The sequence below is a fragment of the Pinus tabuliformis genome, chromosome J, assembly GCF_031772625.1.
Source record: "Pinus tabuliformis cultivar Carrire ecotype Pingquan chromosome J, CPIR1, whole genome shotgun sequence".
NCBI lineage: Eukaryota > Viridiplantae > Streptophyta > Pinopsida > Pinales > Pinaceae > Pinus > Pinus tabuliformis.
The window spans coordinates 871555189-871699367 of record NC_142295.1 but is presented as its reverse complement, the minus strand read 5'-3'; the positions used below and the strand labels follow the sequence as shown (position 1 = coordinate 871699367).

General features: G+C 38.4%; 1 protein-coding gene and 1 non-coding gene across 3 annotated transcripts; both read left to right on the top strand.

Annotated features, from left to right (window-relative positions):
* Window positions 1–91316: 91316 nt before the first annotated feature.
* LOC149229451 (protein PEP-RELATED DEVELOPMENT ARRESTED 1, chloroplastic-like) lies at window positions 91317–141847 on the top strand. Of its 2 annotated transcripts, none has more exons than XM_089378654.1 (9): window positions 91317–91824; window positions 91911–92096; window positions 95571–95639; window positions 95790–95960; window positions 96587–96730; window positions 140914–141075; window positions 141154–141219; window positions 141333–141392; window positions 141514–141847. In XM_089378654.1, exons 1-9 carry the CDS (start codon window positions 91459–91461, stop codon window positions 141559–141561), a joined length of 1272 nt encoding a protein of 423 aa, XP_089234780.1. In that variant the 5' UTR covers window positions 91317–91458; the 3' UTR covers window positions 141562–141847. The 2 variants fall into 2 exon arrangements, with proteins under 2 accessions (XP_089234780.1, XP_089234781.1); XM_089378655.1 differs by having other exon boundaries at window positions 91323–91824; window positions 91938–92096; window positions 141514–141844.
* On the top strand, window positions 128806–128877 carry TRNAK-UUU (transfer RNA lysine (anticodon UUU)). Its single transcript has one exon. It is a non-coding gene; the product is annotated as a tRNA-Lys (tRNA).
* Window positions 141848–144179: the final 2332 nt, after the last annotated feature.

The window sequence follows — 144179 nt, the reverse complement described above, 5'->3', positions numbered from 1 at the left end:
TTTTTGTTGCTCTTCAGAAGATAATCTTTGTTCTAAAAAGTATTTAAGACTGTCATGATCCGTTCTTACCTTGAAGTGTCTTCCCATTAGGTAGGGTTGCCATATATTAAGTGCATGTAGTATTGCCAACATTTCCTTCTCATAAATAGCTTTGTGTAAATACTTTCCTTTGATTGGACGACTTTTGAAAGCAATGGGTCTTTCATCTTGCATTAAAATAGCACCAATTCCATTTCCTGAAGCATCACATTCCACAATAAAGGTTTTTGTGAAGTCCAGCGTAGCTAAGACCGGTGCTTGGCACATTGCCCCTTTAAGATGTTCGAAAGCCTTTGTTGCTTTTGGAGTCCATGAAAATGCATCTTTCTTCAATAATGTTGTTAGAGGTGCTGCTATTCTCCCATAATTCTTAACAAACTTGTGATAATACCCTGTCAACCCGAGAAATCCTCGCAGATGCTTTATGGATGTGGAGATTTTCCATTCCTTAATGGCTTTAATGTTGCTAGGGTCTACCTTAACACCTTCATGAGATACAATATAACCTAGATATTCCACCTCTTGTACTCCAAAGAAACATTTGGAGCTTTTTGCATATAATTGTTTCTCCTCCAATAGTTTGAGCACCTTGTCAACATGTTCAACATGATCCTTCCAAGACTTGTTGTAGATTAGTATATCATCAAAAAATACTAACACAAATTTTCTAAGGAAGGGTTTGAAAATGGAATTCATCAAACCTTGAAATGTAGAAGGTGCATTGGTAAGGCCAAAAGGCATGACCAAAAATTCATAATGACCCTCATGAGTTCTAAATGTTGTTTTCAGAATGTCTTCAGTCTTCATTCTGATTTGATGATATCCTGAACGAAGATCCAACTTGGTGAAGTAAATTGATCCATGCAATTCATCAATGACAGGAATAGGAAATTTATCTTTAATAATGAGCTTGTTGAGATCACTATAATCCGAACACATGCGCCATGATCCATCCTTCTTGTGCACCAATACTACTGGAGCAGAGAAGGAACTTTGACTAGGTTGAATTATACCAGCCTCTAGCATTTCTGCAACCATACGTTCAATTTCACTCTTTTCAGCATAGGGATATTTGTACGGCCTGATGTTTGGAGGAACACTTCCTGGAATCAAATGAATAGCATGATCATGATCAAGAATAGGTGGGAGGCCTTTGGGAGTCTCAAATACCTTGGAATGATTGTCCAAGACTTTTTGGAGATCTGGAGAAATAGATTATTTCAATGTGGGAACCTCTAGCAAACATAATTGTGCAATCATGCCTCATTGTTCCTTCTTTAGAAGCTTTGTCATACCGTTAGAGTTGATTATATTTCCCGGTTTCCATGCAATACCCCTTAATTCAACTTCCTTTCCTTCCTCACAGAATTTCATGAAAAGTTATTGAAATTAAAAGCTATTGTAGCCATTGGACTCCTAGTACAACATCAGCACCACCCATTGGAATGGAAAGCATTGAGCTATTCAATACATATTCTCCCATGGATAGCTTGATATTATGGCACTTTCTAGAGCAATTTATGGTTCCTCCACTTGCAACCATCACTTGACACTCTGGTGCTAGATATAAGAAGAAATTCAATTCCTTGGCTATCTTACAATGAATAAAATTATGGGTAATTTCCCGAATCAATCAACACTATTACCTTTTTCTTCTTGATATGTCCTTCTATCTTGATAGTTTGAGGAGTGGTAATTCCAGCCAATGCATTACAAGATATGGTCGGATTCATTTCTTCTTTATCTAGGGTTTGTTCTTGGAGTATATCCTCTTCTTTTGACATTTGTTGTTCATTTTCTTCCTCCTCTTCACAATCTATGTAGAATAATTTCTTCTCAACACACTTATGACCTTTAGTGTATTTGCTATCACAAATGTCACAAAGCCCTTTTGCTCTTTTTTCTTCCAATCGTTGTGCTGTCAACCTTGTATGTTGTGGAAGGCCAGGGGCAGCAACACTTCCATATTTATAGTTGTGAGTGGTAGGCTTTCTGGTTTCCATAATTTTGCTTTCCATTTTTCTTGCTAACCTGAATGCCTTCTCCAATGGATCAGGTTCCCAAAGGCGAACCTCATAATGGATATTATCCTTTAAAGTCCATATGAACACATCAATCCTATGCTCCTCTAGAATATCTTTTACCCTTATGTTCAATTTTTGGAAGTCCTCAATGTGCTCCATCATTGAACCCTTTTGTTTGAGATTTATCAATTGGCTAAAAAAAGTGTTGCTTTTTGTATCCTCATAATGTGCTATCATTTCTTCCGTAAAAATTGCCCAAGTGACAATTTGTTTACGAGAGCAAAGCCATTGATACCATACAAACTGATTTGGTTCCAAATATAAAGTTGCAATACGTACCTTTTGTGTGTTTTGCACATTATGGAGATCGAAAAATTGCTCCATCTGTAGTATCCATGTTCTGGGATCCTTGCCATCAAACTTCCTCATATCGATTTTTGGAACATGGTGGGTCTTCAATCCAACATTAAAATCTATGAAATCATGATTAACATTTCTTTTATTCTCATCATGAGTTTCCTTTACTACCTTTTCACCATTAGTAACCATTTCTTGTAGCAACTTATTCAAATTTATCTTCAATTCTTATATCTTAGCATCCATGCCATTCATTTTAGCGTCCATGCCATTCATCTTAGCTTCCACGCCATCCATCTTAACTTGCATGCCATTCATATTAGCTTCCATGCCATCCATCTTAGCTTCCATGCCATCCATCTTAACTTGCATGCCATTCATATTAGCTTCCACGCCATTCATCTTGGCTTCAGTTACCTTTTGTGAGAGTGAAATTTGTTGTACTTGGTCTTGTAATTTTGATATATCATGTTGCATTTCTTCCTCTTCTTCACGAGTCATGCTAGATATTTCAGGTTTCTTACTAGGTGTTTCCATTTTCTTTCTTCGTGGCATCAATTAATGCTAATAATTCTTCACTATTCCCTTTGAATTCTTTCAAACTAATTTTTCAAACCAATCTTATGCAAAATTTAAAAAAAACTACACACCTTTTTTTTACTTTGTAAGAGCTCGATATTGAATTTGTTGTATCTCTGTAACTGCAGATCTCAAATATCTGAAATCGTGTCCTGCAGTAGCCCTTTCAGTCCTCTTTCTAACCCCGCAAGTCTGATCAAGATTGGATTCTCCAAGGAAGAGTTATGCCAAATCTCCCACGGTGACCTGATTATAGACTAGTTCAGTAGAGCGAACTTGTACGAAGTGCCATGTGTCACTGTTTCGACCTTAGTACCTGAAACTGATATACAAAAAACTAAAGGCCGTCCTCTTTTTGAAACTTCTTACGAAACTTCAATATGATGCTCAACTAAAAAAAAAAAAACCCTAACTTCCGCAGATCATATCTCCAAAAATATAGCAAGACAAGCTCTGAAATTTGGACCCGAAGTTCAGAACGATTTTAGCTCAAATGGGTTTTTTCTTTAGCTTCTGAAACGTTGCATAAAAACATTTATAGCAAAAATTCCACGATGACCTGTTCGGAGCAGCAAAACCCTAGAATCCAAAGCTTTGATACCAAATGTTAGGAAACCAGCTCACAAAAAGATAGAAAAGATAGATCAACGCCTTAGAATTTAGCCTCTTCGAGGGAGCAACCTCCTTTAAATTACACAAATGAATAATTCTTGGATGATACAAATGACTAAACCTCTCTTCTATATATAGGAGTCTAAGGGGTCACAATATAATCAAGCCGACATAACAGTAATAACATAAGGGCACAACAATAACAATAGTGGGTTTTTGTAGTGTTCTAGCTAGGGTACTAGACTAGACTATATTTATTATCGACCAGGATGCGTAAGCTTAGAGGCATGCGTCTAAAGTATATAGACATAAAGGATTGTTGGCTAAGTGGTTATGATGTAAGTCACAGTACTCCTTTACGGAAGATTGGGGTATGTTACCTATCATGCAAACACTCAGGTCACTCTGTTAACATACCTGATTACAATACTATCACTAAATGCTTTTACCAAATTAAATATTGAACCTAAACACTGTGTATCACTGCAAACCAAGTTTTCGATCTCCTTACAGAGACATCACACATAAAACCCCTATTCAGCAAACACCCAGCATTCACTAATATTTACACAAGGTAAAAATATACAGAGATCATAAATGGATTTTGAAATGAAAATAAAGTTCATGACATTGCTTTTAAAGGACATACACAGGGATCGAATCCCTTACAGGACGCGCTTCAAGATCTCAGCGATGACTGTTCAAGCATTACCATAAACGCAAACCATATACATTCAATTGAAATCAAGAGCTATTGAAATCGGAAACCAATTGTAACTACTGTGCAAACCATATAATACCCTAAGTGCAAATAAAATGAAAAGGACAGTATACCGATTTAACGCAGGGCCCGTCCGCGTTCCAGAGGTATACTGGACTATATTCAACCGACTATCAAATCAATGCACAAGACACGAGTCGTAACTGTAACTGGATTCTTAGTATTAAGTTCAAAAACTCTGTTTCAGAATGATACAACGATTAACCATGCCTTCATTACTCGGACTGTATTTACATATGTCTATTACAACCATGTCATTTCGAAAATGAATGTACATTCGGAATATGGCTGTTGCCGCTTTTACTACATCGAGATTTTCAAAATGTTTCTATCCTAACTGATTTCAAAAAGAACAAAAACCAAATCAAATTAGAATGCGCTGTTGTTGCTGCCTTTGTCGCCAGTATGCCATGCTTTGACCTGTGTTGACCGCGCATGTAGGAGGGTCGATTCTGCTGTAGGATAGGTGTTTGTCCATGCTTGGACATTCTACTTTTCATCCATGTCTTTCGCTCTAGCCTAGTTGTTGTGCCACATGTCAAACAATGAGCTAATTACAGGATGTTGGAACTTCCTGTAACCATTTCACCAAAAACTTCTAGTTCTTTAACATAAACTTCCTAAATCAATTTCAATGCATTTTAATAACTATAGGACTATTAACTAATCAATTTTCAAGGATTCTAAGAGATATATGATGAAAAGGAATGGGCAAATGATATGTTTTAGGAGGAAAAAGGGGGTCATGGGATGATACCAACATCTCTCCCCGACTTAAGGAATTAGCATGTCCTCATGCTATCCCCGAAGTGCTTCCCTTGAACTCTGTCCCTGCCTGGATCTCTGCTACCTTGAGCAATGTGTCCACATTCTTTTTCACCTGGTTATCTTTCTGACCCTTGAGCTCCTGCTTTAACCTTTTGTATTTTTCTTTTAGGGTCTTCTTTTGATTGTACCACTTAGTGGCCCAGTTAGAAATCTCCGTTTGCTCAGCCTCTAGTTTAGTGATTCTCTCCCTTAACTTTTCATCATTCTTCTGAGTTTCTTTACTCTGCGCCCAGAGCATTTCATTTTCTCTCTTGATAACTTTTTCTAGCATATTAGCCTCCATGAGCTCTTCCTTTAATTCTTCAATTTGTTTCTCCAATTTCTTCTGTCTCTTAATGGGAGGTGGTGAACATTTTTCCTGCTTGTTATTGCTTTCTACCTCTATATCAACTTCTGGTCCTGGTAGTGAGTGGTCACCACTCTCAACATCCATTTGTGCAGGTGCATTGGATTCAAGCTGGTCTTCTTGTAACTGGGCTTTTGGTGTCCTCCTTGTTCTTCGTGAGTAAGTGGTGAAAATTTTATCTTGTTCGGCCCTCTTAGCATCTTCTTTTCTCATGTTCCTGGTCCTTATGCTGCCCACAGGTAGAGGTGCCTTGCTGGCTTTGGATACTGGGATTTCTTCATCAATATCCTTCATGAACCCTGAGTCCTCTTGCACTTCTTCTTTATCTTCCTCATCTCTAATTTGATTAGCAGCTAGGAATTCTTTCCACAGTTTCCCTTTTCTCTGCAATTCATGCTCAATAAGAATTTTAATTAAGCCAAAGTGATATAGGCTCTTGTCTTCATTCCCCTTCTGCTTCTGGATAGTCTTGGACATCTTGGTTAAGCTTTGTAATAGAAAATATGGTAGACTGATAACACATTGTTTCTTCAAGTGGAGCAGTAGTTTAATATGGTATAGATAGACAATACTGTAACGGCCTTCACAGGTTATGAATTTTTGAAGGATGTAGACCATCTCATCCTAGGGATGCATCAACCAACTTCTTGGAACACCCTTCTTCCAGTTAACTGATGAGACTTTGGATCTAGACATAAACTGCGTCCATGATTTCTCTTTAAATTGTTTTGTTTTAAAATACTTCTCCCCTTCTGGACTAATCCCTATTGCCTGAGCTATAGTATCCTCTGAAACCCTGAATGAGAAGTTACCTATCAGGGCTTTTTCTCCATTGAATGTGAAAGCAAATTGCTTGGTAACCTCCTCATTACTTCCATGAAATTTCTCTAAAAATGGTAACCACTGTATCTCTCTGAGAATTTCAATGCAATCTTCATGATATTGTGAACTGTCGAACACACTCGCCTCAACCCTATTAGTCATAGTGGCAGAGGGTCGTGCTCTAACCCTTCTCTGTTTATGTTTCTACAATTTCAACAAAGAAATTTCAAATTTGTTACCTGGTGTATCGCTTCCCTTAATCTTCAGTATGATGCTCGGTCGGTCGATTGTCTTATGACTGTGGTGGAAGTCGAAACAGAGTGGTTATATTTTCCTCTTTCGGCGCTCACTGCTTCCAATCCCCACTGTGTAAGTCGAACCCAAATGATAATACTTCTTTCGGCGCTCACTGCTTCTGATTCTACTTTGAAAGTTACAGGGATCAAATGCGAAAATGATGGTGGGATAACCAACTGTACTTACTCACAGCGTATTCATTTTTTTAGAACATAGGAGTGTTGTACGCTTACATAGATGTCACCGCAAGAGCGCTGGGAGCATATATATATAATGCTGGGTATGATTTCGGGGAATCCCTTGAATCATTGGGTACGTTGGGTGGTGGAGTCATGATTTGGCCGTGTGGAATACAATGAATAGGTCACTTTACATTTGTTTCTTTCCCTTGTATTTAAAAACACAATCCGCCACGTGTCCTATTTCAGTTGGCATTCGGTCAGATGGAGGATGTTGGTATGGCTGTAGGATGTATTTAGCATGACAAGGTTGATGTGTTGGTAATGGGTTTAGAAGTATGAATAGGTTGAAGTATGAGAAATGATGAGAATCGGTGGAATAAGGGATGATAGGAAATGTAGGTGTCCTTGAAATCGATCATAACAGTTCACAGTCATCAAATTTACATTAAAAATCAATCTAAGAAATTAAATGTTTAAGAATAAGAAACATATTACTCTTTTGTTGGTTGTTGTTGTATTGACATGCTGAGTAGGACTAGTCCCTTTTGACTGTTCTTTTGCTTGTTGTAACAGGTCCTCTAAGAAAGATTGAATGCACAGGTCCTTTGAGAAAAATTTGAAGATGTAACAGGTCCCTTGAGAAAGATTGAAAATGTTCATGCAGGTCCTTGTATGTATACAGGTTCATTGAGCTTGGGCATTTGATGGAATCTTGGTGCCCAAATCCTTGTAGAAACTTGATGAAACTTTGTTGAAGTAGCCCTTGGTGTCAATCTCTTTAACAGGTCCCCTTACTGCTGGTGTTGGTAGCATAGATGTCTGGACAGAACAGGTCCCCCTGCATAATGTTTATAACCAGGTCCCTCTGAGATAAAACAATGACAAAACAGCTTATTTATTGAAGTCTGGAATGCTGGAACAAGCTGCTTTGGAAATTTACAGTGAAGATATAGGATAAGAAATCTTTAAGAATTTACAATGGAGAGATAAAAGAACAAAATGCTGATGCCTCTCTCCCCGACTAAAATTTTGACTTGTCCTCAAGTCATGATTCAACTGATAAATCAAACAGTGAACAAAAGAAAGAGAATTCTTACCCTCCAACGAATTGGTTTTCAAGTAGGAATTCGGGGTTAGAGTGTGCCAGAGGCTGGTTTTCACATCTAACCCATTATTTTTTTTATTTTATTTTTTTTTATATATTTTTTTTAGTTTTTGTTTTATATAAAAAAAAAAAAAAAAAAAAAATTTATTTATTTATTTTTTTTTCTTTTTGATACTGCAGCTGAGGGCTGCAGTATCTCAACCTCTCTTTGCTGAGATAGTGTATGGAGAAAATCTTGCTTGTTGATGGGCTTGGTGTATAGTTTCAGGCGATGACCATTGACAGTAAAGGAGTGACCTTCTCCATCAATAGTTTTGAGCTTGACTGAACCATTGTCATAAGCCTGAACAATTTGGTATGGGCCCATCCAATGGGTGGTGAACTTGGCTTTATGATCTCTGAATTTAGAGTCAAAAAGTAAAGCCCAGTCACCTTCCTTGAACTGCTTCTTCTTAATATGTGCATCATGCCACTGCTTCCTTTGTTTTTGCATGAGGATTGTGGTTTCCTCTGCTTGCTGCCTCATCTCATCCAGCTGGTTCAACTGCTGAATTCTTTCTTTTTGTGCTTGGTCCAAATCAATTTGTAAATCTACAGCCAGTTTAAAAGTATGTATTTGGAACTCAATAGGAAGCATTACCTCTTTGCTGTACACCAACTGATATGGTGTAAATCCTGTAGTATCTTTCCAGGTAATCCTGTAAGCCCAGAGTGCATCTTTGAGCTTCTCTTCCCAATTTTTCCTGTTCATTGCAACAGTTTTAGTAATGATGCCTTCCAAGGTTTTGTTTGTTGATTCCACCTGCCCATTGGCCTGTGGATGGTAAGGGGTACTTTTCCTATGCTTGATTTGGTATTTGTCTGTGATGTCCTTCACTAGCTTTGAGGTGAATTGAGTACCTTGATCAGTCACAATTTCCCTTGGTACTCCATACCTCACAAAAATCTCTTCAAAAAGGAAATTTACTACTGTGTGTTTGGTTGCTCTAACCAGTGCTTTTGCTTCAGCCCACTTTGTGACGTAATCAGTACATACTAAGATGTACTTCTTACCATTGGAGGTTGGGTTAATGGGTCCTATAAAGTCTAGAGCCCATTTGTCAAATGGCTCTAAGTGAACTTGGGGCTGAAGGGGCATCTCATCGGTAGCTGTTGGCCTGCCCATTCTTTGGCAGCTGTCACAACTCTTTACATACTTCTTGGCATCCTTGAAAATGGATGGCCAGTAGTATCCAAGAGTAAGAACTTTGAATGCTGTCTGCTTCGCTGCAAAATGCCCACCACACGGTTCATCATGGCAAGATTTTAAAATATCAATTACCTCATCATTTCTTACACATCTTCTAATAATCATATCATAACCAGTTTAAAATAAATCGCCATTAAGCCATGAATATCTAGCACTTTGTTTGACTAGTCTCTTCCTTTCCTTTGCAGTAAAGTGTGGAGGTGTCCTTCCTGTAGACAAATAATTGGCCAAATCAGCATACCAAGGAGTTACTATGGAAATTGCAAATAAGTTTTCATCTGGAAAAGAATCTTCAACTGGAACAACCTCACCTGGATTTTGCAGTCTAGAGAGAAAATCTGCCACCTGGTTCTCTTTGCCTGGTCTATCTAACACTGTGATGTTAAATTCCTGTAACAATAGTAACCATCTGGTAACTCTGCCACTAGTTATTGGTTTATTCATTAAATGTCTAATGGCCGAATGATCAGTATGTACAAAGACCTCATAACCAGTTATGTAATGTCGGAATTTATTCACAGCATAAATGATGGCAAGTGTTTCCTTTTCTGTAACTGTATAGTTTAACTCTGCAGGTGTTAGATTTTTACTAATGAAATAAATGGCATAAGTACAAGATTCCTCTTTTTGGCCTAATGATGCACCTACTGCAGTGTCAGATGCATCTGTAAAGATATGAAATGGTAGGCTCCAATTAGGCCCTCTCAAGACTGGTGTGGTTGATAACTTCTTTTTGAGTTGTTCGAATGCTTGTTGGCAGTTCTCATTCCAGTTGAAAAGTACATCTTTGGTTAGAAGTTTAAACAAAGGTAAAGCTATCTTACTAAAATTTTCAATAAATCTCCGGTAATAGCTTGCATACCCAAGGAAACTTCTTACCTCTCTTTGATTCTGTGGAATTGGAAAATCAGCAATGATCTGGATCTTTGCTGGGTCAACCTGGATGCCTCGAAAAGAAATATAGTGGCCTAACACTATCCCTTCGTTTAACATCATAAATCACTTTTCATTGCTGAGGGACAGGTTAGCTTCAATACATCTTTTCAAAACTCTCTCAAGATTTTCTAATGCATGTTCAAATGAATTGCCATATACTGAAAAATCATCCATGTAGACTTCAACACAATCATGAATTAAATCAGCAAAAATAGCTAACACAGCTCTCTGAAATGTAGCTGGAGCGTTACAAAGTCCAAATGGCAAAACATTGTAAGCATAGGTGCCCCAAGGACAGGTGAATGTGGTTTTGTCCTGGTCTTCTGAGGTGATCCTGATCTGGTTGTAGCCACTGAAACCATCAAGAAAAGAAAATGATGATTTGCCAGCTAGGGTGTCTAACACTTGGTCAATAAATGGCAGTGGGAAATAATCTTTGAGCGTTGCTTTGTTCAGCTGTCTGTAATCAACACAAATGCGCCACTTACCATTTTTCTTGGGCACTATAACCAATGGGGATACCCACTGACTGTCAGAAATAGGATATATAAAATTAACTCTCAAAAGTTTTTGCAATTCCTCGCTGACAATATCTTGGAGCATGGGGTTCATTCTTCTCTGTGGTTGCCTCACTGGTTTAATGGTGCTATCTGTATAGATATGGTGTGTGCATGTGTCGGGGTGAATCCCATGCATATCGGTGTAGTCCCAAGCAAAGGCTTTTTGGTATTTTCTCAAGAGTCGAATCAATTTCTCTTGTTGAGATGAGTCTAGGTGATTGCCTATGTTCAGAGTTTTCCCTGGACTAATCTCTATGATCTGACTCTGTGTATTGGTGATGGATTGAACTGGAAAAATGTCGTGAAATGTAGTTTGCAAAGATTGGATGGTGCATGTTTCCTGAAAGTTTTGGGCCAAAAGTACATCTGCAGCATGATATTGTTCACTTCTCAAATTTTCAGACATATCAGGTCGAGAAAGGAATAATTCTACCAAATCATTATTGTCTTGTTCCTGGAAATCATAGATTTGGTCAATGCTAAAAACAGATTGTACTTCTTCTTTATCATTAAATTTATCATCAAGCCACAAATTGTGTGTTACTGCTGGTGATTGTGCCGATGGATAAAGGGTGAGTTGTTTTCTTTCGGTCCCCCTTGAAATGATCATGTTGCCCGATCGACATCCTATAAATGCATCAGAAGTCGCTAACAATGGTCTACCAAGGATGATATGGTGTCCTCCTAAATTGGATTTGGGTTGAAGGACTAAGAAATCCACTGGATACTCCCAAGAGTCCAGTGAGACAATGATGTCTTCCAAAATCCCTTCAGGAATGAATTTGGACCTATCAGCTAGTTCTAGAACAATCGTGGTATGTTGCAAATTTATGAGCTGGAGTGTTCTCATGGTTTCAAGAGTCATGACATTGATTGCGGCTCCAAGATCTATCAAAGTGTTTGGAATTTGTATGTTGTTAATGATGGTGGTCACTTTGGGAATGCCAAGATCAACATACTTTTCCATGGAGATGGTATTGGTCATAAGGCCTGCTAAATGTCCTATGACATGAATGGTTTGAGGATCAATCCTTTTTCTAGCAGGCTTCTTGAGACATATGTCTTTGATGGCCTTGGTATAGATGGGAATGTCTTTTATAGCTTGCAGCAATGGAATTTTTATGTAGACATTTTTAAGTTCATCTAAGACATCAAATTGTGGTATAGACAGTGGTGGTTTTATTTGGACCAATCGGTCTGGAAAAGGTGGATGCAGTGGTTGCATCTGTTTATCTTTGGTATCATTGTTTGGTTTTGTTTGATTTGTCATTTCATTTTCCTTTTCTGAGTTTTCTTCTTGCTTATCTGTTATTGGAGAATCTTTGTGGAGCACCCTACCAGACCTCAAATTAATGTTTTGCAAAGGCAGTGTGGAATATGAGGTTCCTTCTTCTACATTATAGGTTGGCCTCTCTGCTCTATTATTCGGATTTGGGACAGTTTGAGCAGGAATTTGAGTGGGTCTGGGAGGTTGTGAGTTAGCTGGAAATTGCAGTTGTGGTGCATTTATTGGTGGAGGAGCAGGCAGTGCTTGTTGAGGAGGTTGGGGCTGATAGACAACTTGCTGAGGATACTGCTGATATGGTTGAGAATGTGATGGATACGGCTGTTGGTATTGTTGATATGGTTGTGAGTAAGGTGGGTATGATTGAGGATATGTATGATAAGATTGGGAGTACTGTTGAGACGGTCTCCATTGGTGTTGTGGTTGGTTTTGGTGCTGCCATGGCATGGGTACATTCCATGAGTTTTGTGCATACATTTGATCATTCATAGGAAATTGCAGATTTTGATTTGGAAACATACCTTGGGGTGCTGGCCTTGGCTGCCATGGTCGCTTTGTGCCCATGTAATATACGTTTTCCATCTCTGTATTGGCTGCCATATTACAGTTCTGCAAAACTTTAACTTTAGGACAGTTAAACATATCATGATGTTCAATACAGAAAGCACAAACTTGGATGTTCTCTAGAGGGCAATCTTTTAATGCATGTTTCTTTCGGCATTTTGGGCAGAAGATAGCCATGATATGATCTTCATCTTCTTGTTTCTTCTTGGCTTTTAAAGTGTCAATTTGGTTCCCTAGAGTGCTTAACAGATCTGTTTTAAACTCTTCTAAAAGATTCCCTATTTCGGCCCTTGTGACACTTGCAGAGGCAGATTTTGTGACCCTTGATGACAGGCTTCTCTTTCCCATTTTAGCTTTACTCCTTGAATACTTTTCGCACAACTCAGCGATTTCTTCAAAGGGTAAGGCAGAAATGTCACCTTTTCCCATCAAGTTGAGATCATCCATGTATTCCTCTCGGATACCTTTCAAGAATATTGTGCGGACCAGATCAAGAGGCATAGTTCGGTGTTTAGATTTTTGTAAGTTGTAGACAAACCGTTCTAAATATTCCTCTAAGGTTTCATCCTCTTGCTGACTCATTCTAAAGATATCATCTTTAGAGTCTTTGGATCTGCAATAAGGCTGATATTTCCTTAGAAATATTCTCCTCATGCCATCCCAATCAACTATAGCATGCTCACCTAGCCCCATGAACCATTTTAAGGCTGATGCCTTTAATGTGGCTGGGAACAATCTAAGCCTATGGGCATCATCTGTATAGCCATAAGTTTGACATACAATGTCAAACTCGAACAAGAATGAGTCTGGATCCTCCGAAGCCATACCATAGAAATTTGGTAGCACGGATGGGGGTATGTTTTTCATTTTGATCTCCTCATCCTCCTGTGGTTCATGTATAGGGAAATTAAAAGTTGACTCCTCTTCATCTCCTTGGCGTGGTACTGATCCAGATCCTTCCTCAGCCATTCTAATTGGTCTCTCTGTGTCAGTGTCACTTGGTGGAAAAAGGAGAAAGGAAGATTGTTCGGTAACTGTACTACTTTCTCCTTGTGTAGAAGGTCTAGGAAAGTGCTTCTTCTGCGATTTATGTGTGAATAAAGTTTCCCTCTCAATAAGAGTAAGTTTCTGTCCTGAATAAAAATTTTCTTCCAATGTTTGGATAACTTCCTCGGCTGGTGTTGTATTCCCTAGAGAGTCTGCTCCTGATGATGATGGGTTAGTTTTTAGATGGTGGGGAGTTTTTACAAATCTACCTTGACTGTCTCTAAATCTAGGCATAAATGAACATGATTTCTAACTGTGTTTTTGTTTATTTTTGTGTGTTGAAATTTTTTTCTTTTTGTCTGAATCCTTTAAGTACGCCTCCCCGACAACGGCGCCAAAATGTAGTGTTCTAGCTAGGGTACTAGACTAGACTATATTTATTATCGACCAGGATGCGTAAGCTTAGAGGCATGCGTCTAAAGTATATAGACATAAAGGATTGTTGGCTAAGTTGTTATGATGTAGGTCACAGTACTCCTTTACGGAAGATTGGGGTATGTTACCTATCATGCAAACACTCAGGTCACTCTGCTAACATACCTGATTACAATACTATCACTAAATGCTTTTACCAAATTAAATACTGAACCTAAACACTGTGTATCACTGCAAACCAAGTTTTTGATCTCCTTACAGAGACATCACACATAAAACCCCTGTTCAGCAAACACCCAGCATTCACTAATATTTACACAAGGTAAAAATATACAGAGATCATAAATGGATTTTGAAATGAAAATAAAGTTCATGACATTGCTTTTAAAGGACATACACAGGGATCGAATCCCTTACAGGACGCGCTTCAAGATCTCAGCGATGACTGTTCAAGCATTACCATAAACGCAAACCATATACATTCAATTGAAATCAAGAGCTATTGAAATCGGAAACCAATCGTAACTACTGTGCAAACCATATAATACCCTAAGTGCAAATAAAATGAAAAGGACAGTATACCGGTTTAACGCAGGGCCCGTCCGCGTTCCAGAGGTATACTGGACTATATTCAACCGACTATCAAATCAATGCACAAGACACGAGTCGTAACTGTAACTGGATTCTTAGTATTAAGTTCAAAAACTCTGTTTCAGAATGATACAACGATTAACCATGCCTTCATTACTCGGACTGTATTTACATATGTCTATTACAACCATGTCATTTCGAAAATGAATGTACATTCGAAATATGGCTGTTGCCGCTTTTACTACATCGAGATTTTCAAAATGTTTCTATCCTAACTGATTTCAAAAAGAACAAAAGCTAAATCAAATTAGAATGCGCTGTTGTTGCTGCCTTTGTCGCCAGTATGCCATGCTTTGACCTGTGTTGACCGCGCATGTAGGAGGGTCGATTCTGCTGTAGGATAGGTGTTTTTCCATGCTTGGACATTCTACTTTTCATCCATGCCTTTCGCTCTAGCCTAGCTGTTGTGCCACATGTCAAACAATGAGCTAATTACAGGATGTTGGAACTTCCTGTAACCATTTCACCAAAAACTTCTAATTCTTTAACATAAACTTCCTAAATCAATTTCAATGCATTTTAATAACTATAGGACTATTAACTAATCAATTTTCAAGGATTCTAAGAGATATATGATGAAAAGGAATGGGCAAATGATATGTTTTAGGAGGAAAAAGGGGGTCATGGGATGATACCAACAGTTTCTATGGGGCACACTAATAACAATATGGGGACAATAGGGGCACAATAATAACAATAAGGGATACAATGACAATAGTAATGGGGGAATCACTAGTATTATAGGGACCTAACATGCCCCTCTCCTTCCAAAAAGTGTTGTCCTCAACGCTTGAGTAGTTCTGGATGCTTCTGTATAAAATTCTCATCCTCCCATGTGGAATCTTCAGCGGGTAAGTTCTTCCACTTGATGAGATACTCCGAAATTGATCGATTTCGTAGCTGTTGGGTTCTTGTTTCTGTGACTTCTTCCGATTCCAATATGATTTTTCCTTCCTCGTCAAGTTCTGGCAATATTGTTTGAACTGGGAGCTTGTCACCTATAACCTTCTTTAAACATGAAACATGGAAAATTGGGTGCACTCGGGAAGCTGCAGGAAGCTCCAATTTGTATGCCATAGTACCAATCTTTTGCAACACCTTGTACGGACCATAATACTTTGGTGATAATTTATTATCCTTCTTAGCTTGCTTGAGGGACATTTGTTTATATGGTTGTAGCCATAGAAATACCCAGTCACCTACATCAAAACTTCTTTCGCTGTGATGTTGATCTGCCTATTGTTTCATTCTATTCTGCGCTAACGTGAGGTTATCCTTTAAGAGTTGGAGAACTTGTTGTTGATGCTCGATGTGATGTTCCACTGCTTGAACCTTAGAATTTACTCTTAAATATGATGTGATGGATGGTGGATGATATCCATAAAGTGCCATAAATGGGGTCATTTTTGCTGCAGTATGGAAGGAAGTGTTATACCAACATTCAGCCAGAGGCAACCATTTGACCCATTGTGTTTGTTTATCAGATACAAAGCAACGAAGATATCCTTCCAAACATTTGTTTACTATCTTAGTTTGCCTTATCCATGGCCTTTCTTTGTTGGTGCTTGCAAAGGTACCCCTGGATTTTTTTATACACATAGTTTTTAACAGATACCAGTAAACAAAAATATATATATATATAAGAATAAAATGAAAAGTGCAAACAATATTGTTAGTGTAATCATTAAATGAGAAATACAACTAGGTTCCTCAAAAATTCAAATTAGGCATTCAAAATATTTTTTATTTCGTCAGGTGAAAGAAAATTACAATTATCCTTTTTAATATTTGAGGACTTCACTTGGATGGTGAACAACCAATAGATCTATAAGGGTCTACTTTATGGAAGAATGACAATGATGTGATATGTCTTGCACAACATTATGCAATAAACCATCTTGGGTACATCTTGTGAGTGGTGGTTCTTTATAGAGAATTATTGTGTTCTCTTCAATTGGCAGAGGAAATCTCAGATGAGAAATTTCATTCAAGGACAACTTTGATTACAAAGATTTTGAAACTTCTTGTTAGCCTTATAGAGGCGACAACTTTTGTTGTATCAAGTAACCAGTTACTGATAAATATTAGTGAAGTGGCTAGTCTTTTTCCTGGCTTGTTTAAGATGAGCTTTGAAATTGTCAATCATGATCCTGTGGATGTGGAGAACAATCTAGATCATCAACTATCACTTATTTTGGAAACTTTCTTGCAGTTTGTTCATGATGTGGTTTTGGATGATACCATTTTTTAGAACATACACACATTTATTCTTACTGATTTATTAGAAATATTGGATGGAATAATGTGGAGGTACGAGAGACAAAATATTGTTTAGAAGCTTCCTTTGGTTTACAAGCTTGCATTTATTATTAATATTTTGAGATTTTCTTGGGACAATGGATCCCAAAACTGTAAAAAATTCATCGGAAACAAACAATTCAGGGTGGTCATGAAGGAGACGGGGTTGTAGACTTAACTTCTACTACTTTGTCCTGTAACCTTCACTCACAACATTTTTCTTGTATTGGGTAGCAAGGACAATCAATTGAGTGTTATATTACCACAAACAAGTCACTGGCTAGAGGATCTAATAAGTATTGCAAGTTTTTTTGCATGCACAAGGAATACAAACAAGGCCCAGGGGGGATAAGTCGTGGCCAACTCCTAGAAAGGATGGGATGGGAGTAAATGATGCAAAGTCTGCAAGTGTCATGAAGATGATGCACTCTTTAGATATTTTTCTTCATAGGCTAGCCGAAAAGTAGCTACGTCTAATGGACATGAACAACCATGCCCTACAAATGACAGTGTTTCTGACTCCAATATACCTTTACAAGGAGTTGTTGAAGTGCTTAGATTTCTTAAAGAGTGTTTTTTTCTCCAGATTAGCATTCTTCTATCTACAAAGAAGTTTGTCACCAACTTAATGAAGAGCATGTCAGTGCTCTTTTACAAATGTTATAGCCACAAATTTCAGTTGTTGATGACAGAATGGAGGGGGTTGGTGCTTCATATGTGCCTTATGAAAAACACTTCCTTGAACATTTTGACAAAGCATTCCTTAACCTGTTACATGAACTTGTTATGAGGCGTGCCTTATGCAACAAACTTGAAGAACACCTACTAAATGAAGTTATGAAGGTAGAGGATGGGAGGATTGTTTATACCGATGATGCTCTTGTTCTTGTAGCTCGCATTCTTGTTATAAGGAAATCCACATGGTCCAGTTTGGGTGATGGCTCTTTGAGATTTAAAATCTTCAGAGGCTACACAAGTTTTATTGTTGAGAAAGTGAAAGTTACATATTCAATGTGCTTAAATATGCAAGAAGTCTGTGCAATTCTTCCATCCCTATTTCATTTAGAAGTTCTTCTCATGGCTTTTCATTTTTTGAATGTGGTTGAAAAAATCAAAATGGCAAAGAATATTTTTTCTAACCTCAGCAATGTAAGTTGTCTTCCATTGGAACTCAAAACCTACAATTACTTTGCTGGTCTTTACTCATTTCAATATTGATGTTGATTCTCTTACATATGATTCTCCACTCCACCACCTTCCCATCCTCGCAGATGTTCAATATAAGAAATAAGTTAATACATATCACACAAGGAGGCAACTTTCGGCTGCACACAGGAACAATTTTCTTGGAATCATGGGTATATCATGTGGTTCAAAGCGTTATAAATGTGAATGAGGTAGTCACAAAAGAGCATGGAATGGCTGAAATATTTCAACAACTAATTGATGTTAGTGGGGTTCATAATTCGGGTATTGTAGAACACAAAGTTCTTCAGGATCTGGGTTTAAATTGGTCTGATCTCTATTCAGTTATTTGTCATATTTTGGATGTGTGGCAGAGTAGGGAAGCCTCCCAAGTGCATGAGATTATACTTGAAAGGTATTTTTTTGTACTTGGATGGGTCACTCTATCTGATATTGATGTTAAGGAAGTTGTTGCTCTGCCATGGAGTGCTGAATTGGGAAGAGACAAGTTGTTTGGAACTCAATACTTCATTAGTTTTAGCTGAATTCTGCGCCATAATGTTCATTTTTTCCATACAAGGGATCTATCACAGCTAGAAAATATTGTTGTAGATATATTGTCTCAGCTTCAAACATTGTACAAAGAACATGGTGTAAAGGAAAGGGGTTGGTATGTGGAAAGTGTCTCTGAGAAAGAGCCCAATTTCAAGAGAGGATGCTTTTTGGATAGAGAAGATGTCTAAATATACTTCATTACTTACACTTTGTGAGTAGTTAGTTTTTCATGTATTGGAGGATGGAAAAGCAAACCTTTTGCTGAAAATTTTGACATCCATTTTGAGCATGCATGTGGGGGAATGAGAAAAGTTGTACTTTTTGTTCTTGATGGAAAAGGAGGTGAAGGCAATGCACAATTTTCACTAATTTGCTGCTTCAAGCAGGTTTCAACAAGTCAAACCAGGAAGAGTTGTTGGGGAAGCTAGGAGTTAGTTTTAAGATTACAGAGTTTGTACTTGGCGCTATGACAAAGTTAAGAGGAATTGTTAGAAAAGAAAACACAAGGAACCTGAAAAACAAAAAAAAAAAACAAAAAACAAAAACAAAAACAAAAACAAAAAAAAGCAAAACAAAAAAAACAAAACAAAAACAAAACAAAACAAAACAAAACAAAAAACAAAACAAAACAAAAACAAAACAAAAAAATAAAACTTTTCTAAGATCCTTGTTGCATGGTTTCCCATCGCATGTTCATTCAGGGAGTGCAACCATGGTCTCTTCTACCCTTTCTGTTGAGGGATTTTTGTGTAAAATTGAGCAAATTTTCAGAGCAAGGGATGCATTAGGTGGGATTGAGGTGGATGCAGAAATTTTCAATAGTTTTCTTGAAATCATAATGATGATTATTTATGTGGGCTAGTTGAGGGTATACATCATAGATGTAGAGTCTTGTTCAATAATCTAATTGCATGTATGGAAGAGAGATGTATTTATAATGATCTATTTTTACTGAAGCACATGGAAAGTCTAGTAAAATAAATAAAATCATGTAAGGAGATTAACTTATTTATCAAAGAGCATCTACTTACAAATGCAATTGATACACTAGAATTTCTGAGAACATATTCTAGTAAAGTCATTATGCTTATGTTTTATTTGGGAACACTGAGGACTCATCAATGTTGAACCAATCCAATAGTTTCAGGATTTAATTGGAGACCATGGTAACTTTTTACCTTTAATTGATGTGTTGGATGGATGCTATAATGAATCAGTAAATACAAAGGTGCTACAGTTGTTTGTTAATATTTTAACAGGTGATCCGAGTTATATTAACCTAGAGTGCACCTTGCAAGATTTTTTTTTATTGATGGATTCATCTTCTTTGTCTACATGGATGGAAAAAAAGATGATAGGATGTATTGTTCAATCAACTGTGGGTAATTTTCCAACAAGTCTCTAATTCAATAAGATTATGTTGTTGCTTTCATAAATGATCTGGTGCTACCTCCATCTGATTCAAAATCAAGAGAACTATGTGATCACATTCTTGATGCATTGCTTGTGGGCTTAGAGAAGGAATTCATGTCATTCAATGTTCCTACTGCGAAATCGTATTTCAAATTTGTGGTTTAGTTGGAAAATGGAGAGCCTATAATAAAGCCTCTGATCAAGAGAGCAATTGATATGGTGGTCAATTTGTCTGTTGATGAAACCCACCTTGAAGGTTTGAAGTTCATCTTGGCTTTTTTTATTTCTACATTGGGTGTGTATGGTGCTAACAAGCTTGTTTTTGAAAAATCAACAGAGAAGCCTCAGTTAAACACCAGTTCTAGAAATGATTCTGCTAGCTGTAAGTTGAAGTCTAATTTTCCTAGAAAGAACTCAGAGGCTTTGGTCAGTCCAGTCAATCAGGGAGTTCATTCTACTGCAATTGAGTGTGATGCCACATCAGCAGAGGATGATGAGGATGATGGCACATCTGATGGAGAATTGGCTAGTATGGACAAAGAAGATGATGACGAGAAACAATGAACAATCTCTTGCATCAAAAGTTTGTACATTCACATCTAGTGGGAGAAACTTTATGGAACAACATTGATACTTCTGCTACACATGCGATCTGATTGTTTCTAAGGGGTGTTGTTCTATTTGTGCAAGGTTGTGCCACAGGGATCACATAGTTGTTTACTCTCATTTAGTCTATTTATTCTATCATTATGGAGTAGGAGGAGTAAGAGGGACAAGTTGCCTCTACTTGAAGCCTCACAAGTATGTTTCTTCCAACACTACATCTTTAAGAGGAGAAAGCAGCATTGAACCATCCTTGCCTCTTCGAGATGAGAGGGACCACCTACATCCATCTAATAGTTACTCAAATCTTGAGGATGATGGTTGCATGGAGAATGAGAAACCATTCAAGTTATCTATCCCTAAAGAGGAAGAGGATGGTTTGCTATCACTTTTTATGGATATTGATATTGAAGGCCATGTTTTGATGTTATGCAAACAACTTGTACCTAGTATTAACGTGGCTAGTCATTCAGTATTATCAAAATATGAGAGGATAGTTTTGGGTGATGACACAATTTGTTATGTATATAAAAATATATTATAACTAATATATTTGAGGATAGGGTACTTGGCAGGAGGCTTCCTTGTTGGACTGTTTGATGATAGAGCACTCAAATAACATAGAGCATTACCCCTGATTGCCTCTAGAGTCATTTGGACAGGAAAGAAGGAATAACAATTTCATAGACAAGGAGATCCCTCCTTTTCAGGTACATCATCAAATAAAATACCTATATGAAGGCATAAAAATGACTCCAAAGGTTAAAGTTCCAAGGTGGGTTGCAATTTGGAGGTTGATAAAACTTATCCATGGCCTTTCTTTGTTGGTGCTTGCCAAGGTACCCCTGGATTCCTTTATACACATAGTTTTTAACATATACCAGTAAACAAAAAAATAAAATATATAAAAATAAAATGAAAAGTGAAAACAATATTGTTAGTGTAATCATTAAATGAGAAAGACAACTAGGTTCCTCAAAAATGCAAATTAGGCATTCAAAATATTCTTTATTTCGTCATGTGAAAGAAAATTACAATTATCCTTTTTCATTTTTGGCTCGTTGAATATACAAGAGAAAATTGCTTAATAGTATTGCTTAATTTGACAACAGTTTTACTTTTATCTGATACAAGAGTGGAGGTAGTCTTAGATTTTACCTATTTCTCAGTAGTTGTTCTCCTTCGGCAACAACATCATCCTTCAATAAATATATTCCAGCTTGTACAGAGGAAAGTTGATGTTTAGTAGAGGGCCCATAAGAGATCCTCTAATGGAGGTGCAGTGGTTTAGTAGGATCAATGGATGAGGCAACTGTATGAATGTACTGTCTTCAATTAGGAAGGCACAATTACCCATCTAGGAGAGGGCATGCATGAATATCTATTCTGTGAATGGTGCAATTTTCTAAGTGTGTTGGGTGCATGATTTCATGCGTTCAGTCTACCCTGTTGGGTCTTGTATTTGAAGCAGTGTTATCCACACGTGACAGTGATATCCACTAGGTGCATTAGGGTTTAGCTGCTCATGTGAGGCACATAACTAGTATTTCCCACATCTAATGTAACCCTAGTCCTTTCTTATTCGATAAAAGAAGGGCAGGGCACTTCACTATGGTTACAAAAAGCACCTCATTGTGATGGTTAAACAATATAAATTTTGAGATTGTTGCATTATAATTCATTATTTTAGTTAGTAGAGAGAAATGTAGTGGAGTGCTACAGAATTATGTGTTTGTAGATCTATCATTCCTTGTCTATTGTTTTCATATGTGACTAATCAGATTTCAATTCCCAACTTAGGGTTTTGTTTTAGAAGTACAAATCTACTTACCATGTATTGAAAACGAATTTGCAGAAGAATACTCCTATTTATAGGCTCATCCTTGTTTGTACCATTTGATTAGTGTTGTGATATGCATCTTTGATTGCATGGTGGTCATGTTGTAAAGGATTCCTGAAGGATAAGGCCACAACAATCAACAAATGTGATGTCACACTCAACATTTTCAATGAAAGGTGAGAAAACGTAACATTATGGACGGTCCTTATCTATTCGCTTTGGTTTCTCATTTGTTTTCATTCAGCCTAAAAATGGTGAAGATGAGGTTTAGAGGGAAAATTAAGAGATGTTCTAAGATTTTCTGAAATAAGATTCTTCATGTTGTCATTATTTATGCTTTGGGCCAACTGGTCTTTGATTTGTCAATTTCACTTGAACAAAGCTTCTTTATAAACCACAAAGGCGTAATGAGTTGCCTTTGGGACTAATAATGGATTTGGAGAACTAGTAGTTAGTTTATCTTTCTCCTTAGTTTATATTATTTTGTCAGCCATTAGCTTACGTGATTTGAGTGCTTTTTGTTGAAGGCATTCTTCATTAGAATGGCCAAAACACTTATGGCAGTTGAAATGTTTTTTAAGACCATTTCCATTTCTAATTTGTTTCCTCTTAGAATGAAACTTAGAAGTGGAAGGAATATTCATTTATTGTAGTCCCCTATAAACTAAAGAACATGACAATGAGGAGGGGTGAGAAGGCTTTCAACACACATGAGCAATTGAGGAGGTTGAACGATTTTGAGAGAGAGAGAGTGCAAGAAGCTAGGAAATAGGTGTTTTTGGGCAACACGCAGTTCTGTACATCCACACAGAATCCATACAGCAGGATCATATGCCCCCTTTCGTACAGTCTGTACAACAAAGAATTTTTATTTCTGGTTTTTTCAGCAGGTGTACCTCTCAAGCAACCTGTAGAAGCTCAAGTTTAGGGTGATTTTGGTAACTGTGCAGTCCTAATTTTTGGGCAGTGTGTGGAGGTTTCCTTGTAACTTTTTCAAGGATTGAAAATCTTATTTGAAGGAGTAATTACTAGTATGTATGTGAAATTAAATTTTATGCTTCTTCTATTTAATTTTTAGCTAGTGTGTGATTGAAGTTATGGTTTGAAATTTAATTTCAACATTAGTTAAATTCAACAATATACTTGTTTGTTTAATTGATATCATAAGGACATTAGTCGCCTTTAAAGAAAGATGTGGTTATCAATCATGAACTAGTACTTTTTGGAGCTTGTTTCCTTTTGAGGCTTTGATGATTTATAGAAAATACATCAAGAAAAGTATTGAAGAAATTAGCAAAAATAGATAGAAGCAAGGATAATTGTTAAAACACCTTGAATTTACCACTTGAAGCATAGAGGAAAGGGAGAAAGTGTAGCTTTGGATTGACTATTATTTGAGGTGAACCTTGCTTATTCCCAACCTTCATTAGTGCTTGGAAGTCACTAATGCACATAAAGCATGCAACATCCACTGTCTCAGGTTGGAAACTTGCACCATCATTCCATTTTCCATCATCTCAAGGTGTCCAAATGTAGCGTACTAATACATCTAGCAGAACTATTCAGTCTAGTACAATGCCATTCATAATATTATGCCCTTGAAGCTGCTTGCAGAGTAACAATGTGAATTGGTAACTAGAGCTCCCTTGTAGCACTGCAGGGGGGAAGAAAAATATGGCATAGGTTTTGAGACAGCAATGACCTGCCTTTTTTGGGCTGGTGGATATCTCATGTGCTTCCACTTTAATGAATTCATATCAATTAGTTGCTAGAAGCATTTGTTTAGTTGTTTTAAGGAGTATATTTACGTTCTCCATTCACCAACTCGATAGCAAGGGACTATAAAATTTTGAAGACATTGAAGTTGAAAATTTGCATGGCTCAAAAGATTGCTTTCCTATTGGAATGTATTCAGAGATCTCTTATGTCCTTGCACAGGTTGCAATTTCAATGTCCTATGCATGGAAAATATATTGATAATAAGAATTCCCTTCCATCTAACAATAGGAAGATTAAGGCAAAGCAGTTTCTAAGCAACTCACATATGCATGATAAAAATACAAAGAGAAAATTAGATAACCATTCAAATGAATATGGTGAGAATTTCATGTGCACTAAACATGACTCTACTATCATGTTTGATGATTGGAAGCAAAATGATAAATCATCTTTGACATATGCTTACAGTGATGATGTGGAAAATGACATAGATAGTTTTGTCAATGTGAATTTTATGGTAGAAAACAAAGGGGATCCTAAGGCTTCATTCTCTGACATAGATGATCCTTTGATAGAGTATTTGAGAAATTCTCTTGAACCCAACCTGAATATACTCAAATGCATCATAGACGATATATTTTGAACCTAGAAACCCATATGGGAAAACCAACAGGCTACAATTTCAGTGTCCTATGCGTGGAAAATATATTGAGAATAAGAATACCCTTCCATCTAACAATAGGAAGATTAATGCAAAGCGACTTCTAAGAAACTCACATATGCATGCTACAAATACAAAGAGAAAATTAGATAATCGTTCAAATGAATCTGGTGAGAATATCATGTGCACTAAACATAACTCTATTGTCATGTTCAATGATTGGAAGCAAAATGATAAATCATCTTTGACATATGCTTACATTGATGATGTGGAAAAGGACACAGATAGTTCTATCAATGTGAATTTCATGATAGAAAACAAAGGGGATCCTAAGGCTTCATTCTCTGACATAGATGATCCTTTGATAGAGGATTTGAGAAATTCTCTTGAAGCCAACCTGAATATACTCAAAATGCACCATAGAAGGTAGATTTTGAACATGGAAACCCATACGGGAAAACCAACATTTGATGGTGTCTTCTATTATATCTCATATGAATATAATTGTTGGCATTATGGTGCATGTGTTGTACTTGATGGCAACCCACTTGTAGTAGAACAACTCACTTGTATGTGGTAACTAGATGAATCTACAGGAGAGATATCAGATGTGATAGAATGCATGGCAGCTGTGTTTACAGATGTGACAAAATGCAGGGCAGTTCAAAGGAATCATTTCAGAAGTAATATGGTAAATCACATTATAACAGGTCTATTCAGAGGGAACAAAGGAATAGGATGAAGGAACAAAGTACTACAGATCATAATCAAGAAATTGAAGAAAAAGAATGGTTTAAGAAGTATATGTTGGTTCACCTTGTCCATGTAGTGTATACACGTGGGCTCACAGAACAGAAGAAGCATATAGGTATGCACGCACTTTCATAGAAGGAAAAGTGTGTATGGGATGGAAAATCAAGGTATTGGTCCGAGGTATTGGTCCAAGGTTTTGGTCTGAGGTTTTGGTCTGAGGTATTGGTCCGAGGTTTTGGTCTGAGGTATTGGTCCGAGGTTTTGGTCTGAGGTATTGGTATGAGGTTTTGGTCCGAGGTTTTTAGTCTGAGGTATTGGTCCAAGGTTTTGGTCTGAGGTATTGACAAAGGATCTAAGTATATAAGGAGGATAATATCAAAGGGCTAAGTGCACAAGTAATTAATATCTTATGAAGCATTAGATCAAAAGAAAATATGCATGTTATGGGTTTTTGATGCCTTGCTTGATCTAGACTAAGTATGCACCTGAGTGTTTGATGATGGATGAGATCTAATGATGGATCGGGATCATAATGACTTATCATTATGTGATTTGATAATGGATAGGCTAGATCTGATTGCTAACACACGTTTTATCCTTTATATGCGATGATTCGGGTATGTTTGAAGTCGGGAATTGCAGCAAAGTTATAAGTAAGTATTTTCAGATCTATACGATGGTTCGCTTTGGTGAAGGTGTGTATACACGTTGGTTAGGCTCTTCCAAGTAGCATATGCAAAAGAAAAATGCAGGTTGGGCTAAAGGAAGTAGTGTATACACGCAGGTTGGCTTCATTGAAGGAGCGTATACATTTTGACACATGACTTTTGAGGTTACAGTTGGTTCTGGTTGTTGATGCAGTGTTCTGGACTCACATTTGTGTACTAGTTACAGTTCTGTTCCAGTTGATTGGTTGAATTTGATTAAGTTTGAATGAATGGTTGATTCAGTTGTGTCAGAGGTTCAGTGATTGTTTGATTCAGTATGTTAGAGGTTTAGTGATTGTTTGATTCAGTATGTCAGAGGTTCAGTGATTGTTTGATTCAGTATGTCAGAGGTTTCAGTGATTGATTGATTCAATTATGGTTGATTCAAAGATTGATGATTGGGTTTCAGTTATGTCAGAGATTGATGATTGAGTTTCATTGATTGGTTGATGCAGATGTATTTGATGGATGTATTACAATGGTGATTGATTTTGAGCTTCAATGTTATTGATGGGTCCAGTGTGAAAATTTGATGAAACGAGGCCTTCATATTGTATTGTTGTGTACCAGGAGTATCTAGTATGAAAATTTATGAAACGTGGTCCCTGGAGGATACTGAGGGTTGGAGCCTTCAGTAAGGAAGTCGAAGCTTCCTGCCAGTAGTGGTTGGTGACTTGATCTAGGGGTTGGAGCTCCCTTCCAGTAGTAGCTGGAGAATGAGTGAAGGTTGTAGCCTTCTGTAGGTCGATGCCTACGTACTAGTAAACACATCGGCTAGTACAAGAGCTAGGGGGTTGTATCTCCCTTCCAGTAGAAGCTGGAGAACGAGAGAAGGTTGTAGCCTTATGTAGGTGGGTGCCTGCATACTGGTATGAGTCTGCACCAGTACAAGATTGTAAACAAATTATTCTTTATATTAAAAGAAGACAGAGACAACAATAGTAGGTGGTTTTCCCCCACATTGGGTTTCCACCTTAAATCTTGGTGTTCATGTGTGTTTCTTATGTGTGATGGTTTATTATGTTATTACTATACATGGTTATTGTTTAATGTTTAATAAAGTACTCATGCACTGATTAAAGATCAACATATGATGAATTAAGTGAATCATAAGTTCATTGGATATACGTTGGTTGCCTTAAGAACAATTGCGTGCACACGCAAGTTCCCCTCACTGAAGTAGCGTATATAAATCTGATTATGGAAATGAAAAAGTTATAGATTTGTAAATACTGATTCACCCCCCCCCCCCCCCAAGTATTATTCCCAACAACAACCAATGTCCCTTCAGCATGTGCGTTGGGTACCTACAACCATGCATAAATGATATTCAGAATTATAATTGGCTATGGTGAGAGGCAATGGCACGTTTGAAGGAATCACATCTTATATGTGTGTGTGTGTGTGCACGTGAAAATAGGTGCAATAAGTGCTTGGTTCTGCACAATTGGATAAAACCATGTATACATAAGCATGTATACATTCAATTGGCATTTGGTCTAGCTCACACCCAAATTTGTATTGGGAGTGTTATGGCTTGAATGTATGTTGAAGGGTAGATATATGGTTGAACTTGATCAGGCGTTGTGATTGAAAATTCAAGCTAGAACATAGCGCTTAGTGTTGACACAACATAATTTAAATCATTTTTCAATTGTTTGACTTTCAACTGGTCGCAAAATTGTAGTATGTAGAGTGTATTTGGTGTTGCAAATAATAATATTGCTTTTGGGCACCAATTTGTAAAACAAGAGTAGGCATCGCTTTCTTAGAGTTTTTCCCCATAATTGGGAATTGGCCCTAACACCATAAACAAAGAATCAAAGCCCTACATAGAGTTTGGAAACATAGCTCGTTCATGCTTGTTGGAGAATAGCCCAAAGAGAATCATGAACTCAACATAACTCAGTATTGCACTAACAAATGATTTTTTTGATTGCAGAATGCATTAAGAAAAAACTGAGCCATCCAATACAATGATATAAGGTGGCTAAAGAGTTGTCACAATATCCAAAATCCCCACTTTTCATTTAGGAACAAACTGTTTGGATGGTTTTTGCTTGGTAACAACTTAGTAGTTAAACATAAGCTTCAACATTTTCTACTAGAGGGATGTTGTGTCATTTTCATGAGATAAACACAGTAGATCAATGCATTTTGTTTGAATTCCATCACATTAAATTGATGGGTTAAGGAATTGAATGGTTGACTTTTCCATGCTATGGGTGTATGATAGAGAACTTTAAAATTTTGTTTTGAGAAACACAGGTACTCAAATTTCTTGTATGTTAATGACGTTGCAACATGATCTTTGAGCAAAGGAAGACCATTAAACCATTCTTAACCATCCTTCAAAAATTCACTAATGTTTGTCAGATCATGATTTTTTTTCATATAGAAATGTTACTTAATATCATATTTCAATGAAATTTTATACACAAATATATCACGTCTCATGTCTTGTACATTATTCTATGCAAATGGTTCTTATTTGAAATTTTTTTGTTTGATGCAACACAATCCGTTTGATTTCTGATATAGTGTAGGTGTTGGTTTTGTTTTGAATTTAGAGTGTTAATATTGTTGTTACCTTTGGAATATGACCTAATAGTTTTGATATATATGACATGAAAGGAATTGCTATATAGCTAATAGGTTGTCACCTTGAAGGGTCTTGCCCTTGTATGCACTCAATGCAATGGAAATTAATGTGATAGATGAACAAAGCTTTATAATGACATCTACTGAAATGTCAATTATTTAAGACTTGGCATATTCTTAGTTATATACTTGTAAGCATTATTTTTTCTCTCTTAGTTAAGATTCCATTGAGTAAAATTATGATAATGCTTTATCTTGAAGATTCCATTTAAATGAAATTCTTATCGATGCTTTATATTGTCTTGCAGATTTGAGCATTGGAAGTCAGCCTAACATATTTCATTTATGATTCCTTTTGTTACCTTTTTGACTCTCCTATCAGTGTTTCAAATTGTATCCATCACACAATGAGCATATTGGGTTTTCTTTTGGAAATGATTCATCCATATGGGAAGCAGAAAATGTTGTAGTTCAAGAGTATTGGGATACTTTGATCCTTGCAAGAATGGATAAGAAAGGTAATAAGTAGATCAGTGGGTTGACAGTTCTCATGAGTGTTTTTTCGTCACTAGTTTTGAATTGGTTAACACAATGGTTGATTGTCTCTGAAAAGTGACGGTTGCATGATATACTATGATCTGAAATAATTTTTTGGTTGTATTTAGCTAACAGGACTTATTTGGAATTGCTTTTTTATGTTCTAGGTGCTGACAAAGGCAAGAAAACAAAACACATTGCAACCCCTTATCCAAAACAGGGTGCAAAGGGCCCTGCCTCAGTTGTCAAGGGTTGTACCTGGGAGGTAAAGAGGTGGGGTTGTACCATTGAATATGTCGTACCTGGGAGGCAAAGAAGTGGGGTTGTAACTTGTAAGAGGCTAGGAGCCTCTACTTTCTGGAAAGAGTCCACTCCACTAAATATGCTAACACCAATATGACCACAAGGGTTGGGGAGAATGATCACTTTGCATCTTCACATTCACACTGGAGGGAAATAGAGATCATTGAATATGTTTTTAGGAAGGAACTTCTTAATTATTTTGATGCCTTTGAGGATTACAATGAAAGCTTCTCTAAGTGGGAGTGATTTTAAAGGGTAAAAGAGAAGGATCGTATAGGATGTGTTGTGTACGAAGGAAGTTGGTTCACTCAGTTCTCTCTTTCTTTCCAAGACAGACAGTGTGGCAGCAAGAGGGAATCATACAATGTGTGGAATTGGCATGGCTGGAATGGGGTGGGTGGGTTTGATTAATTGAATGGAAATTGAAGTGGATTGGATTTAATAGAAAACATAACAGGAATAGGGGTTTAAGTGCGTACTCTCATACACCCTCACCTAGACAATGAGGATGGCAATGTACTTCTTAGAAATATTCTAGATAATGACAAAGCTAAAGCATCTAGTGATGCCAGCGATGAAGATGGACATGCAACTACATAAATATATTGAGACCATGAGCCTATACTTTTAATTTATGATTTCAAATGTCTCTAATTAATATCATGTTGCTTCATTTGTTCTTTCGTGTTAAAAACTTGTGTGTTGATTTTTTTTTTTACACTAAGAATTCTCCTAAGATTAGTGAGGGAATCAAGATGATGAGATCATATATGTCACATTGGTATGTGGTATGTTATATTTCAACTTGCTTTTCAATGAAGAAAGACTGTTAGTTTAAAATTTTGGATGGTTTATGTATATTTTTAAATTTTCTAAAAATTTGGGGAATGAATGTTTTTGTATCTATAAAGATATTTGCTTCGACATTTTAACCACCTTGGATTTTTGTTGTTGCATATTATCTCCAATGTTCCACGGGGACATGCCCCCCATGTATCTCATGCTATGCGTGGGACCAAGGGAAACATTTCCCCAAAAGGGGTGATCTGCATTTAAACAGGAAAACAACAAATTATAGGGATAACCATAAACACAGAGATGCAGCGGAAATAATACTTCATTTCATTAATGTAAAATACTGAAATATGCTTACAAATAGAAATGGAAATAAACCAGCTAGGGCAATGGTAGCTTATCTCTGAGAAGAGATGTGGCACTACATGCCTCTGAACTGCCTTACAATGAGGCTCAAGGGCCTTTTTATTATTGAACAATAAGAGAAAACCCTAAACAACGAAAACCCTAACCCGAGGAGATGTAACGCCAAGAGTTTATGGGCCCCGTTGGGGTGAGTTGGACAACCAACTTCCCGGGGTCGTGACTTGGTCATATTATCTCTGTTTGACGCGGATGATAACCCGTTGGAAAGATATCTCTGAGGACGACGATGGAAAAGACGATTTTAATTAAAAAAAAAAAATCGCTTGCAGTAGATTTCCGAAAAAACATCATTTAGGGCCTCAAAACGGCTCTGAAAGTTTAGGACCCGAAAAACTGCTAAAAATAGTAAATTGTGCTACAATTAAGGAAACTGAAAAATTGAAAGAAGCAATGGTGGGGGTCCAAGTGGAATTGGTGGGTGGCCACCAATATCCACCTAGATCATTCCTCCCCCCTTAGGAAGTAATGGTCCCCATTGTGTTGAGTTCCTCCATGAGATGAGGAAACTTTTGCTGAACTTAGTCCCTGGTGAGCCACTTGCCCTGGGGAAGAAGTTGCTTGCTTTGACAAATCAATACAGTTGGATATTCTGCTGGCGAGTGTGCTTGATCTGTGTGTCCATGATCCGATCAGTTGCAGCTTGTTCCATGCAATCTGGATTTAACTCTGTGGGTGTGAGCTGTTCTGCAATGTCGTATGTGTCTAGTAATGGTGGAAAGTATGGCTGAAGGCGATCCACATTGAACACTAGGTGCAGGCCAAGGAATGGAGGAATGTTGAGCTCAAATGCATTGTCTCCCATAGCCTTGGTAATGGTGTAAGGACCATATCGAAGTGGTCTTAGTTTCCGATAGGCTCCAGTAAGGCGTTCCTTTTGCAAATGCAACTAGACTTTGTCGCCCACCTGAAACTTGTGTGGCACCCGATGTTGATCATGTCGTTGCTTTTACTTGGCATTTCATTTCTCCAGAAAGTCATGGACCTGCTAGCGAATATGTTGGATGTGCTCAATGAATTTGTTTCCCTTATCTGTTTCGAACTGGACATGATCCAAATCTACGTGAGTAGCTGCAAGTGGCATGGCGACATCAATCGGACATAGTGGCTGGAATCCCAAGCCCACCTGAAAAGGGTTGTGGCCAATCGAGCTATGGAGAGCCCGATTGTAGTTGTGCTGAACATAGGGGAGGCTCTCGTCCCATGTGCGTGGATGCTTTGACTTGTACATGCAAAGAATGTGTACGATCATCCTATTGACAACCTCTGTCTGACCATCAGTGTGAGGATGGAAGGCTGTGGACTTAGTGGGTTTGGTGTCCAACATCGACCAAAGACTGGACCAAAATGTACTGAGGAACCTGCTATCCCGATCTGAGATGATAGACTGTGGGATCGCAAAGTGTACCCACACTCATTCAAAGAAGAGTTTAGTAGTGGCTTCAGTTGTGATATTCTTCTTGCAGGCCACCATAATGGCCCTCTTTGAGAACCTATCAACAACCACAAAAACACAGTCGTTTCCATGCTTAGTGGAAGGAAGGCCTTGCATGTAATCCATGGAGATGGATTCCCAAGGTCGACTAGGGGTAGGCAGCGGGGTATAGAGGCCTTGCTTATTGATGGTAGGTTTGGCAATGGCACAAGTAGTGCATGATCTGATGTACTTCCCAACATCATGTCGAAGATTCGGCCAATAGAAATACTTCTACAATACTGCCACCGTTTTCTCGACCCCGAAATGCCCAGCATCCCGACTGTAGTGTGCTTCCCAAATCATCTTGGCACGCTCTCTTGAAGGAACACAAAGGTGACCCGGGTGGCATAATAGGGCATCTTGGAGGTGAAAATTTGGAACATGCCGACCCTCTAAGAGTATCTGGTATGTGTGGCCGAATTCTGGGTCGCTTTTGTAGAGAAGTGGCCAATCAGAAGTCTCGTGCCCATAAGAGTTGAGCACGGTGGTTAACGCCATGATCGATGGTCGACTAAGGCAATCTACAACATTATTGGTGCTACCCTTATTATACTTGATATTCAAATGGAACTGTTGCAAGTATGTGGACCACTTCTGATGGCGATCATTCTGCAATTTCCCTTGGGTCTGTATGAACTACAGGGGTCGGTGGTCTGTGTGGATGATAGTTTCCTTCCCCAAAATGTAATGCTTCCATTGTCGGCAGGCCTGCAAATAGAATACATCTCTTTGTCATAAGTGGGATACTTCCAGAATGTGTCTGAAAGTATCTCACTGTGATATGCCACTGGATTCGCATGTTGAGTAAGGACTGCCCTAATAGCATAGTCAGAGGCATCTGTCTTGACCTCAAATGGTTGTTGCAAATCTAGTAATGAGAGCACTAGTGCCAAGTAGAGGCGATATTTCAACTGCGTGAATGCCTTATGTTGAGATTCAGACCAAAAGAATTTTTCTTTCGCTCCTCCCTTGGTGACTTGACTCAAGGGCCAAATGATATCAGAAAATCCCAACACGAACCTACGGTAGAAGTTCGCAAGACCTAGAAAGTTGCGGAGCTCTGTCAGAGTGGTTGGAGATGGCCAATCCCGAATGACTTGGATCTTGGCTGGATCCACATGCACCCCCTGTTCATTAATAATGTATCCCATATACTGAACTTGGGTCATGCCAAATGTGCATTTCTCCAAATTGGCACATAACTTGTGTTTCCGCGGTGTTTGGAGAACCTCTCGGATGTGGTGGAGGTGCTATTCCCAACTTTGGTTGAAGATCAGGATGTCATCCAAGTATACCACTACAAATGAGTTGCTGAATGGCCACAAGATGTCATCCATTAGCCTCATGAAGGTTGTAGGAGCATTTGTCAATCCAAAAGGCATAACCAACCATTTGAAAAGGCCCTCCTTGGCTTTGAAGGAAGTCTTCCACATATCGAAGGGTTCGATTGGTACCTGGTGATATCCTGACTTCAAATCAATCTTGCTGAAATATTTTTTTCCCTTCAGTTGGTCCAGGAGGTCATCAATCCGTGGGATCGGGTACCTATTACGGACAGTGATCTTGTTCAGTGCCCGATAGTCAACATAGAGTCTCCAAGTCCCATCCTTCTTCTGTACCAACACAATCGGGCTCCCACAGGGAGATGAACTTCGACGGATGTGACCTTTCTGCAGCATCTCCTGAATCTGCCTCTTGATTTCATCATTCTCCAGAACAGAGCACCGATAGATTGGTCCATTGGGCAGTGGCGCACCTGGGGTCAGATCAATGGAGTGCTTGACCTGACAATGCAGAGGAATCCCTGTGGGGGAGGTGAAGATGTCCTCATACTCCTCCACGACCTTGTCCATCTGTAGTTGTCATGCGAAAGGGCCCTGTCTGGAGGTCGTGGCCACCATCTTCTTCTTTCCTTGAGGGCGTATCATCAGGAAAACAAATTTCCCGGTTTTGGAAATGAGCTTACTGCATTTTTTTGCAGTAACCAAAGAGATGGTGGTAGGCGGTGCTACCTCCGGTATCCTGTACAACTTATTTCCCAAAGTAACAATAACAACACGGGGCCTTGATTCATACACAGCATGTCGCTTCCACAAGTATGGTTGTCCTAATAACACATCACAAACTTCAAGGGGAGAAATGTCACACAATACCTCATCTGTGAAGGGCTTGATGTTGTATGGAAGGCGACATTTTTAGCTCACGTGAAGATCTCGTCCTTGGTGAAGCCACCCGATGGTGTATGGTTGTGGATGTGTTTTGGTCGATAAGCCCAGCCACTTCATGACCTTTGCCGAAATGAGGTTCTTTTGGCTCCCGCTATCGACAATGAATTGTAGCGGGGAGCCCTTTACCCACATTTGGGAGTGGAAGAGACGCTCCTCCTCCTTTGGATCTTTGGGTTCCTCCTTCTGGATCTTCGTGGTGGCTGTTAGCACTCAAATCTGCCTCAGGCTGAAGAAGGAAAAATTCGAGGCAACATCAAACCAAGCTCAGCCTCGTAGCTATCCCTACGAGGACAGGAGAGGGCTCTCTCCGGGTCTATCTCGACAAAAGGTTTTCAAAGGGGCTGAGATGACCTATAGTGAATGTTGATCTTAGGCTAGTAAAGAGATATGAAATGAGGTTTTAAATAAATGTTTGGGTTTTCTGGGCTGCATGGAGCAAAGAACAGCTTGAACAGAGAAATATAATCAAAAACACAGATTATCTCTTGAGACAAGATAGGCAAGAAGTTTAACATCAAATTTGAAGCATTGTGGAGCGGGTGAACTGTTGAGGGGTTGACAAGGGCATAGAAGATGAATCCTTATCAAACAGAAGAAAACATTAAATATGAACACTTCCTCGAGACAGAGCAAATAAATTGAATTCTGCCTTTCTCACTTAAAAGTATTCATTTAGAAACGATTATGAAATGAAATGAAGACACAACAGGCTACATATGAAACAAAGGATGAGACAAATGTTAAATTTCATACCACAAGAATCTCAGGGGTCAGAGCAGCATTTTTTATTAAAATCCCTGTCAAAAACTATACAATAAAGCTCTGTCTGTTTTCCTCCACCAGCTCTCAGAATTCTCTCCCTTTTTCTCTTACAAATGATTTATTTAATACATTAAATAAAACTCAGCTAGGAGAAAATAAAACGACCCAAAACAAGGGCTTTGTTTCAACTGAAGTTACAAAAATAGAGATAGAATCATCTCTTTATTCTAAAAATAGAAGATCGATCCTCTGATGGCCACTTTAAAGACGGAAATTAGAGCGCAGATCCACTTGGAGATTTAACTGAGGTCAAAAATAGGCAAATCGACCCTATTTCTCTGTTGTGACAGATGTCTCTGTTTATTTTGGCTTTTGATAGGTGTCGATATCTCTAAAAGATTATTACTACTTTGTACCTAACGGCTTGAAAGGGTAATGGGGATACACGCATGACTTTTGCCATATACCAGATATTCCACTCTGCTGGCTGTAGCTTTTGTCCTTCGGTTTCGTTCTTTGCCGACACCTTTCTCTTGCCTTTGCTTTAAACTCCTTTGGAGGTACACCATTATCCGTTTCTCTTGTTCTACGGTTCGAAGCCACTGACCTCATTACCACGGATCTCTGTTCTCTCTTTTCGCCCTGACCAATGGAGTCTATGTTGTCGCTTTCCCGAGTCTTTGCTCTAGACGACTTTTGGCTTATGTTGTTGCTGGCTGCTAAAATTTGTTCATGGAGATTCCCAGGACGATCCTCGCTGTCGGTGGATGTATTTTCCTGTGAGTATGTGTTCAGATCTCCCGTTTGAACACACGATGAAGTAACAGCGCCTCTGTTCGAATTCACATATTGCGCTCCGTAAGAAGTAGGGTTGGAAAAGGGTTGAGGTAACTCCCGAATTGCAGCATCGGCCTTTTCAATGAGCCATTCGATAGCTTGACTCAGTTGGTCGAAGCCAAGCATATCTTGAACGAAATAAAACTTCATAGCGGTTAGCACAGATAACTCCATTCTTTGGTGTCTTGGTCTATGTGAGTCAAGTAGCATAGCATGCTGATGCTTGCTTCCTGAAGATGGAGAAATCGGTGATGCATCAAACTCACGTCTGGTCCTTTTAACTCTAAAATCGTTATCTACTTTCCTCGCACCAAGAACATTGGCCGCCATCTGTGCAATGAAGTTGAACGCCTCTTCCCCACGAAATCCTGGTTTTCTCGAAAGTTATTCCTTCCCTCGTCTTGCTTTGGAGAGCGCCCTACTCTTACAAATTTTCTTACAATGACACAATTACTCCTGCGTCCCTTCGGAAACTTGCAAGTTTTGGAGTGGATTTGATACGAACTGGGCGCAAGACAACAAAAATTTTGGTGCTGGACTGAGTGCGTAGCGCGCTATCCCAGTGCGTAGCGCACAGCCTGATGCGTAGCGCCTGTGTATTTTTACACTGGCCGCGCTAACCCAATGCGTAGCGCACTGCCCGGTGCGTAGCGCACACTTCCTATGCGCAGCGCACACCTCTTTTGGCAATGTTAAACCAGAAGAATGTGTCCGGCCCTGAAATGAGCGTGTCTGTCGCATGAGTTCGGTGAAAATTTCACAAATGCCATCCGCTTCACATTTCTCAGGACAGATATGCTCATTACCACAGAGATGTTCATTACTTGTCAATTCATGGAAGTGATCTTTGTAACCGCAGCTTCTAGGACACCCCTCAATGATGCAATTTCTAGGACAAAACCTTTCATCACAAGCATGTTTTCATGATCCCCAAGTTCAATCTGTATAACACACATATTTTTGCAGCTTGGAAGGGAACACTTTTTGTTACACAAATGTTGTGATGGACTGCACTTATAAGTACCTTCATGTCCAATTTTCAAACAACAAGATTTGCTGCAATTGGATGATTTGCCAAATAAAGAACATATCTCCACAAATGTATGATTTTTCTTTTTGCAATCATGATTTCCTTCATGGCCTGCCGAATAAAGAACATATCTCCAAAAACAAACAGAACATTTGCAACCACATACAGAGAGGCCCTGTTTCAGTTCTGCAAGGGCTAAAACTTCCTCCAGCTGCAACTTTTGCACATCAGCATTCCCAGAAAATTCTGCAGTGTTGCAGTGAAGCCATTTTTGAACTCAATCACAGCATCTATCAGCCAACGCCTTTATGAAGTCCTGAAATTTTGAGTGCCATAAATCATCGGTTTTGCCTTTACGCTTTCTAGTCTTGATCTAAGATGACTCAAAATCTGATAATTCGATGTAGATTCTATTTGTGCTTTTGTAGGGATAGGAGCTGCTGAAGCTGAGATAGGGTGAAACTTCCTTTAGCTTGCACATGTTATTGAAACATTCTGAGAACAAGCTATGCAAACATCTAAGCTGTGGTTGGGGAAGGCTGGTTGACATTAGCCTGCATATTGAAAAGAGACTTTGACAGCCACCTGTCTGAATTGGACTCTGACAGAGGACTTGAGAAGACGGAGTCTAACATTGGCTCCAATGGGGATGGAAGCTGCCGCTTTTTGGAGGTGCCAAGAACCGCAGAGCTTTGGGAGAGCAGACAGTGCCTCCATTCATTGGGCAATGGAGTCATTATTTCAACAGACAACACGAGACTTCTGACTCATTTATGGACTGAAACTTGATTGAAATGATTGAAAAACTGACTCGGCAAACTTCTAACTAAAACTGTAATGAAACTCAAAACGAAATGCTACCTTTTGGCTGCTTATTTATTTACAAAATCTACCCTATTATGCTGCAAAAATAATAGGTCAGGTAATACTGAAATGCCAGATTAACCATTCAAATAAACGTGAGAATGATGCCGCTTGAGAATGCTTCCACCAGGACACAGATGTAATTGTTGGCAGCCCTTCATGCACGTAAAGAATCTGGCTCTGTATTAGACATCTTGATTTGTCAGTCAAACTGAAAAACATTTCCATGTACATCGCAATTGGATCGCGAAAGCCAGACTCCGTTTGCTGCCCCAACTCCGCAATACATACCTCCAGCTGCACACTGTCAATGCAAACATCTGTAGGCACCTCTATTATCTCTTGTTTCGATGGAGGAAGAGTTTCCAAGAACTTTTTAGGGTCTCGGAAATCGTATGACTGGATCTGCTCATTCAAATACTGAATCTCCTTCTCAAGTTTTTCAACAACTAACTCGCAGAAACCAGTTTTAGCTTCAAGAGGGAACTTTGGAGATTTCAAACATTGAAGCAAGGCACTGAAAAAATCTTCATTAATTTCAAAATCTGCTAACTGATTTCTTACTTCTTTTACAACTTCACACAGTGCAGGGTTTGCCACATACCCTACCATTGCATAAATGGATCAGCGAGCACTGGAATGTCTGGATCGAGTTGGAGTTGCCAAGTGAAAGTTTCAGCCTTCATATGTGTCTGACTGTTGTCCACCATCAGCATCAGATCTGCAACTGGATTTCATGTACCAGTATGGTCGCCACTATGTTAGCACTCAAATCTGCCTCAGGCTGAAGAAGGCAAAATTCGAGGCAACATCAAACCAAGCTCAGCCTCATAGCTAGCCCTACGAGGACAGGAGAGGGCTCTCTTCGGGTCTATCTCGGCAAAAGGTTTTCAAAGGGGCTGAGATGACCTATAGTGAATGCTGATCTTAGGCTAGTAAAGAGATATGAAATGAGGTTTTAAATAAATGTTTGGGTTTTCTGGGCTGCATGGAGCAAAGAACAGCTTGAACAGAGAAATATAATCAAAAACACAGATTATCTCTTGAGGCAAGATAGGCAAGAAGTTTAACATCAAATTTGAAGCATTGTGGAGTGGGTGAACTGTTGAGGGGTTGACAAGGGCATAGAAGATGAATCCTTGTCAAACAGAAGAAAACATTAAATATGAACACTTCCTCAAGACAGAGCAAATAAATTGAATTCTGCCTTTCTCACTTAAAAGTATTCATTTAGAAACGATTATGAAATGAAATGAAGACACAACAGGCTACATATGAAACAAAGGATGAGACAAATGTTAAATTTCATACCACAAGAATCTCAGGGGTCAGAGCTGCATTTTTTATTAAAATCCCTGTCAAAACTGTACAATAAAGCTCTGTCTGTTTTCCTCCACCAGCTCTCAGAATTCTCTCCCTTTTTCTCTTACAAATGATTTATTTAATACATTAAATAAAACTCAGCTAGGAGAAAACAAAACGACCCAAAACAAGGGCGTTGTTTCAACTGAAGTTACAAAAATAGAGATAGAATCATCTCTTTATTCTAAAAACAGAAGATTGATCCTCTGATGGCCACTTTAAAGACAGAAATTAGAGCGCAGATCCACTTGGAGATTTAACTGAGGTCAAAAATAGGCAAATCGACCCTATTTCTCTGCTGTGACAGATGTCTCTGTTTATTTTGGCTTTTGATAGGTGTCGATATCTCTAAAAGATTATTACTACTTTGTACCTGATGGCTTGAAAGGGTAATGGGGATACACGCATGACTTTTGCCATATACCAGATATTCCACTCTGCTGGCTGTAGCTTTTTTCCTTTGGTTTCGTTCTTTGCCGACACCTTTCTCTTGCCTTTGCTTTAAACTCCTTTGGAGGTACACCATTATCCGTTTCTCTTGTTCTATGGTTCGAAGCCGCTGACTTCATTACCACGGATCTCTGTTCTCTCTTTTCGCCCTGACCAATGGAGTCTATGTTATCGCTTTCCCGAGTCTTTGCTCTAGACGACTTTTGGCTTATGTTGTTGCTGGCTGCTAAAATTTGTTCATGGAGATTCCCAGGACGATCCTCGCTGTCGGTGGATGTATTTTCCTATGAGTATGTGTTTAGATCTTCCGTTTGAACACATAATGAAGTAACAGCGCCTCTGTTCGAATTCACATATTGCGCTCCGTAAGAAGTAGGGTTGGAAAAGGGTTGAGGTAACTCCCGAATTGCAGCATCGGCCTTTTCAATGAGCCATTCGACAGCTTCACTCGGTTGGTCGAAGCCAAGCATATCTTGAACGAAATAAAACTTCATAGCGATTAGCACAGATAACTCCATTCTTTGGTGTCTTGGTCTATGTGAGTCAAGTAGCATAGCATGCTGATGCTTGCTTCCTGAAGATGGAGAAATCGGTGATGCATCAAAGTCACGTCTGGTCCTTTTAACTCTAAAATCGTTATCTACTTTCCTCGCACCAGGAACATTGGCCGCCATCTGTGCAATGAAGTTGAACGCCTCTTCCCCACGAAATCCTGGTTTTCTCGAAAGTTATTCCTTCCCTCGTCTTGCCTTAGAGAGCACCCTACTCTTACAAATTTTCTTACAATGACACAATTACTCCTGCGTCCCTTCGGAAACTTGCAAGTTTTGGAGTGGATTTGATACGAACTGGGCGCAAGACAACAAAAATTTTGGTGCTGGACTGAGTGCGTAGCGCACAGCCTGATGCGTAGCGCCTGTGTATTTTTACACTGGCCGCGCTAACCCAATGCGTAGCGCACTACCCAGTGCGTAGCGCACACTTCCTATGTGCAGCGCACACCTCTTTTGGCAATGTTAAACCAGAAGAATATGTTCGGCCCTGAAATGAGCGTGTCTGTCGCATGAGTTCGGTGAAAATTTCACAAATGCCATCCGCTTCACATTTCTCAGGACAGATATGCTCATTACCACAGAGATGTTCATTACTTGTCAATTCATGGAAGTGATCTTTGTAACCGCAACTTCTAGGACACCCGTCAATGATGCAATTACTAGGACAAAACCTTTCATCACAAGCATGTTTTCATGATCCCCAAGTTCAATCTGTATAACACACATATTTTTGCAGCTTGGAAGGGAACATTTTTTGTTACACAAATGTTGTGATGGACTGCACTTATAAGTACCTTCATGTCCAATTTTCAAACAACAAGATTTGCTGCAATTGTATGATTTGCCAAATAAAGAACATATCTCCACAAATGTATGATTTTTCTTTTTGCAATCATGATTTCCTTCATGGCCTGCTGAATAAAGAACATATCTCCAAAAACAAACAGAACATTTGCAACCACATACAAAGAGGCCCTGTTTCAGTTCTGCAAGGGCTAAAACTGCCTCCAGCTGCAACTTTTGCACATCAGCATTCCCAGAAAATTCTGCAGTGTTGCAGTGAAGCCATTTTTGAACTCAATCACAGCGTCTATCAGCCAACACCTTTATGAAGTCCTGAAATTTTGAGTGCCATAAATCATCGGTTTTGCCTTTACGCTTTCTAGTCTTGATCTAAGATGACTCAAAATCTGATAATTCGATGTAGATTCTGTTTGTGCTTTTGCAGGGATAGGAGCTGTTGAAGCTGAGACAGGGTGAAACTTCCTTTAGCTTGCACATGTTATTGAAACATTCTGAGAACAAGCTATGCAAACATCTAAGCTGTGGTTGGGGAAGGCTGGTTGACATTAGCCTGCATATTGAAAAGAGACTTTGACAACCACTTGTCTGAATTGGACTCTGATAGAGGACTTGAGAAAACGGAGTCTAACAGTGGCAACAGTGGCGTTGGGCTCCGCATCAATAATCTATTTCCCTTTTTCATTCCACTTGTCGGGTTCTGACTCAGAGTCGAAACATGCATCTGATTCTGAAACCTTTAGCTCGGCCACAAGTGACTGCTTGGCCCAACACTCACTTGTGTTGTCAGTGGAGCTCTTATGGAACTCACGTCACTTTCCCGTGTCCTTTTTCGGCTTCGCGATGTTGTTCTTTGCTTGCATCTTTGGCAGGTTGTCTTGGGCTGCCCCACCTTGGCTTTGTCCTTTGTTCTGCAGTTTGGGGGCACCTTTCCCTTGCTTCGGATTCGCAGATCCAAAGTCTCGCTTCTTCTGTTTAAACTTTTTCTCGACCTTGATGGCATATCAGTATGTCGTGCCGAGTGAGGAGATGTTTAGGAATTCTATTTCTTCCTGGATGTACTTGTGTAGGCAGCCGCGGTATTTGAGTACCAAATGCTGCTCTGAATCCTTGATACCCAACTTTGTGCGAAGGGTATGGAAAATATTGGTAAACTCCAGCACGTCTTGGTCCCTTCCCTGTCGCAACGTGGTCCACTTTATGTATTGATCCTCATAGCTTCTGACAAGGTAGTACTGCTCCTTGATGGCATCCCGGAATGAATTCCAATTGGGTGCGGTTGAAAATAGTGACCCTGTACTTTCATCCTTCTGCTCATGGTAGGTTTCCCACCAATCCTTGACGTGGGGGGCTGCTTTGAGAAGAGTGAAAATAATCTTTTCCTGACTGGAAAAATCATGAACAAAAAAATAACCCTCTAGCAGATTTAACCATTTATCGATGGCATCTACGTCTATCTGACCCTCGAATATGGGGATTTCAAAATTAACTTGTACCTTAAACAGTGTGGCATTTCCAGAGTAGTTGTTGGAAGCCGATGCGTCGCCCCTGGGTAGCCGCTGAAGGATCTGGGCAAAGTTGTCCATCATCACGTTCCTTTGTCACTCGAGGGCTTCTTTGAGCAAGATTTTGATAGGATCTCCTGCCCCCTCATATTTCTTTTCATCTGCCATGGGAGGTCGTCGAGATTTGCGAGGCTGGTCTTGCAAAGGTTCGACCAGTTCAAGCCCTAACTCCTTATATCCCGACCTCGTTGGGGAAATGCAAAGAAAAACAGAGAAAAAAAAGTAGACCACTCTAGTACCACTAATCCGGATTTAAACAGGAACGCAACAAATTATAGAGATAACCATAAACACAAAGATGCAGTGGAAATAATACTTCATTTCATTAATGTAAAATACTGAAATATGCTTACAAACAGAAATGGAAATAAACCAGCTAGGGCGATGGTAGCTTATCTCTAAGAAGAGATGTGGCAGCTACATGCCTCTGAACTGCCTTACAATGAGGCTCAAGGGCCTTTTTATTATTGAACAATAAGAGCAAACCCTAAACAACCAAAATCCTAACCTGAGGAGATGTAACGCCAAGAGTTTATGGGCCCTGTTGGGGTGAGTTGGACAGCCAACTTCCCAGGGTCGTGACTTGGTCATATTATCTCCATTTGATGCGCATGATAACCCGTTGGAAAGATCTCTTCAAGGGCTACGACGGAAAAAAATATTTTAAATAAAAAATCGTTGGCAGTAGATTTCCAAAAAAACATCGTTTAGGGCCTCAAAATGGCTCCAGAAGTTTAGGACCCGAAAAACTGCTAAAAATAGTAAATTGTGCTACAATTAAGGAAACTGAAAAACTGAAAGAAGCAATGGTGGGGGTCCAAGTGGAATTGGCGGGTGGCCACCAATATCCACCTGGATCAAGGGGTGTATCTAGGCACCCCCTCCCCGTCTCCCCACCAACTCTAGGAGGGGATGCCTGGGTGCCATGACCCCCAATTTTTTTGTTCAACAACCCTTTAAGACAAAACAAAAGTATGGGATAGAAATTTGAGGAGTTTGTGACCTTGGAAATTAAGGGCAATATCAAATTCTTAAAATAAAAGTGACATTCTCCGGACATTCTCCAAACAATCATAAATGAGACATTCTCATTTATTTCTACTTTTTCTATCCAAACAGTCTCATTTATGATTGTTTGGAGAATGTCCAAAGAATGTCACTTTTTTAACATTACCATTAATTGTTTCTGGGTGTTTGAGAGTGTTTCCAACCTCATTGGACTTATATGGAGAAAGTGGAATTTCATATCCCATCCAGGATAATTGATTATGAGATTGACTGGGTATCAAGGCTTTCGAAAGAACACCAACAATAATTCCTTGTCATATTTGCATAACAATGGGCACTAGAATTTCAAATTTTTATGTCCATGACAGACATAATGATCAAGATTGACAGAGATGGAAGCTTTCTCGAGTTCAAATATTATATATTGATAGTTTAAAAAATGCATCAATGATTGTTGTAAGAAAGGACACTAATAAAAGGTCAGCTTAAATTTTCATAAAGTTTCAAGAAAATTCTAAAATGGAAATTAGAACCATGAGCTTGGATAACCTCAAAGAGATCATATTCCAGAGATAAGTATGTGGAAAGAAATGACTGAGCTCATGTAATAGCGAAAGTTTGAAAGGAATCTCCAGTAGTGTAGGCTAGCATGAAGAAACCTGTCCAGCAGGCTTTGATCTTTCGAGTGACAGAAAGATAGAGGAAAAATAGGGTGCCAACAAGAGGTATGAATTTTCCTAAGAGAAGGCATTTAAATTCCACCAGAAGGGAAAACTTCTATCCAAAGTCAAAGAATAACCCATTCTACCCAGCAAAATGTCATTAAGATTGTACAAAGTCTAACAAAATCACAAGTATTAGTGACAGAAGTAAGATTTTGCTGACCTTTTTGTTTCACAATAAATCTGCACACTAATGGAGTTTTCAAACTTTCCAGCAACTTCTGCATTTAACTGGCTATTGAAATATTATTGTCAGAAGTTAGAAGAAGTATATGAGAAAACTAGGAAGGATTGATGATCACTATGCCATCTGCAGTAGATGACCTCATACTGAGTGCCTCAAGTGTAGGACATGGAATATGCATGGTGAAGAAAAAAGTTCACGACTTTTATATGAAGATGCAAATAAAACAAGAATACTCATCTCTATAATCAAGCTATATGTGTCACAAATACAAAATAGCAGATCAACAGTGGCCACCTAAAAGGTGTTAAGTATGCCAATGATTAATTGTCTACAATCAATGAAACAATACAAGAAAAAACAATTACACATCAACTGACTTTAACAATTAGTTCCAGATCTGTATGATTTAGTCACTAGAGTGGCATGCTTGATGGTAACTAGTCAAGCTCGTCTAATTCACCAACAATGTTGTCAAGTTCTTTTACAGTTTCTTCTTGAATACCCTCTTGGTGCCAAGATACTGCAACAACCCTTGTATTTCTTAGTGATTCACCATTTTGTACTAGTGATTCGCCATTTTGTACTAGTGATTCGTCGTGATTTTACAAGATAATATAATTTGGTGAGAGATTTGCCAAAAAAAATATATTTACATATTATATTATTAATAAAATCGCCTTCCATTTTTCCTATGTATCATGGGGATTCGCCCATTTATTATACATATAAATTTATGGGGGTTCTTAAAATTTTCCCTGGTCCCACTTGGAATATGAAAAGTCACTAGAGAATTCTAAAGTCATTTAGAAACTCAAAGGTCATGTAAGAATTTGAAAAAGTCATGGTATAAGCTCAAGAGTCATGAGGGAGGTCAAGAGTCACATGGGAGGTGGACAGTCACCTCATTTGTTATAAAAACACCCTCATATCTCAATAAAAAAGGAATTTTGGGACTTTAACTTCACCTTGGCTTCTCTAGTCTGGAATAAGATAGAAGATCATTCTTTGGAGGAGCAAGTGGTGACTTAATATTCCACTATTGGGACTAGTGTGGCATCATTGTAGTTGTATATATTGGCACTTTCACTTAATATATGAAGCTCTTTGAGCCGACACACATTCATGCATATGTTGTGAATGATTGTAAAATTATTATTTCATTTTTTGCAGTCTATGATTATGTTAACACATACTAATGAAAATGAACTATTTTGTTGGCTTTGGTATGTTCTTGTTGAGTGTGCATTTTAACTTGCTTTTATGATCATTGTTGTCTTGTGAACTATTTTGCAGGTCAATTAATGATCCTCTTATGCTCTTGTGTGTCTCTTTTAGGATGGTACTATTACTTTTCTTCTAGAGGCCCACTCCCTCTTTCCTTACCGTGAAAACACCTTATATACATTGAAATTGTATGCCTCACAATGTCAACTTACTTGCTTCTTTCAAAGGTTGTTTGTATAATATCATATGTTAATAATTGTAGCCAAGGTAGATCCCTAAGGATAATGGAAATCGACCATATTTCTAGTTGGGGCTCCTACTCCAAATGATGTAAGGTCTAATTGGGACTTCGTACCAAGGAGACCCCCTCAATTGACGAATTTCTAGCACTGTCAAAATATGGTGCTAGAAGGAGGGCCAGACGACAAGTTGAGATCATGGAGTCTATTTTGAATCTCTTATCTTTAATGTCTCATCCCCAAATCATAATCCCAAGGTGCTTGTCTAAAAGCAAAGATCTTATAATCCATGCAAGAATAAGCAATAACTCGTTTCATTTTAAGTTTGACGACGAGGGTGAAATAATTGTCCTTAGACATTTGATTCGATTTATTCATTTATGTCTCTCTAATGCAATTCATTGTAAAGATCTTTAGAGTATGTTTTTCATCCTCACCCTTGAAGGTTGTATCAGACAATGGTGTCAGACATTACCAATCGCTTCCATCCATTCATTCGAACAACTTGTTAAGGATCTTCGTGAAGCCTTTGGCATGTATGATTATCAATATGTATATAAAGGGATCAATCAACTTAGAATGAAATTTGATGAAACATTAAAGGATTTTCTTGATCAGTTTCTTCATCTTTGTTATGAGTTTTCAGAAGAAGATGTGGATTGGGATTTCATGGCTAAAAAGTTTCAATATTTGGTTCAAATCTCTTTGAAACAATTTAAATTAGAACCCTTGAATGATTTTTCTTTTCCAACTTATATAATCATGATAAATTTTTAATCTTAGGGGAGGAATCTACCACTCCTTTTATTCCCTCTCCTCTTCCTTTCGATGTTGGCATTGGAAAATATGAAAATTGAATTGTTGATCCATTTATCCTACCCATATTTTCTTCCCATGGTCAACACTTCATCTAGGAAAATTTTGAATGTTCTAATAAATCTACAAAACCTGAGGTGGAGACTGATCCCTTTATTTCCCCATATCACATTAATTTACATAACCAAAACCTAGAATCTAACATCATAAAAAATGTTATTTCTTCAAGGGACACTTATCATCCTCTATCATCTATATGTCATGGCCATTTATGCCTTGATCCGCTTGATCAATCTTTCCCACCAACTAATCCTCTAGATGCTTTTGATTCTCAAGTTGCTAGTCCAAATTGTGATCAGGTACAAAGTGATCATATTTCACAGGTAGAGGAGAAGAAAGGTGAAGATACTTTTGATCTCTTCCCTATTTCAAAATCCTCCATGTCAAGATGATGTTCCTTCATTCTTGGGTGATTTAGAACCTAGTGATCTTGGTAATCAATCAAATGAAATCAAAGCCCTTATTCATAAGTAAGCCTTGGGAAACCATCACCCTGGCAATAGTGACTCCACTGATATGCATGGTGATGAGTTCCCAAGTACATTGGATGATCTATTTCTTTCACTGGAAGACTTGGATTTGCAAAGCTTTGATATGGAATTTGATCTAATCATAGAAGAGTTCCTCACAAGAATTTCTTCCTCAACTCACCAACCCTTATGTGGAGATGTGTGTAGTAAATCAATTGATATATCATGTTCTTCTAATCCACATTCTGATGAATTAAATTTGAAATCCACACAAGGTGATAATGTTTCCCATGATGAAGAAGATGATGCAATAATTGTTGAACATCTCTAGTACCATTTGGGTAATCTATTTGGTGATGTTGGGACATCTGATGAGACTAATTCCAATAGTTGTCCTCACACGACTGTTGACCTAACAATGCTTTCAAAATTTAATAATTCAACATTTGAAAGTTCAGAGTCCTATTAGGAAGTCGAGGCACTTCAGCTTTGGCCAACGGTTATGTCAAGTTCTCACAATCCTTATAGTATCTATGAACTAGGTCAGATTATAATTCTCTCGCATAATTCTTTTGTCAACATTGTTCCATTTGAAGTAAGCTCTTACTTGAAGGATTTTTAGTGTTTTCAAGTTAATTTTCTTAAACCTAAAGATAAAATCTCTTATCAGGTAGAAAACACATGTTTGGTTATGTTGTCGTTGCGACAAACACCCTCCAAAATTTTGCTTACACTTGAATTTTGGAGCCTACTTGTGATCCTAGGATCCATCGTTCCATGATTGTTATTATTCAATTCATGGTCAATTGATCCTTTTGTGATATTCTGAGTGTCAAGGTCACTTTCTCACACATGCTTAGTCCTTGATGAATTCATGAATGCACTTATTTCTATTCAAGCTTAGATAGGCGTTGCACAACTCATGAAGGTAAGGCTTGTGCAATCACTATTGATAGTGATTGCACAATCCATAAGGACAGTGCCTTCACAATGTTAAACCTATGTCAATAGTCAGTGCTCCTTTCCACTAATAGTCTCCCTCACTTTGGCTGCAAGTGTACTTCTATTTCAATGAGTTTTCCTAACTATCGCTTTTTAGGCGCCTTTTTTTACAAGTGTCACTTTCATGTTTGCGATTATTTTTTTTTGCTTGATTTTACTTCTAAAAGTGGCATTTTTTTGTTCTCTTCACTATATCATGTGTCGCTTTCACTTTCTTTAGCTTTTACAAGTGCCATTTTCACTTTTTCTCACTGTCTCCTTTTGGTAAGGGAAGTGTTGCACCTAGTAAAAGGGAGTCATTTGTACATTCTTGAAGGGTAGTTCTGATACATTCTCTTACTCTACTATGTTCTATCCATCATAAAGACATGAATTAGACACATCCCCCAAGTCTTGAGCATTGTTTCACTAGTGTTGTCACTTGTGTCGCAAAGTGTATCTTAAGTGTCGCACTTGGACGTAGGTGTTGTCTTGTTGTCATTTTGATGAGGACATGTTAATTTTGGGTGGTGAATGCTTCATTGTCGAGTGCTTGGTCATATATAAGTGTGTGATAATGTTTAAGTCATGTTCTAGTTCTATCTCTTAGCTCTTTGGTCCCACACTTAATCATTTTATACAATTGATCTTTCTTCAGTCAACATCCTCCCAAACACCATAAGAATCCTATCTTGCCCTCAGTAACTACGAACTATGCAATATAAACCTCTAAGAACTCTACATTACGCAATCACAGTGCTAAGAACTGCCTCTTTCTCCCCAGAATTGCGCAATTTTTCCTCCAGTCTCTCACTATGCACTGTGCAATTTCAATCAGCATTCTATCTCTTTATCTCTCTAAAATTGCATAACTGTGTAATGCAATGCCTTAGTCTCTCCCTTGAACTACGCATTGCAAAATCACAGTGAGAAAACCCTTCCTTCCTGCGTCTTTGACTTGCTCAACTACGCAATTTTCAGTCACTGGCCTCCTAGAATTGCGCATTTCGCAATCACAGTGAGCAAGCCTTCATCGTTGTCTCACTGAATTGCCCAATTGTGCATTCTTGTGCCTCCCTATCTCCCAAAACTACACATTACATAGTTTCAGTGAGCAAGCCCTCATTGTTGTCTTCTTGACTCCCTCAAGTGCACAATCTTCCTTCTCTGTCCCAAATACTGCTCATTGCATAGTCACAGTCACGAGAACCTCACTCTTGCCTCATAGAACTGCGCAATGCACAATCCTTAAGCCTCCTCCTCAACCCAGTACCTTGTTCTTTATCATCCAGTGAAATGCATGAATAATTAGATAGACTAAGATTTTTTTGAACTGATGTTGTCTCGTTATGAGTGAATCCTATTTGCAGGTACTGTATCTTGACATGGCAGGATGATGCTTAAGGAGGATTATTAGGAGGTCATGCGGAAAGACAATTGTGAAGATGGAACCATGAAGAGATCATCAAGCAAGAAGATGAAGGGATGTAAGATCATGACATAAGATTAAAGATCAAGATCACATAAAGACTCCATATCAATTAACCTCTTGGAGGATGAAGATGAAGCACATGCAAGATCAGTCATGAAGACACCAAGGAATCAACAAGAAGAAAAGCTTGGCATTGATAAATCATCATGAAGATCCAAGTCATGTTTTTCCAAGTCATGGCTTGTACAAGTGTCATCACAATGTCATATGTGTCAATGGGTCTTCCCACATGATGTGGAATGTAATTATGTGTTTTTGTCAGGCCAGGAGGTAACTCCTCAAATGTAATTGATTTATTCATTCAGGTTGTTCATTATTATATACAAGAGGGAGTTACTATTCAGTTCATCTCCCGATGACTCTCCATTTCTTCTATTATTTATTTACACTAATTATAGTTGTTCACCCAATCCCTATGATTAGGTGTCAACATTCCTCCCTTAATCTGAAGGGATGTTGGTGAGTCCAAGCATCATTCTGAATATTTCAAGCATTTCTCTTCCAAGCGCTTTCGTGAAGATGTCAGCAATCTGCTCATTAGTGGAACAATGACGAAGATGGATTGTTTTTGCCTCAACATGATGTCGAATCAGATGATATTTTGTATTGATGTGCTTCGTTCGATCATGGAACTTTGGGTTCTTGGCCAACTTTATTGTCGAGGTATTGTCAATCATGAGTGGAGTCGATTGTACTTGTTTTACCTGCAAATATTCAAGAATTTTCCTGAGCCACACAATTTCTTTTGTTGCCTTAGCTGCTGCCACATATTCTGCCTCTGTTGTGGAATATGCTAGAACTGATTGTTTGCATGATCTCCAGGAGACAGCTCCTGATCCAAGACTCATAGCATAACCTGAAGTAGATACCCCAGTTTCTTTATCTCCATCGAAGTCTGAATCAGAGTATCCAATCACGCTGAAGTCGCCCACCTGTGTATACTTGATTCCAAAGTCTTGAGTTCCCTTCAAGTACTTTAGAACTCTTTTTGTGGCAAACCAATGTCCCTCACAAGGCTTTTGCATAAACCTGGAGAGGATTCCAACAGCAAACGAAATGTTTGGTCTGGTAGCAATTAGGTAGTTGAGACTTCCTACAAGCTGTCTATACTTTGTTTCATCCTCAAATTCTTTTCCTTCAACAAATCTCCAATGTACTTCTTTTGAGAAAGGAATATGGACTTTGGATGTTGAGTTACTTCAATACCAAGATAGTAATGAACATAGCCCAAATCAGTCATTTCAAAACCTTTCCTCAATTCCTTCTTTATGGATGCAATGTAGCTCTCATTGTTCCCTATCATCAAAAGATCATCTACATATACCACAAGATATACAACTGTTTTTCCAACCTTCTTGACAAACAAAGTTGCATCATCAAGATCATAATGTTTGAAATTGAGTTTCAGAAGATGGTCAGTTAGTTTTTCATACCAAGCTCGCTGTACTTGTTTGAGGCCATACAAGGATTTCACAAGTTTGCATACTTTATGTTCATGTCCTTTTACAACAAATCCTTCAGGCTAAGACATAAAAAACATTCTCTTTTAGATCTCCATTCAAGAAAGTAGTTTTTACATCCATTTGATGAACTTCCCAACCGTTCTGAGCTGCTAGGGCAAAGAGTGTCCGGATGGTAGCCCATTTTGCTGTGGGGGCAAAAGTATCCTCATAATCGACCCCTTCCTTCTATGCAAAACCTTTTGCCACAAGCCTGGCTTTGTGCTTGTCAAGTGAGCCATCAGCTTTATACTTGTTCTTGTAGACCCACTTGCAGCCAATCTTTATCAGGGCATCATACTCCTTTTCCATTGCTTCTTTCCATTCATCATGAGAAGCAGCTTCTTTGAAGGAAGTTGGTTCAAAATCTGTAGACAAATTCAATTCACAATCATAAGAAACATCCATATCAATAGGTGAATCAGAGTCATCTACATCACCTCCATTTTTCCGGTTTGAATTTCTAGTTCCTATCTTTCCAACCTCATCAGGATGAACACTTTCAAGTGTCTTTGTCAGCCACTTTGGGGGACCTTTCTCAGATGGTCCAGGCTTCTCTGTTGATTGAGTTGGGACTGAATCAAGATTGAGTCTCCCAATTCTGTCAATCACATCACTCAAAGTATCATCCATTGTTGGAGTTTCATGCAGGGGAGAGAGTGCTTTAAAAGAAGATTCCACAGGTTGATCTAGTATAGGAATCCCCCCTTCAAGATGTGGAATCTGATTATCAAATTCTTGAAATGATTTTTCATTTGCAAATCTATCCAAGTGATCAAGTTGCCGCTCAACAACATTGTCAATTTTGGATGATTCAAGAAAGATTACATCTCTAGATACAACAAAAATTTTATTGACTTCATCATAGAGACAGTATGCTTTGGAGGTGTTTGAATACCCCAGGAAGATACACTTATGACTTCTTGAACCAAGTTTGTTTCTATGTACCTTTGGTATCAAGGCATAACATGTGGAACCAAAGACCCTGAGATACTTTACCGAAGGAATGTGCCCATACCACATTTCATAAGGAGTCTTGTTTCTAATAGCATTAGATGGACATCTATTCTTCACATATACAGCACATAGAAATGCATCAACCCAAAACATAAATTTTACATTTTTGAAAAACATCATGGAGTATTTAAGATTGTCCTATTCATTCTTTCAGCTACTCCATTCTGTTGGGGATTATAAGGCACAGTTGTCTAATGTTTGATCCCATGTTGGCGAAGATAGTTTTCAAATTCATCTGAAGTGTATTCTTTTCCATTATCAGAGCGAATAGAGCCAATATGAGATTGTGCATCATTTTCTGTCCATGTACGAAAGTTCTTGAATATTTGAAAAGCATCAGATTTGTTCTTCAATAAATAAACCCAACACATTCTGGTGTAGTCGTTAATAAATGTCATCATATATTTATTTCCATTGCAGAAGGAATAGGCATTGGACCACATAAATCTGAATGAATGAGTTCAAGTTTTCTATGTGCTCTAGAATGTGAATCATGAAAAGACTATTTGCTATGCTTTCCTAGGATGCAAGCATCACATTGCTTAAGTTTCCTAGGAATTGTAGGCAAACTAGTAACACCATTTTTCTTCAACAAGCAGACGATGTCATAGTTCAAGTGTCCAAATCTAGCATGCCATAATAAACTTGATGGAAATGTACCTTCTTCATAATGAGAATTGTATGAGAAATTTTGTGCACGAGCATAGGTACCCTGCAGCTTGAGAAGCCTTTCTTCTTCTATCCCCGTCATGACAAGTCAGTGGTATGATGCTTTTCTCATCTCAAGCTTGCCATCAAACATATGAATGGAATGTCCTTGTTGGCGGATGTGGACCAAGGACAACAAGTTTCTCCTCAACTGTGGGAGATATAGAACATGATGCAGAGGAAAGTCTGGTAGACCAGGCAATTTAAGCCTGATTGTGCCAAGCCCTAATGGCTTGAGTTTTGATTTGTCTGCAAAGTATACTGCTCCATCAACATTGTCAGTAAATTCTTCAAAAAAATCTCTTCTGAAAGTCATGTGGCAAGTTGCTCTTGAATCAAGCAACCAATCATTTTTCCAAGAAGCAAGTGAAGCATTAAATAAGTCTTCATTTACTCCAATATTACAATGTGCCACAACATAGTGAGTGGATTCAGGTGCTTTACCTTTCTCTTTGTCATTAGTTTTACCTTTAGGTTGGTTTCTCTCCCGCTCAATTCTGTCCCAAGGCAACTTGCATGTGGATGCATCATGTGATCCATCTCTTTTGCAGCATATGCAGTGCAAATCTGACTTTTCTCCTTGAGAGTGTCTGCCTCCCCTGCCTCTGAAATTTCTTCCTCTTTCTCTTCGACCACCTCGACCACCTCTTCCTCTGGAAGAGTCTTGAGCAAGATTATTTTCTCTATGAGCAAGGCACATAGCCTCTTCAGAAGATTAAGGAACTGTCTTCTTCCCAAAAGCTTTCTCTTTTTCAGCAATTTTTTTCACAAGGGAGTCAAAGGTAATATGTTTGAGGTTTCCATTTGCTTGCAATGACTCAAGATAATTTGAGTAAGTGGGATAAAGTGCCTTGAGAAAAGCTATCAGAGGAATATCTAGTTCAACATTAGTGACTTTGATATCATGCATAATAGATTTTACTTCTGATGCAATAGCAAGAGGATCATCATTTTGTAATTCAAGGGTGAACAATTTAATCATGAGTTGAACAAATTCAAGTGCAGAGTGTGAGTCATAGAGTTCCTTCAGTTTTTGTAAGGCTTTGAAAGTATTTGAAAATGGTGAAATATGGTGACTCACCTCTTCATTTATTGATGTTGTAATCAATGCATAAGCCTTGTTGTTCTTATTTTCCCAAATGGTGAATTCCTTGTCTGAGGTAGGTTGTTCTGGTTCTTTGTCTCTGTTTCCAACACACACTCCTTTCCACAGCTCATTAAAAATGAGAGTGTGTTTGATTTTTCGCAACCATTTTGGATAGTTTTCCTTGCTGGTGAGAACCACTCCCACAATAGATATCAATGAATGCATTTTAAAATCTGTGTACTTAAAAATACTTCTGCTGCCAATGTTTAAAAAAAAATAATAATAAATAAATAAAATTGCACCTCTAGTGTTAAAAAATGCAGTTCTGGTGTAAAATTGGGAAAAAAAATTCACTTTGATATATAGGACAGAGGTATTTTATGGGGGAGGTGGTTTATGGGGAAGGGTTTATATGTGGGGGAGGTAACATATGGGGAGTATTTAATACCAAAAAAATTTGAAAGGTCATGGAGTTCCTTTAGCATAGTAGGCAGCGGATATTTTATAACAATGAGGTGCAACCAGCGAGGAGGGCGTAGAGAAACAGGCAGCAATAGCATTGGAGCTATGGGCTCAATCGAAAAAGTAATGGTGACAGGCGCAGCGTATGGAGTGAGCAGAGTTGTTGGACAGCGTGGGAGGAGGGGCCGTATGATTCGAGGAGGAGCATGGGAGGAGGGGTCGTATGGTCTGAGGAGTAGCGTACAGAGTGAGCAGAGTTGTTGGAGAATAGGCCGACATACACAGAGCCACTGTGATCCCACACAGGGATCTTTGAGATTGTATCAGGCCGATTTCCCCACGCAACGAGCTATCGAGCCACCCTTTTTTTCACGTTGAGAATCATGAAGCCCTGTGCAGAAATTGTTGGGAAGCGAGTTAGATATCGCATTAATGGTTCCAAGATAATGAAGATCTATCTGGATCCTGAGGAGCGCAATAACAGAGAGTAAAACTATGTGGAAAATATGTCAGTTATCTGAGTGGGCCATGGGGTTTAGAAGGCCTATGGACCTGGTAGGCTTGATGGTTGTGGAGGGTGCCAGAATCAACAGAATGATGGAGAGTTGCAGGGGATATGAGAGAGATGTTAGTCTGCAAAGGATACATAACATAGGCAGAATAGGCAGAATAGGAGTTAGAAATTAAAGAGGGAAGCCAAAAATGGGGTTGGCTCTGATACCATGTCAGGCCAGGAGGTAACTCCTCAAATGTAATTGATTTATTCATTCAGGTTGTTCATTATTATATACAAGAGGGAGTGACTGTTTAGTTCATCTCCCGATGACTCTCCATTTCTTCTTTATTTATCTACACTAATTACAATTGTTCACCCAATCCCTATGATTAGGTGTCAACAATTTCCAAAATGAAAAAATGTAAATGTTTGGAAGTCCAGGAGTCACATGTGGAATATAAAAAGTCACATGTAGACTAAAGAGTCACTAAGAGAAGTCCAAGAGTGTTTTAGAAGTTAAAGAGTCACTTGGAAGTCCAATAGTCATAAGGGAAGCTCAAGAGTCACGAGGATATGAAAATTCATTCCTCTTGTTATAAATACGCCCTCATAACTGAAGCAAATGGCTTTGGGAGGCTTAGCCTTTGGAGAGCTAGCCTTGCCTTCTCTAGCTTGGCATAGGAGGGAAGATCATTCCTTGGAAAATCAAGAAGTGACTTAATGTTCCACTACTAGAGCTAGTGGCTCGCCATTGTAACTGTGTACTCAGGTATTTCACCTAATAATTAGAAGCTCGTTGAGCCAACACATTTTCATGCAGGTATCGTCAATATTATAAGACTACTCTTTAGATGTTTGTGGTATATGTTATTGTCATTTGTACTAAAGAAATTGAACTATTTCATTGGATTTGGTACTTATCTTGTTGAATGTGTGGTGTATGTGTTTCAATGATCATTATGTCTATGTGAACTATTTCACTAGATAATTAACGAATCTTTCCTTGCTCTCATGTGCCTCTCTTAGGATAATACTATTACTTTCCTTCTAGAGACTCACTCTTACTTCCCTCTCATGAAAGTCTACTTTTACACATTGCAATTGGTGTTTCACAATGTCAACTTACTTGTTGATTTCAAAGGTTTTGTGCATACTCTCTTATGTTATTTATTGCAACCAAGGAAAACCTTAGAATTGTGGTGGTCGGGCTGATAATCTAGATGGGGCTCCTATTTCAAATGGTTTGAGGTCTAATTGTGATTTCATATAGGGGAGACCCCCTTGGTTGATATATTTCCAGCATAGTCAATAGGTTAATTCTTCTTTGTGCAAATCCTTTGCATCTAACTTCGAATTGGAATGCTATCATTCCAATCATCGAGATAGAGATCAACATTGGTCAAAGAATTCATATTTTTTAAGTGCTTTCGTGAACAATCAACTCCTTATACTTATTGTGAATGTTATAAAACTAATCATTTTCGTTCTAGTCCAATCAATTCTTTTAAGTAGCATTCATTTCTTGAATCATTTAGTGGATCAAAACCCCCATGCCGATATGGATACTAGATTTTTTCCAACACATGCTTCTGACCTCTTTTCAACATGTTATTTTAATCGGTTTCCCAGATTTACAAGCCCAACACTTGTTTTTAATTCCCCAATCTTTCATATTGCTGGTCTTTTATATCGATTGATCTAGTTGAACCAATTGATCTTCATGATTTATCATTTCACTATTCAGATACTTGTCAAATAGCTGAGGCGCTTCAATCTTTGTTTATGTTTATGTCAGGTCCTCACTGTCTTGACAAGGTTTCTAAACAAGATCAAGTTGTCTTTTCCTTGCAATATTCTCCCCATAATTCAGATGTCCTAATTGAAATTCTATTCTCCTCGCAATTTCAGGATTTTCAAAAGGATTGTTTTGAATTTCATGATCGAATCTATCATTAGTTGGAGAGATCTTACTTAGCAAGCTCTGTTGTTAATAACAAGTTCTGATATTACTTGATGTTTGATAAGGATGAAAACACAAACAAAGGTATAGTCACAAGAAATTTTTGAGGTTTCTATGACTGTTGTTCCAATCTAAAAGGTAAGGATGTTGGTTGGTTAAGGTTAGCATTTATCCAAGGCCTTCAATTTGTGCAAACAGTCAAGTTTATATTTTTACTCTTGCTCATTTTTTATATTGTTTTTAATTTATCGTATCTTTGTGTTTGTAGATCAGGAGAAAATTTGGTGGCTACATTGGAAATTTCACCACACTTAACCCTGACCTTCTAACCAGTTAGATTAGGAGTAGGTCTAGTTGTGTTTTAGTTTTCTTTTGCATTGCATCTAGTTTGTGCATTTTCTTTGTCTCTTGCTTCCCATCTCACATGTTGCTTTTATTTTGACTCTTGAATTTGCTTTATTGTTTTTCTTTTGTCTTTCTTGTTTTCTCATGTCTTTTCTTTCGTGTTTCATTTTATAAGGCCATGCATGAAAACTAATCTTGTTTGGCTCAAAAATACAATGTGGCAAAGTTTTTAAAAGGAATTTGTGATGACGAGCAACTCTTGACTTATTTGTCTTCCTACTTCTTTGTCTTCATCTACATATTTAAGGCCAATGATGTCTCAATGGAAAATACGATCCATTTGAACGGAAAACCTTAAGCAGAACCATGACACCCTTATCTATTCTAGGATCCTCATTCCTTAGCTCAGGATTACTATTGAATGGTGTTTCTCTTGCCAATCCAATCAAGTAGAGAAGGGAAACGGGAAAATCAAAAGCAAGCATATCAATATCAGAGGTATATATAACTATCTTTGAATGAACAACCTCTCTTGCTCTCAATAAGTCAAGATCCCTCTTCTGCCACCATGAAATAATAAGTGCCTAAGCACATTTAAATAAATAAAGGGTGAAAGAAGAGAAAGGCTTCCTGTGTGGAGAGGTGAAGCAAGTAACTTCGTCAAGGTAATGAATAGACCTTCTGGCAATGAAGTGATGCTTGTGTTCCTATAGTAACTCTTTTGGGGTACTGAACAGGCTCGCTGGCATCAGAGCAACGAAGATGAAAACTAAGATTCTAATCATCTTAAGATCACAATTATATTACCCTTCTCCTGAATCGAAACAATTGTGATACAAAAAGCTTTGTGAGTGTGTTTAACTAAGAAAGGAAATAGAGGGGAATACATCTATAATTAGGTTAAGTGGGAAAACCAAAGTAATCCACACAATGAATCAATACTTCCTGAGAGACTAGACCCTGTGCATAAAGTTAGACCAAAGTAGAGAAGTTGGAGTTCTACCAGTGTGTCACCAAGTGGTGTCACTGTGACAAACACCCTCCAAAAATTTTCCTATACTTGAATTTTGGATCCTACTTGTGATCCTATGATCTGTCATTCCTTGATTGTTCTCAGTTGCTTTATGATTGGTTGATGATTTTCTAAGTTCTTAAGTCTTCCTCTGAGGTTCTAACTCTCAAAGTCACTTGCTCACACATGCTTAGCCTTTCATGTATTTATAAGTGCTCTTCTATCAAGCTAGCCCAGCAGTTAAAGCACACCATAGAAAGTAAAGCACTATGTAATCCTTACTAACAATGACTATGCAGATGTTGAGGACAGTGTCTATGCAAATGCTTAGAATAGTGACTGTGTAACTCTCCGTCAATGATGATTGCGCAGTCCCAAGAGACAATGCTTGCGTAGTCTCTAAATATAGTGATTGCACAATTCCTGGATATAACGACTATGCAATCCCTGTGGACAATTAGTGCACAATATTCTGTTGACAAATTCTCTCATTCCTAGTTGCAATTGTACCATCACTTGGGTGAGTTTTCTCAACTTTCGCTTTTGCGTGCTTTGGTCTTCATTAGTGTCACTTTCACTTTTACGACTATCATTTTTTCTTGCTTTCACTTTCACAAGTGGTGATTTTGTGTTCTCTTTGTTATAGCATGTGTCACCTTCACTTTATTTAGATTTTGCAAGTGTCGTTTTCACGTTTTCTTATTGTCGTAGTTGTCACTTTTGATTATTTTCACTCCTGCATGTGTTGCATCTTAGTGCACCACTAGAGGCCACCCTAGCACATTCTTCTACATTAGTTGATCCTATATGTCATAATAATATGTGTTAGTGTTATGAAACCAACTCACAAAAATAAAGAAAAGATAAATCAACGCCTTAGAATTCAGCCTCTTCGAGGGGGAAACCTCCTTTACATTATACAACTGAACAATTCTTGGATGATACAAATTACAAGACCTCCTTTCTATATATAGGAGTCTAAGGGGTCATAATATAATCATAGCCAACATAACAATAATAATGTAAGGGAACAATGATAACAATAGTGGGCTTCTATGGGGCACAATAATAACAATATGGGGACCACATGGGCACAACAATATAATAAGGGGGTTGTACTGATAACAATAAGGGGTTACACTAGTAGTATAGGGACCTAACATGCCCCTCTCCTTCAAAAAGTGTTGTCCTCAATGCTTAAGTAGTTCTTGATGCTTCTGTATAAAATTCTTGTCCTCCCATGTGGAATCTTCAGCGAGTAAGTTATTCCACTTGATGAGATACTCTGAAATTGATCGATTTCGTAGTTGTCGGGTTCTTGCTTCTGTGACTGCTCCAGGCTCCAATATGATTTTTCCTTCCTCGTCAAGTTCTGGCAATATTGTTTGAACTGGGATCTTCTGCAACTTTTGAATGAGTGGCCACACTTCCTCATCCTTCTTCCATTCATCCCTTGCTTCGTTTATCCAATCTGGCTGGATAATAGAAATAGAACAAAAAAATGCTTCCACATCCTCATCCTTCCTTTAGAGTGCATCTGCAACAACATTTTGCTTCCCTTTTTTGTAGATGATTTCAAAGTCATAACCCAACATATTTGTGACCCATTTTTTCTGTTCTTCTAAAGATAATATTTGTTCTAAAAAATATTTAAGACTATCATGATCCATTTTTACCTTGAAGTGTCTTCCCATTAGGTAAGGTCGCCATTTCTTAAGTGCATGTAGTATTGCCAACATTTCCTTCTCATAAATAGCTTGCTTGAGATGTAGTCATAAAAATACCCAATCGCCTACATCAAAACTTCTTTCACTGCGATGTTGATCTGCTCGTTGTTTCATTTGATTCTGCACCAAAGTGGCGTTATCCTTTAAAAGTTGGAGAACTTGTTGTTGATGCTCGATGTGATCTCTCAATTCTTGAACCTTTTTCTTCTTGATATGTCCTTCTATCTTGAGAGTTTTAGGAGTCGTAATTTCTTCCAATGCATTACAAGATATGGCTGGATTCATTTCTTGATGCTCGATGTGATCTTTCACTTCTTGAACATTTTTCTTCTTGATATGTCCTTCTATCTTGATAGTTTGAGGAGTGGTAATTCTGGCCAATGCATTACAATATATGGTCGGATTCATTTCTTCTTTCTCGATGTGATTTTTCACTTCTTGAACCTTTTTCTTCTTGATATGTCCTTCTATCTTGTGAGTTTGAGGAGTGGTAATTCTTACCAATGCTTTACAAGATATGGTCGGATTCATTTCTTCTTTCTCTAGGGTTGGTTCCTAGTGCATATCCTCTTCTTTTGATGTTTCTTGATCCTTTTCTTCCTCCTCTTCATAATCTATGTAAAATAATTTCTTCTCAGCACACTTATGACCTTTAGTGTATTTGTTATCACAATTGTAACAAAGCCCTTTTTCTCTTTTTTCTTCCAATTGTTGTCATGTAAACCTTGTAGGTTGTGGAAGGCTAGGAGAAAAAACACTTCCATAATTATATTCGTGAGTGGTGGGATTCCTTGTTTCCATAATTTCGCTTTCAAATTTTCTTGCCAACTTGAATGCCTTCTCCAATGAATCAGGTTCCCAAAGACGAACCTCATGTTGAATGTTATCCTTTAAAGTCCCTATGAAGACATCAATCCTTTGCTTCTATGGAATATCATTTACCCTTATATTCAATTTTTGAAAGTCCTCAATGTGCTCTTCCATTGAACCCTTTTGTTCGAGATTTATCAATTGGCTAAAGAAGGTGTTACTCTTTGTATCCTCATAATGTGCTATCATTTCTTCCATGAAAATTGACCAAGTGACAAGTGCTTTACGAGAAAAAAGCCCTTTATACCATAAAAATTGATTTGGTTCTAAATATAAAGATGCAATATGTACCTTTTGTAACAGTTGAACCTCATGTAGATCAAAATATTGCTCCATCTGTAGTATCCAATTTACCGAATCCTTGCCATCAAACTTCCTCATATCGCCTTTTCTTGATTTTAGGAGCTTGATCTTGAAACGACTATAACTCAGTAATTTCAGATCTCCAAGTTCTGAAATTGCGTCTTGCAGTAGCCCTATGAGTCCTCTTTCTAACCCCACAAGTCTGATCAGAATTTGATTCTCCAAGAAAGAGTTATGCCCAATCTCCTAATATGACCTGATTATATAATGTTTCAGTAGAGCAAACTTGTACGACGTGCCACATGTCACTGTTTTGACCTTCAGATCTGAAAAATATACATAGAAAACTACAATTTGTCCTCTTTCTGTAACTTCTTACGAAATTTCAATTTGTTGCTCAGAGAGAAAGTTATGATGATTTTCCCAAGGTCACCTATTTAGAATGTAATTTGGGAGTCTACAAAAACCCTAATTTCCTCATATTATATCTCTGAAAATATAGCGAGAAAATATCTGAGATTTGGACACGAACTTCACCAAGAGTTTGTCTCAAATAGGTTTTAATTTCAGAGTCTTAACCTTTGTAGAAAGAATATTATAGCGAAAATTCCACGATGACCTGTTTGAGATGAAATTCTGGATCTTGGAAAAACCCTAACTTCCTCAGATCATATCTCCGAAGCTATAGCGATACAAGATCTTAAATTTGGACCTGAGGTTCAGAGCGATCTCTTCTCAAATGGGTTTTTCTTTTAGCTTCTGAAACTTCGTAGAGAAAAAGGTATAACAAAAATTCCACGATGACCTGTTTGGAGCAGCGAAACTCTATAATCCAAAGCTCTGATACCAAATGTTATGAAACCAACTCACAAAAAGATAGATCAATGCCTTAGAATTCAACCTCTTCGAGGGGGAAACCTCCTTTACATTATACAACTGAACAATTCTTGGATGATACAAATGACAAGACCTCGTTTCTATATATAGGAGTCTAAGGGGTCATAATATAATCATAGCCGACATAACAATAATAATGTAAGGGCACTATAATAACAATAGTGGGCTTCTATGGGGCACAATAATAACAATATGGGGACTACATGGGCACAAAAATATAATAATGGGGTTGTACTAATAACAATAAAGGGTTACACTAGTAGTATAGGGACCTAACAGTTAGACACTTCCCCACAACTTAGCACATTGTTTGGTTGCAATAAACACTTTTGTTGTTACTTTTATTATGTGTCACAGTGTGACATTTCAACTGGCACACTTAGAAATAAGTGTCGCTTTGATGTAGTTTCAAGGTATGCATGTGAATTTTGAGTTATGTGGCATGTGTTAATGTTATCTGAGTGTGAGATCACCATTTCATGACTTGATTTCATGTCTTGTTCTCTCTTGCCTCATTGATCCCACACTTAGCCATTTTAGAGCCTTCATTGTCTTTGCAACTTGCTCAATCTTCAGACAACCTTTCTCCCTCCTAGAACAGTGCACTATGCATTCCTAGGCCACATTGAAGCCCCTCTGTCTCTTGAAACTACACAATGCATAGTCTTAGAAGACACTCCCACCTCCATCTGCACACTGAGAAACCTTGGAACTTAAGCCATCAATTCAGTTGCCTGACTCTGTCAACTACGTAATTTTTGTCCTCTCTTTCCTAGAATTGTGCATTGCACAGTTGGAGTGGGAAGTCAGACCTCCCTATTTCACTAACTTTCCCAACTTCACAATTTCCTAATCCTTCCCTCTGGTGATTATGCATTGTGCAGTTCCAGTGAGAAACCTCGCCTCCTTGTCACTATGACTTGCCCAATTGTGCATTTTCCTTCATCAGGAGAAGCCTCCAACTTGGCATTGTGCATTTCTAGTGAGCAAGGGGTCACTACGGAGTCACTGAGCTCCTCAACTACACAATTCATTAAGCTTGTCCCCAATCATTGTGCATTACACAGTTATATTGACTAGTCATGCTGACTGAGATCCCTCACTACACAATCCTTTGCCCTAGCTTGCTCCCTATTACACATTTTGAAATTCTAGTCAACAATGAGGCCTTCCTTAGTCCTTATGATGCCCAATTGTACAATCCATGTCTCCTTCCCCTTGGGCACTCCTCATTGTACTTCATCAGTCAACAAGCTCAGTAACCTACCTCCTGGACTCCCTCCCTATGCAAGAAGAACTATCAAGCCTCTTGTATTACACACTGCACAGTTCTAGTCAACGCTATGGTTTCCCTGAGGTCCTACATCCCTCAACTATGCAATCTCCAACCTCCTTCTCTCAAAACCCTTACATGTTGCCTCATCTCAACCAACATTTTCTATGAGCAAGAAGAGATATAATATATGGTTTTTGGACTAATGTTGGCTTGACATGAGTGTTCTCCATTTGCAGGTATCATCTTTGCAACATGACAAGGTAATGCTAAAGAGAGGCCATCAAGGAGAGTGAACAAGAGAGCACTTGTGAAGGAGGAGAAGAGGAAGTACCATTCATAAGAACACAAAGGAATCCCAAATCAAGATAAGGAAACTGACTTGGAAGGTTCCAACATTCACCTAGACCCTTTGGAGGGTGAAGCAGAAGAATAAGCAAAGCTCTATCAATGAACAAGTCAAAGTCAAAGTAACAAAGAGAGCGACTTGCCACTGCCACATCATCATGAAGTCCCATGTCATCATTACCAAGTTATGGCTTGTACAAGTGTCATCATAATGTCATGTGTTTTAATATGTCTTGCCACATCATTTGTGGATGTAATTATTATATTTTTCAAATGAGAAAATGTAAATGTGTGGAAGACCAAGCATCCCACATGGAATATGAAGAGTCACTGGAGAATTCTAAAGTCATTTAGAAGCTCAAAGGTCATGTAAGAATTTGAAAAAATCAATAGTAGAAGCTCAAGAGTCATGAGGGAGGTAAAGAGTCACATAAGAGGTGGAGAGTCACCTCATTTATTATAAATACACCCTCATAGCTCAAGAAAAGGGACTTTTGGGACTTGAACTTCACCTTGGCTTCTCTAGCTTGGCATAGAAGAGAAGATCTTTCTTTGGAGGAGTAAGTGGTGACTTAATGTTCCATTATTGGGACTAGTGTGGCAACATTTTACTTGTATATCTTGGCACTTTCACTTAATATATGAATTTTTTTTAGCCGACACACTTTCATGCATATGTAGTGAATGATTGTAAGACTATTCTTTCATTGTTTGTGGCGTATGTTTATGTTAACACATACTAATGAAAATGAACTATTTCATTAGCTTTGGTATGTTCTTGTTGAATGTGCATTGTTACTTGATTTTATTATCGTTGTTGTCTTGTGAACTACTTTGCAGGTCAATTAAAGATCCTCTTATGCTCTTGTGTGTCTCTTTTAGAATGGTATTATTACTTTTCTTCTAGAGGCCCATTCCCCCTTTCCTTGTCATGAAACCACCTTATATACATTGCAATTGTATGCCTCACATCGTCAACTTGCTTGTTTTAAAGACTGTTTGTATAATCTATTATGTTAATAGTTGCAGCCAAGGAAAAGCCATAAAGATAATGGAAACCGGTTGTATTTCCAGTTGAGGCTCCTACTCCAAATGGTGTAAGGTTTAATTGGGAATTCATACAGGGAAGACCCCCTTGGTTGATGGATTTCGAGCACCGTTAACAGACTGTTATATAAATGTCAGATGTCTTCATCAAGATAGAATACAACAACTCAGTTACTGCTGCAACTATGTATTCTTAGACATTGACCCTTCTAGCCCAAGTAGCCTATTCTTCATCATAGCAATAGTAATAATAAGAGGTTCTATAAATGACTCATTTTCTCAAGATGACTTCGGTCTTCAAACTTAAAGAGGAACTCGACCTCTTTTTCATTGTAATCTTTGTCATATCAAAATACTTCATGAAGGCATTTCAATGTCCTTCTTTGCTTCCTCTAATTATGAGTAACATTCTTGTAAATTGACCATATCTCAAATGTTTAGTAACAACCTAAATCAACCAAAAGTAATAGCAATACATTTAAGCCAATCCAATCATAGTTTCAACAATATAATACAATACATCATACTTGACAAGAATCCTTACTAAGATATAGTATAATATATGGCATTAACATTCTGCCTTTGAACATGTACCTTAAGGGAATGTCCTTACACATGTCTAAACCTAAACTTCAATCAACAAATCATGCTTTAGGATGCCAAGCAACTTTAGCTTACTTTGAAACATAATTAAAAAACTATGATAACATTGGCTTATATGTTATCAGGTCTTCCGAAGCCCAAAAATGTATGTGCAAATTTTCTTACAGTATACAAGTATCGGATCCAAAAGAGAATGTTTCATGGGCTCTATATGCCTCAATATAGCAAGGAAAATTTTTTTCTAGTTATCAACAAGGTGAAGGATGAGATAATTCCACTACCCTCCATAAAAGAAATATTAATCTTCAAGTGGCACATGAATATGATACTAGAAGAGACTTTATAACTTTGATCATGATATTTTTCATTGGTATGCAAGGGTGCTCTATGTAGTAGACTGTTGGGCATCAATTCATTTGTTGGAGTCTTGTTATGTAGGAAATCCTTTCTACAGATAGAAACAATCTCTCTAGTCCTATGGGAGGATCTAGCAACAAACAAAGACAAATATGTGCAAACTTTCCTAGTTTATACCAGAAAACACAAAGGAGGATAGATGACCTACCTCACTCTGATGCTAACGTCCATTGGTGTCGTCCTTGATTTTTTCGCTTCCAATCTCAATCTCTTCTTCATCATTATGGATGAATACCTACAAGGAAAATCACATGGAGACAAGAAATGCATAAATAGCAAAAACCATTATGATATAACCCATATAACAAATCAAGGAGTATTATACTAAACGAGCAATGATTTACACAGTTATGGAAAGCAAACACATAATGTATTATTAATATATGGTAAAGGGAGCATTAAAACCACTTAAGCCTTGATGTTGGAAGCCTCCTTTAGGTGAGTTTCCAAGTCCTATCCTTAACCTTCAAGCACTCCTTTCTCCTTAGAAAAATGGGCAGCATTTGGGCATAGTTCAGCACTAGGAAGGAAACCAAGCAACAACCAACCATTAGTGGATAATAGGGATCTCATTTATAGGGAAGGAGAGGTAGTTGAGGATCCATGAAAAGAGGGAGGAGTTCCACATCTCAACTGAGAGATCCATGGGAGTAGGATCTAGGGCCAATAATAGGAGGTCTCATTCTAATCCTCATCTACCTGAAACCACATCATCATTCTCGAGCTTTCTTGTAAGGGAAGCATCTCCTCCATTTTGGGAAAAACTACCTAACAAGGACCAACGTAGATTTTTTTGGTAAAAGTAGTGGTGGCAGAACTAGGCACTAGTTATGCAAAATGTTACCAGCATGGATTTGCCTAGTAAAAGTAGCGCTTGTCTTGAAAAACAAGGTTTTTGACAAGCTCTTCAGAAAGCTTTCAAGGCAAGTTTTCTTCCATTTCTTCAGGGATGTTCCAAACATGTTTCATGGTGAATACATTGTTTGCGACAATTTTCATCACTTTGCGACATTGATGACACAAAGTGCAACACTTCAGGATACGTCACTGGGAGTGCAACAAAATACTATATAACAGATGACCCCTAAAGCATGAAGTTAGAACGAGAAGTGATGGTTGAAATGCTTTACAAGCAAAGGCAAGGACTTAGATAACCACCGTTAAGAGACCTGCGAATCAAACATAATACAATATATCTGACATCTCTGATGTAAGTATGCCTGACAATACATCTATGAGTAGGCATCTAACAATACATGGATCCATGGCATGGACACAACCATCTGAATAAAAAGGATCATGTTTGCAATCATGAATACTTAATAACTCCACGCAGCCTAGATTTATCAAAGGAAACCTAGGGTCTTCATCTCTGTCTCGATCCAACCAAAGTAAAAATCTCACCATGCGATGAATTGGTTGTAGTCAAACATGGTAGAAACCACCTAATTACCAACCAATGATGTAAATCGTTAACAGGCACGAGAGAAACCACCAATGACTACGATGGCTCTCAAGGTACAATAATACAATCGACAAGCATGAACAATGAAGCTAAAGTCGAACACTCATAGAATCATTTGATCGAAGGCCAGTGATGTGAACCTATCGTCAAATGAGAAGAACCTACCATTGAGGTATGCAAGCTCTAAGGTACTGCAAGGGAATTTCTAGAGCATCTTCCTGTGTAATGAGTTGGAGTCAACATGAAGTGATCCATTGAAGCAGGGCCATAATGTTTCCCACGTCATCAACACGAAACATAGGATTTTGCAAAGTTGGAAAGAGTGATTCAGGATTGATGCAAAAAAAGTCAAACAAGATATAAGTGGTTTGAATTTGCAGGTGGGAATTCTCTTGAACATATTGGCGACATGACTCCAGGATTTGGAAACATTTGACTCAAAATAGGATCATAGGTCATGGTGACAATAGGATATAATCAAATGAGAGGAAAATGGATTTCCCAAACTCGGTAAGCCAAGTGACAAAGTGAGGATGCCCCAAACCCGACACGAGATACAGATAAGTGTCATGTTCAAGAGTGACATACTACCTTTCATACAAAATACAGGATATATGTTTCTTTCCATTTTCCCCCACTATTTCTAGCGAGTACCTATTTATTTTTAATCTCAAGCTTGAAGAGGATACCATATGCTTGTCGTATAAGTTCATCCTTTGGATGAATCCATCCTAGTATTTATAACGAGCCCTAGGAAGTAGTAGCTCAATCTCGTCATGGTGACAATTATTTCGTCATTTTAGTTTTACGAGTTCGACAGAGGGGTAGCTCGACATCTTTTTCATGTTTAAAGAGTTTGAAAAAGAGGTGGAAAAGAAAACTCCAGATGTCCATTTTCATAGATAGTCTCTTAAGTCCGAAAAGGTAGAAAAAATACTCAAGAGAACCTCTTAGCCATGTTTGACTAAGGTATTCCTTTTTTTTAGCTAGTCTATCTCAGTCCAAAAAAGGGTTAAACTTAAACTGAGTATATGTCTTTTCATTTACTTTTACGAGTTCGAAAAGACAAGTGCTTGGCAATATTTTCATATTTCGAGAGTCAGAAAAGAGCTCAAAAATGACTCCACCTGGAGGAACGAGTGGTATAAAAGGATAGCAACTAGTTCTGATCATGATGGAACTGCTCAAAACATGTAAATGTCAAGAGGTTGGCTAATAATACCACTCATCACAGATGTTCCCCAGGCAAGGGTAAAACAACCAAGTGAAAGCGTATGATCGGCCAAGGAGATGGTGACGATGGAATGGAAAAACCAAGGCTCATCTAGCAAAAACAGGCTAATAAAAATGACAATCACGAGAGGTGAAGTGGGAATGGTTTCATTTTTACACAAGCTTGAAACATGGGAAACTATGCTTGAGATACTTGAAGATGGTTTCATTTTTTAACAAGCTCGAAACATGAGAAAAAACTATGCTTGGATTTGGTTTCATTTTTAAACAAGCTTGAAACAAAGAAAAATTATGCCTGAGATTGGTTTCATTTTTACGCAATCTTGAAACAACGAAAAATTATGCTTGAGATAAGTTTGCATGTCCCAAGCATAATAACTCAATTCGAGGTATGGTGGCCATTTTGTTGTGCAGAAAATCCTTTCTGCAGACAAAAATGATCCCTCTAGTCCTATGGGAGGATCTAGCAACAAACAAAGACAAATATGTGCAAACTTTCCTAGTTTATACTAGAAAACACAAAGGAGGATAGATGACCTACCTTACTCTGATGTTAACGCCCGTTGGTGTCATCCTTGATTTTTTTGCTTCCAAGCTCAATCTCCTCTTCGTCGTTATGGATGAATACCTACAAGGAAAACCACGTGGAGACAACAAATGCATACATAGAAAAAACCCTTCCGATATAAACCATATAACAGATCAAGGAGTATTATGCTAAAAGAGCAATGATTGACACATTTATGGAAAGCAAAAACATTGTTGATTTCTAGTAGCATCAAATGTGCTCTAAGCCTCAAAATTTGCAGGGAGGCTTGGACACACGCACTCCATAATACCCAGAAATCATTTTGGGAAATTCCACTCGGAGACAGTTTTATTAAAATAATTAATTATTTTTAATGGGTGCCTAAGTCTAAACTTATGAAATTGAAATAATTAAAGGGTATTAATTTAACAGTGGGTGAAACTTCTAGAAGAAGACGAGGATCAAGCCAAAATTATCTTAGTCATTAATTAGGATATAATTTGGGTCGTTGGTTCTCAACAGAAGCATTATAAGATGAGGCTTGATGGGAATTTGGAAGACACATTAAGTGGAGATTAGAAGATCGAATTTCTGAAGCACAACAGTTTCCGGGAGAGAAATTCAAAGTGATCTTTTGCAGTGAGGAGCAGGGATAGTATTTGGTGAGGATTTTTCCTGGGCCGGAGAGTACAAGGCAGGGAGGGTAGAACGACATCCATAGAGGTTGATGCTGGGCCATGTAGAGCTGACGTAGTGGCAATGTAGAGCCTAAAGGGAGATCGAATTCTTGTTGAGGAAATTGAGTTTCAAAAGCTGGGAGCCGGGGTGTGAGACCGGGAGGTTGAGAGCTGAAGTTTCTAGCCAACAGAGGATCAAAAGGAAGAGCAGCACAGTCCCTAGCAGAGGTGACGCAGTTTTGCACAAAGACTGACACAAAAGGGATGTAAAGGCTCACTTCCAGCAGATCAGAGTCAGGTGATAGGGTGAGATCATCTCACTGTTTCATTTTGTATAGTTTCTCTCTATATCGAATAGCTAGTTGGGTTTCCAACGAATTAAACCCTCAACTGCTGCACCGGTTTTCCCACAATGGTTTTTTCTAGGGACATTCATCTAAAAATAACTATGTAGATATGTGTGATGTTTATTTCCCTCCTATGTTGTATTTAGTTTCTGCTATTTTGTTTTGGTGTAGGTTGCAGTGTATGTATTTCATTATTTTCCATAGAAAATTGTAAGTAAATTGTTCAATTAATTTAACAAGTAGGTGAAATATAATCAATTTGTTGCAGCAGGAATCAGGTAACCGATTTTTACATGGTATCAAAGCACAGATCGTGAGCAGAAGAGATTGGAAGCAGAAAGGAAGAGGAGTTTGAATTCACTACAGAGGAAACAATTTGAAAACCCAGAGGCAGCGCAGTTTGTGGTCCAAGGAGGTCTAAGTTTTGAGGAGAATTCGATTTCTCTTAATGAGTCAACAGAGAAATTCGATCTCCAGATCGAAGCTTTCCAAAGGCCAAAGTGAGTAGCATACTTTTCCTTATAGAGCAGATCTTAAATTGGGACGCATATATTTTGTAACAGTCGTTGGCAGAATACCGTCAGTGGGAGAGAAGGAGACACACTTGAGGGAATTTCTTCCTCAAAGAATTCCTAGCTAGGGAATTCGAATTCTCATTTGCTGAGCAACAGGAAGGGGCAACAGATCTACTGACTCCAGCAGGGAGTGCATAGGCTAGCCCAGCAGCAGCACAGAGGAGAGAGGAGGTCATTCAAATTTTTCGATTGGCAGAGATGATAGCCAGTGGGTTGAGAGATCAGGATCGATTGGATGGTACATCCAACTATGTTATCTAGAAGGCAAGGATGTCATGCCTTCTGGATGAACATTTTCTCAAGATCTATGTCCACAGTGTGGTAGTTGAGCCCACAGATCTAGATTTGCTCAAGAAGTACAAGGGAGAGATGGCAAATGCCAAGCGGATGATCCTCGATGGAGTGAAGGATCATGTAGTATGTCACATCTCAGGCAAAGGGATTACTAAGGATATGTGGGATGCTTTGTCCACGCTATATCAAGGATCTTCCGAGCAGCGGAAGATGTACTTGGAGCACAAGATGAGATCCACATAGATGTAGAAGGGGGAACACATTGATCTGTTCCTTGCAAAGCTTCAAGAGACTCGTGATGAGTTAGCAGCTATGGGGTCAACACCTTAGCCTACCGAAATGGTGAAGTTGGCCCTAAACTGAGTTTCAGAAGAGTGGCAAGTATTTGTTCAAAGCATCCTGGGCAGGGAGAAATTGCCAGATTGGGAAGGAACGTGGGCTGCTCTTCAGCGAGAAGAGATGAAGAGAGACTTAGTCAAGTGCAAACTTAACAGAAACAAAAGCAGCAGTGGGGCGAAGCCGAAGGAGGAGGATGAAAATGCAGTGCTGGCATCTAAGGGGCAGCATGAGCAACATAAGAAAAATAAATAAGATCAAGTGCTTTCGATGTGGTGAACTTGGTCACTACGCTACACAATGTCCTCTCAAGAAGAAGGACAAGGACGAGAATCATGATTTGAAGGCTGCATCCACATAGATCGAGGAGGAGGAGTTTGCCATGATCACCTAGAGGTGGGGTGATATAGAACTGTAAGTTCGAAAGAATTGTTGATGGGCAGGATCCTTGAGGAGTCCACCTCTCAGACCAATACCTTGCTACGGGAACCCAGATTAGAAGTAGCGGGATAGACAGGGTCAGTTGTTGCATAGGAGTGTCAGAGTGATAGTTGCAGTGACTAGGAGTTCCAGAGACTGAGAAACACAGAGCTAGAGTTGGAAGCAGTGTAGTTGGCATACAGCAGAGTCACCAACAATGCAAAGGCTTCAGAGGGTCAGCGTAAAGACTAGCAACAATCAGAAATCTAGCAATAGATGCATCATGCTGAACACCAGTTCAGTAATTTTTTTATGATTTTATGTTGTTGATGCAGTAACAACAACAATTGGAGAAGGTTGTAGTGCAGATGCAGTGTTGGCAGTGGCAGTGCCAACAATAGCACAGATGCAGAATTTGAGAGGGAGTTGCAGTATAGATGCAGTGTTGGCAGTGGCAGTGTCAGCAATAATACAGATGCAACATTTGCGTAGCAGTTGGTGGGTAGCGACGTCAGACATCAACAGTGCAAAGGGAGATGTTACAGAGCAAGGTGATGCTTCAGCAGGTTGCGTTACTAGAGCGCCTTCCTTGCTAAGAGGGAGTGTTGATTTATGGTAGCATCGGATGTGCTCTAAGCCTCCAAATTTGCAAGGAGTCTTGGACACATGTATTCCATAATACCCATAAATCGTTTTGGGAAATTCCACCCGGAGACAGTTTTATTAAAATAATTAATTATTTTTAATGGGTGCCTAAGTCTAAACTTAGGAAATTAAAGTAATTAAACGGTATTAATCTAAATGTGGGTGAAACTTCTAGAAGAAGACGAGGATCAAGTCAAAATGATCTGATTCATTGATTAAGATCTAATCTAGGTTGTTGGTTCTGAATAGAAGGATTATAAGAGGAGGCTTGATGGGCATTTGGAAGACACATCAACAAGAGATTAGAAGATCGAATTTCTGAAGCACAACTGTTGCCGGGAGAGAAATTTGAAGTGATCTTTTGCAGCGAGGGGCAGGGATAGTATCCAGTGAAGAGTTTTCCTGGGTCAGAAAGTACAAGGCAGAGAGGGAAAAACGACATCCAGAGAGGCTGATGTTGGACCACGCAGAGCTAGCGCAGTGGCAGCACAGAGCTTAAAGGGAGATCAAATTCCTACTAAGGAAATCGAGTTTTAGAATCCGAGAGCCAGGGTGTGAGACCAGGAGGCTGAGAACTGAAGTTTCCAACCAGCAGAGGATCAAATGGAAGAGCAATGCAATCCCCTGCAGAGGTGACATAGAGACTGCTGGGGTTGACACAAAGGCTGACGTAGAAGGGACGCAGATGCTCACTTCCAACATATCAGAGCCGAATCTTCCAGTGATAGGGTTAGATCATCTCACTATTTCGTTTTGTCCAATTTCTCTCTGTATAAAATAGCCAGTTGGGTTTCCAATGAATTGTACTTAGAATTACTACTGCATAATAATAAAACCCTTAGCTGCTACACGGTTTTCCCACACTGGGTTTTTCCGGGGACATTCGTCCAAAAATAAATTTGTATATGTGTGATGTTTATTTCTCTCCTGTGCTATATTTAGTTTCTGCAGTTTTGTTTTGTTGTAGGTTGTAGTGTATGTATTTCAATATTTGCCGTAGAAAACTTCAAGTAACTTGTTCAATTAATTTAGCAAGTAGATGAAATATAATCAGTTTTCTGCAGTAAGAATCGAGTAAGCATTTTTTCACAAACATAATGTATTATTAATAGATGGTAAAGGTAGCATTAAAACCACATAATACTTGATGTTGGAAGCCTCCTTTAGGTGAGTTTCCAAGTCCTAGCCTTAACCTTCAAGCACTCCTTTCTCCTTAGCAAAATGGGCAACATTTGGGCATAGTTAAGCACTAGGAAGGCAACCAAGCAATAGCCAACCATTAGTGGATAGCAAGGATCTCATTTATAGGGAAGGAGAGGGAGTTGAGGATCCATGAAAAGAGAGAGGAGTTCCACATATCAAGGGAGATATCCATGGGAGTAGGATCGAGGTCCAATAATGGGAGGTCTCATTCCAATCCTCATCTACCTGAAACCACATCATCGTTCTCGAGCTTTCTAGTAAGGGAAGCATCTCCTCCATTTTGGGAAAAACTGCCTGAAAAGGACTAGCGCATATTTTCCTGGTAAAAGTAGTGCTGGCAGCGCTAGTCACTAGTTATGAAAAAGGTTACCAACATGGATTTTCCTGATAAAAGTAGTGTTGGTCTTGCAAAACAAGGTTTTTGACAGGCTCTTCAGAATGCTTTCAAGGCAATTTTTCTTCCTTTTCTTCAAGGATGTTCCAAACATGTTTCATGGTGAATACATTGTTTGTGACAACTTTCATCACTTTGCAACACTTGCGACATTGACGACACAAAGTGCGACAAAATATTGTATAATAGATGCCCCCTAAAGCATGAAGTCAAAATAGGAAGTGATGGCTTAAATGCTTTACAAACAAATGCAAGGACTTAAATAACCATCGTCAAGAGACCTGCAAATCAAACATAATACAATATATCTGACATCTCTGATGTAAGTATGCCTGACAATACATCTCTAAGTAGGCATCTAACAATACATGGATCCATGACATGGACGCAACCATCCGAATAGAAAGGATCATGTTTACAATCATGAATACTTAATAACTCCACGCAGCCTAGATTTATCAAATGAAACCCAAGGTCTTCATCTCTGTCTCGATCAAACCAAAGTACGAATCTCACCATACGAATAAATGGGTTGTAGTCGAACATGGTAGAAACCACCTGATTACTGACCAATGATGTAAACCATTAACAGGAACGAGAGAAACCACCAATGATGACGATGGCTCTCAAGGTACAACAATACAATCCACAAGCGTGAACAATGAAGTTGAAGTCAAACACTCGCAGAATCATTCGATCGAAGGCCAATGGTGTGAACCTATCGATGAATGTGAAGAACATGCCATTAAGGAATGTAAGCTCCAAGGCACTGAAAGGGAATTTCTAGACCATCTTCCTAGATAATGAGTTGGAGTCGACAAGAAGTGATTCGGCAAAGGAGGGATATAATGTTTCCCACATCATCGACACGAAACATAGGATTTTGCAAAGTTGGCAAGAGTGATTTAGGATTCTGCAGAAAAAGTCAAACAAGATATAAGTGGTTTGAATTTGCAGGTGGGACTTCTCTTGAACATATTGGCGACATGACTCCAGAATTTGGCAGCATTTGACTCAAAATAGGATCAGAGGTCATGGTGACAATAAGATATAATCAAATGAGAGGCAAATGGATTTCCCAAACCTGGTAAGCCAAGTGACAAAGTGAGGATGCCCCAAACCTAACACGAGATACAAATAAGTGTCATGTTCAAGAGCGACATACTGCCTTTCATACAAAATACAGGATATATGTTTCTTTCCATTTTCCCCCACTATTTCTAGCGAGTACCTCTTTATTTTTAATCTCAAGCTTGAAGAGGATACCATATGCTTGTCGTATAAGTTCATCCTTCAGATGAATCCATCCTAGTATTTATAACGAGCCCTAGGAAGGAGTAGTTGGTCTCGTCATGGTGACAAGTCCTTCGTCGTTTTAGTTTTACAAGTCCAACGGAGGGGTAACTCAACATCTTCTTCATGTTTAGAGAGTTTTAAAAGAGGCGGAAAAGAAAACTCCAGATGTCCCTTTTCGTAGATAGTCTCTTAAGTCCGAAAAGGTAGAAACAATACTCAAGAGAACCTCTTAGCCATGTTCGACTAAGGTATTCCTTTTTTGTAGCTAGTCTATCTTAGTCCAGAAAAGGGTTAAACTTATACTTAGTAGACGTATTTTCATTTACTTTTATGAGTTCAAAAAGACAAGTGCTCGAAAATCTTTTCATATTTCGAGAGTTATAAAAGAGCTGAAAGAGGACTCTGCATGGAGGACGAGCGGTATAAAAGGATAGCAACTGGTTTCCGTCATTGTGGAACTACACAAAACATGTAAAGGTCAAGAGGCTAGCTAATAAGACCACCCATCGCAGATGTTCCCTAGTGAAGGGTAAAACAACCAAGCGAAAGTGTATGATTGTCCAAGGAGATGGTGACAATGGAATGGAAAAACCAAAGCTCATCTAGCAAAAATGGGCTGTTAAAAATGACAATCACGAGAGGTAAAGTGGGAATGGTTTCATTTTTACACAAGCTTGAAACATGGTAAACTATGCTTGAGATAGTTGAAGATGGTTTCATTTTTTCACAAGATCGAAACATGAGAAAAAACTATGCTTGGATTTGGTTTAATTTTTACACAAGCTTGAAATAAAGAAAAACTATGCTTGAGATTGGTTTCATTTTTACACAAGCTTGAAACAAAGAAAAACTATGCTTGAGAAAAGTTTGCATGCCCCCAACATAATGACTCAATTATCGGTACATGCCCCCCAAACTTCATTTCATTCACCTAAGTAGACTATTGGTTACTAACAGGTGGATGGAATGAAGGTTCATTTACGAGATCAAGTGAAAGACTCGACTGGGAATTTACGAGATCTAATCAAAGACTCGAATTGGAAGGGGATTTGTTTCATTTTTTAACAAGCTTGACACAGGAAAAGAACCATGCTCATGACACCTTGTTTCATTTTTTAACGAGCTTGACACAAGTAAAAGAACTCTGCTCCGAGAACCTTGATTTATTTTTTAAGGAGCTTAACACAAGTAAAGGAACTCTAATCCGACAACATTGATTCATTTTTTAAGGAACTTGACACATGACAAGGAACTCTACTCCAACAACCTTGATTCATTTTTTAAGGAGCTTGACACAAGAAAAGGAATTGTGCTCCAAGAACCTTGATTCATTTTTTAAGGAGCTTGACACAAGAAAAAGAACTCTGCTCCAAGAACCTTGATTCATTTTTTAAGGAGCTTGACACAAGACAAGGAACTCTGCTCCGAAAAACTTGATTCAATTTTTAAGGAGCTTGACACAAGAAAAGGAATTGTGCTCCAAGACCCTTGATTCATTTTTTAAGGAGCTTAACACAAGAAAAGGAGCTGTGCTCCAAGAAGCTTGATTTGTTTTTTAAGGAGATTGACACAAGACAAGGAAATCTACTCCGAGAACCTTGAACATGGTCCTAAGAGGCCATGGCTTCCAAGAGGTTCTCATCAGATGGGAGAACAACACTTTTGAAGGGATACATGTCAAAGGATCTAATGGAAAGATCAAGCTCCAATTCCCCTATTACATGATGCACTATATCACTGACTAGATCATCAGTAGAGGCATGCATGGAACAGGTGGCAACATAATTAACCTGTGGCAGGGGTGATACCACTTGCATACAAGGATCATTTAGGGATGTTTGTTGATTGGGAGCCAAATTAGGACCAACGAATGAAAGTTGATCAATGGTCACAATTCTTCCTTCATGTGGGAAACACATTACTCGAAAGAGAGAAGAGACAAGAGCTGACGTGACATAAACATAGTCTCGACCGAGGAGTAAATTAAAACCCAAAGGGCCTTGGACAACCATCACATCAATATATAAGATATTTCATCCCAAATTAATAGGCAACTTAGGAAGGATCCCTAATGGTTGACTGGTTCCTTTGTTAAAAGCCAACATATTTTGGGTAATGGGCACAAGTTGCAGAGAACCTAAAACTTTCCAAGTAGTTGAGGACATAATACTAACAGATGCACTTTCATCTATTATTGTGTCAGGTACAAGTATATTATAAGCTTGTATTGTGATCTGGAAGGGAACATAGGAAGGAAGATGATATCCTGCCAGTCGACTCCAATAAAAGGAAGTGACCATACTACTTGTAGGGGGTGCCATGGGAACAGGATAACTGCCCCTTGCATTATGGGAACGGGAGGATCGCCCCCAATACCATGGGAATGGGAGGATTGCCCCCCAATTCATTGGAATCTGAAGAAACAAGAAGAACCTGAGTGGTATGAAGTTCACTCTCTACGAGAAAGGTATGATCAACTGAAGGTGGAATCAAGTCAACCATTTTCTCAACCAATTGTTGGTCGGGAACAAGCTCATGGGATTCACATTCAAAGAGAGTGGGATTGATTAGAGATGAATTATGATCAATCACTTGATCAACTAGTGGAGGATCAGGGGAAAGCTTTTGATAACCAGTCAAAAGACAAGGTCGAGAAGCTGTAAGATTGTCCAACACTTTTGAGGCTTCATCCATATAAGGAAAAAGGTGAATAAGATGATTTCCTTCACATAACCTACAGGTAAATTTGACTTTACCATTTTTCCCATGGACCTTGCTATCACTAGTTGAGGGTTTATCACTAGCATGATCTCTAGAGGTTGATGACAAAGGCTGATGTGAGCTTGTGGACCACACTTTCAATACCTTGGGGATACCAGGACAATCTCTAAGAAGGTGGTCACCCTTACATAACATGCAAGGGAATTTAACTTTGCGGTGTTGATTGGAAGGTTTCTCCACATTAGTTGCATCTGTACAAATGGATGCTTGGTTGCCCACTTGTTTATTTTTCTTATTCTTAATCTTCCTTTTCTTCTTCTTCTTCTGATCCACCTGGTTACTAGCTTGCATGCTTTCTCTAGATGAAGAGGAAGAAGACCGAACATGCAAAGAAGGTAAAGAGTCAACTTTAGGATCAATAGGAGGTTGATATGGTTTAGGTGGAGGGGAACACGGTTGAGAAGCAATTTGGACATTTGGAACCATAGGGGTAAAAAGAAACCAAATTTGCAAAACAATGGTAAATACGGGTAGGGACAACATTGCCATATAAGGAGCACCAACATTTTCAAAAGAAGGAAAAGGACCAGGATTCTCGTCAGAGGGATTTCCTTGATTAGTGGTGTTAGGCCCCTATACTAATAGTGTAACCCCTTATTGTTATTAGTACAACCCACTTGTTATATTGATGTACCCATGTAGTGCCCATATTGTTACTATTGTGTCCCATAGAAGCCCACTATTGTTGATATTGTGCCCTTACATTATTATTGTTATGTCAGCTCTGATTATGTTATGACCCCTTAGACTCCTATATATAGAAAGGAGGTCTTTTCATTTGTATCATCGAAGAATTGTTCATTTATGTAATGTAAAGGAGGTTGCCCCCTCGAAGAGGCTGAATTCTAAGGCGTTGATCTATCTTTTCTATCTTTTTCTTGAGCTGGTTTCATAACATTTGGTATCAGAGCTTTGGATTCTAGGGTTTCACTACTCCAAACAGGTCATCGTGGCATTTTCGCTATAACTTTTTTTCTGCAACGTTTCAGAAGCTAAAAAAAACCCATTTGAGAATAAATCGCGCTGAATCTCAGGTCCGAATTTCAGAGCTTTTTGTGCTATTTTTGCAGAGATATGATATGAGGAAGTTGGTATTTTTGCAAACTCCTAAATCACATTCCAAACAGGTGACCTGGGGAAAATCATCATAACTTTCTCTCTGAGCATAAGATTGAAATTTCGTAAGAAGCTACATAAAGAGGATGGACTGTAGTTTCTTGTAGATATTTTTTAGAGCCAAAGGTCGAAACAGTGACACGTGGCACTTCATACAAGTTCGCTCTTCTGGAAAGGTCTATAATCAGGTCATCTTGGGAGATTGTGCATAACTCTTTCTTGGAGAATCCAATTTGGATCAGACTGGTGGCATTGGAAAGAGGACACAGAGGGCTACTACAGGTCACAATTTTATAACTTAAAGCTCCAAAAGTATAGAGTTACAGTCGTTTCAATATCAAGCTCCTAAAATCAAGAAAAAGCAAGATGAGGAAGTTTGATGGCAAGGATCCGGTAAATTGGATACTTCAGATGGAGCAATATTTTGATCTACATGGTGTACCACTGTTGCAAAAGGTATGTATTGCATCTTCATATTTAGAACCGGATCAATTTTTATGGTATGAAGGGCTTTGTTCTCGTAAACAACTTGTTACGTGGTCAATTTTCACGGAGGAAATGATAACACATTATGAGGATACAAAGAGCAACACCTTCTTTAGAGCAACACCACAACAATTGGAAAGAGTAAAAGGGCTTTTTGACATAGTGGAAAACAAAATTATGGAAACTAGGAAGCATACCCCTCACAACTATAAAGATGGAAGTGTTGTTTCTCCTAGCCTTCCACAACCTACAAGGTTACACCACAACAATTGGAAGAAAAAAGAGAAAAAGGGCTTTGTTACAATTGTGATAGCAAATGGACTAAAGGTCATAAGTGTGCTGAGAAGAAATTATTTTACATAGAATATGAAGAGGAGGAAGAAAAGGATCAAGAAACATCAAAAGAAGAAGATATACACCAGGACCCCACCCCAGAGAAAGAAGAAATGAATCAGACCATATCTTGTAAAGTATTGGCAAGAATTACCACTCCTCAAACTCTCAAGATAGAAGGACATATCAAGAAGAAAAAGGTGCAAGAAGTGAAAGATCACATTGAGAAAGAAGAAATGAATCCAACCATATCTTGTAATTCATTAGTCGAAATTACCACTCCTCAAACTATCAAGATAGAAGGACATATCAAGAAGAAAAATGTTCAAGAAGTGAAAGATCACATCGAGCATCAAGAAATGAATCTGACCATATCTTGTAAAGGATTGGAAGAAATTACCACTCCTCAAACTCTAGAGATAGAAGGACATATCAAGAAGAAAAAGGTTCAAGCAGTGAAAGATCACATCGAGCATCAACAACAAGTTCTCCAAATTTTAAAGGATAATGCCACTTCGGTGCAAAATCAAACGAAACAACAGGTAGATCAACATCGTAGTGAAAAATGTTTTGATGTAGGTGATTGGGTATTTTTACTGCTACATCTCAAGCAAGCTATTTATGAGAAGGAAATGTTGGCAATACTACATGCACTTAAAAAATGGCGACCTTACCAAATGGGAAGACTCTTCAAGGATGAGGATGTGGAAGCATTGTTTTGTGCTATTTCTATTATCCAACCAGATTGGATAAACAAAGAAAGGGATGAATGGAAGAAGGACGAAGAAGTATGGCTACTTATTCAAAAGTTGCAAAAGATCCCAATTCAAACAATATTGCCAGAAATTGAAGAGGAAGGATAAATTATATTGGAACCTGGAGCAGTCACAGAAACAAGAACTCGACAGCTACAAAATCGATCAATTTCAGAGTATCTGATCAAGTGGAAGAACTTACTCGCTAAAGATTCCACATGGGAGGACAAGAATTTTATACAGAAGCATCCAGAACTACTCAAGCGTTGAGGACAACTCTTTTTGAAGGAGAGGGGCATGTTAGGCCCATATACTACTAGTGTAACCCCTTATTGTTATTAGTACAACCCACTTGTTATATTGATGTACCCATGTAGTGCCCATATTGTTACTATTGTGTCCCATAGAAGCCCACTATTGTTATTATTGTGCCCTTACATTATTATTGTTATGTCAGCGCTGATTATGTTATGACCCCTTAGACTCCTATATATAGAAAGGAGGTCTTTTCATTTGTATCATCGAAGAATTGTTCATTTATGTAATGTAAAGGAGGTTGCCCCCTCGAAGAGGCTGAATTCTAAGGCGTTGATCTATCTTTTCTATCTTTTTCTTGAGCTGGTTTCATAACAAGTGGACTCAGGAATTGTTGCCATTAGTCTCAACCTAAAATCTACTAAGGATTATTTCCATAGGAAGGATTTGTTCTATAGTCAGTTAATTTTAGAAATTAACAAAAAATAAAATAAAAAAGGGGTAACTAGGCATGAGGGTGTACCAAGCAACCATGAACTGCTATATACACCTTGGTGAACCAAGGACTTAACGTACGACATCCAATCTCCCCAAATGTTTTGTTCGGTGTATCACGGTATACAAGGTGGCAAACTCAGTTACCTATGGATATATAGAAACTTACAGGGGGCTCCCAATATATACGCGACAGTACGTGGGAGTGCAGTCCATAGTAGTGTTGTCTAATGCGTAACCATTCGATGAGAGCATTCCCATATACTTACCATGCGTGGAGCGCCTCCAATATACCCGAAAGTACTGGAGAATGGTCCTATACACTTCTGTATGTGGAATGCAATTTCACCTCTGAGATACAATGCTGGCAAATAATAACAGCTCCTAAATTTAATGACGTCGTAACACGTCTCTAGCTTAGAGCTCTAGATGTTTGCGTTAATGTTCAAAATGCTCCTTAGGTTAATTGAGATGAATTTTAAAATTTATTTTGAATTATGTTTCAGTTTCAAGGCTCAAAAATCGATGTCACTTGAACACACCTATGATGCAACTAGTATGAAAAAAATGTTTCTTTTCATTTCAATGAAAGCTATCTAGCATAGGAAAGAAGTTCAAGCATTAATACAACAACCAAGTATGTAGCAAACAAAGCTTCCTAACTAGATCTTCCACTTTCAATATTCCAATGCACCCACCAAAAGTAAAATGAATTTCAATTCACTAAGATGCACATATGCGAATTTTTCCACATTTTATTTTCAATGAATGAGAATGCACTTTTCAACTTTCAATGCTAAGCAATGTAATTTATGCTCAATGATAATCCCAAAAATGACTTTTCAATGCAATTTCAAAAAGTAAACTTTGAGATGAAAGCTAAACAAATGCAAATACCATTTCTTTTATGGTTTCTAAAAGAACTAATAATGCTTTAACTAACATCAAATCAATATTCCTTCCACACATAAAAGCAACAAACAGTGAATTCAATTGACCCAAAGAATTAAAGACGCAACCAAAGTTCACTTTCACTGCTTCAAACAATGGGATGGAATTTTGCAAACCAATAAGAAATCAAAAAAAATAATGGAAAGTTCTATGCACACAGAGTAGGAGGACACTTCAGAGATCAAGACACACTAGACCTTTCTGGTAGAAACCCTAAAAATTCTCATTTTTTGGACCAACGCTACTTTAATGGTCAAAATACGCACTGACAAGGGTTTTCAGCACTTCTTTAATGGTAAAAACCCATGCTGACATGCTCACAACGTCTTCAACGTGACTGTAATGGGTAAAACCAGTGCTGACAGCACGCCTGTTTCTGCAAAAAATGCGCTGGGCGAGAAAGAATTATGAAATGAAAAGAAACTCAAAGAGAGATCCAATCTTAACACTCTAAAGAACATACCACTCAGAATGCAGACCCATAATGGACCTAAGTTACAAATCATTAGGACGTTGAGCACACTAATAAAAAAGACCAAACATAAAAGGAGATTTGAAGGGTTATAAGCTCCCCAGTGGAGTCATCATTTTGTTGTGCAAGCAATCCTTTCTGCAGACAGAAACGATCCCTCTAGTCTTATGGGAGGATCTAGCAACAAAAAAAGACAAATATGTGCAAACTTTCCTAGTTTATACCAGAAAACACAAAGGAGGATAGATAACCTACCTCACTCTGATGCTAACATCCATTGGTGTCGTCCTTTATTTTTTCGCTTTCAAGCCCAATCTCCTCTTCGTCGTTAGGGATGAATACCTGCAAGGAAAACCACGTGGATATAGCAAACAAATACATAGCAAAAACCATCATGATATAAATCATATAATAGATCAAGGAGTATTATACTAAATGAGCAATGATTTACACATTTATGGAAAGGAAACACATAAAGTATTATTAATAGATGGTAAAGGGAGCATTACAACCACTTAAGCCTTGATGTTGGAAGCCTCATTTAAGTGAGTTTCCAAGTCCTAGCCTTAACCTTCAAGCTCTCCTTTATCCTTAGAAAAATGGGCATCATTTGAGCATAGTTTAGCACTAGGAAGACAACCAAGCAATAGGCAACCATTAGTGGATAGTAGGGATCTCATTTATATGGAAGGAGAGGGAGTTGAGGATCCATGAAAAGAGGGAGGAGTTCCACATCTCAAGGGAGAGATCCATGGGAGTAGGATCTAGGGCCAAGAATGGGAGGTCCCATTCCAATCCTCATCTCCCTAAAACCGCATCATCGTTCTCGAGCTTTCTAGTAAGGGAAGCTTCTCCTTCATTTTGGGAAAAACTGCTTTAAAAGGACTAGCGTAGATTTTCATGGTAAAATTAGTGGTGGCAGAACTAGTCACTAGTTATGCAAAAGGTTACCAACACAGATTTGCCTGATAAAAGTAGTGCTTGTCTTGCAAAACAAGGTCTTTTACAAGCTCTTAGAAATGCTTTCAGGGCAAGTTTTCTTCCTTTTCTTCAGGGATGTTCCAAACATGTTTCATGGTGAATACATTGTTCGCTACAACTTTCATCACTTTGCGACAATTGTGACATTGACGACACAAAGTGCGACACTTTAGGATACGAGACTGGGAGTGCGACAAAATACTATATAACAAGTATAGGTCAAATCAATGCTTTGTTATGAGATTTCTACTAATTATCATAAGACAATGTTGAGGGATTATTTAAGACTCCTTCAAACTTGTCTCAAAATAATTTCCATAACATAATAACTTGCTTCAAGAAATCATAATGGAGATAACATATTCAATCAGAGTTTGTGATCTTTGTCACAAACTCTGATACAAATGGCATAAAAAGTATCCATTACAGGTATCTGAGACTAGACATGAATTTGAAATCTTTTAAGCAGTAGTGCAACTGATATAAGAAGGATAATATTGCAAGTGCCATTTCCAAAAGTACATTGTCAAGTCTTGACTTCTCAAAACATTATTTTTTTCTCGACCACCTTTTGAGACCTCTTAGTCTCATCCTCATATAATGCTCATTGTACAAGACGACATTCAAGACAAAGAAAATAGGAGTTAACGTACCAGAACACCACTTGTTTAAAAACAATGTTGTGTCCTCGATCATTGTAATATTTGCTCCATACATGATCTAGCCAAATACTACCATACTCAAGTTAGATACTGGATTATATTCATCAAATTTTAGATTTAAATGTGCCTTTTGGAGAGTCTTCTATCAATCCTTGTCCAAAACATGATTTCAAAGAGAACTAAGTAAACAAATGCACAAGGGACAACTTGTCGGATTTTCTGGAGTTCTTCTTGCTACTATTTGAGGTTCCTGAGATTCCTTGGTCCACAGTAACAAGCTCTGAGGCCTTCTCGGTCCTATAAAACATGCCTTAAGGCCTTTTCAGACCACTGCAATAGACTGAGACGTTTCGACCTATCTTCAACATAACTTAAGGGCTTCAACCCTCACCTATGAAATAAGTATACATCGTCCTTTTTTTTTTTTTTCTAGAACCAGGTTTGATGAATTTTCCTTTTATCACATACTTATACTCCTTCATTCTCAGAAGTAGACTAGAATTTCTAGGGATAGAATAAACCCTAGAGGAACAAGCTGACTTCTTCAAGGTTGCTTTCATACCCTTGCTTTAATACCTTGTTGATTTTTCGTAGGATCTTCTAATCCAATAATTACTTCTTATGATTTCAGATATTAATCTTTCTTGCATTCACATTCATCATAAAGCAATTACATAGAAGATCTCAACAGTAAAAACAAAATTGTAGGATCATAAAGAGACAGTCAAATAAGAGACACAAGAATTTTTACCCTGGGAAAACCCACATGGGGGAAAAACCCAACAACCTTTTCCTTAGAGAAATTATTATGTTCAACAAAGATACATCTAATTATTCAAGTGAAACTTACTAGTACCATAGCCCTAGTCACTCCTAGTCAAATTAGCCTTAGCAATTCGGTCTTCCTGTGCCTCATAAATTTTGATATTCCTTAGATCTCATCCTTCCATTAAGCCTCATATTTTTTCCTTCTATTTTCCTCAGATAATCCCTCAAAGCTTTATCCTTATTGTGATCTGAAATAAGCCTCAAATGATCAGAAAATGGATGCCAAAAATTGATAGAATTAACGTCAATATATAGATGTTAAAAGGGTTGAATGGGTGTGTCCCTTCAAGTTGGGCCAACTTGGCATTGGGAGGGCTAACTTGATCCTTTTGGATCCAAAAATTCAAATTTCAAAAATTCAAAATTCTTCCTTTTGAAACCGACATGAATAACATGTCTTATATTTTTCATTACATATATTTCAAAGGTTAAAATATTAATTATGAAGACCAACCATAGCTACAATATTTAACAGGAATTGCTTGGGGTCAAGCAATTTCGGGAAGGGAGGACTGTAATGACTCTTTTTCCGAGCATTGGGAATGAAGATTAACTCAATAGCCTAACCATTCTAATAGGCTATAGATTAAAAAGTAATGATGTAGTATATGGGAATTAATTAATTAAAAGGTGACTAAGGAAAAATAATATTATAAGTCACTTTAATAAAAGAAGAAAATGCCTATTGTATTTACCCATGGTATTCTGATAGTCCATGACTATTAAAGGAGATGAGACCTCACTCCTTAGGGATGCATTTGGATTATCGTTTTGTGTTGTTGAGTTGGGCTCTTGGAGTTTGTTTGGGTGAGAGCCCATATTATGTAGAGGGTTAATTTCAATGGTAAGTGATCCGTCCTAGTTGATCCAATCAAGAAGGGTTTCGGTATTGAGATATATACCCTAGCCACTCGAAAAAGGAGGGATCAAATCAGATTCGCTCACTAGGCTTAATGTTGAGATCGTGAGGAGAAGTCAACCAAATCTCTCACAAGGGCATCACATTAGAGGAGTCGCTGTAAGCCATATAAATATCTTGTTGGTGTTTCTTACAAGTTCTTAGAAAAATATTTGGCATGTATTTCCAGATCCATATTTAATATAATAATGTTGAGTTTTGCTGCATATGTTTCATGTTTAATTTGAGTTATTTCATTTCTATGTTTTCATATTGCCAAATTTGTTTGTTGTGTTGATAATTTAATGGTGCAAATTGTGCAATTTGATTGGAATTTAAATAAAGAAATTTATGGTGCAATATTCTTGAAATTTTAGTCAATTTATTTTTTGGGACATAACAAGAGCCAAATTAAAAATGTAGAGCAAAACTAGGGCAAGGCAAAAATGCATAGAGAATTTAGAGCGAGACATAAATGTAGAGTTGAATAAGAATAGGTGAGTATTTGGAATGGTAAATAAAGCAAATTAAATGAGTCGTTGAAACGACAAGCATAAATCAAGAAATGGAGACTTGCATAATTCAAATTCTAGGTAAAGTGACCCTCCCATGCCATCATACTATTAGCTACTCTATAAAAAATGAGTGACACTACCTCACCATATGTCATGCACATTAAAAGATATGTTAATGTATTATATTGATAACAATATCCACCACACCCAAATAATCCCTCACCTATAGCTATATCCACCATGCCTAATAAATCCCTTGCCACGTAACCCAACACTAAGTCACCCATATTCTACGAGAACCAACACATTTTTTGCCATCCATTTACATGCCAACATCCTCACAGTAATCGCTGAATGTGATGCTAATAAGAAATGCCAATGAAGCACATGAGTGGTACTCGTTGGAATAAAATCTATTCTCTTTGTTATAAAACCTAACGCTAAAACTATGTTGTCAACCAACATAGATCTATATTAACTCTGGATCTACCAAGCAGGAACAAATCTCTTGAGGTGCAAACCTCTTTTAGAATAAAAAGAGATTTGATCCCTCGCCTCCTTTAGAGTAAAATGATATTTGATCCCTCTCAGTGCTTGGTAGATCTTAAATTAATATGGATATAGACTGATATTTCTCCCTTTAAATAGGCTATATTCTACATGAATACTATAAATCAATACATTATTTTATTTGAACTTAAAGTTAATTTTATTTTTGTTTAAATAATATAGATAAAACATGACGTAACAATATCTCTTCTATACTTCACCTCTTTGTTTGAAGGATACTGGAAGATGGCAATGTGGAACAAGGCAACGGGGAATGGAAAAGGACACGGGGGTATCATGGTATTAGTGAGGGAAAAAGAAGGTAGTCTCATTTAGTTAGAAAAAGAAGACTCAAATAAACAATTCATTTGGTTTAAAGTATCATAAAATGGAAATCACATCAGAATTGCAACACGCTATTTTGTGCCGCAAGTTTCAAAAATCTACAAAAGTAGAGGGCTTGACCACAAAGATCCCTTTGTAGCCTTAAAACCAAATATTGCCACATATTCTTAGCTAGGTGAAGTGCTTATACTGGGTGATTTCAATGCTAGGACCGCAAGTGAGCAAGCTAGCATTCTTTGTTGTAAAGAAGACTACAACCCTATTTGGCTTATAGAAGAGAGTAATCATTAGTGGGAAAGAATTTCAAAGGACAAGGGTTGCAATCTCTTCAATGAACAATTGCTTACTTTATGTGGGGCCTTCGATTTAGTCATTTGTAATGGCTTGACTAGATGGGAAAAGTCTGGTAATTTCACTTACAGTACTTATAATGGAGCAAGTGTAGTAGATTATGTAATGTGCTCACATGGTTTGTGTGAGAAAATGGAGGAAGTTTTGATTGGAGATCAGCTTTGGGATTTAAAATCAGATCACAAGCCAATTTATTTAAGTTTCTCTTGGACTGGAAAGAAGCAATTAGAGTAAAAAACAAAGTGTGTTCAACAAAATCTCCCAAAGGGCAAAATTCTTTTGACTCTAGAAAATTGTAATACCTTCAAAATGATGCTAGAGAGGATCTTCGAGAAGGAGAAAATCCCAATTCATGGCCTTCATAGTCACGAATTAACACATTTAATTCAAAGCACACTTGCAGAGTGCAAAAGAGCAAAAATTAAGAAGTCTGAAACAAATTGCTTTCCATTTAATGCTTGGTTTGACAAGGAATGCAAAAAAGCAAGGAGAATGTAGAAAGAGTCAAACAAGGATAACATAAAGCTCAAAGCTTACAAGCAGATATTAAGAAAGAAAAAGGTTGATTTCATGGTTTCAAGGAGGGAAGAACTAATCTTCCTTGGGAAAAATAATCCCAAATTATTTTGGAAGGAGCTCCAACTGAGAAAGATGCAAACTGAAAATAATAGTACAGCTTGTAAATGGTTTGACAACTCTATGAGCAGGATCCCAAGGTTGACCCTCGCCCCCCCGCCCCCGCCCCCTTGGTCAACACTAATACTAAACTCTTCATAGTGCAAGAGGTAGAGATGGGTATCAAGAAGTTGGGTGTTGGAAAAGCAAAAGACTTAGCTGAACTCCAAGCAGAGTATCTAAAGTGGGGCTCAAAGATTCTTGCACCTCACATTACAAAAATTTTCAACAACATCATACAACAGGGGTTCCCCACAGATTGGACAACTAGTCTGGCAATACCTCTTTTCAAGAGTGGTGACGTCAATAATCCCTCCAATTATAGGACCATAATGATAAACCCCTTGTTTGCAAAGTTATTTGGAAGCATGCTAGAAAATAAAATCAACAAGTGGGCAGAAGAAAGAGATAAGCGTGCTAAAGGGCAAGCAAGTTTTAGACCTAAACATTCCATAATTGATCATGGTATAAATTTAAGGCACATCATTGAAAAAGTTTGGGAGAAAAAGGAAGAAGTTTTTTGTTGCTTTGTTGATTTCAGAAAAGTGTTTGACACGGTTCCTCGGGATAAGCTTTGACACAGAATAGAGGAACTTTGGTTCTTAAACATTTGAGAGCAGCTGTAGCTATGCATAGGGTGTATGAAAAGGTGAAAGTCAAAATTAGAACTTCAGCCAGCATTTCTGAAAGTTTTAGAAGCGATATCGGGGTCAAGCAAGGTTGCCCATTGTCTCCTACCCTTTTTGGTTTATATATTGACAAGCTTGAGGAGTGGTTAAATTCACAAGGGGGTGATGGTATCCATTTGGGCAAGTTTGTTATAAGTCTTATTTTGTATGCAAATGACCTTATTATGATTGCTAAATCTGCGCTTGGTTTGCAAGAGCACTTACTATCCTTTGAGCATTTTTGTAGAAATGTGGGGATGCAAGTTAATATTAGCAAAACGAAAGTAGTGGTTTTCTCTAGGGGTAAAAAAAAAGAAAAAGAAAAACAACAACAACAACAAAAACTAGCATAAGTTCTACTTTGAAGGCAACATTTTGGAAGAAGTTGCGGATTACAAATACCTCACAATTGACTTCAACAAAAATCTAAGTTGGGATGGTTGTAGAAAGAAAAGAACTTTGGGGGGTTGGAAAGCATTTTATGCATTTCAAAATAGGTGTAGAGAGACAAAGTTATGGGACTGGAAAACCACTCAAACTCTTTTTGGGCTTTTAGTGGTTCTGGTGATTCTCTATGGTTGTGAACTATGGGCCAGCGGTACATCCGACATGCAGTGGAAACAAATTGAGAAAATTCAAAAGTGTTTGATTACAAACAAATTCAAAATTAAAAGTGTAGTTCCTTATGCTATCTTGTTAAGTGAAACAAGGGTTGTTCCTATTGAAGCAATTGATATGATGCGAGTCATAATGTATTTAAAAGAAAATGAGTTGTGGAAGAGGGTAGATGGCCTAAGGTTGTCTTTAAGGACATATTGTGCAAAAAAAAGAAGACTTGGATGCAACAAAATAACAAATGGTTTAGTAAATGGGGTATTTGCTTGAACACATGTCCCATAAACAATAAAGATAAAAACTTTTGTTATGGATAAGTTCCACAAGTGTACTTGGGATAAGGAGCTCGGGAGAAAGAAAAAATACTACATTGAAGTGTTTAATCCCACTCAAAATCATCAACAAAAAAACGTACATAGATGCCAATATTTTTTGGAGAGCCAAAATTCTTATTGCTCAATTAAGGACTAATTCTCATCAACTCCGTTGTGAAACAGGCGCTGGAAAAGGCCAAAAGAAGTGTGGGAGGGAAGGGTAGGTATTTTTTATTCTTTCGGAAAAGGGAAAATAGAAAAACACTTCATTTTAGAATGCGAGGAATTCAAAGACAACAAAGAAAATTCATATATTCTGGCAACTAGCTCTTGGGATAATCTATTTAGTGAAGGGTTTGTCGAGAAGCTTGGAGTGTTTATTGCGAGGCTTCACAGGGAAAAAGCTGAATACATCAACGAGATGAAAAACAATCTATCCCATAGACTATCTTTTATCTCAATCTGTCCCATAATCTATCTTTAATCTTATAAACGTTAAAATAATTTTCTTACCTTCTTTATTTCTTAGCCTCTTTATTCATGAAGTGCTGCTCTGTTATGTATTCTTCGTCGTTTATATAATTATTGTTCCTCCTCAAACCTAACCAAGCATAAAGAACTTTCTCGCCAATATATATGAAAATAATGAGTGACATGCTATCAAAACAGAAAAATGCATCCCAGGCCTTATCTTGGAACAATGAATCGCGGCTCTCCTTTTAAGTCATTGCCGAATATCAACTCCACTTCACAGCCTTTGGAGCACTATGCAATCCACCACTAATTCTCCCACTTCATGGTTCTTCTCAGTTGGGAGTCACTGCAAATGCGCCTCAGTCAAAACTCCCAAGCCGCTAAAACTCTTATTCAATCACAGACGTGTTGGCAGTGACATCAATAAGCTTTTACATGTATGCGTCTCTACAGAAATCCCCTTTGTTGGATGGAAGTGCAGGCCGAAGCATCTACGCCTCAGAGCCAGTAGCAATGAGAGGAGCGATGTCTCTTTGAAGAGTGAAGAAAACGCTAACATCAATAACAAGGAGGACGAGAAATGGGACTACGAGAAGTACCAGGCTCTCCTGAGAGGAGGAGAGGAGGTCACTTCTGTAATGAAAGAAATGATAGAATTGGTAAAACCTATTCATTGATTGATTGGATTCCACTACTTTATGGGAAAGCCATCCATTTTTCTCAGGCATTGTTTAGATTTTCACAGGTTGTGTCATTGTATTTGATGATACAGTTAGAGGACATGACTAAAATGGATGCCCAATCAGAAGAAATTGTAGTCCAGATAGCAGCTCAAGGAGTAGTGGGGAAAAGACTGGAAAGGTTTGATTCTAGCTTCATGATGGCTCTGGACTTCATGCTTGGCCAATGTGAGAATGAGCTCGATGGCAAGGTCAGTATTCTTGTATTTATAAAGAGATTTTTGGGTACAAGGCAATTGATATGGGTTTACATGTCTATTGCTAAACAAAGAGTTACTGGAAGATTATTGCTCCTCAAAGTAATATGGGCACATGTCGCCTTTACACCTCATTAGCATTTGGGGTACATGGGTTTATATACATTGTCTATCGAGTGAAATGGCTTCATGGGAGTTGAAACTTTGACCATAGATTGTCAAATTCAAGCATCTACTCATTCATCAAAATTAAGTTTTCCCCTGCAAATACTTTATAGTACCTACAAAATTGGTGGGTTTATGATGATCGGTTGTTACTGGTAAAATGTTGTGCCGATAACTATTCGTTCGAACTCGAGGCATTAAGAAATGAAACATTGACTATATATGTTCTTTTAAGTGCATTGAGAAACAAGCCATACCCCGAGTGGCTGCACCAACAAAAGCAGCGGAGTCTCAAACTTCCTTTGACTTGGATGTCAAGTATGAGGGGTAGCTATTCCCAAAATTGCCCACAGGTTGCACCTGGACTCATCCCTTTGCAACCCCTGCCATGCAGATGGGGCAGATTACAATGGGAATGAAACCCTGTTTGAACGGCTTAAGAGTCCATCGACCTCACCGATGAACCAACACAGCGTTACTGTAGGTTATGTACGTCGACTTTTCTGATTTTGATGCATCTAATCATATCATAACATTGGTGCCTATTCAGTGTTGTTGCATTACGAAGAGAGGCCATTCTCGGAAATACAATTAGGGCTAAAAAATCAACAATGACCAGTCCATGACTCATGCTTCATCCAACCTGAGTGTAAATTTTGACAAATTTCTTGTTTCTAGGAATTTGACAAATTTCTTGTTTCTAGGATTTTTTTCCGTCATTCAAGCCTTACATTTCCTTGGAAATGTCCTTACATCCAAGGTTATATAATAAGTGGACCCAATGACTTGCTTGCCTGCCGATTGTGAATTTCAGTTTAACTTCAGCCCAATCATCTCTCTCTGATTTTATGGGAAGATAGCATTTGGTAGGCTAACGAACTGTAGATAGTGGCATGCATTTATTGTACAATCTCGTTAGACATAGTGCTCATTCAAGATCTCCTCATGGGAGAAGATGGCTCATTAGTTATACACTGCTATGCTTTCCACCGAGGTTAATCTATTGAATTAATCATGTGTATGCCAAAAGCTCCTAGCGTCTAACTTTTGAAGGTATATTTTATAGAAAACAGATGACTTGTTTTAGAGCCAGTCCCATAAATTTATAATCCTGTTGCCTTAAATCACAGTGGAATAATTTCTTTACTTCTTTTTTCTCAACTCATATTCCGAGTGCTATAAGGACCATGATTTAGTTGATGTTTAAGTCAATAGAATGACCCTAAACAATGCAGAAATGGAAATTTGGGCTCTTTCATAGCATAGAGGGCTAATCTCGTTGCAGCTTCCATGTTGTATGGTTCACAATGGATGATTGACTTGGACCCTATTCAAAGTTAATACCACTGGAAATCTTGAAATGATTAATATAAGCATGAGAAATTGCTATATTAAACTGGAGCAAGATATCCATCATTAATCCAACATTTTAAGGATCCACCACTTAAATGATATCACCCCGTCCAAACAGAAGTGAGTGGCAAATAGTGTTGAACAAGGTTCAGTGTAAAAATTGAATATGGTGCTGCATTTAACTTATTTAGATCCATCTTAATTGCTACCCTGACTCTGTATTCTGAAGTAAAACTGCCAAAGAAATTTTAATTTTCTTCTGTAGAAAAAAAAAGAACTCTGTTATTACCGTCTTGATTTCTGTGCTTATTTTGCCCCAGTTTTTGTGCCTGAAGCTTACTGTTTGTGTTCTGCCTCTGGCTCAAAATTTTTGCAATAGTTCCTTAAATTTCATGCAACAATGTCTTAATTTTGGTGCACAATCAGCTTGATTTTTGGGCCTTTTTTTTAACAAATTCCGTGCCACATATCCCTACTCGTCTTTTGTGTACAAATGTCTCAATTTTGTGCCTGTCAGCTTGTCTTAGGATGGACAAACATTATGCACAGTAGCAGACTCATTAATACTGTATCTGTTGGGATATACAGTCAGATTTGAAGTGGAAAACATTATGCACCAAGCAGCATGCTCATTGATGTTGTATATGTTTGGACATATACATGTGTATATACGAGTGCTTATTGATTTCCTTCACGATGCACTCCTGTTCTATGTGTCGTATATATCTAAGCATATGCAACATCAATGAGTCTGCTTCAGGGTGCTTATTGATTGCCTTCAGGATGCACTCCTGCTCTATGTATCTGCTCTGGCCTGTCTTAGGCTATGTGCACTCTGCTCCAGTGTACTGTTCTGTCCTCCCAGTATATACTATAACCTGTAGGTTATGGAATTCCACTCCTGCCCGTCGTGTGCCAATCAATTCCTTGGTCACGATTTCTGCTTGGTATGCCCATGCTCTATCAATTCCACAATTTGTTTGAGATGCCTTCCTTCAACATGGCTTTGATACCATGTTAGTAATTGCATATAACGATAGCAAAAACTTTACACCAGCAAAGGAGAGAAACCATTTGGATGATGTGCTTTATATTCTCACAACTAATCTTGTATGTGAGTACATAGAGTGAGTGACTCTTTTATTCCATAATTAGAGGCCAATAAAAAATCTAAGCTAAAATCATATTACATTAACTTTGTTCTAAAGTGTATATTCTAACTTACCATCTGAAGTACTATATATGACCGTTAAATATATACATTGATATTTTGCTCTCAACTGCGGCTCTTGTGAGATTTTAATATTTGGCTGGCTATTAGCCAGTTTTTATTACTCTAAGCCTCCTTAAAGGTGTCTTTGTGAGTTTTCCTTTTAGAAAGCATGATACTGCAAAATTTTTAGTTTGTTTAAACTTTAAACAAGTGTTTCCTCCTATGAGGTCACAAGTTCAAATCCAGAGGTAGGTAGAGTATGTACACCTCCATGGACTTAGCAGTGAAATCACTGCATGGAGGCTGTTTCTTTGTCCCACAAATGAGAGGTTCTTATACACCAATTTGATGTTTGGGTTGGCCATGATCTTAAAATTAGATTATTATTATTATTACTACTGAAATACACAAGGGTTTCCATGGGATTGCTAGCTTCTGAAATTGCTGACATGGGTAGAGGGATTAAGAATCTGAATGATATGCTGTTTCTCCCTTATCTAAGGGTGGATTTTCAAGTTAGGATAATTTATTGGTTTGATGATGCAAGTTATATTGATTTCCGAGGGGGTGGAATCAGGCAAAACCAATTGCCTATAGATGGCAGGGCAATCGGTTCCTTAGGAAAATTAAAGGGAAATTGAAATCCTTCTTGATGTATGCTTTGTTTTACTTCGATATGTATTTTAGGAGTAAGCCATATGGAGCCTAATTAATGTTTGGTACTGCCTGATTTATAGCGCAAGTGGCTTCTTGAGGTGATAAAGGATACAGTCTTGTCATATTTGACCAAAAAGTTGCCTCCACATGTAAGACCCACCTACCTGAAGCTCTATGCTTATTTCTTTTCCTGCATTTTAGAAATTACATGTAGATGAGTGGAAAGATGATTCTCTACTCAAGGGATTCAGATTTCATGTTTTTGAAGTTTCCTTACCATGTCTTGTTGGAGTTGTCAGGTGCAGGTGGTTGGGATGCTTTGCCGAACCCCCAGGAAGGAGAGTCGACAAGACTTGCTTCGTCGTGTTGCTGGAGGTGGAGGTACTTTTGCAAGCGAGGATGGGGGACAAGTTGTCCTTCCAAAAGCCAATCTAAATGACATTGCCAACCAAGCAGATGATTTATTAGAGGTTTGAAAGAATCAGTTAGTCAGATCTTGTTTGTCTAGATGCACTCTTGTCTATTTCTTAGCTCTTCGTAGGTTGGGTAAAATTCAGTTAACTGGAGATGGCTGTATATGTACTATTTGGAAACCTAGACCTTAATAATTGGGGACCAAATAATATTTTAAAATGGTAGGTGTACATAATAAGTTGGACTTATTTGCTGGCAATATGGTAGCATGTATTTTTTCCGCTGAATTTGTTATGACGTGTGAAGGTTAGTTTATGTGTTTAAATAACAAATACACAGATCACTGGAGAATGTGAACATATAAAAGGAAAGTGACCATTGATCATATTTGAAGTATATGCAATCATAAATCCACAGTTAAGCTAAGATGTATAAGGGTTCATGAATCTAACATTCTGGTATCTTGGCTTTTGTTATATGATCTGAAGTAAAACAATTTCCAGTTTAGCAGGCAAGTCTAGCAGCCCCAGTATCCTTATCATGCACAAGTTCTTAACCATTTTGCGTTATCGTTTATATATATACTGGGCATAAAAAGTCACATGCATGTTTTGTGGGGAAAGACCCTTGTGCTGATGATATGTGAATGCCTTTGTTTATAAACGTTTCTGGTTTTTTCCAGGCAATGGAGGATAGGCCTACAGTGCCAGATCGTAGGTTACTGGCAAGGCTAGTTCTAATTAGAGAGGAAGCCCGGAGCATGATGGGTGGTGGGATTTTGGATGAAAGGAATGACCGTGGTCTAAGTACACTTCCTGATGCTGAGGTTTGTTAGATTTTCCTTTATCTCATCTTTTTTTGTAGCATATGTGCATTTCCCATAGCGGGATTTATAAGATGCCTTATTTTCATTACAAATCCTTTTGGTGGCATCTTTGACTTTTGAAAATTCATCTCCTTTCATCTTTTATATAATATTTTGTGAGAATATATGGCTTCCATCAAATAATTCTATTTTCACACAAACAACAGAAGCAGTCTCAGTTTCTAGTCTATACGAAATTTGCCAAAATTAATGGAGAGTTATAGCTAATAAAAATAGAAATATAAATAATGAGATCTCGAAACAAGTGCATTCCGACTTTCAATTTCCCATACACTGAAGAATAAAAACATCATGTTTGGTTCTTTCAAACAAGTCTTGCAAACTAAATTACTTATAAGTTATAACAAAGACAATGCAAAACACTTACTTTTGGGCTTCAGATTGGCAAGCCATTAGCTGCTCAATTTATTAATTTGTGAATACCATCTCTTTTGTTTTTCTCTATTGTTATTTATATTTTCGTATTCATGTTGAGAACACAACTAAGTAGGTCAGTTTCAAATTCTTTCTGTAGAATGTGAGGACATTGTTACATCTAGACTCTTTCAACCAGTTCTCAAACCTTGCAGTGACTGCACAAGAAATACTGCTTCTAACTTTCTCGAGAGAGAAATCCTATGTTTCAAGCACCCTGGACTCTTGAATCTTGAACCCTTTTTATATTTTTTTCCTTGAAATACATATCCCAGTGAAACCCACTGGGCACTCCCCCTCATTCCTAGGATGTTACCCTTGGTAAACTGGATTCTTCAGGGCTCAAGGCTGGTAGAACAGTACACCATTAAAGAGCTCCACATGTAACTTGTGGGGATTGATCTTGAATGGGGAGAATAACACTCCTGAGTCTTCTCAACCACCCGAGATAGACACCATTGACAAGTGCCCTTTTAATTTACATTATTTAATGGCGAGTTTCAGCTGCTGGCAGTATTTAATATAAGTTGGACTGTCGACAAGAATGTAGCAATATCTGAAGCATTTAGCTCCATAGCAACCTTGAAAATATATATTTTCATGCGTTGTCTACATTTCGAAATCAAGTGGAATATGGACAGGTCTTCAGCCTGCACCTTAACAATGGTACCTTGTTAAACTTTCAAACACAGAAGAAAAGATTGGAGATATGATAGGAATTGACTCTTGTGAAATATATGCTTTTGTTACAGTGCAGTCATTTGAATCAATGAGGTTGATCCCCTTTTATTTCATTTGCTATTTAGTTGTGTTACCTGTACAACCCTACCACCTTATTTACTAATATCTAATTATCTTTTTTATTAGTCACTCATTACCATGATTTTTATATTAGATTGTATATACTGTTGGAGCATTGCACTCCAATACTGTAACATACAGCAAAGTTAAGCAGGAAGTTCCAATTCATTTCATTCATGATAATTTGTGATTATGGTATTGGCCGAGTGCTTCCTAAGATCATTGCAGATCCATTTTTGGTTTTTGAATGTCAGGCATACCTGAATCCTCTTCACAAATATACATACAAATAACTTCCTACTCACTGAAAGATTTATTTCCTTTCATAAATCAAAGAGACTCTCCTAATATGAAATTGATATTTGCTCTAAAATGGAGATACAAAACACTTCTGAATAAACCCTGTAGTTTCTTTACTGGACAAAATAAACCCACTTAACATAATATTAATATTTGTAGAGATAGCAGATGGGAGAAGCTATTTAAAACAAATATAAATATGGGTGTCAGTAATAGAATCATCATCTCCTTTCTCATTGTTCCATATTTTTGAATTTTATCAAGATTTTGTTCATAAGCACTATTACCTATCTTTTTAGCAGGGCCACTAAGGTCCTGGCAACCTTGCTAGATGGGCACACATAGGGCAAGGACCTACTGTCACCTCAGCCCAAGCCCTTGCTATTTAGGCCCAACACCTCCTAAAAAGCCAAAGGAGGATCCCTAAATACCAGTGTTGAAAATATCGGTATCGGCAAAATATCGGCAAGGGTCCAGAAAACATCTTATCGGCAATATCGGTGAAAATATCAGCAAAATATCGGCAAATATCGGCAAGCATAAAATTTTTTTTTTTCAAAATTTTAAACATAGCCAATATTTTGGAAATATCGTGATATTTTCAAAACAGAAAATATCGCGATATTTTCTCTGCGATATATCGTTTTGCTGAAAATATTGTGATATTTTGGAATATCGCCGATATTATCAACAGTGCTAAATACCCCCTAGCAACTCTGGTTTATGTCCAGTGCCTTGTATGGAGTCAATGGGGTGGAAGTGTTTTGATTTGTTTGCTGTCCTGTGTAAAACAATGCAAAAATAGAGCATATTTCTAACAACCTATGTTGCAGGAAACGTGGTACAGAGATCCGTTTCCGTACGGAAACTGGTACGAAACGCGGAAACGTGTTTGGTATGGCCATGAAACGCATTTCCGGCCGTACTGCCATGTTTCCCGAAACGGAAACGTGGCCAGTATGGCTGGAAACGCGTTTCACGGCTGTACGACCCATGTTTCCTCATTAACTTGTCTGTGTGTGCGGAAACGTGGCAGTACGGCCGGAAACACGTTTCACGGCTGTACGACCCATGTTTCCTCATTAATTTGTTTGTGTGTGCAGAAACGTGGTAGTACGGCCGGAAACACGTTTCACGGCTGTACGACCCATGTTTCCTCATTAACTTGTGTGTGTGTGTGTGTGTTTTTTTTTAATTTATTTGTAGGGTATGTTAGTGACTTCTAGTTGTTTCTAGATGCGTGTCTAAAGTTATAAAAGTGAATTTTTGCCCTAGTGTTGATATGCAGTTCCTCAGGAAGTTTGAGGCATATGCAGTGCATGGTAAAGTGATATTCTCCTTTATTTTTCATTTTCATCCTTTTACTTAAATTTTTAACATTACCATGAAATGACTCAGGATGTTTGTGAGTGGTTTCGCCCTCATTGGATTTCATATGGAGAAAGTAGAATTTTAGATCTCACTCAAAATCCAGCAGACTTATCTGTTTTTCAGGATTTCAGGATTGGGGGGATTGCAATGTTTCCATTGGATTTTATTATGTACTAGGGTATGGAACTTGTATTTAATCAAGAGAACCAAGCCCTCTATGCAGGGAAACTCCCAATAATCAAGATCATGTAGGGTACTAGGGTATGAAACTTGTATTTAATCAAGAGCACTAAGGTCGTTCGACTATGTAGGAGGAGACTCCCAATACAACAGTGGTCCTTCTAAAGAATGGGATGTGGATGCAGAAAATCCTGATTTGGATATCTCTCTTGCAGCCTTATAGTCTTTATTGTACTTGCAGCCTCATATATTAATATAAATAAAGGCTGATTTTGAGATTTGGATATATAATAAAGGTTGCTTTTGGATATTCCGATATTTTTATTTTCATTATGTCATCATTCATGAGTAAATGTGATGTAAATTAAATCTTAATGTTTAAGTGTAATAAATTATAATGTATCATTTATGCTTTATGATTGCGCACACACACACACACACACACACACACACATATCTATATATATTTAAATATTTTCAATATATATATATATTCGCGTTTCCCTGTTTCCAAAATTTGGGGAGGTCGCATTCCGTATTGCTTCCCGTTTTGGAAACTCGTACCCGTTTCCCCGTTTCGTGCAACCTAGCTAACAACAAATATTAAGTCAAAATACTTCAAAGATATAACATATGACTTATGGATTTTGGTCTACTGAACTTGCCTTAATCAAATATATGATTATTTATGAATTTTAAAGATTAGTTCAGAAGTTACAAGTGAAAATGGCTTGTTGTCTTGTATGGCAGCTTGTAAAACCTGCGTAAAAATGCAGGGACAACAACCTATTTGTTTAATCATCCAATCCACTGTGTGAGAAACACCTCTAGGGAGTTACCCTTGAGTGTGGAATGGCTAGAGGGTGATTGTAGAGGCTTTGGGGCCTCCTCTCTACTAAATTTGGATTGATAAAGCAATTCATATTTCTGGGTTATGTTTATTGACCCAAAAATTTCTAGATTTTTATTTTATGATTTAAACGATTGGAAAATAAAAGTAATTCAACTTTCACGTAAAAAAATTGCTTATAAACTAATATAGAGCTGAAAAATCACAAGTTCTAGTGTATGATACTTATTTGGAGGCTTGTAGAATTCCTTTTTGGTGGCTGGAAATGTAGGTCCAAAAAGCAGAAAGTCCTCTAAACCTGGTAATTTGCAACCAAAAGGTTAGATACAAATGGAAAATGCAAGAAATAGTAACCTGTATCTAAGTGGGTGTTAGATCTAGCAATTTAGTTAATTTCTCCTGACAAATAGCTTGTTTTAAATTGATAATTACATTAAAAACTAGCGAGTAAAATCCTACTCTAACTGCAAAAAGTCGAAGAAATGTGGAAAAATTTGTTTTCTTTGGTTGGATTTTTCACTTGTGCCTTGGAGTCTCGACTCTTACTCTTTGTTGAAATGTGAAGTAGGTGCCCCTCTAAGTCACTATGCCGGTTTCTTCTCTAGGGAGTGCGCTTGGTCCTTCCGGAAGTCACCCCCACTTAAGCTTAATCCACTCTGCAACTTTTAATTTTCCTTAAGAGTGGCCCTTTTTTGTGATGTCTCCAATCTTTGCCCTCTATGTGCGGCAAAATACGAAACCCTTGAGATAGTAAAGCCCCATTTTGAAGTTGTTTAAAATCCTCAGAACTGATTTACCTGCAAAACCAAAACAATCAAGTGGGGAGACTGTAGTTACTTGCTTCCACGTAGCATATTAACTCCTCAATGGTAGAGAACATTAGATTTAGGATAAATCTAATTGTTAGAGAAATGAAATTAGATAACAATAATACTCAATGATAATAACAAGAAGAAGAATATTAACAATAGCCACTCTACAATTATACAAGAGTACAAATGTTTGCAAAATAGATGAGCTCTTTTTATTAGATAGCACTTATCTCAAGTGAACAACAACAATTACAATGGAGGAGAGCCTAACCTTTTATAGAAATCTCTAACAACTAGTTGATTCTCCTCATTTAAAATATTACTAGTCTTCCACAATCCGGACTTAGCAATTTTTAATTTCATGAAATATTACAAAATAAATTTAATGAATCCCCAAGGGGGGTTGAATTGGTGCAAGAATCTCAAGAGCAGCCATGACTTCCTTCTGAAAATGGGCTTCAATGGTCAAAAAGCAAAATAACACCAAGATCCTCCCAACATCTAGCTTCCTTTGTCCACATGCAACTTCATTTGTCCACATAGAGGGATGCAAATTGAGTTGGTGAGGTCAACTTTGTCCTTTGAAGGGAAATTTGTTATAATGGCTAGTTTCTAGTTCAATCTTACAACTTTCTAGTCCAAGGTAGGCCTAACGGCTAGTTGACTTACTTTCTAATGGCTACCTTTTGATCCCAAAGGCTAATTTGACCTTGACTTGGCATTAATTATCCCTTTGATAATTCGGCTTGGGCTCATAGTTGCAGATCTCCAATGCCTTTGCCCTCTTGGAAAATCTGAAACCTGCTTTGGTGTTGATCTGTAATGGGTTTGTTTTTGTTTTTTCCGGCCTGTAGGGCATTGCCACATCACCACTTGACTGCCATGTCATCGTGCCATTGTGTCTGATCTCCAATGCCTTGCATTATCTCATAATTTCGCCACCTAGTTTTTCTTCGTCTCATCGTGCTGATCACTTTTGACGTAATGCATGCAAGAAATTGCCCAACGCCCTGATTGAAAATCCACCTGGAATATGCCTTATACTGCTGAACAAGTTTGACTAAACCATAAATTTTCAACAGATGATTTGATCGGAAAATTTCCATGTGACATGGCATCCTCTAGTCCTGCCCTAAAATCTGAGCTTGGGTTGAATTTTTAACCACCTTAACCATTTTGCATTGGGAAACGTGAACTGCCTCGGGAAATGTGAAAGTTGTCACAAGTGATTGTTGTGCTGTAAAAGTTGTTATGAGTAATATTGCACCAAGGCCAAGGTCACCTATAGACTTTGTAGACATTAACCATTTGGAATGACAGGTGCACCTTGACGTAGGCTGGATTGACCCATACACCTGTGATCACTCCTAAAAAATGCAGGCTCCCATAAAACCATGAGTCCTCATGAGAAGCCTCCTAAGGTCCTCCAATTTGATTAGGGACGAGATCGCCTAGGTGAAACTTTCAAGGGACAAGCCATGGTTCGACCAAACACAAGAGATACCGACTCAAATGGTCTAGGAGACCCAATACAGGGACTCACATGGTTTTTACATGGCTTTGAATTGTGACCTTAGGCTTACCATGGTGGTGAATGATGCACTAAAAGGGTGTTAAAATTGGCAGCTAGGGCCAAATTCCACTTTGGGCAGCTTATTTGATGGAGATGATTATTGCATTGAATTCCTCTTTTTGAGAGGACCAAAAGTGACCTAAAGATCATCAAATTTGGATAAGCATAAACGTGTTTTTGAATTTATGCCCACACATGCAAATTGTCAAGGTTGGCCACATCATCATGTTGGTTCATGAAGCCCAAGAGACATGTCACTTCACCTTCAACGACTTGTATAAATATAAGAGACCTCAAGCCTTATTTGGCATCATCTCATCATACACAATCTTCTCTCTCCTTCTCTTATTGGTTCGTACAACTTATTGGGCATCTCTTTTCATCACATGTGTGGCAACAAAAGGACGAATTACAGGGACAATTTCAGAATCTATTGCAGGTTTGACCAACGTTGATTAGGTGTGTTTTGACCACATTTGACTGCGATTTTCGGGTCATAATTTCGTTTTTGGCAGGCTGTATTTATTGGCACAGGAACTGAGGCATTTTGTTGATGTTGACCATAGACCAATCATAGGGTTGACCGCAAAGTTGACCACAGAGTTTGACCAAGTTTGACCATTGTTTTCATGATTGCTTTGGGATGACTTTGACCAATAAAGAAGTCTGAGTTTGACCGAGCTGCATAAAGGATCGTTTGTTGCTGCGTTGACTAGCATTAACATTTTGGTTAGGGCAGAATTTGATTGTTGTTGAATTCAGATTTGACAGGGTTGTTTTGACTATCATTTGGCAAGTCAATTTTGACTTTATTGTACTCTTTTTCTTTGTTGAACATTTGATATAATAATAAGAAGAATTGATCAAAGTGTTTTCCCCATCTTGGGGTTTTTCCGTGTCGTCTGCCAAATCTGGTGTCCCCTTGTCCTGGCTTGTCTTTTGCATTTTGTTATTCATGTTCTATCTACAGTTACCGTCAATGTGATTTATGGTTAATGAGCTTGCTGTTGGAAAACTAATTTGGAAATTGTCATTGAGCTGCTTCAAGGACATTGAAGTAATTGTGCTAAGCATAGAACATACCATTGTTAACTAAAATTAACATGGTATCAGAGCTTAGGCGAAGGCAAAGCCCAAGAAAGAGAGAGAAAAGCAATCACTAAGAGAGATCTGTTGGACAAGACTATTGGACAAGTCTCCATGGATTCTACATCCTATTTCAAGGCCTTGGGATGTATTTGTCATCACTATTCTCAACAATGACAGGATACCTGGTTTTGATGAATTATTGGCTAGATGCACTCAAGAGGAGACTAGGATGATGGAGAGAGACAAGCCCTCAAATGAAATGAACGTACTGCTTTCTCTGCTCATGCAAAGAGGAAGAATAATGTTGGTCCAAGGAGACAGGGTCAAGGATCTAAGAAGGGATTCAAAGAAATAAGAAAAGGAAGGTGCTACAATTGCAATAGGTTTGGCCATTATGCCAGAGAATGTCCTTATAAGAAGGACTCTCCAAGGAACGATGATAACAACAACCACAACAATTTCAAAAGCAATGGCAATCAAAGGAATGATAGGTTCAACAACAAAGGAAAGAGGAATGCTCCCGCAACTCGAAATGGAAATGGTCGACCTCCCAAGAGGACAAGAAACGTTGGTATGATGAAAGTAATGTTGTAGGAAAACAAGATTAATTTTATCTTATTTCTGCTCTATCTATTGCCTCTCCTCCGGATACATTGGATCATTGGTTGATTGATAGTGGAGCCTTAAGGCACTTCACTGAAAACAAGGAGGCCCTCTCAAATTTGATTGAAAAGAAGACTAATTTGAAGATCATACTTGGAGATAATGCCACCTACCTCATGAAAGGGATAGGTACTGTCACTCTTCACTTGAATCAAGGTCAAACAATTCATCTTCAAGAAGTATTGTATGTGCCCGATTTGAAGAAGAACTTGGTGTCTATTTCTGCGATGGAAGATAAAGGCTTCAAGGTAGCATTTGTTGATGGAAAGGTACATATTTGGCAAAGAAACCCTAAAGATGCATTTACTCTTGGATTTAGGGTTGATGGTCTCTATCAAGTTGGAGGAAGTCCTTTGGGAACTTTGGCAAGTGATACTTCTCTTCAATCTGAGTTATGGCACCAAATATTTGCCCACTTACATTACAAAGCCTTACTTGGGGTAAGGAAGATGGTCATAGGTATGCCCGAGTTCAACATGAATCATGAAGGTGTTTGTTAGGGTTGTGCAACTGGGAAACTTACAAAGGGACCATTCCCTTCTAGTGAAAGCAAGACAATCGATATTCTCCAATTGGTCCATTTTGACCTATCTGGTATGTTGCTCATAACATCGTTGGGAGGATACCTATATTATGCAATCTTTGTGGATGACTTCTCACGCAAAACATGGATCTATTTCTTGAAGAAGAAGGATGAAGTGTTCAAATGGTTTTGTTCTTTCAAAGCATTGGTGGAAAATCAAATAGGGAAGAAGATCAAGATATTGAGGATCGACAATGGAACCAAATATGAATCAAATGAATTCAATGACTTTTGCAGAGAGGTTGGCATTAAGAGGGAGACAACTGTTCCAAACACTCCTGAGCAAAATAACATTGCTGAAAGGAAGAGTCGAACAATTATGGAAGCCACTTGTGCCATGCTCCATGATCAAGGTCTACCAAACTTCTTATGGGGAGAAGCTGCCAACACTGTTGTATATGTTCAAAATAGGAGCCCGCATCAAGCATTGGATTTCAAGACACCCAAGGAGGTCTTCACTGGTAAGAAACCTGATGTTTCTCATTTTAGAATATTTGGTTGTCCCGTGTATTTTCATGTGCCTAAAGAGAAAAGGAACAAGTTGGAAGCATCTGGGAAGAAGGGTATATTCGTTGGCTACAGTGAAAATTCAAAAGCATATAGAATCTATGTGCCTGGTCAAAGAGATGTGGAAGTAAGCCGTGATGTCACCTTTGATGAAGATATTGCCCTTGGGAAAGCCAGAGATCTCCCCATCCCAAGGAAGGACAATGGTGATGCTACCGAAAAACAGGATGAACCTTTGACAAATGAACTTATGTCCAATGTTGATGGTCTGATGGATCCTATTGATCCACCTCCTGGTGATTCCTCTACCTCAAGGAAACAACCCCTATGGTTCAAAGATACTCTCGAAGATGCTGAAAGACATACTACTCCAAGAGGGACATTTCGTGAAAGTAAGACGTCAAACAGGTACCAAGGATATTTGGCTACTATGAGTACTATTGTTCAAACTGAACCATGCATGTTTGAAGAAGCTGTAAAAGACCAAGTGTGGAAGGATGCGATGAATGAGGAATACAAATCGATCATGAAGAATGATGTCTGGGACGTGGTGCTTAGACCCAAGCACAAGTCTGTTGTCGCCTCTAAATGGCTTTACAAAATTAAATGTGGAGTTGATGGGAGTGCTGAAAAATATAAGGTCAGGTTCATTGCTCGAGGCTTCTCTCAAAAGGAAGGAGTGGACTATGACGAGATATTTGCACCGGTTGCCCGATATACCACTATCCAATCTATTATTGCTCTAGTTGCCAATCAAGGATGGAGCGTACATCAAATGGACGTCAAGACTACTTTCTTCCATGGCTTGTTCAAGGAGGAAGTCTACTTGGAACAACCTCATGGGTTCTAAGTACAAGATCGAAGGACACATGTATTCAGGTTGAAGAAATCCCTCTATGGGTTGAAGCAAGCCCCTAGGGCTTGGTACGAGAGGATTGACAATTATCTTATGAAGCTGGGATTTACAAGGAGCTATGCTGATCCAAACCTATACTTCAAGGTTGAAAAGGACATGCCTCTCATTTTGGTGCTTTATGTTGATGATCTCTTTCTGACTGGTGCAGACCCTCTCATTTATCAATGGAAGAGGGATTTGACTTCTGAGTTCAAGGTGAAGGACCTAGGATTGATGCACTACTTCCTAGGCTTGGAGGTCTGGCAAAAGGCAGGCGAGATTTTCCTTTCTCAAGGAAAATACATTGTGAAGCTACTAGAGAGATGTGGAATGGTGGATTGCAAATCTGTGTCTACTTTGATGGAACTCAACTTCAAGAAGCTATGTGGAAGTGTTGTTGGGCCCGAATTGGCAAACCCTTTCGAGTATCGACAACTTGTGGGGACCTTGATGTTCTTGGTAAACTCTCGACCAGATATATGCTTCGCTGTGAATACTTTGAGTCAATTTATGGTTGAACCTCATCACATACATTGGATTGCTGCTAAGAATCTCTTGAGATATCTCCATGGCACAATCAACTATGGGTTGAGATACACTACTAGGAATTTGAGGCTTCATGGATATTTTGATGTTGACTGGGCAGGCAATGTGGTGGATCGAAAGTGCACATCAGGATGTTGCTTCTCATTGGGATCTGCTTCGATTTATTGGATGCAAAAATTGGTTGCTGTAAGCACTACCGACGCTGAATGCATTACTACTAGCATGGCCTGTTGTGAAGCTATATGGTTGAGGAAGCTCTTCAATGAGCTATTTAAGCACATGTTGGATACCATCGTGATCTATTGCAACAACTAGAGTGGGATTCGCCTTTCAGAGAATCCCGTGTTCCGTGACCGCTCCAAGCACATTGATATCAGGTACCACTTTATCTGGGATATGGTACAATGGGGAGCAATAAGGCTCCAACACATCAAGACTGATGAGCAGATTGCTGACATTCTCACGAAGCCCTTGGGGAAGGTCAAATTCTTAGCCTTCCAAGAGAGACTTGGAGTCGTGGAAGGACCCTCCCATGAGGGTCCCGCTTGAGTTGGACACTGAGCTCTGGGAGCTCCTAGGGGCTTCGGGTACTTCTTGGAGCTATGAGCGACAATAGGGTGAGTGGTTCACCTTCCCCTACAATTGATGACACTTGTGTGTAGGGTGAGTGGTTCACCTTCCCCTACAATTGATGACACTTGTGTGTAGGGTGAGTGGTTCACCTTCCCCTACAATTGATGATATATGCATAGGATGATTGGTTCACCTTCTCTTATAGCATATGAGTAGGATGAGTGGTTCACCTTCTCCTACAAATGCCCCAACATACATCCTACCCATGTAGTTCGAGACTCACGGGAAGTACCTCTCATCTGTCCAATGAGTTGGGAAAAGTGGATAGGGACCATAGAACTACAGATGGACGCATCGTGTACTGTCGTACTCTCTATGTCTAGGATGCATGGTGTTCAACAACTTGATTTGGGATCAAGTCTGATTGGGGTTCTACCCTTGAACTGACTTTGGTTAGTGGAGAGTGGCAAGGTCATGTGACTCACTCTCGATTGATTCTTCTTCATTATTACTTCAGTGTTCAACAAAGTCGAGATGAGATGCAGAGACAGTACATGATGATAGGATGGCATGATGATGGATGGATTGGCAGGTGGAATTCTCTCTAGTTGAGAGGGAGTGTTAAAATTGACAACTAGGGCCAAATTCCACTTTGGACAACTCATTTGATGGAGATGATTATTGCATGAATTCTTATTCTCGAGAGGACCAAATTTGACCTAAAGATCATCAAATTTGGATAAGCAAAAATGTGTTTTTGAATTTGTGCCCACACATGCAAATTGTCAAGGTCGACCACATCATCATGTAGGCTCATGAAGCCCAAGAGACATGTCACTTCACCCTCAACGACTTGTATAAATATAAGAAACCTCAAACCTCATTTGGCATCATCTCATCACACACAATCTTCTCTCTCTTTCTCTGATTGGTTCGTACAACTTATTGGGCATCTCTTTTCCTCACATGTGTGGTAGCAAAAGGATGAATTGCAGGACGAATTACAGGACGAATTACAGGGCTGAAATCTCAAAATCTGTTGCAGGTTTGACCAACGTTGACCAGGTGTGTTTTGACCACATTTGATTGCGATTTTTGGGTCAGAATCTCATTTTTGGCAGGCCGTATTTAATGGCACAAGATTTGAGGCATTATGTTGACTTTGACTGCAGATCAATCACAGGGTTGACTGTAGGCTTGACCACATAGTTTGACCAAGTTTGACCGTTGTTTTCATGACTATTTTGGGTTGACTATGACCAGTAAAGAAGGCCGAGTTTGACGGGGTTTGACCGAGTTGCATAAAGGAGCATTTGTTGCTGCGTTGACCAACATTGACATTTGGTTAGGGAAAAATTTGACTGTTGTTGACTTTAGATTTGACAGGGTTGTTTTGACTATCATTTGGCAAGTCAATTTTGACTTTATTGTACTCTCTCTCTCTCTGTTGAACATTTGAGATAATAATAAGAAGAATTGATCAAAGTGTTTTCCCCATCTTGGGGTTTTTCCCTGGCATCCACCAAATCTAGTGTCCTCTTGTCTTAGCTTGTCTTTTTGATTTTTTTATTCATGTTCTATCTACAGTTATTGTGAATGTGATTTATAGTTAATGTGATTGCTATTGGAAAATTAATTTGGAAATTATCATTGGGCTACTTAAAGGACATTGAAGTAATTGTGCTCAGTGTTTTAAAAATCGGCCGAGCCGATCGAGCCATACCCCCGGCCGATCCAGCTCGGTGGAAACACTGGTCTGGTGGCTGGTTTGTTACCGAACCGGTCACCGACTTGGCCGGTTCGGTAACAAACCGGCTGACTTGGTCGAGCCCGAGTTAAACCGACCAGTTCGGCTAGCTACACCCAAACACGCCCAACTCAACTTTTTGGGGGGAAAACGAACCCTAAAATTCATTCTAATTGAGTTTTGGGTTATCTTGAATGCCACATACCTCTCCCAAGCCTATAAAAGCTACCCAACCCCCTCAAATTTCCTCACAACTATCTCATTGCATTTGTGTGAGAATTTGTGAGGAGTTTGTGAAGAGTTGTGGAGTTTGTTTTTGGAGCAATTGGTTTGTCTTTAAGAGGATTCACACGAAGAAGAGAAACCATTTGGAATAAAAACGGTTAAATGATCTAGTCTATGTCCAATACAACATATGCCTCAGACACAACCAATTGCTGAACAAAAGATTTGATATAGATCCCATTGTGTTGGAAGATATTGATCCAACATCAGATTGGGTTGTGGAGAGTCATCCAACAGAGTTTGATTATGACGAGGATATTGGTATTGATTTGGATTTACAGACAGAGGCATTAGTTGAAGTTATTGCTGAACATAATGTTCAGTTGAATGCAGATCCACTTGTACCAGGTCCAACCCCAAGTCCTCCAGTTGCAGGCACTTCCTCTACTCAGCCACAATGGAAGCGCATATCTCGTCTATCTTAGCGTGCAACTGTTGTGCCTGCTAGTGCTACTACTTCTACAGTTACAGTTGGAGATGGTGATGAGGAGGAGGAGCCATGGGTTTTCTTGTCTGACTATGATTCAGAGTCTGAGCCAGATGATGTTGGCTTCTCTAGCAGTAGCCAATAGTATTGGTGACTAGTGATGTTTTACAGTTTAATTTTGTTGTAGAGGCCATTTAGAGCCTCCTTGGTTATGTGTTTTTGTTTTGATTTCTATATCATGTATGTATTGGACAGTGCATTGGGTGCCATTTTGATATAATGGATATATTCATGAGCCTACTTTGATCATATGTTGTCTTCTCTCTATATTCTAATGCTCTGCGTTTGGAAACATGAATGAAAATCTTTAAAATTATGTTTTTTCATAAAAAAATAAATATTTAATGTATTTTTTACAACGACCGAGTCATTGAAATCAAACCGACCGAGTTGACACTGAGTCGGAGTCGGAGTCGGAGCCGACCCTCGGCCGGTTCCGACCTCGAGTCGGAGTTTTAAAACATTGATTGTGCTAAGCATAGAACTTACCATTTTTAACTAAAATTAACAAAATGTCTATGTACCCCCACTGAAAAAGGGTTAACAAACACTAGGAAAATAAAACAAATAATTCGCAAAATAATCTTTGGAGGACTAACGTTGACAGCTTGGAAGTTTATTGCCATCAAGGGTTGTGGAATATTATTCTTCATCAACCCTTGTAAAGACAATTCTAAATTCATAGCCATTTATTTTTAAAGAGAAAATATAGGTTTTGTTGGTGTTTGATTGTTACATTTTTGTGAATTTTTTTCAACTTTGTGATTATTTATTCAAGATTTGACAATCTTACATGTTCCATTATGAAAAAGAACGATCAAGACTAGTTGCAATTGATTGCTTTTTGTACTTTTCCTTGAGTGTAGATTGAACCTACCTTTCCTCCTTCCAAACAATAAACCATCAAGGTAATCACAGATTAAAAAAAAAAAAAATAATAATAAATTCCTTCCTATAGTTGTTATCATATTGCACCTCTCTTAAAGTAACAAGTATCATTTTAAAGTCTAGACACACGACACAGGTGATGGAATATTGAAGCGTTCAGTGGAAGATGACCATTTCCCCATACATAAACTAGGAACCCCTAAAACATCTTATGCACAATACTTTTATGTAATCCGTAATCACAGATTAAAAAAAAAAACCTTCGTATAGTTGTTATCATATTGCACCTCTCTTAAAGTGACAAGTAGCATTTTAAAGTCTAGACACTCGACACAAGTGATGGAATATTGAAGCGTTCAGTGGAAGATGACCATTTCCCCATACATAAACTAGGAACCCCTAGAACATCTTATGCATAGTACTTTTATGTAATCTGTAATCACAGATTAAAAAAAAAAGCCTTCCTATAGTTGTTATCATATTACACCTCTCTTAAAGTGACAAGTAGCATTTTAAAGTCTAGACACACGACACAGGTGATGGAATATTGAAGCGTTCAATGGAAGATGACTGTTTCCCCATACGTAAACTAGGAACCCCCAGAACATCTTATGCACAATACTTTTATGTAATCCAACCTAGTTGTATTTACTAGGATCTCTGAGACAAGGATGCCATTCACTCTTTCAAACCTCTGTTGTAGGAAATGTGCGCTCCCCCCCCCCATACCGATCGCATTTTCATGTCGAAATGTTGAAACATGAATGAAATGCACTTGAAACATGTTTCAGTTCGTATGAAACATGTTTCACGTGGGAAATGCGTTTTATACAAACTGAAACACGTTTCAACTTCTGTACAACGAGTTTCCAAGTGAAATTTGTTTGATTTTTGCCTTGATTTAACCATTGGGACCCATATTTTGGTTTTAATGTCTAATCAGAGATTAATTATGAATTAATGAGACTTTTGGAAATCTCTAAAACCAAAATATTTTATTTAAAGTGGGTTTCACTCTCAGTTTGCAGTAATGTCACTTTTACTTAAATTTTTAACATTATTGTTAATTGTTTCAGGATGTTTAAGAGGGGGTCCAAACTTATTAGACTTCATATGGAGAAAGTAGAATTTCATATCCCATTCAAAATTCAGCAAACTTAACAGTTTTCAAGATTTCAGGATTGGTAGGATTGTAGCATTTTCATTAGATTCTATCATGTATGAGGGTATGGGAGTTAATCAAGAGCACCAAGCCCTTTATGTACCTCGATGTTAGTGTCATCGATTGTTGGACTCATCTGTTGAGGCTTTAGTAAAAATGTACCCTTCAATTAAACCACAATAATTGACTAGGCATGTTAAGCTTTTCATACCATATTTTAAAGCTTGGATTAGGTAGTTTCATCAAAATTGGGTGGTGTTGATTGATGTCCCTAAAGGATTGAGGTAGAGGCAAAGGGTGATACCAATGTTGAAAAGTGTAACTAGGTTTGGTCTTCATAATGAAATGTGTAATTATGTAATTGATGTAAAGAAGAAAAATAAATTTATTTTTGTAGTGCTTGAATGATGGGTTTCATGATCAAGGAATTTTATTTTTAGTTAAGGCTCCCATTGTGAGCCTTTAGGATGAGTCATCATGTCATAAAAGTCTATCAAGTCAATGTCATTTATAGAAGACCCTTATTGGGCATGTTACATATGTATATGAGTCATTAAAAGACCCTCCAAGACCAAGCTCAAGCACCTCCTTCAAGTCGGCCTAAAGATATCTCTAAAAAGGCATGTCGGCCTTATCATTAGGAGAAGTTGACTTATTTGATGGGAAGATCACTATAAATAGGGCAACTTGGCCTCCAATTGAAGACATAAATTCAGTCAAGGCAACCTGAAGAAGGAGAAGCGCGAAAACCTCCAGAGAGAAGCTTCATCACTAAGCGAAGGAGAAGGGAAGACAACCGAGCCATTTTCTGATCTATTTTAGGGCTAAACTCTTCCACACGTGCGAGATTACAGTTCTGTTTGCTGCAGAAAGGCCTGAGGTACTACAATCATCTTAAGAAGGCGGATTTGGAAAGGAATCAAGTGAATCCTCAAGCCGAGTTGAGGAAGGATAGTCTCCATCTCAAGCGAAGAAGGTTGAAGGTCAAAGTCTCTCAAGGATTGAATCTAGGGTTTCTAAAGAAGGGTCGAAAAGTGCAGATTTGAGCCAAGGAGCGAAATCTGAAGGTTGGCTGAAGAAGTGGGAGGAGGAAGAATTTTGACTATCATTGTCTCAAGGAAGAAGAAGTTAAACAAGGGAGTCTTGTGACTTGGTCTTGGAGAGGTAAATAGGTCAAGGGTCTTGGTCTTGGTATTTGTCAATTGAAGTCTCTATAAGAAGAAGAATTCGTTTAGGTTTTCCTCTCAAGTTGGAGAGGTTTTGGCCCTGTCTGATCGTCTATAGTCCATGTCTCTTGTCTCCTTATTGTTTATGCTTTGGTAGCTGTTTGATGCAGAAGAATACTATAATAATCTAACTAAAGAGAAGATCCTAATCTAAAGTAGTAAAAAGCATTCACAAGCAGTTATCATTAGAAGAGAGATCACCTAATTGTTATGCCCTAGATTTCTCAACATGGTATCAGAGCTAAGGTGGCAAATCAAGGAAAGGGCACCTCATCAAGGGACACGCAAGCCTCAAGGTTCAAATCTCGAAGAATATCAAAGTGAAGTCAAGATCTACAAAGAAGTATGAAAACCCTAGATTGAAGAAGATGTCTACACTAGAAGTCTTGGGATCCTCAAAAGACCACAAAGACCCTACTCAAGTTGAAGAGACCTACAAATCAAAGTTTCTTGAAGACCATCAAGAACATTGTCATCATCTTCAAAAGTTCTAAGGCAATTTCCTCTCGTTGAAGCAAGGACCTTACCATTGAAGAATATCATCCAAGAAGCATTAAGACATCGTCAAGAAGTCATCATTATCAACAAGGACGTCATTATCAAAGGATCTAAAGTGGTCTCCCTCTTTGTGGAGTCAAGGATCATTCCCGAAGAGAACTATCTTCATCAAGGAGAAGTTTTCTATTAACTATATCATCATCAAATTCAAGGAGGCAACAAGAGGAGGAAGCATCTTCACAAGTAAGTACGTTTATGTTTGAATCTGTCAAAATGTCTTTTTGCAAAGAAAACAACAAATTGGTTAGGGCTTCAAACTATCTTGCATGGAAGAAGAGGACAAATCTGAATCTCATTGAAAATGAGGCGATGGATCATGTCAAAGGCTCTATCACAAAATCATCAAAAGAAGATGCTCAAACACTTGCAAAGTTTATGAAAGGGGAAGTGAGGGCTCAAAGGATTCTCATAGAATCCATCAAGGATCCCCTCATTCCATATGTATCTAAACTTGACACCTCAAAAGAAATATATGACAAATTGGTAGAGTTGTTTTCTGTAAGCACCGCAGGAGAATTTATCTCTCTAAGGCAAAAACTCTACAAGCTAAGGATATCAAAAGAAGAAGGAATAACCTCATCTTTATGAGGATATTTGAAATAAGGGATCAACTTCAAGATCTGGGAGAAATAATGTCTGAAAAGGAGATGACCACTGTAGTACTAAATGCACTACCAGAGGAATGGGGTAACTTTACTTCAAGCATTTATGGGAAGAAAGAAGCTACTCCATTCCAGGATCTATGGTCTCTATGCAAAATTGAAGAAACCAGACTAAAGGCAAAAACTAATGTAGGATCCAATGAGCAAAATCAAGCATATGCTGTTATGGCAAAGAGAAGAGGAAAGTCCGACAAATTTGGTCCTCAGAAAAAGAGAACATGGCTAAGATTCAATGCTATGGATGTCAATAATATGGGCATTACAAAAGAGATTGTCCTAGGCTCAAGAAGGACAAATAACAAGAGGTAGAGAAGAAGCCCATATCACCGAAGAAGTGGAGGAAGCTGAAAAGAAGAAATCCAAGAAAGAGGAAGTAAAAGATCTCTACTATGATTGAGATAGTCTTCCTCACCTAGTTCTTTTCAAGTTCCTGTTTTCAAGTTTTCTGTTGTAAGATATGGCTATCATGAATCACTAAGGAAAATGATAGGATGCATCATGGCATCATAGAAGCATTAAAAGCAAGAGCTCGTGATCATAGAGAAAAATAGTTGAAATAGAAGTCTATGGCAGTCACCTATGGAAGGATATAACTCTTGGTAACCTCATTAGAAGCATAAGTGGCACTTATGGGAAAAAGAAGAAAAAAATCATCTAACACAAAGCTCATCATACATCAGTGAAAAGGGAACACTTGTTGGATGAGGACACTCAAGATCCTCTATTGGAATCTTCATTGGAAGGTTCACTAATCAAAAGGAAGCAAGGGTTTCATCAAGAATTTCAACTGGCGAGAATTCATGGGATGATGGTATGATGACAAAAGAGGTGAAGCAGATCAAGGGATTGAAGCTCTTTCAATCAAGGAAGCTGCTAAAGAAAGTCTAGATGACCTAAAAGAAAAATGAGGTATGTATGCTTGTATTTGAAAATGTAGAGTCATGTCATATGGTTGCAGGTAACATGCTGCTCTATCTCAAGAGCCTGCTCAAAGGAAAGGATCTCCTCCTTAAAGGATGCAACAAGGCATGGGTCACACATTAAATAGATGAAATCAACATAATATGTCCTCATATGAAATATGAGGTGGTTGACAGTAATTGGAGGAACTCTTATTAAAAGTTCCTGGGAAGAAAAATGTGTGAAGAAAGAAGGAAAGAGATCGTGGAATATGCAACCATGAAGAAGGCAATCAACATTCTAGAACTGGAAGATTTGACTAGGATATCTCCATGAAAGATATAAAGACTCTGAAAAAGAAAGAGACCCTTGACAATATATATCTTTTGGAGATGTGTCAATGCGTACGCAGGATGTTGGTGTAAACTAGAAGATGTCATGCTGAAAAACCATCACAAGGTAATTTTGATTTAATGATTCATTTCATGGAAAATTTTAGGGGCTAATATTCGCAGGTGGGCTAACTTTCCATGATTTTTCCAAAAAAAAGATTTGCTAATTTCCATTTTTTATAAAAATGATTCGCCCAAATTTTACAATACAAAATTATTTTATCTTAAAAGTTGTCAACATTATATAGAGAGTATATATAAAATCATTATAAATTTTAATAATTTTACAAATACATCAATAATTTTTTTATGGTTTGCATATTAGGGACTAGTGAGATTCGCCAATGTTTTTAAACTTCAAGATAATTTTCCTCCCTTAAAATTTTCCCTGATTCATTTCTTATTTTTGAATAATATCTAGATGGGCTTATGTAGGGTTGATAAGGGAAGAACTGTGGATGTCTTCCAACACTGATGACCATGAAAAATCCTTCAAGAAATATGGCATGAAGAAGGCAGCATGGCATGAAGGAAGGCCAGATATGAACTGATGGATCACTTTCCGATTGAAGGAATAATGACATCACTGACTCATGGATGAAAGTGGTGGATGGTCTGTGCCCTACAAAGAAGTCCCAAAAGCATGAAGACTCCTGAATAAAGAAAAGAAGTTCATGACATTGTGAGGAGGAGTTCTTCAAACAGTTGGTTGTCCCATCATCTCCACCTAAAGAGCTGCTGTAGGTCCCTAATTAAGAGGGAGCCTGGAAACACGTTTCTAACTTGGTAGAAACTTGGAAGCAAATTCCTAAGCCAAGAGGGAGCTTAGGTACATTCCTTCAGTGGAATGGGTATGTCCTCCCTAAATTAAGAGGGAGAGATAGACACATCATTCTTGTCTTCACTTGGGAAGACAAAATGGAGGATTGGGTAAACATCTAGCATCCGATGCTCTTTGAGGATGAGCTAGGGCATCCAAGATAAGAGTAGTCGTAGAGGATTGATATTCTTTGAGGACTGGGAATCCAAGATAAGAATAGTCTGTTAGCTCCATTAATTTTACACAATTGCTGCCTACAATTATGGGATTTAAATTGCAGCCTTTCCTTAACTTATGGAAACCAACTGCAGTAGTTTCCTTAAGTTAAGAAAAGAAACTGCAATTACTAAATCTATTATTAGGAGCTACTATAGTGGTCCATCACTTTGATTCGAGTTCTCTGCCTTGATTTGTGGGACATCTAACACATAGCTTTTAGAAGCTTGATGGAAGCTTAGCTATATGTTCATCTGTTTGGTCCCCAAGCTCATATCTCAACCCCCTTCAGTCTTACACCATCTAGCTGAGATAACAGAGCTTGGAAGTGCCTTCAGAATTTTGTGTTCTTTTCCTTTTGCTTGGATAGAAGCTGGAGTGCTGAAGAAGAAGCAAGTGGACTGTGGCCTCCATCAAAACATCACCAATGGCTGGAGGTAACTCGTATCCCTGGGCATTAAGATTTAATGATTCTTTGAGTTTATTCCGCATGCAGAATCATTGTTGAAATTGTAGAATTTCTAACATTTGGTATCAGAGCGTTTATTTATCTCTGCCTTGGTGTGCGATTCAAATACTTTGAAGTGGTTTGTATTTGTAATTTTACACTTATTATGCTTTTGGTTTTCTAAGCCGTGACTATCGTTTTTAACGAAACCGTTTTGGATAAAATCCATGATCATGAGGCCTGTACTTTATTCTGATGAAGCTTTTTGTTACACAATTCATGAATTTCCGTAAAGCATTTGATTGAATAGACGGTTCAGATTTTATGCCAATGTCATATTCTTCGTCTTATATCGGCATTGGGGATGAGATTTCAGCGCACTCAATAGGTTTACCGTTACCGTAATAATTTTTAAATTAATAGCAGTGTCGCTAAGGTTCGAACCTGAGCGGACGATGCCCAACAGATTTGAAGTCTGTGTGGTTAACCACCCAGACATATAGGTTCGAATCCCGCTGCCGCTGTTTGCTGTGTTTATAATATCGTATTAAGTGGCCTTCCCCAAAACTGTTTAGGCGTAATCCAGATTTGGCAAATGGAAGAGTATGAGGAATATATATATATGTTGTCAGCCAATTGGAATCAAAAGTATGGTAGATAAATTCTATGCCACTATAATTACTTGACTGCAAACCTGTGAACATCAAGTAAGTTTTTTTATCGATACAATACTCTACGATTTTATTTGGATTTACTTATATTTTTATATAATACAACAATTACAATGATTAGGTATAGTCCAAGAAATAAGGGTTTGTTTTCATATAAATAGATGTTCTCAAATTTTCTTGAAGATAACTAAGACAGAGAATAACCAGTGCGTCATGTATATCATTCATGTTGAATAGAGCATACACATTGCTGGCATAACAACCCTGGTGTAATATCCTGAATAAATAAATAAGAAATTAGTAATTTGTATGCGTATTCCTATTTGCATTTACTTTAATGGAATGTAATCGTGTGAACCATAGTCGTGAAACGGCAGTAGAGTATAAAATTGTGCCATTAGATGCGAAGATAACTGTTGAAGTAACATTTTATAATCCTAAAGTGCTTCAGCATTTTTAATTATGTCCACACATTAAAGAAACGTGCCAGATTCTGAAAGGAAATACTTTATGTTAAATTTTGGTATTTTATGGCTCCGCATTCAGAATTAGAATCATGTTAAAGGAAATACTTTATGCACTCTTTCACATAATAAATAGTAACATTCAGAATTAGAATGCAAAAATCCTTGATTAGGAAATCTTGGACAAATTTGACTGTTTTGGTTTTCTGTAAAGATTTTGTTGGATAGAAAAACATGCTCAGGTCAAATGTTGGCATTATGATCTATTGTTATTCGTGAAAGGAGGGCCTATAATTACATCAATTATAAATTGTTATTAATTGGATTTGCTTGCAAATAATTCCAATAATGCTGAAATGAACATTAGTTCATTTACTAATGAATATCCAATGTAATGACAATAGGTTGAAATCCATATTGGTTCAATTTTTATTTTATTATTTTGAAGTTATATTTAATTATGGAGGCTCACATGAAATTTTATATAAATATATATAAATAATATTTCAAATTTGCAGTTTGTTTGCAAATTGTTTAGAGCCCATTTTGTAATTAATTTAAGAATTAGTCTTAAATAAATTATGGGACAGTTAGACTAAGGAATGTAAATTTGATTTTAATTTTATTTATCTTGTGAGCAAAATAGCTTGTTTGCTGGTCAATTTTTGTTGTTTTATAAACTTAAGGACGGAGCCTGAAGTCAAGCCAGCTAGCCTTCGAACTGCATTTGCTATGCAAGTGCAAAGTAGATCAACGCTGCTTCAGTCAATCTCCGGGTTAAGTTTATAAATTGAACAATCAATTTGTAGTCATTTTCGGTAATGCTGACTGCTTTAACCTTAATTTTGATTTTGCTGGAAAAATATTACAGTTATATGGAGTTTATTAAAATGTCATTTTGATTTACTCCCTTCAGTAAACATTATTTTTTTCTCTGGTTAAGTTTTGTTTATGCAGCAAAATAATGTCTAGTGATCCATATAATTTTAATTAATTAGAGAATAGCCACAGCGTCTTTAATTAAATAAAATTATATATTTTGTTTGATAAGATCACATAAAGATTATTTAGACATTAAATTGTAATTAATTACATTGAATATAATAAATTTTATCCCACAGGAATCTTTATTATATTTATGTAATTAATTAGGATAAAATTTCATAACCTACCCACAGGAGTTATGAATTAATAAGTTTTATCATAAAGTTTTATTGAATCTGTTTGAATTAAAAATTTAGCCCACAGGCAATTTTTATGTCATTTGATTCAATTCTTTTTAGCATGATTTACACTGAATATAATAAATTTTATCCCACAGGAATCTTTATTATATTTATGTAATTAATTAGGATAAAATTTCATAACCTACCCACAGGAGTTATGAATTAATAAGTTTTATCATAAAGTTTTATTGAATCTGTTTGAATTAAAAATTTAGCCCACAGGCAATTTTTATGTCATTTGATTCAATTCTTTTTAGCATGATTTACATTGGTAAAACATGAAAGTTTATTAAGCCTCAATTTTAACATAAGCATGTGATTCTTTATTTTGATGCAGTAGTACAACCTGCAAATTTCTCTGAAATTCGTTGTGACATTCCCGAACTTAAGGGAGATAACTACAAGATTTGGAAGGAGAGGATTCTCCTTCATCTAGGGTGGATGGACATAGATTATGCTATCAGGAAAGATGAACCATCAGCACTCACTAATACCAGCACTGCAGCGGACATCACGCTTTATGAACGATGGGAGCGATCCAATCGTCTAAGCATGATGTTCATTAAGACTAAAATTTCAGCTGGTATTCGAGGTTCCGTTGATCAGCATGACAAGGTCCGAGACTTGTTGAAGGCCATTGATGAACAATTCGTCTCTTCAGACAAGGCACTAGCAAGCACCCTAATCATGAAGTTCTCATCCCTAAGGCTCACCAGTGTGAAAGGTGTGCGCGAGCACATCATGCAGATGAGGGACACTGTGGCTCAATTGAAGAAACTCGAGGTTGAAATATCGGAGTCCTTCCTAGTGCACTACATCCTGAACACCCTTCCGCACCAATATGGACCTTTCAAAATCTCATACAACACACATAAGGATAAATGGTCAATTAATGAACTCATGACCATGTGTGTTCAAGAGGAAGAGAGACTGGTGATGGAACTGGGAGAGAGTGCAATACTGGCAACGTGTGGAAAGGGCAAATCTCAAGCCAATCGGAAAGGGAAAGGTAAAGTACCTCCCCAAGCCGATATCAAGAAGGTTTCCAAGTGTTTTTTCTGTAGGAAGAAGGGACACATGAAGAAGGAATGCGCCAAATTTCAGAAATGGCTTGCAGACAAAGGGTTTGCAAAACCTGAGGAAGCCAGTGGAAAGTGAGCAAAGCATCTTATTAGGAAACAAGATGGGCTCGCATGTGGAAGCTATAGGAACATGTTATTTAACTTTAAGTAGTGGCTTTGTTTTGGAGTTAGAAAAGACCTTTTATGTTCCAAGTTTTTCTAGAAACTTGATCTCAGTTTCAAGGCTTGTACCTTTTTGGATATTCCTTAAACTTTTCAGAAAAATCTTTTAGTCTATTCTATAAATCTGATTATGTTGGGAATGGTATTTTGTCTAATGGTCTTTACTGCATTAATTTACAAAACAATGTCACATATGATTCAATGCATGTTCACACTGGCACTAAAAGATGTGTTATTAATGAAGATTCCTCTAAATTATGGCACCGGAGACTAGGTCATATCTCCATAGATAGAATTAATGGAGATCTAGAGGAAGAGGTTTAGAGGTTTATATTTTTGTGTTCTTGTCTCATGTGATCTTCATGTTATTATACTTTTGGTAATTGCTTGATGAAAGTAGAGAGCATAAAAATTTAATAAAGAAGCCAACAAATTCACAAGTAATTATCAAATAAGAGAAATTAACCCTAATTTACAAGCCTATTGATTTCTCAACAAGAGATGCATACAGTTGCAACAAATAAGCAAAGACAATTTTCCATGAAACATGTTGAAATGAAACTAATGAACTCATTAATTTCTACTTATGACCAACGAAAATTCAAGACTCCATAGGACTTGAGTATGGGCAATATATATAGCAAAATATGGCGTGCCTAACACATTTCTAAAAAGTAGCAAATATAGGCTATGAACAATGCGAGAAACTAACTAAATGGGAAAAACAAAATGTTTAATCATTGAAGGAAAAATTGTACATTGTATGAAGGAATTGTCAAGAAGAATAGGAACATGTTTAAGAAAGAGGACTATTGGTAGTTAGTGTCATTGGAAGAGTGCCCATCACAGTAAAGTCCTTGTTGTTGAGCCTGGTGACATTGTTGGAAGAGTGCCTTGCTCTGAGAGGAGTTAGTCAGACTAACGTATTGGTTGTAAGGAACTCCTAACAGCTGCTCTCCTACCATCCAAGGTCGACATACTCATGGAGTTGAAAACTTGGTGAGTTGTTCGTGCCTTTGGACCTACACTAGATAGATATGGGGGTTGTGATTGCTCTAAATTGAACTAAGGAAATGAAAAGATGAGTTGATCTTGAGGCAATATTAGTGAGGGGACAATGCCTAACTAGTTTGTTGTGGGCTATCCTAATACTTGGCATCTATTGGGTGTTTGAGCACCTCACAGATTGAGATGGGTCAGAAGAAAGAGGTGATTGGCCCAGGGGCTCTGTCAGACCCACACAATGCACACCATCAGTATGCAGTGGACTCTCTAGTAAACAAGGCCAAACATCTCTGGTCAAGGTAACAAAATAAAGAGGACAATAATCTCACTGAGGCTCTATAGAAACAATAAAATTTCTTCAAATTTTATAGTAGATGGGATACATGAAGATGAAGTGCTCTTCAATTTCAAGTTTCAACCTTCTAAAATGAGCGGATCCAACCAATCATATTTGTAGAAATTTACATTGCATACATTGATAGAGACATTGGCAAGTGGAAAAAATAAAGAATTACTTTATTTTTTATGCTTCAACCATACATCTCAGATGTCATAAATTATAATAGATGAAATATTCATAGTACCCCTAGTTGGTTAGGTGGTTTATTCACCTCGCTCCGATCTATGACCTCTAACATTACAATGATCATGTTATCAATCTTTTTAGCTGGGTTGCTAAGATCTTGGCAGCCTTGCTAGATGTGCACACACAGGGTAGAGACCCACTGTCACCTTGGCCCAAGCCTGTGCTATTTAGACAAAAATCCCTACACACCCTTGGGAGGAGTCCCTAAATATCCCCCAGCAACTCTGGTTTATGTCCAGTGCGTTATATGGAGTCAATGGCGTGGAGGTGTTCTTGATCAATCTACTGTTCCATGTAAAAATAGTGCAGATTTCTAATAATACATGTTAGTTGCCAGAAGAATTCAAAGATATGTCATATGACTTATGGATTTTGGTCTACTAAATTTACCTAACCGAAATGTAATTATTTATTAATTCTTATCTAGTTAAAGAGTTACAAGTGAAAATAGCTTCTTGTCCTGTATAACATATTGTAAAATCTAAGTAAAAATGCAAGGACAACAACCTATTTTGTTTTATCAGTGAATCCACTATGTGAGAAACACCTCTAGGGAGTTACCCTGAAGTGTAGAATGGCTAAAGGGTGGTTATAGAGGCTATGGGGCCTCCCCTCTACTAAATTTTCACTAAAAGTGCAATTTTCAGCTAGTTGGAAATTGATTTTCAGACTTCTAGGTTATGTTTGTTTACCCATAAATTTTCTAGAAAGTTATTTGATGGTTTAAACTTTAAACAACTGGAAAACGAAAGAAAATCGACTCTAACATAAAAAATGTGACTTATAAATTAATTTAGAGCTGAAAATATCAATTTTTAGTGTAGTATACTCATTTGTAGGCATGTAGAACTTGTTTCCAGTGGCTCAAAACACAAATCCAACAAGCAAAAAGCCCTCTTAACCTGTTAATCTACAACCAAAAGGCTGGATACAAATGTTAAATAAAAGAAATAGGAACTTGTATCAAAGTGGGGCTTAGATCTAACAATTTAGCCAATTTTTCCCAAGTAATAACTTCTTGTAAATTGATATGAAAGTAAAAACCAATAACTAATAAGTAATCATACCCTAATTGCAGAAAATAAAAAGGAAGATTTTGAAAATTTTGGTTGTTGAAGGTTTATTCGTGCCTTGGAGTCTCACCCTTTGCTGGAGTGTGAAGTAGATGTCCTTCTAAGTTGCTATGCCTAGTTCTTGTCTAGGGAATGGTCCCGGTCCTTCCAGAAATCACCCCCACTATGGCTTAATTCGCCCTACAACTTTCAATCTTTCTTAGGAGCGACCCTCTCTTTGTGACATCTCCAACCTCTATTCCTCTATTGTGCGGCAAAATACAAAACCTTTGGTGTAATAAAACACCTTTTTCAAAGTAGTTTAAAATCCCTGGATCGATTCACCTACAAAACCAAAACAAACAAGTGGAAAACCCTAGTTGCTTCCACATAGCATATTAGCTTATAAATGGCAGAATACATTATTCTTAGGATAAATTTAATTATTAGCAAGATAGAATTAGATTTCAAAAAATAATGCCCAATAGCAATAGCAAGAAAAATAACATTAACAAAAACCACTCCACAATTATACAAGTGTACACGAGTTCACAAAATAGATGAGTTTTTTTATATTATTAGATAACACTTGTCTCAAATGAACAACAACAATTATAATGGAGGAGAACCTAGCCTTTTATAGAAAAATTTCTAACAGCTAGTTAACGACTAGTAAGACTCATTAAAAATATCGCCAGTCATCCACAATCTGGGACTTAGCAATTTTTAAATTCCATGAAATATTATGAAATGGACATAATTATTCTCCAAGGGGGTCAAATTGGTTCAAGATTCCTGAGAGAGGCCAAGACTTCCCTTTGAAAATGGTTTTCAATGATCAAGGATCAAAATTGCACTGCAATCTCCTCAATGTCCAGCTTTATTGGTCCACTAACACCTCGACTTGTCCACATAGAGGGGTGCGAATTGCCTTTGAGAGGCTGATTGGTCTTTTGGTGGTTATTTGTTTCCACTTTCCAGTAACTAGATTTTTGGTCCATTCTCTTACTTTCTCAATCCAAGGTGGTTATAATGACTAATAGACCCTTTTCCATAGACCCCTTTCCAATGGGTAGCTTTGACCCAATGACTGATTTTGACTTGATTCCACGTTGACTCTATCTTGTGCAATTCGACCTGGGCCCCAGAAGCTAGATCTCCAATACCCTTTCCCTCCTTGCAAATCCGTAATATGGGTTTTGTTGCTCAGGTCATAATTTGTAATGGGTCTCTCTTTGTTTTGCCTCATCCTCTAGGACATTGCCACATCATCCTACCCCTGTGCATGGTCTCCAATGCCATGTATGATCTCAAAACTTTGACACTTGGGTTTTCTTTGTCTCATTATGCTGGTCACCTTTGATGTAATGCATGCAAAGTTCTGCTCAATGCTCTACCTAAAAATCCACTTGGAATATTCCCATTTTTGTTGACCAAGTTTGACGAAGCCATAATTTTTCACCAGATGCTCTAATAAGAAACTTTCCATGTGACATGGAATCCTCTAGTCCTGATCTACAATTTGAGTCTGGATTGACTTTTTGACTACTTGGACCATTTTGCATTGGGAAGTGTGAACTATCTCGCGAAATGTGAAAGTTGTTACAAGAAATTGCTATGTTGTGAGAGTTGTCATGATAAATTGTTAAATTTAGGTATGTTCTATGCTTAGCGCAATTTACTTCAATTTTTCATATTAGCCCAATGCCAATATTCAGATTAGCAATCACATCAGCATGATAGTAAAGTGCAGATAGAACATAAACATAAACAACAGAAGACAAGTCAATACAAGAGGACACAAAATGTGGCACCAGCCAGGGACAAACCCCTATGTGGGGAAACCCTTGATCAATTCTTCTTATATTCTTCAATAGTTCAGCAGAGAGAGAGAGAGATAGTACAAATATTCAAACCCCTATTAGCCTTACCTCTCCACGGGAGTTATGACTTCCGGATAGTGGACCGGTTGGTAGTGAGAGGGTGGATGGGAGAGTGTGTGATGTGCTCCCACCAGGGTTAGGCAACGGGAAGTGGCCAATAACGTGAACTGAGCTCACCTCAGTTAGCCCGATAGGGTTAGTTTATAGAGCCGTCTTTGGGGGTAACGCAAATTGGGTAGAAATCACCCAAGAAGTAGGGGCTAACCTGGGCGGTAGCTATATAAGGGACGGGTGCTCAAGACCCCAACTGGAGGGTCAGTTCGATCGGTTGCCGTAGAGTTCGGGAAGGTTGCATAACTTTAGGATGTGACGCTAGGCATTCAATCACAATCAAGTCTTTTAGCCCACTTCAGTCAGCAGGAGATTGTCGAGCATCAGAGCAGGTGCAGTAAGCGAGAGCTTCAAGTTTCTAGGAGCATCAGAGCAGACCAATGTCGGGTTTGGTTCTCTTTTAAGAATCAAAAATAAAAGAGAACCAAACGCCCATACCATTATCGGCTCGGCTATGATGGAAAGCGCCGGCTAACGAGGGGATCCCTCGAGCCGAACTGTAGCCATCTGACGAAGGGGCAAGGATTTCGATCAATCAAAGTGAGAACCAGGTCTGTTCTGTCAGGTACGTTAGTACGCTCGATTGCTAATGAGAGGGCTTTCTCGAAAGCCTGTCCCGGAGCGCTGGAGCTCATCCGATGAGCGAAAGCGTACCATCGCTCGACTAATAAGGACCCTTTAGGGATTACTATTCATATGGTGAGGAGAGGGGGGCTGTTTTATGGGGCCCACCTCTTCCACCCATCTATATCTTCCACCCGAAAGTCAGGAAGACTGACCACCAGAGCTTGGTTTGATATTCGGGACAGTCCGGGAAGGGATAGTCATTGGTAAAGGTCATTGGCTCCATGGACCCACGTCATCTGATCCTGTGTGGCGTGGTATCACTTGGCAAGCCAGTGCCTTCTGCCCTAACCTTCAGGATTGGGTTTATAGCGGGCCCCATGGACCCACATGCTGCCTGTGGAATCATCTTGTGTGGCAAGCCTGTTCAGCCCTAACCAGGATGGACACCCTCAGCAATGGGGCTGAGAGCTTTGGCTAAGTGTCAAGTCTGTCCCCTCAGGCCCACTCGCCTGACAATCGGGTGGTAAACCTCCCATTGAGGCAAGGCAGTCCCCCGGCTCTCTAACATCGGTACTAACCTTCTGAAAAATGGAAACAAGCTGGTTGGCTTGTGACGCTAATAGGAGGCTTGTATCTAATATCAAACCCACCCAACGCTCTTTGGTTGGCCTTTCGGCTTTCAAATATAGTTTAGGTATTGATGAAAGGAACGCCGAAAGAGGTAAGAATCAACGAAGAGAAACCAAATCAAAAAGGAAAGACTAGGAAATGAACTTATTGACTAAGTCAATTTATAAAGGAATGAAATGGGGGAGAGAGATTCTTCCTGTGTTAGATAAATTTAATCTTTTCTTTCAAAGGGTAGTTACTTTACACCAAGGGTTTGACTATATTCGGAAGGCTATGTTCGGGCTAAGCAACAATGAAAACCTTCCCCCGACTCCAGCCGACCCAAATGAGAGGATACATAAATTTGCTTATCTCTTTATGTTTTTTTTCTTTTCTTTATTGTTATGTTGATTTTTTTATTTATTACTTTCTCTTTATTTCTTTTTTTATTTATTACTTTCTCTTTATTTCTTACTTTATTGATTTTCTCAATTTTTAATTTCTTATTTCTTACTTTATTGATTTTCTCACTTTGTAGTTTCTTATTGGTGTTACTGGTGTTACTAGTTTATGGCAAATACTTCTTATGGGGATACATAGACGGAAACATCTGCTTCATCTGTCTCTTAAGCCCCCCAGGAGGTATAGATGGGGTTACATAGACTGAAACCTCTGCTTCATTTGTCTCTTAAGGCCCCAGGAGGTATAGATGGGGTTACATAGACTGAAACCTCTACTTCATTTGTCTCTTAAGGCCCCAGGAGGTATAGATGGATAAGGCCCGCCTATACCCGGGGGAAAGGGAGTGGCGGCGGGCCCTTCCCACTTTGATGTTCTGGGCTGTTGAATAGATAGGAAAATGCTTGTTAGGAATAGATAGGAAATGCTTGTTAGGAAGGACTTTGAGGTTCTGGGCTGGCTTACTAAATATTCTGGAAGAGCCCGCCCAGATCTTTGAATTCTTTGGTGAGATCAAGTCTTTACCTGGGGACATCGCACGTAAAGTCTTGATTAGAGAGGCAGTTGTTTCCTCTCTCTTAAGTCCTAGACTTAAGTTGCCTATAAGGACCCCGCCTGAGCTGAGGGTCCGCCGACTAAAGCATCGTCTAAATGGAGAAGAGTCCCCCTCATCGGGGTGGGAAACCCTGGTTCAAGTCCAGGTGCTTTATGTGCCCTTTTAGCTTGGCGGAGGTTTTAACAGATTTCTCTCCTATTCTTGTCATTTTAGGAGGCGGAGGTTTGAGTGCTCCCGATGGCAGCCTTATATTATATTGGGCCCCCCCTCTCCTTGGGCCACCCAATAAGTAAATTGAAGGGAACGAGTCAAATGAGTAAAAAAGCAGAGTGTTTTTTTATATATGTAATTACGCCATCTCGCCGAGGTGCACATCTCTCGCTCTCAATATAAGGACCTTTAGTTGCTCGACCATAAGGACCTTTAGGTGCTCGACTGTTAAGGAGAGGGAGAGGGAGAGGTTAAATCTAAAGGCTATCGAACCTCATCCCTTTCCCAGATGCATGCATTGAGAGCCCCGTGGAATTTCGTTTTCAAGGCCATTTGCGTGCGTTTTACGGCTACTTGACACACCGACCTAATAAATGGTCTAAAAGGATGCGTAAGCAGGCTCGGACTGATTCAGAATCATTCGGGGCATGTAGCTCAGCGGTAGAGCATTGGGCTTTTAACCTAATGGTCGCAGGTTCGAGTCCTGCTATGCCCAGCTGCCACTTTGCTTATGCAAAAGACGTGGATGACCCAGCTTAAGGTGGAAAAAATGAACATGACACAACTTTGCATTATGCAAAAGCCCCTAAAGGCTATAAACTTGGGGCCTAGAGTAGGAATGGCCTTAAACTTCTGGTTAACATCTGGTAGTCATTTTGGGTTGAATAATTCTTTTGGTAGTCATTTTGGGTTGAATAATTATTTGGGTAGTCATTTTGGGTTGAATAATTCTTCGAGGTGTTATAGTGGTTCCAGTGGTTTTAGTTCAAGTAAGGCTCTTAAGATTGAGTCTAAGGCTCTTAAGATTGAGTCGTTCTGGAATAATTTTTACAAAAAGCTTGATAATTTGAGCTCTATTTCTCAAGCTTCTAAGGCGACTCTCTATCACGCAGAGGTGATCAAGTTGTTGATTAAGCGTAAAGCCATCCTTTTGAAAGAGGGAGTGCTTAGGAGCCCGGACGATTTGGTTTATTTACAGAGATCAATAGAGGAGCTAACTGTTCATTATGATGAGGAAAGCTTGTTCCGAAGTGTTCCGCTGTTGATCAGACAGTTAATAGGTCCTAATATGATTACTGCTAAAGTACATCTGATGGAGAAGTGTTGCCTTCCCAAAAAAGATATCCCTTATATTAATAAGTTTGGGACTTATACACTGGAGGCTATCATGATTCATGTACTGGGTTCAGTGTTCAACTGTGTACAGGATTTACCTGTTGTTAGGGTCTCTACTTTGATCCAACAGCTGGAGTCTGCAGTACGAGTTCAAGCGTATCATCTCGGAATGCCGAAAGCTGCGGATCGTCCCCCTAAAGGGGCAAAAAGCAAAGTCATTCAGAGTTATTATGCTATCGGGGTAGGCTTGTTAGAGCTCTTGGTTGATCGCAAATTAATAGCTCTGAACACAGATAAAAAAGGCGATATGGATGAATTCCCTGTTGCCCTTAAGGAGGGTAAGGGTTTTAAATTCTCAAAATGCTTTGCTATGTGCCGTTTTGATCCCACTATTCTTCCGATCAAATTCAATCTGCCCATGGTTTGCGAGCCGTTACGTTGGACCTCTAAGGTAGCTCACCCTACCACTTTAGAGGATATTGAAGGTGGATACTTAAGCGGATTCACAGGATCAATGCTGGTCAAACTGGACAAAATTTTTCATCCAAGTATCATCAACAGGAAGCTCATCACACAGAGCCAAACATAGTCAAGCCTTGACTCAATATAATTCCCAGAATGTTGTAGTCTTCTTGCTGCATAAGCTGTGCCTATTTCATAAGATAGGACATCATCCTTTATTTTCCATATGGTCAATAAGGCAGGCCTTCTAAGGCTGTGATGAACCAAGGAGAGACTTCACCACTGCAACACTGTCTAGGTCTCATTGGAAACCCTGAGAACAACCTTTGTTGCTGGCTAGGCCGCAGCAACAAGATAGGCCTCCAGTCCTTTATCAAACATCATCCAAGCAGCAATATTTTATCCTATAAGAACTTGACTCTGCTGTCAGCCCTTTCAAACATGCAACTGTTTACATAAGCTGATCTAGGGCAGATTTCTTCAACGCATTCCTTCATTATGTAACAATAACTTACCAACCTTGCACACAGTCCTTAAGGCATGTCTTAAATGTCTTCTATCATCATGTTGTCACCTACAGCAATCCAAATTTATACGCTGTCCTTTCAGACCTCCTTATACTGTGAATAAGTGCCATCTTTTGCTGCGGATAAGGAGTCTCTTTCTTTGCTGCGTATAGGGTTTCTTTGTTGTGGAATGAGTGACTCCTCTAATCAGCGGATTAGCCTGCATATTAGAGTCTAGTTGCAGTGGAATAGGATCACTCTTTAGCTGTGAATGAAGGCTCAAAGGACTGCGGATTTAGGGCACCTTAGGACAACGTATAATGGCCTCCTTGAACAGCGAATAAGGGCTGCGTAATAAGGACCTTTGGGACAGCGGATTAGGGCCACCTTCATACTGCGTATTGGTACTCCTCTTGACAGCTACATGTCTCCCTAAGTCACATGACACGAGGACACGAGACACGGAGGACACGTAAATACGAGTATTCAATACGAAACGCAGCGACCTGGAAACAGGACACGGGGGACACGTTTTATATATATTTAAAAATATATATATATATATATACCGAAATATAGTTTTTTATCCATATTAAATTGCAGGTTATAACTCAGTTATCTGACTTATCTCATTCATTTCAATATCACAAAATACAAAACCTTCTATATCAGATTATCTAATCTTATTTAATTTTGACCTTATCTAATGTAATCCTAACTAATCTTGATTAACTATTGACAGTTGTGCTTGTGCTTCTACCTAGTTTCACATATAGAATTGAATGTTAATTAATTGCAATTCAAGCAAGCTGTATGCACGTCTGATTTCATCAAGATTGCAGTCACTAGATTTACCTGACTAAATCTCTAAATTTGAAACTCCAGCAGATTAGCCTCTCTTCTAAAATGGAAATCCGAAAGTGATATGTTACATCAGTTGAAAACTCACAAGTTAATAGGCACTCCCTGAAGGCTGAAATCTCTATGTAGCACACTTTTCTGCCAATCATTGGAGATTCAAAATTTGTATCACATCAGTTTTTTTATTAACTGGCTAAATATGTCAATTTGAAATTCACTGTGCCCATACTTCAAAACTCACATTTCGTTGTGGCTGCTTTATATCTGACAGGGTATTATATTCCTTAAAGGCTATAACATATCAGCTGTTGAACCTTGATCCCATTAAGTCAGTGAGAATTTATGCATTGCTAACCATTAAGACATGTTGATCTAACATTGATTCCCTACCAATAGCTACTACTGCTAGCTTGTCTGCTTGTGGGATTCCATTCTTCAGAGCTTACTCCATTCCTTTAAGATGTAACTTCAGTGATTCCTTCAGTACAGAACTATGAGAAACTCGACTGCTGACAAAGCTGAGTATGATTACAAAGGCTGACTCCCGTGGCAAACAAGTTGATAGCTGAAACTTTCAGCTTTCCACAGAATATGAAAAACCACCTTTTATATATATATGCAGGCTGCAGCTATGCTTATTGTGTGAAATGAAGTCAGTGCTGTGGAGTTCACTGTGTATATTTCCTTTGTTACCATGGGTACTGTCCCCTGTGGCTACAGTTTTTCCTAACTTTTACGGGCCGGTCTTGAATGCTGCACACTGGCACACTCTGCTCCAGACTTCAAATAGCTCTAGACTTCAAATATAATGCTAACTTCAAAGACAAACACCCTGCTCGCAGCTCCACACGACAGCAGGACGAAAATAACCCGGAATAGACCAACGCGTAGGCTTTAAATTATTTTTTTTTCGCGGTACGTATTCAACCTGTCGAAATACGTTAGGGCAACGTATTCTACCAACCAAATACGCGTATTCGAAATTTAGGACACGACGGAAAACATAGAATACATATTCAAGTTTTCATGACACGTTGAAAATCGTATTCGACACGTATTAGGGCCGTTTTCGTGTCCAATATGTAAAATACGGGACACGGGACCCTGGGGGACGTGTCCTGTCACTTAGATGTCTCCTTTTTAACTGCGGCCAGACCTCCTTGTAAGACATGACTGCGGCTAGGCTTTATTAACTGCGGCTAGGCATCATTATGACAACAGCGAGGTCCTTAGATGACTGCGGCTAGATGGTGGCTAGATCCTTCCCTTGGACTGCGTATAAGTCTTCCTCCATGACTGTGGCTTGATCCCATTAGGGCAGCGTATAAGTCTCCTCCATGGCAGCGAATAAAACTCTTCCATGACTGCGTCTAGATCTCATTAGGGCAGCGTATAAGTCTCCTCCATGGCAGTGAATAAGACTCCTCCATGCCTGCGTCTAGGGCACTCCCTCTAGATCTCTCTTTCACCAAAACCCAAACAAATGAAGAGAGAGATCACAAGAGGTGTGTGTACAAAATGACTTGAGGTCCTCTTCTATTTATAATAAAATGTTGAGGATAGGTTGGGGTAATTTGGTTGCTGGCCAACCTTGACGAATTGTCACATAACACAAATAAATTCATATCTCCATGAATACATGTCGGAATTGGATGATCTTTAGATCAATCTTACACCTCTCAATGAGAGGAATCCAAGAAAAATATCAGCTGCCATAAATAAGTAGACCCACATGGAGTTTGGCCCTAGTTGCCAATTTTAACACTCCCTCTCAACTAGGGAGAACTCCATCTGCTAATCCATCTGCCAGTCCGTACTATCTCTGTCATCAACGCAATGCCTTGCACTGCTCTGCTCTGCTCTACTGAACTATGAGAAGAAAAAGTGATCGAGAATGTATCATACCATTCTCTGCTGACCCAAAGTCAGTTCTATATAAAGAGAGTGTCTCATACCACTCTTACTGATCCAAAATTAGTTCCAAATGAAGAGAGTGTCTCATACCACTCTTACTGATCCGAAATCAATTCCAAATAAAGAGAGTGTATCATACCACTCTTACTGTTGCGAAATCAGTTCCAAATAAAGAGAGTGTATCATACCACTCTTACTGTTGCGAAATCAGTTCCAAATAAAGAGAGTGTATCATACCACTGTTATGGACTCGAAGTCAGTTCCAAATGATCCCAAATCAATATCATCCTAGCATAGGGAGTACAGTAGTACACGATGCATCCATTGATAATACTATGGTGCCTATCATCATTTCCCTACTTATTGGCTTGATGAGAGGTACTTCCCATGAGTCCCAGACTGCATGGGTAGGATGTCTCAGCAGGAGAAGGATGAACCACTCATCTTGCCTACATGTCGCCATGGGGTATCCCAGGGGAAGGATGAACCACTCATCCTGCCTACATAGCAAATCACTAGGGGAAGGCTGAACCACTCACCCTATGGTTGCTCATCACTCCAAGAAGTACCCACAAGCCCCCCGGAGCTCCCAGAGCTCAATATCCATATCATACAGGACCCTTAGGAGAGGGTCTCTCCACGACTCCTAGTCGTTCTTGGAAAGTCAAGAATTTGACCTTTCCCAAGGGCTTCGTCAGAATATCGGCGACCTGCACATCAGTCCCAATGTGATGGAGCCTTATTGCTCCTCGTTGTACCATATCCCGGATAAAGTGGTACTTGATGTCTATATGCTTGGAGCGATCATAGAACACGAGATTCCTCAACAATCGAATCCCACTCTGGTTGTCATAGAAGATCACGGTGGTATCCAGCATGTGTTCAAACAACTCACTGAAGAGCTTCCTCAACCAGACAGCTTCACAGGAGGCCATACTCAGCGATTTATTCGGCCTCAACGGTGCTCAAAGCAACTGACTTCTGCTTCCTGCTTATCCATGATATCGAAGCAGAACCCAAAGAGAACCAGCACCCATAAGTGCTCTTCCAATCCTCCACACTGCTAGCCCAATCAACATCAGAATAAAAATGCAGCCTCACAGCTCCAACAGTGTATCTCAGTGCATGAGTGATTGTGCCCTGAAGATATCTCAAAATATTCTTGACACCAATCCAATGAGAGAGATGAGGCTCAACCATATGTTGGCTCAACATGCTAACTGCAGAACAAATATCTGGATGGGAGTTCACGAAGAACATCAATGCTACTATCAGTAGATGAAACTCAGAGGCATTTCCCAAATCAGGTCCGACAACGCTACCACATAACTTAAAGTTAAGCTCCATCAGGGTAGTCACAGGCTTGTAGTCCACCATTCCAAATTCGGAATCGAAATCCCTCTTACTTTTGCAAATGAGAGGGTCTATACCTGTCAGATAGAGGTCGTCCTCATAAGGTACCAATATGAGAGGTCTATCATCCACAACCTTAAAGCAAAGGTTTGGATCGGCTTCACTCCTAGTGAATCTCAGCTTCATCAGATAGCTATCAATCCTCTCATACCAAGCTCGGGGTGCTTGCTTCAAACTATAGAAAGCTTTCTTCAACCTGCATACATGAGATTCTCGATCATGAATCTCAAACCCCTCGGGTTGATCCACATCTGAGGTCTTGCTATTATATGAGGGGAATGGTTCCCTTGTAAGTTTTCCTTTGGTACATCTTGGATATGCACCTTCATGCTCTTCTTTGAATTCAGGCACCTCTGTCACCATCTGTCTCACATCGGGTAGGGCCTTACAATGAAGATGGGCAGACCTCTGGTGCCATTGAAGAGATGAGTCACCCGTCATGGTCCCCAATGGACTTCCTGCAACTTGATACAAATTGCCAATCTTGAACCCAAGAGTAAAAGCATCTTGAAAATTCCTTTTCCAAACACGTACCTTTCCATCGATGAATGCCACCTTGTAAACTTTGACTTCCATTGTCGAAATGGACACCGGGTTCTTCTTGAGATCAGGTACATAAAGAACTTCTTGTAAATGAATCGAGTTACCCTGATCCAATTGAAGAGTAACATTCCCTACACCCTTTACAGGATAGGTGGCATCGTCTCCAAGAATAATCTCCAAGCTTGTTTCCTTCTCTATCAGATTAGAGAGTGCTTCCTTGTATCCGGTGAAGTGCCTTGAGGCACCACTATCAATAAGCCAATTTACCAACGAGTCCGGAGGAGAGGTAGAGGAGAGGACCAAAATAAGATAATACTCCTTTTTCTTATCAAAAACAACATTTGATTCTTCATACCTGGAGTTCCTTGCTTTCTTGGAGAGTCGACCATTTCCTTGATGTCCTGCATTCCCTTTTCCTTTGCCATTGTACCTGTCATTCCTTTGATCATTGAAGATGCCCTTGGAATGATTATGATCATCATCATGTGATGTGTCCCTTTTGTTTGCATAATGGCCAAAATTATTACAAGTAAGGCATCTGCCCTTCCTTCCACCCTTAGATCCGGACTTTCCATTGAAGTGACCTTTAGGTAGGCCACCAGACGCTTGTCAGTGGAATCTCTGATAATCTTCTTTGCTTTGACTTCACCCTTGGTGTATTTGTTCTTTGGAGCAGTTGGTGCATTTGATGGAGGCTCAGGGATTTTACCCTTCATGTAATCCAACACTTCTTGCTCTTCCAATGTCAGATCTAGAGACATCTTCCATCCGTGATAGTCAGACTTTTCACGGAGCTTGTCTTCAACCGGGAAGTGGGATGAGGAACCCATTGAGCCTTTTGCCTGTTCCAACTGTCTTCGGTGATTGCTCTTTCACTCTTGCTTGGGCTTTGTCTTCACCTCAGCTCTGATACCATGTTAAATTTAGGTATGTTCTATGTTTAGCGCAATTTACTTCAATTTTTCATATTAGCCCAATGTCAATATTCAGATTAGCAATCACATCAACATAATAGTAAAGTGTAGATAGAACATAAACATAAACAACAGAAGAAAAGCCAAGACAAGAGGACACAAGATGTGGCACCAGCCAAGGACAAACCCCAATGTGGGGAAACCCTTGATCAATTCTTCTTATATTCTTCAATAGTTCAGCAGAGAGAGAGAGAGATAGTACAAATATACAAATCTGAGATTTTGTGATAGCAATAGAAAAACCTTGACCAAAGAAGTCAATGCTAGTCAAACTGGACAAAATCTTTCATCCAAGTATCATCAATAGGAAGCTCATCACACAGAACCAAACATAGTCAAGCCTTGACTCAATATAATTCCCAGAACGTTGTAGTCTTCTTGCTGCATAAGTTGTCCCTGTTTCATAAGATAGGACATCATCCTTCATTCTCCATATGGTCAATAAGGCAGGCCTTCTAAGGCTGTGATGAACCAAGGAGAGACTTCACCACTGCAACGCTGTCCAGGTCTCATTGGCAACCCTGAGAACAACCTTTGTTGCTGGCTATGGCCTGCGGCCTAGCCCAACAACAAGATAGGCCTCCAGTCCTTTATCAAACAACATCCAAGCAACAATATTTTATCCTATAAGAATTTGACTATGCTGTCAGCCCTTTCAAACATCCAACTATTTACATAAGTTGATCTAGGGCAGATTTCTTCAACGCATTCCTTCATTATGTAACAATGACTTACCAACCTTGCACACAATCCTTAAGGCATGTGTACAGGGTTTCTTTGTCGTGGAATGAGTGACTCCTCTAATCAGCAGATTAGCCTGCATATTAGAGTTTAGTTGCAGTGGAATAGGTTCACTCTTTAGCTGTGAATGAAGGCTCAAAGGACTGCAGATTTAGGGCACCTTAGGACAACGTATAATGGCCTCCTTGAATAGCGAATAAGGGTTGCGTAATAAGGACCTTTGGGACAGCAGATTAGGGCCACCTTCATACTGTGTATTGGTACTCCTCTTGATAGCTACATGTCTCCTTTTTAACTGCGACCAGAGCTCCTTGTAAGACATCACTGTGGCTAGGCATCATTATGATAGCAGCTAGGTCCTTAGATGACTGCACTAGATGGTGGCTAGATCCTTCCCTTGGACTGTGTATAAGTCTTTCTCCATGACTGTGGCTTGATCCCATTAGGGCAGCGTACAAGTCTCCTCCATGGCAACGAGTAAGACTCCTCCATGGCTGCGTCTAGGACACTCCCTCTAGATCTCTCTTTCACCAAAACCCAAACAAATGAAGAGAGAGATCACAAGAGGTGCATGTACAAAATGACTTGAGGTCCTCTTCTATTTATAAGAAAACGTTGAGGATAGGTTGGGGTAATTTGGTCGCTGGTCGACCTTGACGAATTGTCACATAACACAAATAAATTCATATCTCCATGAATACATGTCAGAATCGAATGATCTTTAGATCAATCCTACACCTCTCGATGAGAGGAATCTAAGAAAAATATCAGTTGCCATAAATAAGTAGACCCACATGGAGTTTGGCCCTAGTTGCCAATTTTAACAAAACACTGCACCAAGGCCAAGGTCACCTACAAACTCTATAGACACTAACCGTGTGGAATGACATAGGTGCACCTTGACTCGAGTTGGACTGATCCATACATCGGTGATTACCCGTACAAAATGCATGCTCCCATAAAATGATGAGTCCTCATGAGAAGCCTCCTAAGGTCCTCCAATCCGATTAGGGACAAGATCGCCTAAGTGAATCTTTCAAGGGACTAGCTAAGTCACATGACGTGAGGACATAAGACACATAAGACACAAAAATATCAGTATTCCACACATGACACGATGACCCCCGGAACATGACATGGAGGACACGCACACACACACACTATATATATATATATATATATATATTAAAAAATATAACAAATTAGTGAATTACACAAACTATAAAATATATAAAACATTTACATGATGATGATACAAATTCAATCATACAACTAATGCATATAACCAAAATAGCACTAAGTGCAATCCATCTTTGAACCAAAAATACATCAACAAAGAGGCCCTAAATGGCCTGTAGAGTCCAAAACAAAATCATGCTATAATAGATAACTAGTACTATATATCATCAAAATCATTGCCTATATTGGGATCCTCATCATCAATATCACCCTCTAAGCATTAAAATAAGATAGAAAAATCTTAACATGTCAAATTGAGAGTTTGTTTGAGTGATGAGTACATTTTTACTAGGGTCATGACAGAGGAGTTTAACAATCATCGCCACCAACATCAAGGTACATAGAGGGGTTGGTCCTGTTAATTAAATGTTAGTTCCATACCCCATACATGACAAACTCCAATGGAAAAGTTTCAATCCCTCAAATCTTGAAATCCGGAAAATTGTTAAGTCCGTTGGATTTTGAGTGAGATCTAAAACTCTACTTTCTCCATATGAAATCTAATGAGGTCGAAACCACTCTCAAGCATCTTGAGTCAGTATATGGTAATGTTAAAAATTTAAGTAAAAGGATCATTTTTACTTTAAGAATTTAACATTACCATTAGTTGCATAGCATTAGTAGGGCTTGGACAAATCCCACTTGCCAACAAATGGAATCCTTTCTAACATTGCTTAATCACCCTTAGTTGCACTCCAAAACCTTTGGAGCTCCAAACATGTAACCGAATTGCATGAGGATGAGGCAATAAATCATTTTTATTATGGGTTTTCACTGGACATGTGTCCAAATTTTGGGGCACTAGTAGGGCTCGTGTTCGATACGAGTCAAACTTGTGTCTGATACGTGAAATACGTGACACAAGTGGGGGAGGACGTGTCATGTTACTTAGGAGATAAGGCATGATCCGACCAAACAAAATAGGTACAAACTCAAATTGGCAAGACATAGGTCTAGGAGATCTAATACAAGGCCTCACATGGTTTTGACTTGTGACCTTGGGTTTACAATGGTGGTGAATGATGGACTAAAAAAATCTATGTATCCCCACTGACAAGGGGTAACAGGTCACACTATTTAACATCTAAAGTAACATAAGTATTAATTACTCTAACCAATGTTGTCCAGAGAAGAACTTAGTGTGGATTAAAAAATTGGTTTTGGGGAAAAATTTAAGAAAATATTGACATGAGATGATCCATAAACTACCATGGATATTTCACTAGATAGTTCCTTGCAACAGATATGATAAAATTATACCTAAAATCTGAAATCTATATTATGTGGGTTAATTTTTTCTTAAATTTTTGGATTCGTTTATTACTGTATCATGCTTATGCATGCAATAAATAAAATATAGAAAATAGGTAATGAAATAAAACTCACAAACCACAATGGACACAAAATCTAATCTGGAAAACCCTTACGAGAGAGAACCCAACTAGAAGGTGAGGCCGCTTTGCTCTCCCTTTCTCTGAATCGAAATGGATGCAAGTACAAAGAAGTAAGACTTGTGGCTCGTGGGCTGCTACAATACAAAAATTGTTTGTTCTCTCTCTGTCCACTCTTAGCTACTTTGATCATCTATGGAACAAAATGCACTCGAATAGAATGAGACCTCTTTTCCTCGTAGTGGTCCGGTTATAGCACAACACGATAGCGTACTAATAGTTAAGTTTGACTCATTCAACTCTTAACTAGAGTAACAATATCCATCTTTTTATAGTCTTCTTTATTATGATCACATGGCTAGCCCCTTTTTCATAAATAATGGGGCTTGACATGGTATCTTCTCGAATCATGGTGGTCAAAATAGGAAGGTCAACTTCCGGGTGGCATAATTTTTGCATACGGACTTCATTTGAGGTTTTCTTGCACCATTGGAAAGGTATTTGAGTATAAAATAGCGCTGGGGAGGTGGCGCTTAAGCAACAAAGTTTTACCCCCAAAAAATTGTTGTTTAGTACCTCAACTGCATCTGGAAAGTTTCAAACCCCAATTCGCCAAACTGGGACTTGCCGATAAAAGTGGACCTGTGAGCTAATTCCTCCAATTTATCCACTCTGAAAACATCAAGATGGATGACAAATAATAGGATGATCTAATCCAAATCATGAGACTGCAAAAATATGACTGCTTTAAAAATGTAAAACAAAAATATGACATGCTTTAAAAATGTAAAATATGACATTTTCTATTAAATTTACATATCACTACTCCCCTCTTGTTCTTTTCAATATATGTATTATGTATACACCTATTTCATAGAGACATTTTGGTTAGCTGTGGACTTTTCCCTCTTATTGCCTGTCACTAGGCATTAGTGAAATAGAATTTTATTTTCCCTTTCTTTCTGCCCCTGTTGTAAAGATATTTGTTTGATAACAGATCATGAGGCCATTTCCTCAACTATTCTCTTCACTCTTATCTTGCCTTCGAATTAAACTCTTGTTGTAATCTATTGTTGCTAGTTTCTTATGGTTACGTTTGTTTGTTTGTTTGGTTGTTGTTGTATTTTTTTTCCCGTTTTCACCATATTTTCTTACCTTGCCCCCCATTGGTCTTCACTGGATTTTGTTTGTTTTCCAAACGAAAAGTTATGGTGAACAAGATTCTTACCTTGCCCCCCATTGGTCTTCACTGGATTTTGTTTGTTTTCCAATCGAAAAGTTATGGTGAACAAGATGTTTCTATCGCAAAGTTGCACGATCTTCTGCGTCTAGTTAATGGCGACAATGAAAACTCTTTTATGCCTTAACCCAGGTGGCCTTCGTATCCGAACTAGTTGCTTTGAAGCCTGGACCCATAGTTCGCGAAAAGATACAAAATGTAATGCGAGGTAAAGACGAAGGTGCAGATATCGTAAGTGAAGATGAATCTGCTGCTTCCAGGAGTGAGAAGACATCAAGGAACAAGTCAAACCAGGTCAGTTAGTTAAGGATGAGCTGTATAAAACTTTTACTAAGCGAAGTTGTGTATTATCCTAACCTTTTTTGTCCTCAGGGAATACAAACAACTGGTAAAGGACGTCCTGTACGTCCAGGGATGTTTCTAGAGACTGTAACAAAGGTAAGTGCTATTGGTACAACTAGTATTTTGGATGGTGGAGTCACAGAGATAGCAAATATGTTGCTTCATCTTCCCATTAATCATTACTGAGTTTGGGATTGGTGGGTTGCTAGGTATTGGGTGGTATGTACGAGGCAAATGTTGCTGGTGTGACAGTTCAACATTTAGAATGGGTAATCATTAGTTCTTGTGTTTACTCTTCGTCAAAATCATGTTGAAGCTGCATATAATTTTATTTTTTCAATTTTTTTGGTAGAAGTCCCCTCTGTGATTGGTGTTATGGTTGTTATCCAGGTGCACCGAGAAACACTCAACATTCTTCAAGAGATGGCTTTTAGCTGAACTCTCTACGTGGAAAAAATGAAAGTGTTGTTGATACCTCCTTGTAACTATATTCTAATATGTAATTTGGAGTCGTGCTGAAGAAATAAACTTGATCCAATCCAGATGCATTTTTTTGCAAATTTTCAATAAGGGAATATTTTCATTCATTACAAAATGTAGATGACTGGAGCATGCTAGTATACTGAAGCGATAAATATATACATTTTAAAAGTAGCGGTTAGAAGACAGAAAACCAATCCAAATTCCTTTCTGAGATTTAAGTGCCAGTTGGTTATAACATATCACTGGCTTTTCTTTGGTACATAAAATTGTCTTTGTTGTTGAATTTACTGATATTGGATGGACATAAAATGGGTCTTCGCCATGTCATGACAAACATGAAATGCCAAAATGTCAAATAGCTTAGTGTACAAGGATATTAAAAAAAGAGGGGGGTCTTGGCCATGTGATGCCAAACATGAAACCAAATAGCTTAGTGTACAAGGATATTAAAAAAAGAGGGGGGTCTTGGCCATTTGATGACAAACATGAAACACTATTTCGATGAACGTGTCACTATGGAATTAAAAAAAAAATTACTGTAAATATTCAAGACGGCATTTTGACGTAATGATGGAAACAAGTTAGTTATCCATGATAGCAGAATCGCTAGAAACGACCCCAGGGGTCTTCTATAGATGCATCAAGGAGTGGTGGATCCCAAGTTCGCTTTGCGTTATTTGCCTGCCTCGACTGCTGCCTTGCTGATCTATTCCGTTCTTCGTCTATCCTGTTCTTTGCAGTTTGTTGATTGCACCTCATCCTGCTGTTTGTTATGTGATCTATGCAAAAAAGCGGCCTTGATTATAGCCTCAATTTTCCATCTGTCCTTTTTATCATGTTACCCTATGGAGAATTCATGGCATGTTTCCCTTGTGGCTGATGAAGCTATGCAGGTGCTCTAACTTCACGACCACGTCCCCTTGATGTTAGATCTTCATAGCACAATTGGTAATAAACAAACATAATAGTGGAAAAAAATATCATTATAATCACCTCTAGGGTTACAAAGAAGTTAAGCTTGCTTTTATTGCATTGAGGGAAGTGAGATGCATTCTACAGCTTAATATTGAAGAGATTGTAACACTTGTTCCAAGTAATATCCATCTCATTCACCTATTTAAAATTAGCTTAATATTAAATTTTATAAAACAATGAAACAAATGAAGTAGAGAGTGTGGATATATATATATATATATATATCTATCTTAATTGGGATCTTTTAAGCACCTACAATTTTGTATCTTAATTGCTTTTTGATCCATTCCGATGCTTAATAAATATGGAATTTAAACAACTCTATGCTAGTGATAAATTTCCCTTGGTTGGGTTCATCTCCCTAGTTTTCCTCTCATAACTAGGATGTGTCATTGTATCATCGAGAATCTTTTTAGATACAATTGACGAACATCACTTCTTGGGGGCACCTAATTGTACTTTAATGTTTATCTAGAACTTCTCTAAGATGCCCAACCCTCCATTACTACAAATCATTTATTCTTCCATTTCACATAAGCAATGGAAAATAAATTCTTACATAACTGCACTAAATTTTAAACAACTTGTCCATCAAAATTGAGAGCTTAACCCATAAACACAATCGAGGCAAATTTCACATATGCAAATAAAATCACAATAACAAATCTAAAAAGGTAGATAGAGGACTAGGCTTTGGTGAGGAAGAGCCCTTAAGTATTTCACCCTATGAGAGACGCAATTTTTTAATAAAGTGATCACTAATTTTATTATTATTATTATTATTAAAGAATGGTTAATTTTTGTATCAAAAAGATGCTGCAGCCTCACTGATCAACATGATAAAACAAAAAGAACTCTCTAATAATATATAATTCAAATTTTGCCTCAAAATTTGCAAAATAATTATCAAAAAGATGAAACTATCATGTGTGAAGGATGTCCGAGAGTTTTTGCTAGTACAATGACTAAAAAGGGACCAATTTTACAAAACATGATATGACATTTGAGTTAAGGATAGTCTTGTTGTTTACTTCCTCTTCTTGAACTAGAGAAGGTTGACCATTTTGGTCCATTTAATCTTCATTTGAGTCAATCTACATTCCGTATTTTGAGAAGTCTTATTGCTGGGATGGAGTCAAATTGGCAACCTAATGATGCAGAACATGACATTCAGCCTCTAGATTTTCAAGTTGTCTCTTTTGTTGAAGTAAGGTTTCCATAATATGATTATCCTTTTGTGCATGAGTTTTCCGTATTGCAATGAAAATAAAGGCCCTGATGTTTTTCATAAGTGCCTCTTTCCATCTAACAACACATTGAATATCAATCAATTTACAGAGGGAGCATGACCTTGGATGATTGTGGCTCACTATACCATCCAAGATCTACAAAAATTGATCCCAAATCCTCCAATTCTATTCCTTTTTAAAACCATTCACTACCAATTCCCCAAAGCCAAATCACACTACCAAGTAAATAAAGAAACTAGGTGGGATAAAAGATCAATAGAATTGTTCACATTTTCCGTTAGCAAATTTTTGAAACCTTTACAAAATTTCATTAAATACAAATTGGAGGAAATTGTTAAAATTAACACA

What these genes read in the sequence shown, in the direction of transcription:
- LOC149229451 (XM_089378654.1), top strand. Translation starts at nt 91,459, where the DNA reads ATGCAATCCACCACTAATTCTCCCACTTCATGGTTCTTCTCAGTTGGG. An exon ending in CCAAAAAGTTGCCTCCACAT is followed by an intron (nt 95,640 to 95,789) that starts GTAAGACCCACC and finishes TGGAGTTGTCAG; the next exon opens with GTGCAGGTGGTTGGGATGCT. An exon ending in GTACACTTCCTGATGCTGAG is followed by an intron (nt 96,731 to 140,913) that starts GTTTGTTAGATT and finishes GCCTTAACCCAG; the next exon opens with GTGGCCTTCGTATCCGAACT.